Source organism: Motacilla alba, chromosome 1A (assembly GCF_015832195.1).
Source record: "Motacilla alba alba isolate MOTALB_02 chromosome 1A, Motacilla_alba_V1.0_pri, whole genome shotgun sequence".
Taxonomy (NCBI): domain Eukaryota; kingdom Metazoa; phylum Chordata; class Aves; order Passeriformes; family Motacillidae; genus Motacilla; species Motacilla alba.
In genome coordinates, this window is record NC_052031.1 from 6324969 (window position 1) to 6468006 (window position 143038).

The following is a 143038-nucleotide window of genomic DNA, read 5'->3' on the forward strand; positions in this document are numbered from 1 at the left end:
CTAAGAAGAGACAGCAAAGTGTCACCTCAGAAAAGCACTTTTCACAGGGCAGAAGAGTGCACGGCTGAGGAAAACCTCAGCGTGGAGCAAATTAGTGATGAAGCTCAAAGAAAGGAAAAAATGAGGAAAAAATGGATGTATTTATCAGGGGACAACAGCAGCCTGGTGGCATCATTATGGATGGATTGATTTTGAAAACATCCACTCAGCCTGGTGAGGATACACGGCGCCTGAGCTCCTCACAGCCCATCCTGCTGCCCTGCCAAGCACACAGTGACTGCTCTGCTGGAACAGCCAAAGGAAAATGCTGAGAGCTTGAGGAAAGCAGGCAGACTCCACAAGAGAGGTGCTTTTCTAAGCCTGAATTTACATAAAGTTGTGTGTGCTGTGGATGGATGTGCTTTATATTTGTATCTACAGAACAGAAACAGCCCAAGAGATTTCTTATGCTGAAGGCCTGGGAAGCTGAGATTACAGCAAGTCTGCAAACTCAGCAATTCATGAAAAAAGGTTTATAGCTTTTTTTATCTCATTATATCATTGTGGGTAGAGAAAGATGGCCCACAGCATCAGCTGGAGTTCAAGGTGCTGCCTGGGAGTACTGACATTCCTGGGTCAAATTCCAATTTCAGAGCTTCCCAGACACCCTGGCTCCATCCTAGAGCAAGAGCCAACGCAGCACCTCAGCTCCAAACAGGCTTTCAAGTGATGCACCATAAATCATGGAATGGTTTGGGTTGGAAGGGACCTTAAGGCTCATCCAGTTCCACCCCCTGCTGTGGGCAGGGACCCCTTCCACCAGGCCAGGCTGCTCAGAGCCCCCTCACAGGAGCCTGGGATGGCCTCAGACCCATCCTGCCCGGTCACGTGGCCTCGGGCACATTCAGGTTCCTCAGGTGGTCACAAACCTGTCTCCTATGACAGGAAGGACTTCATTCCCTCAAGTCCCTGCCTTTGGAGGGAGCTTTGGAGGCTTGAGAGATGTGGGAAGAGAAGTTACCATTAAAAACTGAGGCACAGTTGTTGAGTACAAACCTATAGAAACAAAAGTACACTTTATACAAACCTTTGTGCAGCACACTTTGTCCGTCAGCTCAAGGGGCCTCGCATCAGTGAAGACAACTCCGAATGCCAGGGCCTGACTTTGGCCCAAATTCTTTCCACAGAATGATAAGATAACAGAAATCTTTACATAATCAAAGCCATGAGACAGTTTCTCCTTCATCTACATATGTTTTCCCAGACTTAACTCCTTGCTCGCAGGGTCGGGAGCACTGCTCAGAAACGCTCTTTGCAAGGGCACCTTCAACCAGCATCCTGTGAGAAAGGCTCCCAGGGAACATCCAACAGTGCCACTGGCTGAATTTGGGATGACTTCCCCAGTGACCAGCTACACCTGTGGGTCACTGCACTGCAGGGAAAGAGAAGCAATGACATTAAACATAATTTCATTAATTAAAATAAACATCTTCTAATCTGGGGAAAGCAGCAATATTCATGGGTTACAGACACTGACCAAAACAGAGGCAAAACAAAATTCCCCATTCTGCATCAATCCCAGGCTGCTCACCCAACAATTTTAATCAAACGCCCTCTAAAGGAAGGCAGAGTTTTCTGAAGACATCAGAGGAAGCCCTGCAGCAAGAACCTGCACGTGGATCAGGTGGTGAAACTGCTGGGCAAGCAGCAGGACCAGGATCCAGCCACAGCATGAGATGGGGGGTCAGCACGTGGGAAGGCAAGGAATAAAGTGGATGCAAACTGGGTTTTTTTCTGTGTATCATGGAATGGTTTGGGTTTGAAGGGAAGGGAATTTTTAAAAGTCACCCAGTTCAACACCCCTGCAATGAGCAGGGACAACTTCAAAGAGATCAGGTTGAAATCTTGCCTGTTTGCAGGGATGGGGCATCCACCACCTCTCTAGGAAATCTGTGCGAGTACCTCATCACCCTCACTGTAAAAATATTCTTCCTTATATCTAATTTAGGTCAATCCTCTTTTAGTTTACAACCATGACTCCTTGTCCTACTGCAACAGGCCCTGCTAAAAGGTTTGTCCCTGTACATTCAACCCTGATTAATTCACTCACGATGATCTCTGAGGTTCTTATTTGGCACAACATTAGAATAATTAATTTTAAAATTAAACTTCGGAAGGTTTCATTGAACTGTTTTGTGATTTCAGTCTGAAGCCAGGAAAATCCCCAGATGACTCTAAACTTTCAACATTTCCATTGATCCCAATTCCAACCAAGGCATTGGACTGACACATATAAAACAGAGCTAATATTTTATTTTTATGCAGTTACTCAATCTGGATAAATTAAATGCTTTTGAAACTAAGCAACATGTTGAGAAAAGGAAGCTGACTCGAGTCTGAACCACAATTAGATCCTTAATTTGCTATTAGGAATTGGTAGGCCTTGTTTGGGGAAGTGGAGACTGACCAGGGGATATGGTCATGCTGGTGCAGGAGACGTTCCTGGAGGAGCTGAGAGTTACAACTGTGATTAATGAACATACCCATGAATGTCATGTGGAAAGAAAACTATATGAAAAAATCACATAAGACTAGAATCAAAGACCTGGAATTCCCGTCCAAACTACAGCCCACAAAACACCACAAACCCTTCAAAACATCATTTCCAAAGAACAAAGTGAATGTCAAGAGGCAGACACCGACTCTAAATTACAACACTTTATTGCAGCATTGGCAAAGGTCAGATTTCTGAAGCTGGTGAAGATCGGGCGGCATTTCTGTATGAAATGTTACAATTTTACAAGTCTCTCTTCCTACATGCAGAAACCAAAACCAGTGGTAAAAAGGATTTTAAAAGAGCTAGAAAAAAGAATTAGTAGTAACATACAGATGGGCTCTTGAACTCAATGAACTACCTCTACCTGAAAGCAAACAAAACCCTATGCTAATAAATAACAGATTGTCAGAAACAGACCAAGAAACCTCATTTCTACTTAGAAAAAAAAATAAAAATTCTACTTGTTTCCAGACTTAAATCTTTTTTTTTAAACTTTTTGTTTGTTTCAATAGACACAAAGGCTTATCAACCCATGAAGATCAACAAAATATTTGGATCCACTCCTTGACATCCTCCTGTTATGCTGACTGGCACGTTTTGGTTTTCAATGATACATACAATGGGCTCAACTATATCCCTGTCCTTAGGCTGGTGTCAGGCTGTTCCAAGCAGTACGAGTCAACACTCCGTGTTCATCAACTTCACTTTCTATTTTAAACCTTAACAGACATTTTACCTCCTTGGCTCTTCAGTTTTTCACCCCTCCCCACCCCCTTTCTGGCACATGTGGCAGCAAAAGGCTCTGCCTTAACCAAGAACGTTCTCACTGAGGAGTGTTTGAGGAGTTACCTACTCGGCAGGGTTTTCTTCTGCATTTTGCTGTTTGCTCTACGTGTTTCTACTGCAGATTTGCAGCCCCCAAAGAACATCCTTCCAACACCAAGTGCTCGAGTCAGAGACAACGTAACTTGTGGCGAGTTCAGAGCTTTATTTCCCTGCACGCTGAGCTGCCAAAGGCCTTTCCCATTCCAGTGCCATCGGCTGAACTCCAGGCTGCTCTCGGCTCTCGCCGAGCTGCTCGCAGGTCAAGCTCCCCATCTCGCCGTTTGCTTCTGCTCCTATGAGAAGATTAACCCTCAATGCGGTTCCCGTAACAAAAAGCTTTTTTTGGGGGGGTGGGGGGGGAGAGGGGAGGCTGCTCTTCGTGCCCCACGGCCCCAGCCTGTCCCAGGTTTCGGTTCTGAACGCTCTAGACTGACATGCTGAGATGTGTCCACTGCTCTCGTTGAATCGCTGGAGGACTCCACAACACCAGAGATACAGGACCTAATGAAATGACACTGGCGGCTGGGTCAACGTCTCCTGCGGGAAGAGCACAGACAGCAACCACATCAGCCTGAGCAGCCCAGAGCTCTGCGGGGCCCCAAAAGCAGCTGCCGCTCCTTCTGATACTCTCTTACCCTCAAAGTTACACGTTTCTCTTTTCTGCACAACCATTTCAAAAGGCCACACCACACAAAAGCAGGGGGATGATCTGCATGTGATAGGTGAGTAATGATTGACTCACAATTAACAGACAATTATCATGTATATAGGTTAAGGAAAGTTTATAGGTTTATAGTTATGTTGTAGCCCCTCGTGTGGCTATCAAGGGACAGCTGGGAGGGCTGGTGACATCTGACCTCCAGTCAGCATTTGAGAAGAGATCTCCACCACTGGCCAGCGAAGAAGGGGGATAATGGACAGAACTCTGGGGGCGGTTAAAGGGTTAAAAAGGGAAAACCTCCATTGGGAGGGAGCTGAGCACATGGTGGGGAAAATCTTTTGCTCCTGCCCCCCCCCCCCATAACCTTTTTTCTCTATTCAATTTTCTGTTGTATTTTTGATAAGGTTTAATAAACCTTCCTAAACTATGAAAAGTGAGTATTTCCTATATGCACCTTATCTCGCAGATGAGATGCTGAACTACTGAAGCTCAGCTGTGAATTTGCTGAAAAAAACAGTTATTGTAAATAGTTTTCATCTTTCTGTGCAGTTTCTTAATGCTTAAAAGTTCTGCAGAAATGTTACAAAGGGCTTTCCAGAGGCAAATAATTGGTTAGAATCTTTTTTAGAGTTGATTGGTGCATTTAAATCTTCCACCATCTCTTGTTCAAGAAACACATCCCTACCCACAAAAAGTCACATTTAATTCTCTCAAGAACATAGAAATGCATTGAAGAATGACACCAGATGGTAGGCAGGGGATTCAACAAGACCAGGGCAATGCAGCAGCAAGGCCACCCCAGTGTCACTGACTTCAGCACAATGCAGTTACTGCATCTGGGCTCCTTTTTAGCTGATTTTAGGCTGCAAATTAAAATTAATAATAGACATCAACATAAAACTTCAACATTTACAATTCCAAGAAAGCTCCAGGGCTACACACCCAGATTTTTTACCAAGTAAATACAACAGTTCACGTTTCTTTACATCAGTGCATAATCTTCTAGTGTTTGTTCAACAGTCATTTGATCTAAACCTGGTTTCTACTGAACATCTTGCAGGAAAAATGTTCCAGATATGTTATCTGGACATAGTAACTTCTGCACCTCTTGTACCAGATGACGCTTTCACACTAATTCTGTGTTTGTATGTGTTGCTTTGTTCTCATATCCAGTGTTTGTTTATATAAAAATGCTGTGTATTTTTGCCAGGAAGTCCTGAGCTGATGCATCATTAGAATTCACTGCAGCGCTGCTTCTATTATTTGGTTTTAACCACCTGTTACTGTTTCATAATGTAATATTCCAATTCTTTGTGGCACACTCAACATCAGAGCACTGACTATGTGCTTTCAATAGAACAGAACTTTATTTATTTAGTAGACTGACATCTCACTTGCAGAAGGTCACAACTGAGGGCAGACATCACTGAATTGCAGGATCGTGCTTTTAACTCTCCATCTGCTCCATTCTACTGCTGATGGGGAGGGAAGGAAAAAGGCTGGGACTGGCTGCATGTCTCCAACTTGGTCAAAAGTCTCCAACTCTCACCCAAACCAGCAGCTAGCAGCACATGCTGGTGGCAGATCCCTGTTTCAGGGTATCACAGCAACGTGCTGCTGCCAAAAATAGCAGTTGTGGTTGTGATATTTTATGAAAACCCCTTTGCTAGGATTTTCTTCTCCTGAGAAGCTGAAGGCCTCAGCTTCAAGTGTAAACAATTTGTTATCTGCTGCTGTGGAATGCAGCAGGTGCTTCCTCGATTGGTCAGTGTGGGATGTTTCTACTTGGTGGCCAATCCAGGAGGCAGCAGCTCTGGGACTCTCTGGGAGTCACAGAACTTTGTTATTCATTCCTTTCTATTCCTGTCTCGCCTTCTGATGAATCTTTCTCTCTGTTCTTTGTAGTATAGTTATAGTGTGATCTTTTTAAATGTAATATATATCATAATATAATAAACCAGCCTTCTAAAATGGAGTCAAGATGTCTCCTTCCCTTCACCAAGTCCTAACTGCCCAGAAAACCCACGGTAATAAGCAGTAGTAGTTTTTCCCAAACCAGGTATTTCACATCTGTGTCCAACCCAGTAAACTTGATCCAAACCTGTATTTGGCAAGGTCAAACTCAGCACACAGATGAAATTAAAACCATCTTGAGCTCTGTGTAAAAGAAATCAATTCTTTGCAGTCTCCTCCCACACTCCCCTTCCTGCCACTGACGCACTGTTAATGTGAATGAAATTCAGAGTCTGCTCTGCTGAGCATTAGCACGGCCTGCCTGCGACAGGGAAACACACAGAACCTCTGACACAAACCATGGCTGGAGCAGAACGCTGGAAGCCGTGAAAACACACAGAAACATCACACCACAGGCTACGAAATAATCACAAAGCCATGGCACGGGTGAAGCTGGGAGAGCTCAGTAAGCAGGACAACTTTACAGCTTCAACTGAGAAGTGCCCAGAAGAATATCAATAATCAACTCTTTTCTGCATGTTGCTGACACCACAAGATCACAAAAATCTCTTTATTTCTTGACATCCGAGACCTTTGAAGTTGGATTTCACACTTATCCCTAATCCCCTCATGTCCTCCAATCCACAACACTCTGCATTTCTGCAGTGCTGCATTTCTTCACAAATCTCCTCACAAACTTCCAGCTCGAAACACCTCCTCTCCCAGTTCACTCTCTGCTTTGCTTTTCTCAGCTAATCTCAATTTCCATGCTCCTTGTTCTCTCTCTCCCCTAATCACCCAAAACCACGAGCAAGAAACAGAAAACACCAAGGTGCCCATTAAACACCAATCACATCTGACTTACCACATTCCATACTGTGAACATCAAAATTCAAATAAACCACACAAGCTGAACTCCCCTAAGTAAGAGAATCTTAACTTTTGTAAGATGATAGTCTCATCTATCCATCAAAAATAAAATGCTCTGACAAAGTGAAATCAAAGTCAGTGTGTACAGTGGATTGGGAATTTTTTGGGGATTGGTAGCTGGTTTCCAGAGGGCCACAGAGCTGCAGGGATTTTTGGTAGGTAATTGTTATTATTTATTTTGAAAGAACCTTTTCAAACACAGGGGTCTTTCTAACTGAGCATGGCTTATATGTACAATTTTGCAATCCACTCCCTCTGAACTGAACTGTGATCAGGTGTGTCTCCAACTCTGCTGTCTGGGTTAGACTCACACCCTGCTTGCAGAGCTCAACAAGCACCATCCTGCCACAGCAAGCACCTGAGACTTTTCTATTATTTTTGGTTCAACTCCTGTGCAGTCCACCAGAAGCAGCTGCAGGATTTTGGAGCCCCCCTCCCATATTCCTCCCTTTGTTTCCCTCCCGTGAAACAGCTGAAAAGGGGTTTGGAATTTCTTAGCTGTGTTTGAAAGGCTCATCTCAGTAAGAAGGGAATTCAAAGCTTGATAAAGCAGCACTGTCAATGCATCAGCTTCATGACAGGTGATGTATGAATTGTGTTGGTCCAGCAGCTGAAACAGGAAATCATGTTAAATTCACATTTCTCCTTATTATCCAAACTCTGATTTTTCGGCATTAATGCAATATTCTTTATGAGGAGAATATTTAGCTAATAAAATCCCAGCATCCTGTTATTACTGTTATGCTTCATTTTTCTTTATTAAATGGGTTAAAGAGAAATAAGAGTCAGATGTAAACAGGAGACCTGAGATCACCATTTAACTTGAATATAATTTGGTTTCCCAGCCTGTACCTGCATCCCTAGGGGAACTTTGGACACAGGCAGGCCCTATATTTTCAAAACAGCAACAAACTTTGAGGCTGCATCTTTTAATAAGGAGAGGTTTAACAAAATAAAATCCTTGGTAATGCCCTGCTTCTCAACTGAAGAATTATAGGGAGAAATTTGACTTTCTTGGTAATCAATGGTTTTAAAATCATTTTATATAATGTTATTTTCATTTCACTTTTAAAACCAAGCTATTTAATGGATCTCAATCCTCTTAAACAAAGGAAAACCACTTTATATTTTAAGAAGCTGTTCCTAATGGTACCAGTCAATTTTTATGATAATCGCATCACCAAAAAAAAATTACTTCAGTAAATTTTGTGTTTCCTGAAGGTAGTAGTTTAACAGCCTGAGAGCCAAAGGCCTCTCTTACCACACAAATGCTACAGAACCAGAGGCAAGAAAGAAAATTGTTTTCTTCCCAATTCTGCTGAAGCAAATCAAGGAACTCTACTTTTAATGGAGTCACAGTAAATTATCTTTAAGGCCAGTCAGCCTTAAATGTACAAGTCTCAGAAAGAATCTCCTCCTTACAGGACCAGTACATCTCAAAACCTGAGGCAATTCAAGCAGGCAATTCCAAACAAACAGAAAAACTCCAATTTTTGATCCAGCATTTTGCACACAGTAAATAATAAGAAAACTGACAAAGCTTGCAAATCTCATTGCATTTACTTTAGTACAGAACAAGGACATTAGCAGAGGAGAAATAAACTAAAAACTGCAGAAGATTTATCTTTTTTTAAAAACATATAGAGGGCTAATTGCTTAGTGAGATCCAGTTATTCAAGGCCAAAAACATATGGAAGAACCCAATGCTCCCTTCATTAATTTCTGAAATGAACTGCTACAATAGGTACATTTGGATTTAACTTCCTAAAAGGTGTTTGAAACACAGTGCTTAGGGCATGTTCAGCAACAGAAAAGCAAAGGTAAAAACAACAAATCAATTTCTCTACTCTCAACACTCCCTGAAATGCAAGAAAGGCCTCATTCCTACCTCAGCTATCAGAACCTGTCACATTGTACATTACAGTGGAATCAACCAAGAGATTTATTTGCTTAGGTTATCCCTAACCTCAAGAATTTTAAAATAAGTTGTGTACCTGAAAGAAAGCAGCAAACTATTATTGCCAGTAAGTTTGAGTTATTTTGCAAGAAAGTAACATTTCAGTTGTGTTCATGTACAAAGAAGCAGCAACACAACGTGTCCTCATGGAAGTGACAACTTCTGTGTTACACCATTGGTTCTACCAGGCAGGAATGTGAAACCTTCTCTACACAGATATGAAAATTTACAGCTCAGTTCCTATCTGCTCAGCGAGACCCTCCAGCATCCTCAGAAATCACTAACTTAACTTTTTAACAAAGCATGAGGGGGGTCTGGGCAGAGACTGCAGTGCAACCTTCAAAGTCAGAAGACTATTTTCAATATATCCCACAAAGCAGAGGCTCTAAGAATGCAGGCAACAGACAACCTGTGCCAGTGGGAAGCCACTGGTGGACCCACAGTCTCCACGAAATGAATGGAGTTGGGAAAAGTACTAGTCCTTTACTGCAGGCTGAGATGGCTCAACTGATGCATGACTGCCAGGCAGAGCACTGCAGTACACCACAAATAAAATTTGTTGCTCCAACAAACTTCCTGGTCTCTGTTCCAAGCAGCTTCCGGATTAAAAGGAACAAAGAGTAAACCCCATAATACAAAACTACATCAGAACTGCAAGTGCATGGCACTTGAATAAGCAAACACTACTCAAACTGTTTGCTGGATAACATCTGACCTACTTCAGTCAAGTCCAAAATTGTATTTTCCCTACAACATCACAATATAAAAAGTTTTCTAAAGAAAATCATATAAAAGAAATGTACAGATATCACATCTACTGGTCTGGCTGTTGTATTTAAAGAATAACTTCAGCATGCAGCTCATGCCTCAAAGAGCAGGATGCTGCAGCTGTTAATGAAACACCTGCAAGTATTGTGGCAGTTCAGTGTATCTGAACACTTTATTCCTACAACAGCATTAGCTTACAGCGACATGAAAGAGCTAAATGGAAAGCACTACTTATTTTACTGAGTTACATCTGGTTAATTTTCAAAAAACATTTTTTTAACTGCAATATTTTAAAAAAATTTTTGTACAAGCAGTGTCTGTATGAGGTCTCAATGGAGTGAGCGATCATCAGGACGTTATCAAATGATCATAAATATGTACCATGAAGAAGCTGCAAAGCTACTGCAACTATTTCTGTACGCAGACATAGTGCATTACATTAACTTATTTGCAGTTTACAAAGACAGACCCATTAGGAGGTAAACTGTCCCTTCCCAGTTGATGCTCCTATCCATCCACCTTCCAAATGAACTTGCAAAGAAAAGAGAAACTTGAAAGCAAGTCTGCATTTCACTGAAACTCTGTCTGTTCAAATGTGTGCTGCAGGGTAATCTAATGGTTTATTTGCCAGCTTACTCTGAGTGAGACTAGACACATACTAAAGCCTCAGAACAACTATTAAACAATCGGGAATGACTCTTTTCATGTTAATGCTGGCTTGACAAAACCGTAACTTGCACACCATAATGCACACCATAAATTGAAAATTCTGCTCCCTCTTCCCCACCTTTACTATATTCATATTCCATTCAGGGCATCAAATACAGAGGAATAGCTGTCAAATTCACCCCACAGAAAGAGCATGAGAATTTCTGCACAAACTATAAAAAACCAATCCTCTCCCCCTCTCATGGAGAAAGCAGACATGCATCTTTATCCTTCCCCCTACAAATAGAGGATCAGATTCTAGCAGCCATTTCACAACTGAAAAATAATCTTTTGGCTTCCAAACTGTCACAGAGGTACAGACACTGGGTTAGAAACACAAAACACTGCTTGGCATTTTAAGAGAATGCTTTAGAATGGAAACGACTGCCCAAGCACTCACTACAGAGATCATTATCTCTTTCAATTATGAAGATAATTACTTGCCTAGAACCAGAATTACCACATTTAAAGGAAGATTGTCCTACCTCCCACCGGTTTTAAAGATTAGATCTGCATTAGGTGCTCCCTTCGGATGCTGGTAACGAGGCCGCCGCTCACGATTAGTATTTGCTGGAGCTGGACGCTGTGCCAGAGACTGCAACATTTCTGGGATTTCAGGCAGAAGAAAAGGAAATAGAAGAAAGTTCAATACATTTTCTATGGATCGTTTTTACATAGGAATTTACACATGCACATCTCACTGCCATTTACACGTACACTTCACTGTAGAGTTAACACTCGAGTTATTCCACATAAATTATTTACAAAAACTTACAAATCGCATTGCACAGCTTTGATAAACCCAAGCTACCCCACAATATGAACTTGCATTTCCAGATGTTCCAGCACATGGAACTGCCAGCAATGGTTTTCATCACAGATGCTCAAGAAAAGACCTGCAACCTTTTCTTTAAAAGCACATCAGCCACCACTTTCTTCATCAATGATCAGGAACAAAGACTCACAGCCCACGAGTGGCCTCAACATTAAACCTCCCTGGAATAGTAACAACTGGACAATGCTGCTGCCAATTAAGGACTCAGCAAGAGACCTGTCCTAAAATTAGGCATTGCCGGTCAGGTATTTAAGTCTAAGCTTGGCATAATTGGATCATTTTCCAGGGAAGACAGGCACCTGAAGAAGGTGACTCAGCTGACCTACATTGCACCAGCTGTCCCACGGATGGAGTTTTTCACTTTATCATCAGTGGGAATAAAAAAAAAAGTGCAGAAGTGCAGCCCACACTACCCAGTTTAGCCCTGGACAGCCAACTTATGGGCATTTTAAACTAGGATAGTATTGTATTTTGACACTGGGTAAAACTCATTATCTAAAACTTTATTTCATTTTTTAATGATTAAAAAATGTTTCTTTACCAGGCTAAGTTAATGCTTATTAAGGAACCAATATAATTACAGATACATGATAGGAGGTAACCTCTGCCAATCTGTTAATACATCTAATGGAAAGTATTCCTACAGTCCACCTGAGCAGGGATCTACATTACTCAGCAAACAGACAGATGGGATAAATGAAGGGGAAAAGTGGAATAAGCTGTTAAACAGATTATGTTTGAAAGTCTGCTCTGTCTGGCTCTCCAGTCTCTGGTAATCTCATTGGAGACACACACCCATCACCTGCTGCACACACACTGCTCTCAGTGGGGCTAAACTAGAGACTCTAATGAGGCTCCCTCACTATTTACAGAATGCAGGTGAAACGTTCAGTGAAGTTATCCACCCGCTCTTGGAGAAACTGGGAAACTGTGACTGATTCAATATCTGTGCCAACAGTCAGTGACCCCTGTATCCATGTTCTGTACACTGAATTCAGCACCTGGCAAAGGCAGCCACTGAACACACTGACAGCCCATGTTTGTAAACATCATGAAACACCAGCCTTCCCAACAACCCCTGTGCCAGGAGAGAGCTCTGGGGGCAAGGAGGAGACTCAGGAGGAAAACCAGATGCCAGGCAGGCGTGAGCAGCAAGCAGTGAATGAACAGTACATGCACATCTGCCTCTTCTGTTCTCCACACAGCAGGTGAAAGGAAATCTGGGACTGGGAAGTTCAGAACTGGAGAATGTAGCAGAAGGCAGAGATGGCAGGGGAGCACAGTGAGTTTTCTAGGCTGAAGGCACATCACTAAACCTCCTTGATTCTTTAGTGAAGAAAAAAATAATCTACACAGAAAAGGACCAGTCTAAACTAGAGAACCACCCAAGTTCCTAATAGTTCTTTAAATTAAAAAATCGTTGTAATATACTAAGCTCTGCTGAAACATTACATCTTTATCTGATACTACTTTGAAGTACATTGGTGAATTTCCATCTATTAGCTACCCTGTGCAGATGAAAAGAACAAGTACATGTGCAAACATTGGGACAACCCTGAGGCATTCTTCCAGAAATTGAGAATTCTTCCTCCCTCAGTAACTTCAAAGCTTTAAACAGAAACTTAAACCCAACACTTTCATTCAATGAGTAGGTACCAACTTGTCACAGACAGGATGACTCTTCAAAAGTAACGATCAAGCACACAAAATCTGAATAAAAAAATTGTTCCAAAGGTGAATGTAATTTGGTCTGTTTAATTTAGCCTGATTAAAAGGTCCTTCTTGGTTTGGTTTTACTCTGTATATTACCCAGGTTAAGATGCATCAACAGCTGTTTTAAAAAGGGATGTCAGTTATGGAAAAACCTTTCGCTTTTGTGCTGACTTCCTTCCTGTATTGTTTTGTACACAGCAACTAAATAAAAACCTATGAGAAAATTTTTAAAAAGCCTATTTCCAGTTATCAATTTGTATCAGTTTTCTGATTTTGTCCAACAGAAATAAATCAATGTGATCCTTTTTTGGATATAAAGCACAATTGGTCACAATAAAGTCCTAGATTAAACAGGTTCATTTTAGATACCAACAGTCATTTGACAGTATAAAACCCAAATGCCTTGACCAGTAGAAATGTTAGAAGTTTCTAATGAGGAAAAACCCACAAAGAGTCTGAGCGAAGCACTAAAATGTCTAATTCTAGAGTCTCTCTCTACCTTTTTAACAAGTGGGCTTTATAAGAGCCAAGTGTTTCAGGAAAGTTTCTGCTAATTACCATGTTTAACACTAAGAATATTGTGTTACCACTTCCGAGCTCTGCAGACACTCACTTTGGAAGATACTCCTTTTTACAATTACAAGTTTAGTTCTGGTACTATAGAAGTTCTGCAGGAAGTACTGGATTCCACAGTGTTTTAAAATTAAAATTGCTTTAATTTCCCACTTCTTGATGAACAATGACCTTTCACTAAATGCCTTAAATGAGATTTCCTGCTAATTAACTACTTACACTGTGATTACCACCAGACTACAACATCTTTACCAAAAAAAGCAGAGCAAAAACTTCTGAGATGTTAAATGGAAACAGTACCATAAGACATCAGCTTTATTGGTCTGGCTTTGTTTACTATGTGAGTAAGCTGAGGGAAGTTGAATCTGAAGAAAACCACAACCCAAAACAAAACACCCAACAACAGAACACATGACGTGCACCTGTTAGGGGACTGTAGATCTGCTGTATTAACTATTTGCTTCAATCTGTGCAGGTTCCAAAGTGCCTGACTTGCATGTCTTCAAAACACAAATTAATGATGTAATCTGTACAAAAACCTTATTTTGTTAATATATGCTTATGCTCCAGATTTGACTCCTAGCACCTTTACAATATGAAGCTCAGGTAACATTTTGTATTTCTCTGGTGAAGGTTACCTCAGGACTTGCAAGTCTAAGGAATCTAGATATTATTAATATCTAAAACACCTATTAATAGCTTAAAAGCAGAGCTTAAATTGTCCAGAATTCATATTGTATCCAACTCAACTGTCATGCAGTAAACATCACACTGATTTTGTGTTACCTTAATTTTTAAAGAACAATCACAGATCTTCCCCTTTCCCAAAATAAATGGAAATGCTGAAATTTGAGACCCACTTGAAAATTCCTTTTCATGGAACAGCTACAAAAACTTCTTCAAGTATAAAGACCAGGGAGGAAACAATAAATGACTAAAACCAAAATAAAGGTTTCCCATAAGTACTGCAAATCAATATTTAGAACTTCAGCTGCTAATCATCCCATATAATGATTTCTGCAGATCCACAAAGGCTCCCCTGAAAAAAAAAAAAAAATCCTTGGTGATTTTCTTACCTTGATAGTCCTCTTGTTCCTGCCGTTCATTGATATCCAAAGTGAGCTTTTTCATCCTCATTCTCTCCTCCTGTTCTGCTTGCTGCTGGTTCCAATGGTTTGCAGCAAGTTGGGAAGACATCGGTACATTTAGGATCTTAAACTGCAAAGGAAAAGAAGTTTTAAAATGCCCATCAGAGAAAAAAACCCAACCAATACAAAACAATCCAAACTACAGAAATGCTATGGTTATTTCTAGGTTATTTCAATGAAGTACTTTCTACAGAAGTTCCTACTGTGAACTGTGTTGTTGGTTTGTTTTGAACTTCTATTTCACATAAAGCAGCATGAGAAAATGCAAGACCTGCTGAAGACACAGAAAAACACAAAAAAGGCTGTGTTCAAAACCTATTACACACAGTATTCATGTGAACAAAACTGACTGTCTTTCCCCAGGAAGGCACAGCCATATGCTTTATTTCTTGTTTTCAGACCAGCTGATTTGCCCACAAAGAATTGCCCTGGTCTTGAGATAAATGCACCACAGCTGGTTCAGAAAGCTGCATCTCCCTCTTCAGGTCTCTTCCTTCCAAAAAGATGAAGCCCCCTGAGCAGAATATCTACTGCTACTTGTGATAACAGAGGAAAAACACTTCAAGCATTTCACACATTCCCTGGAATTCTCTGGCCAGTACATTTCTTTTTAAGAATGATTCTGGTTCCCCAGTGCTTCTTCTTAGTCTAGAGACAACCATGGTGTCAGATTGATCTTTTCCTCCTCCCCCATACCCAAATGTGCCCACCACACATTCTGATTTAAATCTATTATCTGATTTGCCATAAGGCACACCAGGTAAACTTGGCACTCCCACAGAAAAACCCTCTCTCTGGAAATCCACCTGATATTTCCAGGAAGGTGTAGGGTAAGTGATTTGTTTTTCCTCAGACTCAGAAAATCCAATTTGTTACTTCTACATATCTATTTTTTTTGCAATTGTTCCAGAACAGAGAAATAATTCTTAATCTTAACCACAACTGAAACAACAGTTCTAAGAAAATCCTTAATGCTAAAGTTTGCAAACATTTAGAAAAATCTCTCTTCCTCCTTCAACTCCATGTCCATTAGAAATAAGTATTTCTATGCCATAAGAAGGGTAATGCATTTAAGGATAATCACTCCCAATATTCCACGAACTACTCTGCTCCTTGTTACTCGTCATGGGAGATCTATTCCCAAAGAAACAGAAGTAAATTCCTAAATGTTCTTTGCTCTTAACACTGTCAAAAGCTGCAGAGAGAGATAAATTATCAAAACCTCTGCTGAGAAGATTTAGAGTAAAAGCAAAATCTTCACCACCTGTGGCTGGTATTTAATGCAATAATCACTGAACAGTCTCAAGGTATCTCAGAGGTTAATGCCCCACTAGCAGCAGTGATGAGTGTGAGAAGACTCAGATGAAGCACTGGAAAATAAACTGTCTTTGAAACAGTAAAGAGAGACTCTTGCAAAGATCTGAGAAAAACTTGGGTGCAGTAAATCCCTAAACCCTACTAACTCCAAGATGTATTTAGATGAGATTTTTTGGGGGTTGGGGTGAGGGTAATAGAATATTATACTGAATATAAATATGAGCTTGTTATTAAGGTGTGCAGGGAAGAACAGAAATGAAAGTTGAAATTCCAAGAGCAAAGTAAGCTCTGGTTACTAATTGCTGAGCAGGCTGTGCAGGTTCCCAGATATCATCACATGAACTTTACGTAAACTACACAAATAACTAATGCATTAGCAGCATTTCATGATAAAAATCATTCCTCAGCTTCACCATTAAGCTCCTCATCCATTTTAATATGTCCTTTGTATTTTCTCTGTTCTATGGATTTACCAGCTAAATAGGATTGGTGTTTTCAGACAGGATGCCTAAAGTAGAAAAAAACCCTGAACTATAGAAGGGTGCAAATGAGAGAAACAGATACAGAAAAACAGCCTGGCATTAACAAAACACCACTGAGTCACTATCTCAAGGCAATCAGCTGCCACCTGAAATCAAGTCACTAATGACAATTACTACAGGATATGATGATTACTGAACAACTGAAACATTTCCAATTTGCAAACAGTGAAAAGGTGCATCAAAAACCTCTTATTAACTCTGTGAGATGCGGGCAGGACAGAGGATCTCACTTTAGGGATGCCAAACTGAAGGAAGATCAAAAATCATTATTCATAAGACTAGACCACAAATTTTATAAAAATACCATAAAAGATCAAAAATTTCACATTCAGGGAGAGATTTGACCATTCCATGGGTATTACCATTCTTTTATGAAGCTTTGCTAAAAATCTTTCAAAGGGAAGATAATCTTTTGTCTTGGGCAGTAACCAAATTTCTTGACTTTCTTTTTACTGTCTATATCTCATTTTAGTTCATACCTACCTGGCATAAAACTTCTTGGTTCAGAAACACCAAATGGTACTAGATACAGCTCAGCTCTGATCCCTTATGATGCCAACATAATCTCCCCTTGCTCTCTCATGGCTTATGGATAAATCACAATGCCATCACTTTAATTTCAAATAACCATGTTAGGTTCTACTGCTACTAGTTTTCTAAGTTTTGAGGACAAAATACGGTGTCTTGTCACTATCAGCCTGCAATGACCATTAATTTGGATATATGCAGCTGGTAAATACCAGTCAGTTGCTCTTGTTTTATTTCCAAAAAAAGCACTTGTCAATGCTGCACTAAAATCTGGGTGGACACTGATGTGACAACTGAGTATAAGGCAGCTGGACCTCCACTAGCAAATATTACCCTTGGGAAGGAAGCACAGCACATTCCATTTTTCCAACATTTCTTGTTTCAGGAGCACACTGACAAAGCACACAGAGACTGAAATCATTACTAGCAGGGTGAACAAGTAGGCTGATGTCATTTATCACTGTGGTGACTGTGCAGATGAAGTTACTTACAGCTTCCCAGGTTGCTACAAACTTCTTTTGACTGTTTTTAAAAGGTGAAAGTTTACAGCTATAACTTAACAGTGAATCACTTCAAAACTCATTGCACATTCTGCTCATTCAGATTTAAAATAAAGCACTGTAAGAAGGAATAATTATTTTCTTTTCAACTCCACCTCTTCTTTCCTGCTTATTTTTCTATTAAAACTCTGTACTAAAACACATTTTTTTCTGAATACAGAACTATGGACAAAGAAGCCTTTCATTAATTCAAGTGTATAAAGCAACTGTTTTCTACATTTCTAGAAACACTGAGAGGAGTTTTGGCAGGAAGAGCCTACTCCAAAAACCAAATATTGGGGGAGGAGCAGGGAAAACTCTGAACAAGTTCTGCTTTCTTTCTAAGTCACATTTCTGCAATACTTTCCCCTTTACATGGAATATGAAGATCCCAAAATTCCTTGTAACTACAGATACTCCTAGTAAATTATCCTGAAAAAGCTAAACAATATTTTTTTAAAAATGGAGTTCTCTTAAACCCCTTCTCAGACCAATGACCACAGCTAAAAACCTCCCACTCAGAGCTTTTTGTAGAACTTTGTATACCACACTGAAGTTCCAGGAAAACAGAATAACCACTTCCAAAATGGATTTTTGAAATGTGTTTCATATGAACGAAGAGAAGGAGCCTACTCCAGGTTTATACACCCCAACAGCTACACGACTGTCACAGTTTAGGTAACAAATGTAAAAACCAAGTAATGACATGGATCTAAACACTTGAAAGGCTCAAATAGATGGTATGAAACTATTCCTTATGCTTTCCATATAAATTCAGAATAATTTATTTTCATCAAATTATACAACTAAAATGAAAAGATTTCTTTAAAAGCCCTAAACCATGACAAGAAATACATGTGGAATGTGTTAGGTAGAGATTTGTGTACTGTGCATTTGCTGAGCTAGGAAAATTCAAACATACACTGGAGAAAAGAGCCAAGACTAACATACAGCTTAGCTGCATGAAGCAAGGAATTAGTTTGTTTTATCAACCTGATTTCCATTTAAGTTTCTCCAAGAGATTCACTCCATGAATTCTGGAATAATCCCCTAACAGTGTCTTCAGGGATAATGACTTTTTTTTCTTCTTGCAAGGTGAATAAATTCAGCCAAGTGGCAATTACTTAGGAAATGGAATTTAGCAATGACCATATATCTTGATTTGAAGCTGAAAGTGTTTTCAGGAAAAGCTGTAGAACCTTAAAGATTCTGGAATATTCCTTTTTCTTTCTAGTCCTTTCAATGTTCAGTGGCAGTCCACCAACCACATCTCTTCATCTTCCACAACTATATCTAAAATACACGCAAGACATACCACTGACCTACTGGTAGAATCACCAAATGTAAATAGTAATGGTATAATCTGACCACAGAATTTTTCTAAAACATTTCTATTAACAACCAAGAATTCCAAGAAATTATATATGGTATTTTCTATGTGTCAAAATGAAGCTGTCTGTATCTGATTTTGAGAAATGAAAGAAGTAATAAAAAATTCTGTGTTACTTTTTTTTGAAGTGAAAGGTCTTTATTTATTTAAACAGCATCTAAACCTTACCTGCTGTTTGTTGCCTTTTCTTGTTAACATGACAAATGGCATTGTGTCCCCAGACTCTGACTCCCCTTCCCCACCTCCAAGTGGGGGGCCCTTCTTCAGCTGACTTTTGAGATGCAGAGGAATAGCAACATCCAACTGATGCACTTTAACAGATTCACCACTCCGTTGCTATGAAAGAAAAGTGAATTCTATAAATGATCGGATGCTGACACAGTCAGGCTGGCAACATTCATATTTTCACAACTGAGAAAAGGTTTAACCTTCCAGGAAAATTAATATATAACTACATTTATTAGGCTTACTATATTTATCTTTTGTTTTCCTTGCTTGTGAAGAAGAAAGTTACAGGGCAATCTCTTAGGGAAAGAAATCTAGAGACCTTATGAGACACATTGTAGAATGTACATTCTTAATTCAAGACTCTTTTTACATCTTATTAATACATTTATTATACAGGGCTTGCTATACTCAATACTGAAATATTTACCAGATGTGACTAAGAAAACAAAGTACTAAAAGCTTATATAAATTTAAATGTATCTGCATTTTAAGTTTATTAAAACCTATGATAAAGTCAGAAGTTTTGCACAGTATCTGCTGCATTCATTACTCATTCTATAAAATGTATGTCAGCATGTCATGTATTCACTGGACCAACAACACAATTAACAGCTATTTTAGTAAAAGCCAAACAAGTCAACTGCAGAGAAGAGGCCAAAAAAAAGGGGGGGGGGGAAGTCTTCGTTCCTTTAGTATGGTAACCTAAGCAATTACCACTTATTTAAGAAAGAAATCAACTACACTTAGCAGTACATCGAATTAAGAAAATAACTATTTATACCTGAAGATTTTCCAGCATCATTTTATCCAAGGCCTGAATGAAGTCCTCATCCTCTGCACAAGGGACATGCTTCAGTCCTCCTCCTTTAATCATTACTTCCTATTGCAATGGGAAAAAATTATCCACTGCATTAGTTTCAGAAATATGAATATTCAGTCTAGAAGTAAGTGGAAAATATCCTTATTGCTTCTATATCATACACAAAAGGTTTATAGAACCAAATTGTTCTATAGGTTCAAAAGGTTTATAGAACCAAATTGTTCAAGAAAAAAGTTTTCAGCCTTGGTTATTTTCTTGAAAGGCCTATTTTCTGATTTATGGTCACTCCTAACATTCTGACAGACTCACATGTGTGTGTGTGTGTGCAGGTGCATGGACACATCCAAGATGTGGCAACAAAAAAAAAGTCTCTATCCTTAACACACCTATTTTAATTCCATTTTCCATTAAGTCCATGAAGTTAGATGATATTTTCAGGGCAAAGGCTACTCTTCAATTATTTGGAAAGCACAACATGACAACAAAAATGTCAGAAGTCAGCACCATAACACATTGTTCTATAATGTTCATTATTTCCTTACTATGTAACTGCAATTCAGGCTCAACCAGGTGGGTTCTTTAGCTGCAGACGTTATAATCTGTCAATCCCAAATTCATATTTGTAGGAATTTTGCACTTCTTGGCTCATCTCCTTTTCTGTATTGAGATCTAGTGGAGTGTTATTGGTTAACTTATTGTAACATACCAGTTTGCTACTATTGCTGGCATTGCAAAACCATCATTTACACAATATTTTCCAGTCTAGCTACCTGTGAAAGCTCACAGAGAAAACATGTTGTAGTAAAATTGACAGCATAAAAATTTTCAAAAGGTAATAACCAAAGTATGCACACATAAAAATAAGCTATAAAATGTATTTGAAAGAATAGCAGGAAGTGTCCTTGCTGTGTTTTTCCAGATATGTTATGAGCAGCACTGGCAAAAAAACATTGAGTTAAGAAAACCAAAGATGCAAATTCAATTCACTTATCTCCAGCTCAATACATACGGTATTCTCCTCATCAGTTTCATTTTCCTTATTGGAGTCCGTAAGATAATCAGTGTTCTCTTCCTCCTCTTCTTCACCCTCTTCTTCCTCATTGTCAGAGCCCTCCTGAAATATTCAATATTAACTGCTGACTATTTTAAACAAGAAGGACAGCTGGTTCCTCAAAGATTTTCCTAAACTCTTCATGTTGCTTAGTTAAGTCTTTATAAATTTGTTTGGTTTTTATTTAATGTTTCAGTCTGAACTCACTCAGCTTTATTACTAATTTCACAAATGTACAGCAGAAAACTGGGACTGGTGGCTGATACATGCTGCCACTCAGAGGGAACTCCACAAGCTTCAGGAATGGACTGGCAAGAACTCATGAAGTTCAAAGAAGGGAAATACAAAGACCTCCAGAGGTGCCTTCCCCACGCTGCAACTGTTTCTGATTCTACTGACACTAATTTATGGGTGAAGGCACAGACTTCAGGACCTTTAATGCTGAGAGAGATCTATTGGAAGAAAGCTTATTAATAAATCAACCAGCCCAAGCACATGGAGAAAAACTGTTCTGTATTTCCTTGATGAACTCATTTTCTTGTAACAATACCATTATCACGTCAGCTTTGCTGTGTCATGGTGACAAGTCAGAATTTCTACGTACTTGTGGTTTTTTTATTGGCTCCACCATTTTTGATGGAAAATATTATTAGCACAGTAAACAAGGAAGGTTTTATGCTCCATAAATCTTTTATTTATTCATATTGCACAGACATACCCTGAACACCTGTTATTTTTTCCTAATGACTGCTTAGACATTTAGTCAATACATCTGCTTCTAAAACAGATAAAGAAAGTCATCTGAAAGTGAGTTTTTTTCATGCCAAAAGCTGAAGGTATCTTCTTGCTGAGAAGCAGCACATACCCTGAGCAAAGCTGTCAGGTTCAAGTTTCTGCCAAAATAAAGAATAAGCCACAGACACCCAGTTTTCCACATACATGGAACTGGGATGGGAATATCCTCACAGTACTGACTGGGCTGTGCACACCCAGATTTCACCTGCTAGCTCTGACTTAGAAGGGCTTCAGAAAGCAACAAGCAATCAAAATCACCTCTTTTACATGAGGCAAGGTAATGATTAAGCTCACCTCTTCTTCAGGCTCATTTACTTCACTTTCATTTCCAGATTGTTCCTCTGTCTCTGCTCCACCTTCCTCCTCTTCTTCATCCTCTTCCAGATTCTCTCCTTCTGTAATGGAATCCTTGGAATCTTTGTCATTCACAATTCCTGAAATTTGCAAAAAGAGAAAGATTTAGAAGATTAGAACACATATAATCACTCAAGTTGTATGTGGAAGATCACATCAAAATTCCATTGTTACTGAGCACTAAAACTTAGAATATTTGACTTCTGAATGAAACATTTCCTATGCAGTTAGCTTAGACATAAAGGGTAATAATGTCCTGTCAGAAAAGGGAGGAAAACCTTAGAGAGAATATTTAAAATCTCCCAGCGAACAGGAGAAGCTGTGCAAACTGCCTCAAAACATCCTCAAACTAAATGTGGACCCTACTGAAACATGCAACAAAATCTGAGTACCAAACTACAGAGACCACACAAACCCAGCAGAACCAGAGACATGAAGCCCCTGCAGCCTTTGCTGCAGTACTTCCCTCTACTGTCAATTAACAGATTTGAAACAACCATTTTCTCAGCCTACAATAAACCTTTATGGCTCTCTCCTAATGCTCTGAGGCTGTACTTGAACCTATGATGATGTGTTTAGGTCATCTTGCAGCTTCTCTTGCTGACCTGCTTGCCTTCTGTCCTTCATGGTGTTTTAGTTTATTCTGTGTGTAAAATATCAAACATAAATGTCTCCTTTCTTTCAGTAAGGCATCTTTCAATCTAATACATTGCCTGTACAATTTCCGCAGAAGTGAAAAACTGGTCTTAGCTTTTTCCAATGTTTCAGTGTCCAGTTTAGTCTTACATATAAATTTCAATCAGAATGTATTTAAGAATTGAGCATGGTTCTGATTTAGGAAAAAAATTAAGATCTGTTTTTAGAGAATGACTACTGCAATGTTTAAGTCATCCAGTGCAAAATCCCCAAACTTCCAGCATACACTATCATACACTATCGTTCTCATACGTTCTTTTTTTTTTCTCTTCTTAATTTACAAAGCCACTTAATCCTCCAGAGGACTGCTGATGTCAGACTTCACCACCACTAGTTTCTCTAGGAATTTACTGAGGAGTCAACACAGTCATTATTCAAGTTGTAATTCCTTTTTTGACATTAGACCAACTGCACTTAAGAGTCAGCCATCACTGCAAATTTTGTGAAGCTCCTGTTATTTGTAGGAAGGAAGTGCTGAGTACCTTTCCTAAGAATGTTACAGTTTATATAACTCATTGTATATTTCTTCTTGGTTATCATTTTGAGAGCATGAAACCCATGAGTTTAGATCACACCATAGGGGAAGTCTAATCTGCTTTTCAGTTACTACATAGGGAATTTCAAAGCATGTCAATCAAATAAACAGCATTATTTAATAAAAATAATTCCTCCAAAAACAGAAGTTGCAACCTTTTATGTGGCTATTAGACATACTCATCTCACTGAATGAAAGGATTATTCTTAAAAACTGAATGTGTCCAAGTAGGTGAAGCGCTCTAATGAACACTTAAAAAGTGTAAAATTTACATATAAACTCTTTTAATGAACAAGCTTGTTTTCAAATAAAAATGGAAGATTAGAAAACAATTCCATTTAACAATGAGCACAGTAGTATCCAACATTTTCTAAGAATGGATTTGTACAAGAGGTTTAAAGGTTAATAAGATGATAACAGTTTAAATACTCACTAATCAGTATATTTTCAACTGAGGTGTGCTGCCAGCCCAACTGTTTTCTCCTGAAATTAGTGTGATTACTACATTTTTCTGATTAAATTAAGGATTTTCTTCCTCATAACTTGCACCATGTGACTCCATAAATTAATACACACATGCACTTCTGCTCTCCAAATACCATCACGTTAAGAGTATTCATACTGACTATTTTTTACTACATCTATTACTTTAGATGTATGGAGATTCTGTGTGGTATCTATGATGATTAGAAAGAAACATGCAAAAAAGGTACAAAAATGTTTCTATCATGAGAATAAATGATCATAACAATTACAACAGTTACCTATTACCAACATAAAGAGACAATTTAAAGAACTACAGGAATTATCCAAAATACCTAACTTCCCTTGCACATTTTCTTACCCAATTTTATTAAGAATTCTCGTTCCAAGTCTTGCACCTGTCTGACAGCTTCTTCCAGAGAATTGCAGAGCTTTATCTTTGGTCTCAGTAGTTCCAGTGTATCACTGATCATATAGTCTATGTCTATAGGAAAAGGGTGGTCTTTTGTCCAAACATCCAGACTTTTTTTCCACCACACATAGCGCTAGAATACCAAATATTGAAATCAATTATATGCACACTGATGTTAACAAACCATTTATGTTATTAAGTTTAAAATGCTATGTTTGTACAGTAAAAAATCCAAAAGCTTGCATGTCACTACTCTACTATTTCATAAAACTATTAGATATTTTGATATCACTGCAACTTGTTTGATAACACTGGATATCACAAACATTAAGAATCATAGCTACTGTTATAAGTATGAAAACTGAACAAAAAAGCCCTGACAAGAAAGTGCCTTCCCATGGTAAACTCTTTCTACAAGACATGACCATTTAACAACCAGCCAGCTTTCGATTCCTTTCCCCACATATTTTCAAGAAAATTAATTTCCCCAAAGGCACATTATGGGGAAAAGGAAGAAAACATAATAAAAAATCTTTAGACTGCAGCCAGCTTCAACTGCCTTTTCCAGTTTGCTTTACAATAAATTCATATATACCTCTTACAGTGACACTGTAAAAAATTAATGCTGATTTTAAGTGAACCTAACAGTAGAACTTGAGAACCAAGGTGCTGCAAAAACTGCATCTGAAAATGAGTAACAGAATCTTACTTAAAAGATGACATGCTCAAGAGGAAGGCTTGCTGAAATTATTAGATGCAACAGGAATGTAATGATGTCTTCCTCAAAACGTTTATTTTTGCATTTCAAAATCAGAATATATCATACTGTGAGCAGCCTGGTCCAGTGGGAGGTGTCCCTGCCCATGGCAGAGGGTTTGGACAAGGTGATCCTTGAGGTTCCTTCCAACCCAAACCATTCTGAGGTTCTATACTTCAAAACACCATTTTACACCTTGCAAGCAGATGAGTGATTTCTATCCTTAAGGTTTGAAACAAGTTATCACCTTAATTTTAATTTTTTAATACCCTTGTTTTAATATAAATTGTAGAGAAAAGCAGAAGGAAAAAGAAATTAAATCCAGCAAGTTTTAGCATGAATTCCATGGTCTGGAATTCCTCGTTTCAGTGTTTAAACATTCATTATGGAATCTTTTCCCAACTTTATTACATTTATCGAGTCAGAACTTTCTTTGCTGCAACTTGTGCCCATTGCCTCTCATCCCTTCACTGTGCATGCCTGAGAAGTATCTGACTCCTCTTTCTCTACAAAAACCATTAGCTGAGAACAGCAGGCTAAAAAAATCTCTTCTTCAAGTTCAGCAAACCCCAATGTGAGCACTGAGCGCCTCCTGATCATTTTGGCATAACTCAACAAAACATATCACTTGAAACTAAAACTGCTATCAGACAGACAAGATTCTACAAATTACAGTGCTAGAAAACAATGAGATAAATATGTACCAGACTGACTTATATTAGCTTGTTAAAGAACTTTACAGATCTGCATAAAATTCAGAATACCTGAAAATATACAAGGAAGCAATCAAGTTTTCGCTTGCTGGATCCCCTGTCAAAATACTGCCCACAGGTATCGAGGATAGTACAGACAAGTCTGATCCTGAAAAGATGTTCTGGAGGGTCCAGTGGACTAGGACTGCCATCAGGGTTCACACCAAACGAGGTGAAGGAATACAGAGTCCTAAATATTACAGCTGACTCCACCATTCGATAATTGTAAAGCTCCCCCAAAAACTTGGCACTGCTGATCCGCCGTTGGTTGAACTTTGGTTGATTAACCTTTATCAAAGAAGTACAAGAAAATTCACTCTATCATGCAGACACAACAGAAAATTAAAAAACCCATCCCCAACCAACATTTTACAAAGGAAAAAAGTGTATTAAAAAGTTGACAGAATTTCTTATAATAAAAGATGGTTATTTGTGGCTACATACATTACATGAAAGTAAACATTAAAAAGTTATGAAAGCTGGTCAGCAGTTAAGTTACAACACATTTAGCATACACTCCATCTTAAATCTATGATGGTTTTTCATCACCAGAGAATTCTTGTAATTATAACAGCTTTTAAAATATGGACTGGTCTCCAAAGTTACTGGAAGTTGTGTAAATCTGTCTACACTGTCAAAAATAAATTCTATGGCCGTACAATGATAAAGGAGACAAAACAATTGTCTTAAGTAATGTTAGTTTGGTTTTGTTGGGGTTTTTTTTTGGTATGGTTATTCTATTAATTTAAATAAACCTATACAAAGCAAGTAACTGAGGTAGAAAATTCACCAGACCAAAAAAAAAAAAAGAAAAAAAAAGAAAATCCAAGGATTCCTTTCTTTAAGCACAATTATTTTTGTTTTCCTTTCAACGTAAGTAGATGAGTATAGCTTAGCAAGGATACTGATTGTTTACCTCCATTCCTAGTCGAATATCCTCTAGCACTCCATCCACAACATGAATTCCCACATCTTCCTGGTAAAGGACCAACCCTGCTAAGAGGTTGGCTACACAGTGAATACTATTATATTTCACATTCCAGATGTTGATCATACAGCATATAACATAGTCCTTAACTTCTGCATCCTGCCAAGGCAGCTTGCGCATCTGTCTCAGGACCTAAACCAAATTTTAAGACAAGCTTCACATTTTAGCAGGTAAAATATCAAGATGTTCCCTGTCATCCCCCCTCTCTCCTGGCTGGGATGAAATCCCTGTAAGCACTTGCAAACAATCTTGTTCTCCCTCCCAAGCATCCTCCAGGCCTGCAGTGGCTATGTAAGATTTTATGTACATAACCCAACTGCTGTCCTTGAGCTACTGATCAATCTGTCCAAGGCTGTTCCATAATTTCCTTGCTCTTACAGTCTGTATTTAACTGAAGCCTTTTGTCCCTTCCTCTCCCGACACAATGTACAGAACACAATGATTCTCATCTCACTCTCCCTTTGTTCAGCATTTGATGCTGTTGAGAACAGAGGTCCACAACTGGAGCTTCTACATGTTCCAATAAAAGAAATTAACCATTTTATTCATGAATACAAAAATGAACCTTCTTCCTTGCAACTGAAAAACCACAGCCCTCCCCAAACCTTTTCCAAAGTTACTACAGCACCACTTCCAATAAAACCTGTATTAATTTTGAAAGGATTTACCTTCTCTGTGGTGACCTTGGAGAGATCCTTGTAAAGAAGCTTACGGATATACTCCTGCAAAGGAGGACGTTTTTTCTTCACAGTTTTTTCAGCTGGAGGGGGATTACAGTAGTAATAGGCATTTTCTACCATTGTAACATAGCGTGCATCAAGATGCATTGCTTGTTTTTTCCTCATCATTTGTTCCTGGAAACAAATGCAAATGACCCGTTAGAGATGCTGACATACCACATTTTCAAGCCAAAGGCTTTTAGAGTTACATTTGGGATACAGTAAATATGAAGGGTTGCAGAAAAGTGAGTTAAAAGCTTGGGTAGAGAGAAAAAAAAGACGAAGTGCATATATATGGTTGTGTGTTGCTTTTCCATGGTTATTTTTCTTTATAATCCCTATTTTTATAATGGCTCACCTGTGGTAAAAAAGGTTTTGGAAAAGTATTTAAGATTTAACTCAAAATCTTAATGCTACTGTTCAGATAAATGGTTCATAAGACTATTAGGAACTCTGTTTAAAACATTATTTAACTAGATTTTATTTAACTAAAGTAGCTGAAATATTGTTATCTTTGCACAAACACAGTGAATTATCATAAGACTGGCAATCTACTTTTTACATCAGCATGTAACTCCAGAGAATTTTTGATTGTTTCATATGAATTTCCAAAGGTTTATACAATAGAATTTTCCTTATTCCATGTTCCATTACTGCTGTTTACCCAAGCAGAATCGACTGCAAGAAAACAGTATCTACCATAAAGTAATGCTTCAGGAAAAACCAGACAAGTAAGACTTAGCACCAATTACTGTGCTTAATTGTCATGATTGTCCTGATTTTCCTCACTTAATAAAATCTTTTCTCCATACTTCACTTTAGATATGTAATTCAAGGTTTACTTTGGGGGGTTTAAAAACTTCTTTTATCTAAAAATTCTATACAAGAATGATAAAAGCAGTTCTGAGCTGTTGATTTTTACAGTTAAAGATGAACTTAATTCCATTATTAAATACTTTTTAGTATGCATCTGTGTAATTATATGTGTTTAGGTGTAACTCTGTAAGTGATCCTATATATTCTAAATCACTCTATGGTGGTTCACCAGGACACTGAACCTGTGTAAACTTTATTAGCTGCTAGAGGCTGGCCACACAGTCATTTATAACTCCAAATAGATAAACAAAATTAACATCTAAGTACTCTTTCATCCCTACACACAAATACTAGTATATGCAGTCATGCAGTCCAGTAAACCAACCAAGAGTTTAAACCTCCTTTGATTATTGGTGAGAAAGCACTATTTTTCATGCTGGTGGCCTTTCCACTAAACCTGAACAATTTAAAATTTCTTTTATAAGACAGACATTTCAGTTCAACTGAAATGTCAATGTACTCAAACAGCTCCATAACCCCGAGTTTCAGCTGCTAATTCAATGAGGAACAGTAGCTTTGTGTAACATAGTAACCCAACAAATAATATAAGTTTCCTCCTGGATTTAGTCATCTATCACCAGCAAGGTCTCCATCTGACACCAACCCTAAGGCATTTTACTCTTAACCTTTTCCACGACACAAATGGTCTTTCCTTTGATTCCCTGTGAGACTGTTCCTTTCCAAATGGGAAACTTCTGTAAGCAGCAGCACATTTTCCCACAAGCACCTAACAGATGCACAAGCACTTAACAACTGAGTACATAAATTGTTTTATGTGGGGAAAAAACACTTAAGAGTAGAAAATTCCCAAACTTTACCATGTCATATATGTTAATGTTACCTTTGAAAATGTTTCACTTTTATTTTCTCTTGATAGATCAAGAGAAAATACACCTTTGCTGCCTTAAAAGCATCATGCTATGCTATAAACTGAAAAACGAAGTGGGTCAAAGTGAAGCAGAACAGAGAAAATGGCAAAAAGGCTTGCAAATAACATTTAAAACCACCTAAACCAAGACAATTTGTGTATTTTCCTATTATAGAAAGTTGTACATTACACTGTAAATAATAATTTATAATTAAAATGCTTCTTCCCAGAAGAGACAACAAGTCTCAACATCACTGTAATTTATTGGGTTTTGATCAGTCCTGAGTGTGTGTTCTAACTGTAAGTGGATTGTAGTCTTAATCACTATTTATTAAAAATCTTGAGCATTTCAAGAACCTGTTTCAGTCCTTTTTCAGCTAAGGCATCAGATGGACAGGCAGGAAAGAGAAATCCTAACACTACACCGTTTGCAGTGACAAAAACCTTGATGCAATTCAGAAGAGAAAAGCAAGACCTGTGGTCTTTAAGACCATCAGCTATTTTGGATCCTCATTTTTCTAGGCTAAAATGAAGAACTACACAGGTAAAGCACTACATTTGAAGATTAGGTTTCCAGTTTTCCTTTGATAAAAACAAACCACAAACAACAATAAAGTATCCATGTTAAAATATTAAAACTGTTTGGGTTTTTCTTCCTGGTGAACAGCACATATTGCAGAACCATTTCAGAAGAAAATCTGGTGACCATTAGGGAAAAAAAAAAGAGAAAAAAGTAACTAATCAAAACCTAAGCATCATGAGAATTCCAAATCTGGAAAGCATTTCAGCATAACTGACATTTAAACGTCAGATTATAGCAAGATACTGAAACTGTTCAGCTCCTGCTTCCCTGTAATACCTGCACTGCTCTGCCCTGCTACTCGTTCAGACAGCTCAAAATGGAAGTTTTTAATTTCCTGGAAGCACATTATTGTTACAGTGCATTAACACAGTTCTCCATGAACAGCATTTACTTTGCCACAGCCTCCTCCTCTACAAACAACATCTCCCAGTTTTAACACCACCAGTAAAAGCAGCCACACCAAGAAGGAAGCCACCATGTACCTTAAGTTCTGTATATTTATTAACACAAGTGATCTGGCCCTAAAGCTTAAGACAAATGTCTAAGTTAAATGATTGAAAATGCATCAGGAAGCTTTTAATACCAGAATTTCAAATATTCTTTCAGCAAGACCACAACAGTATAATACAAGAGTCTGACATTTAAACTCAATTATGTTACAGAAACATAGATCAAGATGAAGCTGATCTTCCTTTCAAAGCTCCAATTCAAATAATCCAATTCAAGTAATTCATTTATCAAGTGATCAATCCTAAAGCAAACCTAGTTTTACATTAGTATTTTAAATTACATAAAGGACACTGAATTTGAAAGATTTGCCAAGAAGACCATTACTAAAAATAAACATTGTCCTAATAAAAGAAGACACTCTAAATAATCAGCAAAACATGAAGTAGTTCCACAAAACCAGGATATGGTCACTAGAATAAGTTACTTAGTGCCACTAAATTTGCAATGCCCTTACAGAACACTTCACTTCTCAATAAGTAATTTTTCCTTAATTACTTCTAAAATCCATTCTTAACTATGACTTTTTTCTACACCAGGACAAAGCAACATTGTCTTTAATAGGAGACATGCAGCCTGTTTGGAATCTTATTACAAAATACATCATCAGCAGTAAAGATTAGGACCAGTAATTATTTAGAGGATCAACAGGCCTTAATTCCACCCATAAGAGTAGCTCAACTTAACAATTGCTTAGATTTTTACCACAAGATTGTTATCAGCTTGCTTTGGGAGAATCTTGTCCACAGTTCACACTAACTTGTACCATAAGACTATGATCCAATTTGTTTAAGACTATTTAAGTAAAAATTAATCTCTGTAGGTTTTTTAGGGGAATGCTAGAAAATGCAGCTATTAAGATGGATGCAGAATGTAATTCTATTTAGCCTATTTTACATCTTAATAGATAGTCCAAACTTATTTGCCCTCTTTCACCTTCTCCTGGCTCCTCAATGAATAAGAAAGGACCACTTATCCAAAACCTTGTGAGGCTTTAAGCCTCAGTAATTCAAATATTGTTTGTGGTTTGTCTTGCATTTCACAGTTAAGACATGTTTAGCATTCATCCAGCAGACTCCAGCAATCCAATCTAACAGTCAGTATTTTTATTGTGCATAACACTAAAAGCAGTCAGTTGCAAAACCAGCTCTGGTATAAGTATTTCATTTTTCCTAAATTCCAAAACGTTTATTAACTACCATAAAGTGATAGAAATGAGTAAAATGTATTTTGAAGATAATGGAACTGAGTTTTCAAGGGAAAAATCCTTGATTATGGAAAGGAATATATTTCACAATACAAGACATCAGCTGGCAAACCTTTAGAAAATTGAGATTCAAACCTTTCAAGATACAAAGTACACTGCTACAAAAAGGAAGAGCCAAGGAACTGGCAGTTAATTTGCCCATCTCTTTCCTCTCATGACTGTACCACCTCAACAGATGTTCTGACATCCAAAGAGGTTCAGAAAAAAAACAGTATTTTGTGGAAAAGAAATTGTACAACAATATACCCAAGTATGAAACTGCTTCTCCATTAACTAGAGCACAAGAAGAGAGACTACTGATTTAAGAGAAAGTGAATCTATCTTTGAAGGTCTTCTTCAACCATGTCTGACTCAGTCTCTTGCCCTGGACAGAGTTTTGAGAGTTTCTCTCCCAAGACAGTAAATACATTTTTTCAGATCTTGTTATTTTTAAGTCTTTCCCAGTACTTCTCCAGACTTACAGATCCCAGTTCTAATTTTAATTCCCAACCTATATTTCTACGACTGCTTTTCTTAGTGTCTTCAAAAACTTTTTTTTTTTTTTTTTACATTTAGAACCCCAAATCATTATACAGGGCATAGAAACCACCTCTTGCACAAATGTCTTCACTTCCAGTTGAAATCATGTCTGGTTCTATTCACTACTATTTTTCCCCCTCAAACACTATTTCAGGCATAGCTACAATATTCTTTCAACCTCATCCTCTGGGTTTGCCCTGTCTCTGAATTACTAGAAGTTCAACAGCAATAGCTTTTTACTTCAGAAATTGAATTTTTTTTTTTTTACATTTTCTTTCAAGTCATGAAGAGGTTTTTAGGTCAAGGGGAGTTCTCGAGATTAGTTTCAAAAAGAAGTAATTACTTTAAGTCAGAACATGGCACCCTCCCCCATAAGACAACAAGTTGCCTCTTACCAAAAGAACACTGGTTCTTAGGTGAGATTCTGGTGATCTGAAGAGGAATCTTCCACAGGTTTCCAGCAAGGTACACGCCATTTCAATATGGTGATGAGAGAAGTCTGACAGAAGCATCTGGTATGTATTTATATAAAAGCACAGCTTGTTAAACATCTTTTTCAGCTGCAGAAAACATTAAGTTATATCTACCAGACTGGACACTATGGTGGGGTACTCAATTCTTTATGGAATAAATGCCAATGGATTTCACTGGCATTGGCAGTGAAATTTCACTAGGATTGGCAAGGCCCTGGCACAGGTTGCCCACAGAAGTTACAGATGCCCCATCCCTGGAAGTGTTCAAGCCCACTTGGATGGGGTTCTGAAAAACCAAGTCTAGGAGGAAGGAGTTGCTGTCCAAGACAGGGGGCTGAAACCAGATAATCTTTAAGGTCCCATCCAACCCAAACCATTCTATGAATATTCAAAAGATTAATCTAATTTTAAAATTCTTATAAGAACAGTCTATGGACCCCAAATTTAGGCTTCAGAAGAACAGGATCTTTTGAAAGAGCAGCAGAAAAACCCCACCCAAACTACCCAATAATACTGCACAAGGGCACAGTAACCTCAGAGCACACTCAACTGCACTGTTTTCAGTTAAGCAGTAACTATAATGAACACAGCTTTGCATTTTACAGCATTTTATGGACAAGAGAGGTGAAATTATGAGTGATTATGATTTCTTGAGGAATTCAGCTTTGATATCTAGCAAGTCAGTGAACAGAAACTATTCATATAGAAAGTGATGTTAAGCTGTGAGTCTCAAACATCTTTTATTAAAGGCACTTATATTTTTTAAAACCTATTTTAATTTGTGACTTGACATCAAAGTTTGAATGTTTATCAACATGCAAAGTGAGATGATGTGCCTACAGATTAATGCTTTCCAGAGATGTTTTGCTCCTCAACAAACAAAAGCACCTGGTAAAATGGCATAAAAGCTTCTCCTTGCATCACTGAAATGCTTTCTGCCTCCAGTCTCTCTCCCTTATTGTTATATTCTCCACAAAATCATTAATTGAAATCAACATTATGGTAAAGTTTTGCAATGTACAGCAGATTAATAAGTAGCAATGTCTGCCATGCTTCCAAAGAAAATGATGAGCAGTTTGGTTATATCCAAATGTAGAATTATTTTAATATATTTCTCCCATTGGAAGAGGTAAAACCCTCTTATTTCTACAGCAGCTATAAAAGTCTCCTCATACACAGCAGCCACAAACACCAGGGTTTAAAACATCCCATGTAATGAATTCAGGTAACATCAGCAGCAGGTAAGTGAAGGGGACCAGGATGGGGACACATTGTCAGCATACACAGGAGTACAGGACTATCACAGCACCAACCTTTAAACAGTGGAGAGTATCATTTTTGGAGAACATCTTAAACTTGGTGAGCTCACCAATAAATCTCACAGTTTTATTCTTTGTTTCGATATTGATCTGGTCCTTTTTTCTTACCTAAAAAACAACAAAAAACTGATGGTAGGCCCTCAAAAATACCCACTTACTCTAAATTACTTTGATCTGAACGTGCACAAAACACAGCTGGGAATTCAGCAGTGTTTGGTATCACTTTGGTTCCTCAAGCTCCACCTTTACTTCTCATTGGGTTTCCTAAAACTCTCCCTACCACCTTGTTTCTTCAGAAGATTTTCAATTCTTTTCCCCATCTCCCCACCCACTAAAACCAATTAATTCCTCTAACATACTTACTCCTAATTACTCTAACATCCTCCTCCTTTGCCACAGTGAAGCAGTGACAAAGAATTCTAGATTCTCTATTTTCAGAATCAATAAGAAGTCTCTATTTGAATAGGGCCACTTGTACTGCCCTCAAGGAAACATGAAATATTGATGGCTTTTTCAAGTCAGATTTAGTAATGTGCAGACTTTTAAAACAACTGACATTCAGCATAAATTTAGGAACCAAACACAAATATATATCAACGTCTAAATATAACCTGCAAAATAGAAAATCGTATTTCCTCAACAGAAAGAGGTTTTTCTGAGAAAGTTAACATTGTTAAGATTCAAGTAAGTCTGAGCAATTTATACACATTTTTAATGTCAATATTAGAAAAAAAAATTGAAATCTGTGCCACAGAGCTCAGAAAATGGTGAAGGAATCATCACTGTGCACCATAACAAATTTGATTACAACACTTAAAAGAAAGTGAAGGAAACAACACTGAAAAATACATTTGTGTGGAAAATTTTGATAGATGAAAATTGTAAAATCTAATTTTAATTAAACATTACATGATAATACTAATCGCTCCAATAGTAGCCTTGTAGTGGGAAATGTTAGAATAGGTCAGGTCTCGTTTTAAAAGCAAGTTATTTATTTACAGAAAACTCTTAACACAGATGGAGCAGTTTCTAATTTTTGTAACTTCTGTTGTAACTGTTGAACAGTTCATATATATAAATATATAAGCATATATGGAAAGTTGCAAACATTTCTCTTTTACAAAGACTTACAAAGTTACAAAATTTTCTCTTCTTTTTTCTAGAACTGTTGAGATGACAGGAAAATATTCACTGAATTTTAGCAGTAATATCTACACAACACAAAGTGGGTTTTTTTCCCCAAAGGTTGACTTATGATATTAGTTGATCTGGTTTTAATAAAAATAGAAATCACCAAAACATACATGGAACCTGAAATCCCCTTTCAGCATGGAACAGAGATCCTCTGCTACATCAGACATACAGGGATGCAATGTGGCAACCAGCCTTGCATAAAATGGTAGCAAATCCAATCTGCAAACAAAGGAGAGGATAAAATAGACCATTTATAGAAAAAATGTATTTATGTGTACAAATATGGATACCATTTCACTTGTGAAAAGAATCAATGCACTGACAGAATTATATACATGCAATCTTTTTGGCCCACTTCAGAATGCAGTATCATTAAAAATAACAGAAGAAAGTAAACCACCGTATCCTGTTGGAATGCTCCAGAGTTAATTTCCTTTTTCACTCCTGCCACAGGTAAAATGCTGAATACCATCAACTACAGAATTTGACCTTCAATAAATTACCAAACAGAAAGAAAATTCAGATCCATCTCAACATGCAAAAAAAAGGTTCTTACAGACAAGACCATGGGTTATGACAAGGTATTAATATTTTTTCTGAAAAGCAGCAGACATAACTAGGAAGGTAGAAAATATCTTTACTTTTAAGGTGGAAAATTTCTAAATGAATAGTAGTTATTACATAAAACAAAGCTGAGCAGATGTGATGTGGCCACTCTTTTCCCAAAAGCTCTGCTAGCACTCCCACAAATGGTAATATTTCCAAGTTTTCTATAGAATTTCCTTATTTCCTTCTCCCTTGCCTTAATTACATGCCTTCACACACATTTCCTTTGCACATTTATGCAAACCAGCTGTGTATATATCAGTTTTAAATGCAGAGAAACCAACTGCACTCTGAGGCCTCATCATATCATTTAACAAGCTGAAGGAAGTATTTTCAGTTTATTTTCAGAATGTTCAGTTAATGCAGTAAACAGATGAACTCTAGAACAAGCCAAAGTAAGTGGAGAGGAACATCCTAAATTTGCATGCTTCTACTGAGAAATTGCCTGTAAGGGAAAAATGCATCTTGAGTTTACACTTTGTGAAGGATTAAGGTTTTCCCTAGTGCTCAGGAAAGGAAAACAAAAAGAAAAAATATGCTAACAAAAAAAGTCCAAAAGCACAGCTGATAGCAGAGCTTGTCCTGGCACAAAGCATCAAGACAAAAACTCTAAAACAAAGCCATCACAACTGCCTCCTTTCTCCTTTTATGTCATTGGAGCCCATTTCCAAGACATTTAACACCCACTTACAGAAAAAGAGACAATTATGTATTTAAATTGTGGGTTAGAAGCACCAAAATGTACTCCCCCCAAAAAAGCATAACCAGGCAAGCCTGCTGGTAACACATGACTCCTGGTGAAACATTGTGGGTATCTCAGTTACCTATTTAACAGGTTTTATCTCTTCTGTTAATCAATAACTGAAGCAGTATTTACATTTTTCAAGCTTGTTGGAACACACAGTCAAGGCTGACTACCCACAGCAAATTACTACCACGTTATTAAGCACTTAGCCTTTAACTTTGAGAGAAGTGAAAGTCTCACTACTTCACACACAGCCACAAAAGCTACACTAAGAGAGGACTGTGGCTGAGCTAAGAGGGTGGATTTAACTGAGGGGATTTCTGTATGGCAACTCTTTTAAGACAAATATCAGAAGGTTTTATTCTGGTCTCAACAAGTACCTGCCTGCTGAGAGCTAATAATTTCATCTCTGTAAACTGAGTATACCTGGGGGAAAATTAAAGTCTTAGAGCACATTGTTATTCCCTCGCAGGACACAAAAGGTTTCTTCATGAGGAAGCATACTAAGACTGGGTATTTCTAAATAGGTGAAATATAATAAGGAATAGCCTTGGGTTAATTATGCTGAAATTGGCAATCAGAGATTGAGTTTGTTCCCTCTCAGAGAAGACAAAATTTCATGTTCAGCAGTGGGAACATTCCAGTATCGGTGGCACCATCTACTGGTACATGCAGTGCTTTGTTCCCTCCAAAAGCATTTCCTTCTCTTGAGAAGGGAGGAAGAACTTAACTAAACCCCCACAAACCCCACAGTATTGCTTTCTCTTCCTGCTCTTCTGGCTATGAAGCAAGATCTGGCATCAGGGATGGGTCAGTCACTCTGAAGTACCCTGAATATTCACCACCACAGTAAAAAGCACCACTTCTGATCATTGTCATTTAGACCACATACCATGGACTGAAATCTAGTCACCTCTGGATCTCAGGCTCACATGAGCTACACATCAATAAAATATCTAAGAGCATATCTTTTTTTTTACCACTTCAAATGTCATTTTATTTTAAAAAGCCCAAACAAACAAAACCAATCATAAACCAACTTACAGAAAAACTTATCTCAAAGTCCTAACTGCAATCTCTCTAAAATGGATGCATCCAAACGTTTATGCCCAGGAAGAGTGAAGGGGGCATTTTGTACATTTCCTAATTTCTGTGATTCTACAAGACAGCTTAAAGAATGAAGCAACGGAGCCAGAACTCCTGTCTCACAAGCATATTTATAATGGATAAAAGCAGTGCATTCACAGGGCCTGAACAGGTACAAAGTGCCATCCACACTGCTCAGTGGGAAGAGAAGGATGATATGGAATTGGAATGTTACCAGGGAGGCACTTCTGGCTTTTATTTCTTTGCCAGGACATGAAACTCCTTGATCTCAAGCACATCCCTCAATTTTATCCTCAACTGAAACAGGCCATGCAAACACTGATAAGTCAAATTCAATTGAACAAAAAGAACCTTGCTCCAGAGAAGTCTCAGGATGAAATGCTGACAGGAAATATACAGGAGGCTTGCAACTGTTGAATTAAAATTTAACACTTTAAAAACAGCTAAGTTCTGAATGAAGAGCAACCAATAATAACACCAAAAACTTCCATGTGAAAAACAGATCTCTTGCTGCAGGTAAACTTGCAACACAGATCACCACAGAGGGGAACAGCAAAAAATACCATAAGCCACAACAGCCCCTATATACTGCTTAACATTTATCTAGAATTGTTTAGAATTTAAGAAAAGATTTCAAACTTCTCATATTGAAGTAAAACAAAATAATTTACAGAACTGTAGTATTCTGGTAAACCTAAATAATTCTGTGTACAGGAAGATAATTCAGTTAGACAGCAAAGAACCACATAGAAGTCCTAAAGCTGTGAGCAGTATGGGTTAAATCACTGCCTGCAGTCCTGGATTAAAAGGCTAATATTTAGTTTTAAATCAATCCTCCAATGCAAATGTGAAAGCCACTCGTATACTGGCATTGAAAAATCTTTTTAAAAGACCTTCTGTTCTGTTGGGTTGGAGGTTCAAGTCACAGCTGAAAATGTAAATGTGATCCATTCATCAGTATTCAACAGAGCAGGGCAAAGATGTATTCTAACACTGATTTACAGTGAGTTGAGGAAGAAATGGCCTTTTTTGTCAAATTAAGTTTTCTGTCCTGAAGAATCCTGATTTGTCCCAATCCATCCAACCCTAGTGGTAGCAAGAAAGCTCCCTGGCAACACCACATAATGACTTTGATTTCACAGTGTCTGTTTTACACATCAAACAAAAAACCAGTTTTACTTTCTTGATGAAACTGTTCTGCCTGCACATTTCCCAAAAGTGATCTCAGGAGAAGAAAGAACTTATTGAAATAATTGAAATACCTCATTATGGCTGCAAATAAAGCAGCTAAACTTAAACAGCATTAACTGATATGCTTGGAAACTAAATGCTTTTTGAAAACACACTGCTTTATCTGTATCCTCAAGGACACTGCTCCTCTGAAGCTTTCACAAAAATCCCTCCTCAAAAACATTAGTATAACAAGCACTCTTCTCCCACAGTATCCCAGAGAGATATTGAAAAAATTCTTGGACTAGTAAAAACAAGTATGGAACAACAATAATGGAAGGTAAAGCCATATCATTATGGCTCAGTGAAGAGATACACTGAGCAAAATCATCATTAATGCACAGTACACAAAGCCTTAAAGCAGTTTATTTTACAGAATAAAAAATTTTGTTTATTTTACAGAATAAACAGAATTTTCTACATCAGAAAGGATTATGAATCTTGATTTGAAGACACACAGCAGAACTGCTCTTTTACCAACTGCAGCAACAACTATTTAAGTTACTTAAATATTGGGACAGGTTGCCCTTTCAAATTGTCTGCATCTATGGGCAGTTCTGCTGGTATTTACAATCCAGCTGCTTGTGTTCAGAACAAGCAGCTCAGTCAACATCCTGTTTCTCCAGCTGAGTAGCCCAGAGATGGGCTCAGAGATGGGCTCACCAATGCAGGTGCATAAACACAACTGAACTTAAGATCTTAAAAGAATCAAGGTAGCTTGAGTATTAATTAGTCAAGTAGGTTCCAGAGAAGACAGTAGGAAAAGGAATTAAAAAATAATTGTACATCAAATGTTAGTACTTCTTAATATTAGGAATAATTAATATTTATAATCAAAGACCAGCAGTGAGAAGATCAGCTGAGCCATTCACTCAGTGTTAGCTCCAACTACTGGAGACCAGAACCATCACAACAGCAGCAGCTCCTCGAGGCTATCCCACCATCTATCCTGCTCTGTTGAGGTCTATGAGAAAAGTTAATACTTTAAAAATTATTATTACTTTTAATACAAATCTGCACAGCAGTGGAATTGCCACTGGGAAGATGACAAATCAATGGCAATGAGGAAACTATGTGTGCTTCTAGGAGTTTATTAACTCTGTTCACAGTACAGCCTGATCACAGACACATTTTTTAACAGTGCAATATATCATGAATTTCACTTTTACTTTCATGCCATCTATGAAATCACACTGCTGAATTTACAAGCCTTATCAAGCTGTTCCTCTTTGAAAGTACCTCCTTTCACTGTGTACATGTACAAGTTCCTCCAGATCACTGTCACCTAGCACAATTTAGCAATTATCCAAAGAGGTTCCAAGAGTTAATAATAAATTTCAGCAATCTGGAACCTACAGCACCAGGAAACAATACAGGATAGTGGCACAAACAGTATTGTATGGTCACAGACCAGCCAAAAAGCCACTTCTATTTTACAAGTATGGAAAGTTCTCTATTATGGCAGAGCTGAAGACAAAAGTCTAAGTGCTCCTGCTGATTTTCTTTGCTGTGAAAAAGAAATTCTGCTCACATTGTGTTTTGATGCATTTCATGATTACCAGCAGGCTGATAAACAGAAATGTTGCTTTCTTTGCAACCTACATTTGGGCTGAAGAGTACCTTGTTACATCTAACACTGAAGATAACCAGTTGCCTGCCTCCTCTGTCATTAATTAATTAATATGTTAGGCACAATCAGGCCTCTATCAAAATCTCCAAACACTGAGGTCAAACCCATAAGTTTTAGAGGCAAGAACACCCAAGAGAATGAAAGATTACGTGCACTGCTTCACCGTGGAGTCAGGTTAATGCCTCAGTCAGCAAACAAACCATGGGTTTGCACACAGCAAGAGAACAGGGTTATCAGCACAGTAGATGCTTATTACAGATGGGATGTAGAAATAGGCTGAATTAGGGTTGAAAACACAGCACAAGCAGTGATTCAACTTGAGGAAAACAAAGCACCAACGTCTGTTTGCTCAAAGCCAGTCTACACGTGTTGAGACAAAACAGATACCCAAGCTATGTTTTGCCCCCAGTGTTAAAGGGTAAGGGAATCAAAGCAGCGTAAACTCTTAACAAGAATTTCAAGATGATATTTATATTTTTATATTAAATTCAGCATCAAAACAGTTTATCATGAGAAACAGGGCAAGGTGAAGCAAGAAAAGCAACTTCTTCATAATTTCCACTATTTAAGGCTCAAATTTATCAGAGAACAAATATATTATTCCTCCAATAAATTCCATGTTTTTATTTGAATATTCGCAAACATTTTTGGAAGCAGGGCTCTTCCTGTAAGTGGAGGAAATCTGCTTACACAGAGACAAGGAGAAACAGCAAGAGCTTTACACAGGCAGATGTACACGGACAAAAGAGGCCAGGCTCAAAGTGGCTGGCCTAGAACTGGCTGCTGCAAAAGGCTGTTACAATGGCCATGTACTGCATCAGAATTAACACATTACAAGAAATTCCTTCCAAACTATACTGTGCTCTAAGTTGTCCTGAATGGAATAAAGCCCCCCTTTTTGATATCAGGTAGGTTTTGCTGTTATTTTCACAAAAATTAAAGTAATTTTTTAAAAGTAATGAAAAGAGATCTGCTGTAAACATGAAGTATCAGAAAAAAATTCCTTATTAAAAACCTTAAGTTTTTACAAAATATTGTGGATCATTGATTCTAAACATTTCTTTGGTGCTTCAGCATAAGCCACTCCAAAAGCGCAGATAAGGAATAAACAAATGGAATATACACTGGTTTTAAAAAATACATGCACATTCTAAATTAAATAATAAATAGGTGGATCCAGCTTGGTCCCCTTCTGTTCTTACCTTTGTCTAGGAACTATGAAAAGTGCTCGTACCAGTTTTCTTCTGTTGGCTTTTGTATTCATATTCATGCAAAAATCCATTGCTGCCTATAAAGAGCAAAGTTATTGCAATACTTCACTTTAATGCAGTGGGTTTTCAAGAAAGCACCAGAAAATGGTGTTTAAACATGGCTTTTACAGAGTTATTCCTACTACATACAACTGCTTTAAAAATAACCATGAAGAAAAATCTTCAGTTTTGGCTAGAACTAGCATAGTCAGAAAACTGAGAGAAATACAGACTGATTAAAAATTAATTCAGCTACTGTCAGACTCCAAAGCTTTAAATCTTTATTTCCTATCTATCTTTCCTATCTATCTGAGCTAGCATTACAGCTTTTAAGAGTGCAATAAAAAGAAACCATGACTGTACCTTGTCTATGAGGTCTCTGTTGACACAATTTGGAAGCTGCTGAAGAAAAGCATCTACTATGAGTTTTAAATGAGATCCAGTACTGGCTTCTTCATCCTCTTGTTCTAACACAGGGAAATAAACAAGCAGCAGACATCTTTAAGCTATGAAATATAATAATTTACCAACACATTCCCCAAAAGGTGCATTTGTAATGTTTAGTTGTAAAGTATTCATTCCTCTTTGTAGTCACTTTTCAGACAACTGCCTTTACATTTGCTTACTTTTAAAAGCTGTGTGAAGGAATTGGTAACTTTCACTACATAAACATCTTTAAAATCATTTTCACTTGTATCTGAGTGACTTGCTACAAAAACATTTATCACAATCCTAGCAGTTTCTAGCTGCTAGTTTCATAAATAAATAAATAGATTGCCCTGAATGCACTCTACAAATCCACAAACTAAAACAACCAAGTTAAAAAAAACCAAATCATGAAGAAAAAGAATTCTTAAAACCAATTCTTTTTACCTTGCTCATCAAGAAGTTTCTTTGTAAGATCTTCTGCCTCATCTCCACAGTCCAACTCCAGTGCATCATCATTAATATCCAGGTTCTCCAGCTCCAATTCCAGATCCTCATTCCCAGCTGCTTCCTTATTATCTTTGGCATCTTTTGAATCTATTTACAAGTTAAGAAGAAATACCAAATAAATACTAACAAACTGTTAAATACACACAGTCATTATTAGAATACAGGAAAGTTAATGCTGCTACACCTACATCTCCACTGTCTTAATGCAAAATCTTTTACACAGATGAAGAAAAAAAAGGAAAAAGCTGAACAGAGGAAGGTGTTGATGAAATACCACGCTATACAAAAGGTCAAATAAAGATTATTAGTTTCCTTGAGCATGATATCTGAATCTGATAAAGATTCAGAAAAGAGTAGTTAATATTTTTCTTGGACCACAACACTGGTCCAACACAGCATTTTTCCAAGAGATTACAATCTACAGAATCTTACTGTTTTTTCAGGCCTCCTTCCAATCGCATTTGCAGAAGCTGCTTCATTAAAAAAATAAATTTCAAGGCAGATAACCTTATTAAAATTCTAAAATTTTTCAAAGCCTAGTGTGGCAATTTCTAAACAGTGCACACACCATATGGAAATACAGACTCACAAACAAGTAACATGTTTAGAATCACAGACAAAATTAGTCTGAAATGGATTTTGGTGATATCTCCAGCTCAACCTTTTGGTCAAAGTGGATGAACACTATTCACATCAGATTTCTCAGGTATTTTTCCAGTTGTTTTAAAATAGTATACAGAGATTCCAGTCTCCTGGGGCAAGCTGCTCCAATATCTAAAGATCCTTACAGGGAAATGTCAGAATTCTCCAATCATGCCCCTTCTGTTACACTCTGAGCCAGGGATGGTGACTTTTTACCCATTGTACCTGAAGTCTGCACACGCTTGGTTGTGAACTGAGAGCTGTGTCAGAAGTGAGGAACCACCCAGGCCTTCTAATCTAGTGAAATTTTATGCTGACAATGTCACCTACCATTAATAATTTAATAAGAAAATAACAGTGAAAAAAACCCCAAACACTAACATCTGCAAAAAAAGGGAAAACTCTTCCCATTTCTCACAGAAAAGTTGGTATTTACTCACACTGGTTAACCTCCAACTACCTGAAATTTGCAATTCTAACAGTATTAAAATGAATTTACTTTTTTTTCTTCCTTAATAACCAGATGTAATCCCTATCCCACCTAGTTTATTCCCTAAAAATTCATCCAAACTGGGGTATTGTCCTGATAACCACAAGTTATTTCATTAGAGACTCATTACTTCCATCAAGTTTGTTTATCTGCTAGACAAGATATGTTGAAGAAAATATTCATCTAACCATCTTACCTCTTGATTCATCTTTGCTGGAATCCTTGTTCTGGGAATATTTTTCATTATCTTTAAACAAAATTGCTGGCACAAAAGCCTTCAAGTCAATGAGATTCTCATAGAAGTTTCTAGCATCTTCATCTTCCCAGATACCCCCCTCCAGGTCATATTCTCCAGGCTTTCCTGGTGTGAAAATATCAATACCAGGTCCATGTTCTGCAAAAGTAGTGAAACCATCAGAAAGTTATTTACACAAATTTACAATCTTCTATGGGGAGGCACCTTTAAGAGTCCTTTTAGGAAAGTGTTAAACTATTTATTACTACATCTGTTTTCACCTGAATATTTCAATGCACACCTTAAAGTGTTTTTAACAATGCAATCACATACCAAGAAATTACCTTAAAATCATAAATTTCATTTTGATTAAAAATACACAGAATCAGAGGAAGTCAAATCAAGAAAAACTAAGCAGCACATTATGTGGTATTAGAAAGTTATAACAGACTTTGACAACATTAGCATTAAAAGTAATCACTTTGAGTAGGATGAACTATATGCACCTCACTGAGTTTTAAGAATGAAGTTTAAAAAGAACAATTTAATACTTAGAGGCATTAAAAAATACAGCTTTTTAAAGTTCAAGATAACTTAAAGCAAAAGATACTCATGATTTCAACAACATCTCAACAAATCTGAAAGTTTAGATTTAAAGGCACTGAAAGCTGCACTCCTGCTCAGGAGGCCAGGCAGCCACACTTAGTGACTTATCTGGCTTATCAATAAGGGGCTGTTCCTGTCCACAACATCATGACCCAAAATAGACTTCAAATGTATTTTTAACAGTATCAGCTTTTAAAACTCTGACACAAATACTAAAACCTGCATAATATGAAAGGAAAGGATCAGGTTAAAAACATTTCTGATTTTCCATTTATTACTCTATCCCCAGAAACAAACCTAAAGAGAGATTAGTTAGGTTTCCATAACTACACAGAATATACAATAGTTATGGTTGCATATTAGCATAATTACTTTAATTTTAAAAAATAAATGTATTATTCATTAGCTGACATAATTTAGGGGAAAGGCTGAATGAAATGAAACCAGCAGAAAGAACACATTGCTAAGAGGGTTTGGTTAGTTTTTCCACTACATCCAAGCCGAGTCCAGGGTTCTGTTGACCTGCTTTAGAATCTGGCTTACCCTCAGGCGTTGGCTTCTCTTGGGGGAGGTCAGGCATGTTCTCATCCAAAAGATCAGCCAGAGACTGAGAATTTGCCAACAGCTTCTGGTAGGACATTGCAAATTCCTCATACTGCTTGTGTCGATCCTCACTCAGCTCTCCTTTGGAGTGGAGAATGCGTCTACAAAAACCAAACTTACAGTAAGACCACTTTTTTCCTTCAAATATATTTGAGCCATGCTGAACAATTAAGAATTTCTCTAAGCAAAGCTAACCTGCCCTCTTGGAGGGAACAATTCTGGTTGAGACTGAAATAGCAAACATTTAAGTGACACTATTATTTTTCCAAACCACGCTGAATTTCCAGCTCCAATCCTACTGAGGACAGTAGAGTCACAGAAGCTCCAGCTTCCATGTGAAGAGAAAGGCCCACTTACTCTTTGCCACAATAAGGCTGCAAAAGTCCTAAAAATACTTACATAGTAAAATAAAATATTCAGCTTTATCAATAAGCCAGATAAAAGTTGCTTTGCACCTGTAACAATCCATTTCCACACTGTCGAAATGATTACATGAACTATTATCACCAGGAGAGTCAAAAAATTTGCAAGCACTGACTTTCCAACAAAACAAGTTATTTCAAGGCTATCAGTCTTATGAGCAGCTATATTTGTTTCTTCAGCTGCTCTTTATTTTCTTCTACAAAATTATTCCTACTTGTTTCAAATAATAATTTTTCACATTGAAGTCTGTTGTCAAAAGTAACTTGCACTTGAAGGAACCTAATTAATCACTGCTTACAAGTGCTGGAACCACTGACCAGGCACTCTGCACTGAGATGAAAGCATCAGAAATCTGAAAAAAGGTGCAAATGCCACAATTCCCAAAGCAGGTTGTATCGTTACATCTGTCCTTTACCATTAGGCTTTTATTATGCAATAGGCAAACGGTCACAGTCTTGCCAAAGCATTTTGTGGCATAAGAATTCTGAAATAGCTAAGGCAATGTAAGTGAAAGGATATCAGTCTTCTTGTTCCAGATTGATTGTAAAACAAAAGTCTTTTTGTACACATTCACAGGGTGAGCAACAAAATCCCTTATCCCTGCTCAGAACCAAAAGTGGACACAGGTGTCTGGCAAGAGAGCAAGAAGCATTAATGCTGGCAGAAGTTCTATTTCTCTGACAAAACACACTGATTTAACATGTGTTGCTTGTTCCTGCAAAGTACAGCGAAGAAAAAATAACAAATTAAATAACCACTGAGTATTTGTGAAGTGCAGCAGTTCAGTTTGGAATCAGGAAACACATTAAGTGTCAATTCATAGATTTTCCATGGAGACCACTGTCCATTGCATACATATTTTAAACCAGCAGCTTTATAAACACAAGCATTGAAGCTCTCTGCTATTATTAAAAAACAAAAAAAGCAAAGTGCTGTAACAATAGTACAAGACTTTCAGTTCTCAATTTCAGTTTCAGGAAGACAAGTGTTAACAAATTCAAAGCAGTTAAAGCAAATGAAGCAAACTTTAAAGCACAGTTCACCTCTGAATACAATTACAAGTACAGCACATAGTACTTGGCTCACTTTATGTCTCTTCAAGGCACAAGGCAAGTTCAGCACATCTATAAAACCATCCTTAATTTAGACAAAAGAAGTTTCTTCCATAGATAACACTTAATTTTGAAAACTCTTCAGGTGCTTCCTTCCAATGACCAGCCTGACAAGTTTAGTTGTGCCCTCAGCTGTGTAACCAAATGACCACCAGGTTCTATGTTCTATTAAAGTCAAAGACTAACTCAAGGTTCTTTTCTGAACTACTCACTTAACCAGCAACACTTGAGTCTGCTTTAATGTTACCTAAATGATTCCACAGGTAACACAGCACTAAAGCACTGTTAATTTAGCATAGTAACTTTCAATTAATTCAACCAAATTGTACAGCTTAAATTATTTCATGGTCATTCTCCTGACAGAGATAAATGGATGAGTTATTCACCCGACAAAATATCATAACCTTAACATGTGACACAGTTAATGCACAAAAGGGAACAGTTCACTCCCTACTCACTTCATTGATTGTGGAATAACACTGAATAAAAACTACAGCAAAATGGAACAGATTTTCCATACACAGAGAACTGCTTTATCCAATAGGATGATTTGGGTTTAAAAAAAAAATCCTAAAACAACCCAACCAAACAAAAACACCCCAAACAACTACCACCCACAAAAAAAAAAAAAAAAAGCAAAATTCAAAAGCAAGTAAGGAATCAACTGCACAATCACTTTCCCAAAATCCACAGTTCAGGAGGATTTCTATAATACTCATAGACTTCTTACTTGGCAAATCTCTTGCCCTCCTCATGCCTTGCACTTTCCTAGCAAGCAAATGCCACACAACCGTTACAGATTCTGTTAACAATTAAAATCTGGTAGGAAAGATTTTGATGCCTTATTTAACAAAACTTATTCCTCCTTATTAAGGAGTAAAATAGACACCTTAAGGTTCAGAGAGAGAAATAATGGAGTGCTCTTAATGCAGTGATAAAATATAGCTCTTCACATTCCTTCCCCAAAACAAAGCCTTGCACCCAAGTTGACAGGGAGGGATAATTCAATGACAAGGTGCTCAAAGAGGTCCCTCATCTGCCCTTGTCTGATCTACTCAAAGCAGGCTCAGTGATGAGCTCAGACCCGCTGCTCAGGCTCTGTCCAGTCATTTTTATGCAGCTGCACAAGTAAATATTAAAGTAGATTTCCTTCTCCCAGATCACTTACATTCTTTCTGCTTCTTCCTTTCTTAACGTATTTTATACCTCTCAGAAACTTTTTTCACTCTATTTTCTATCATACAGACTTCGTAACACCACTTATTGAAACACCAGCCAGAACCTATGTGCCCAGAACTAATGATAATTGTGAAAGTAGAAAGGCTCATATTCATTCACTTTGAAAAAATTACACCTCAGTCAGTAATGTACTTTGAATTAGTAAGGTACTTGTAGAAATAATGGTACCTCAAGAGTCAGTTTATGATCCTGTGAAATTCAACACTTGGCTGAGACCAGATAGGACTGCAGCACAAAACCTATCAGCACAAAGGATTCTTGCTTTGGAAACATAAAAATTTAATGCATTCCAAGCATACATTTGGTTCTGGATAGATGTCCAGCCTTTTAGTTGAAATATGTGTCTATAAACAGTAACCTGCTCGTTTCTATCTGACTGGAATGCTTCCAGAAGAAATTAAGAATGACTGTATTAAGAATAGCATTTGGGTTTAGGCTGGCTCCAATAATGAGAATTCAGGATGCTTTAAAGCAAACAGTTATTAAAAAATGTGAACATGTCAGAAATAAAATTATTCAGATGTCAAAGTCTGTATATTCATACCCTGCAATATTAGTACTATGTATAAATATTTAGGAGGATTTTTATCAAGTTGTCTATGCCCTCCAACATTTTAATACATTTATTTAAGATATATATTTGTCCACATTGGAGTGTAACAGATACCTTCTTAATTTAACCTATTTTTTCCTTCATCCTGGTACACTAAAAAAAGTAAACAAGCCAAAGCAATTGTGGCATATGCTTCGTTTGATACATGTGGGTGGAAAGGGAGAAATCAGATTGTGCCAACTGGAAAAGGACAGTACCAGCTGGGAAAGCAGCATTGCTCTCATGCTGATAAGGAAACGGCACCAAACAGAGGAAGGAGAATTACAGCTAAAGGTCAACCTCCCTCTCCTTTAAAAGATATTCAAAGAGCCTGTTTTGGCTCTGCTTTTTAAGTACTCAGAACAAATTTAGAACTTTTTTTTAGAAATATTGCAGAACACACTTATCTTCTATACACTGCTAACAGACTTTGTTCATAAATACTGCAACAAATCTAGGCATTTCATAAATACACTAATTTTTATTCATAAGTAAAAAGCAACATTCAATTGTCACCTGTTTTGTCTTTCAATATTTTGTAGCTCCCTGTGGTCCCTTTTCAGGTGTTTGGTCAAAGATGTAAAGTATTCCTTCAACAAATTCTGGAAGGGCTGTTGTTTCTCTGGGCTAATTATCTCACTAGGAGGAAAGCTCAAGTTAAACTTCTCTGCAACAGTTTTTACCTTCCTCGGTACCAAACCAGCAATGTCATCTCCACAGTGCCGACAAAAGCTGATAACCACAGAAACATGAGTGTGGGATTCTCGATCAGCGTTAATAATATTTTTAAGCTGCTCATAGATTAAAGACAAACCTTCCTTGTCAGTGAAAATCCCAACTATTGTCAATTCTGCAATGAAACGCAAATCAGTTCTCAACTTGGTAATGTTGGGGGTCTTCTCTTCTTTCCTTGCTTCAAAATGTTTTTTCCAAGCCTGAAGTAACGAAGGAGCAAAATCAGCGTATCGCTGGTGAAAGAGGGAACACAAGTGCACAGCGCAGTTCACGTCTGATATTTTCAGTTTGGCCTCCACAATAGAAGCTACTGCTTCTGCAATGTATTTGCTTAAATTCAGGCTATTAAAGTCATGGGACAAGGAGTCCCTTTGTTGCTCTGTAATGGTTTTTAGCTTCTTAACAAAAGCTGTGTTCTTCTTGAGACTGGAGTCCAGTCTGCTGAAGAAGTTTTCCTCCGGACGACTCTCCGGCGCGTTCTGGTTTTTGCTGCGGAGCTCTTTTCTCGCCTGATGGCGCTCCCAAGCCTCCTGATGGAGCTGATGTGCTTCCTCCTTCTCCCTATACAACATAAAAATTAGCCATTTTTGTTATGGAGCCTTCATCTCAGTATCAGTGCAAAAGAAAAAAAGGTCACAGTTGGAAAACCTTCAGGAGTTCTAACATGATTTCACCTTACTCTCGTTATTTAATATCTGCTAAGCTAATCCTAGAAAGCTCTGCTTCAGAAACTCTGTTCAATTTTTGTGTTGCAAAGGGCAAGTACTACTTGTTACAAAACAAAATTTCTCAAATATTTCTATGCAGAATGTATTAATCCCAACAGACTTCAAAAATATAAACACGAAACTCCATTTACTACAGATGAAGTTCTCACAGAAGAGGAAACAGTCTTTCAACAGGTTACTGTATTACACATTTAAGGAAAATCTTTTATTGCCAGACTACTGAAATTACACAGAAAATTTGGAATAGGTGAAATATATCTGTCCCAGCTAGAATTTGGCTATGACATTGCCTCAATCTTAAAAGGGAAATATTTCAGACCTATAAAGATGCCACCTTCAACACTCTACTATGGCTGGATAACATAGTAAGAAACATGATCTTGGTAATATCACATATTAAACTGCCAGGTTACATTCTGAGTTTGCCATGCAGGTATCAGTTGTCTGTGACTGATTAAAAGTAATTTCTCACATCAGATTTGCTCCTGTTATGTATGGTCTGTAGACCTGTTAAGTCTGTATTCCCAATTTTTGGACAATAACACTTCACCTTAAATGCATCTGTGCTTCTTCATTGTCCTGGTTTGGGCTGGGACAGAATTAATTTTCTTCAGAGTATCCTGTATGGGGCTGTGCTTTGGATTTGTGCTGGAATCAGTGCCAATAACACAGGAGTGTTTTCATTATTGCTGGGATGGGCTTACACAGGGTCAAGGCCTTTTCTGCTCCACACCCCACCCCACCCCACCAAGGAGGAGTCTGGGGCTGCACAAGGAGCTGGGAGGGAACACAGCCAGGACAGCTGACCCCAACTGACCCAAGGGATATCCCAGTCCATATGACATCATGGCCAATACATAAATCTAGGGGGAAAAGGAAGGGGAGGGATGATAGCAGTGATGGTGCTTGTCTTCCCAAGTCACTGTTAACATTTGATGGAGCCCTGCTGTCCAGGAGATTGCTGGGGAAGTGGGGAATGAATTCCTTGTTTTGGTTTGCTTGCCTGCACAGCTTCTGCTTTACCCATTGAACTGCCTTTATGTCAACACATGAGATTTCTCACTTTTCTGATTCTCTTCCCCATCCTGCTGAGGGGAGGGAGTGGCTGTGTGGGGCTGATGCCAGCTGGGGTTAAATCACAACATTTACTCAAGCACAACTGTGCTCTCTATGGTCATCACATGCAGAACACCATCAAACCCCACAACAGAGACCAAAATAACAGAGGTTACAAGTGAAAACTCAAAACCTCTTAGAAGTCATAAAGCACAATCAGACAGGCATGTAAAATTTATAACGCTACATGCAACTCACTAGAAGTAACTCAAACACTTCATCTTTTATAACTCTGACCACAATCCTGATAAAAGAACTCCAGCATTTGGCCCAATTAAACCTTTAAAAGATAACTTACTTCAGTTGAGCAGCTTCTTCTTCTTGTTTCTTTTTTTCTTCCTCCTCTTGTTTCTTTTTCTCCTCTTCTTCAAGTTTCTTTTTTTCTTCTTCTTCTTTCTTCTTTTGCTCCTCTTCTGCCTTTACTTTATCCTCTTCTTTTTTCTTCCGCTCCTTGTCTTCCTTCTTTCTTTTATCCTCTTCCATTTTTTTCTTTTTATCTTCAGGAACCTTTAAAGTCTCTCTCTTCATACCAACCTTCACATCTTCTTTTGGCTTCTCCCTGGTGCTCACTGTTCGCCTTTCACTAAATTCTTTTTCTTTATTATTTAACTGAGATTCTTTTTCTTCCATATTTGCTGGCTTTTTGCGCTCAGCTGGCATTGTGTTACCCAGGCAAACCTGTAGAACCACAGGAAAACAAGTACTTTTAAATTGTTGTTGATATTTTAGTCATTTTTCACAGCCCACCCATGTTCACTTAACTCACAAATGCGTGACTCATCAGAATAAAGGTTTACGTTTTCTTGAAGTAAGGAATGGACCTGACAAGTAAAAACCAATCATTTTGTAAACATGTTGCTCTGCAAAGTTGTCTTCAGCATGAATTGTGAAATAAAAGCATCTTGAAGTTTCTACAAGCCAAGGAATTTAAGATCTTGAACATAAACAAGTACATCTGAACGAAAAATAATTCAAGACTGATGAAAACAAAGTACCCCAAACTTAAAAATAAGTACATGCTTGACACATCAGCACACATCTGCACCTCACTGACCTTTCCACACATCTCCCAAGAATACTCCCCCTTCCACCACCACTACTTAGGATCACAGGATAATGCAGGCTAGATGGCACCTCAAGTAATTCATCCTCCTGCTCAAAGCAGGGTCAGTAACGAGTTCAGACAAGACTGTTCCAGCCCTGAGAAGTATCAAGGAAAGAAACTGCGTAACCCCTCTGGCCAACCTGCTCCAATGCTGGATTATCCTCATTGCGAAAAGGCATCAACTTGCTTCCTTCCTCACCCCTCCCCAGATGTCCCCAGCATCTCCAGCACTCAGCACAAGCAGCAGCTGAGGAGCGAGCAGTGCTGACTAAGCTGGATGCACAAACCTCCCAGGCAGCAGAGCTAACGGAAATAATATCACCAAGGCTGCAATTATCAAGACTTAGCAAAGCTACATTTTCTCTCTCCTTCTACTCAACCAACACTTTTGTAGCTTTAGCCTCTTTGGGGTTTCCAGCCCCACAAGCTTTGGTTTCATTTGGCTAAGGACACAAAAGGTAACACATACTGAACACAAAAGGGAAAAATCACAAGACAGTTTTGATTAGGAGGAAACTGTGACGGGCACCTACTTCAGGCCCCTGCTCCAAGCAGATCAGAGGCTTGGCTAAGGCTTTAGTATCTCCAGGAACAGAGAAGCAATGGTCCCCTCTGGGCACACAGAGAAAAAGCTTTTCCTGATACCAGCCTGGACATTGCCATGCCCCATTCTGTGTTTGTTTCTTTTCACCCTATCCCTGCACAGCTTGGGGGAGATGCCAGCTTCATCTTCACTACGCTCTCCCATTAGGTTGTTTTAAGACAGTAATAAGACTTCCCCCTCTGTTCTTACAGATCAAGAACCCAGTTCTCTCTGCTTCTCTTCAGATATCATGTCCTCCAGCCTCCCTGTGATCTTCCAACAGACTTATTTCAGTGTGTCAATGCCTTTCTTGGGAACAGAAAACCCACACCTGGATGTGGTAAGTACTGAGCAGAGGGGGAAGACTCACCTTCAGCCTCATGGTTAACTCCTGGTACTACAGCCTAGACTGCAAGGGCATCCTGCTGACTCATGGCAGGGTCAGGTGGGCCAGGCAGGACCACGAGAGGCAATTACAACCACCAAGGCTTTTACTTCAGGCTAAATTAATGTCTTAACACCAAAAATAATTTTCACATACTTACATGCTTCAAGTTAAATGCATGCATAGGTGGGACTGATAGGACACCACTGCATGTGATGGCCTTTTTGAAGAGCCTGCACTATGTTGTTATTAGTAACACCAGTTTGATTCCCAATGGCCACCCCTACTTTTGCCTTTCTAACATTTTACTCTGGATTATGAAAACATGCTAGATTCACCAACTCCCTGCATCTACTCAGAGTGGAAAATGAGCCACCTGCATTCCAATCCAATGTAAAGTGCTTCTGGTACTAATGTTAACTATTTTGAAATATGTTTATAAATAAAACTTCACAATAAAGAAATATGTTTTTTTAATAAGCATTGCACATTCCCTGTGCCATCTCCCAAATAATAAAATGACATATTTGTGTACTGTCTATCCCACCCAGATGAAACTGTATTACAATATTTAAGGAGCTCATCCAGAGCTTCTGAAGAAAAAATAGTCTGGAAAAATTTACAGTATCGGTGTTCACACCTGGACAGTGACAAGTCACCAATGGGGAACCTATTCACCACCTGGCCTCTGGCAGCAACTGGCAGCAGCACCAACGGGGACATGCCTTTGACACTGACTTATGGAAATCAAATCAGCATTGCTTAAACAAAAAGTAGCACACTTGGCTCCCTAATGCATGTCTACAACTATAAAATTTCAGAACTATTTGAATTCCAAACCCACTGATCTTAAAACAGTATTATTATGAAATCAGTACTTAACCAAAGAGGGAAGGGGCTGCCTATGTTTAAAGAAATGCTGGAACAGCATGTCACAATTCCAACACTCTGAACAAAACACCCAGCTACACAAGCAACTTTTACCAACAGGGTCATTCATCCTCTTACTAAATTTAGGAACTCAGAATTCTGTTTTAAAGATGTATCTGATGCTTCCTTGTATAAAAGCAAACCTGAGAAGATGGGATAAAAAGAAAAGGGATGGAGTAAAATTGGGCACGTTATGGTTTTGACCACAAGGCAGTATCATCCACTTTTTCACAGTGAACACTGGAGTCCAAAAAAACCCCAAAATCTCGTTTTATAGTAGGATTCTGTTCTGTGTCCCAGAACAGGTATGTTGCAATACTTCTCACTACCTACTACGTGTACAGCTCCTTATCTCCCGAACCTTTCCGATGGCTCTGCCAGCTCGTTTGTGCCGACACCAAACGCCCGAGGGCAGCAGGAGGCGGTGCCGCCGCTGCCTCCAAGCTACACCCGGGCTGATCCGGCGCGCAGCTCCAGCCAGGCGGGGCTCCCGGCCGGCACAGAGCTCCCGCGACAGGCAGAGCGGAACTGTCCCACAGGCAACTTTCCCAAAGCTGCGGGAAGCAGGGAAAAACGGAAACAGACAGCTGGCTCACCTGGGCCTCATTTCCATAGGAAACAAGGCTGAAGATGGCATGGAAACATTTATTCTATTTAATTTCTCGCATTTATATGAATGTACTGATGAAAAGACATAATGACACGAACTCCATAAGCCGACAGACAGGATAAACCAGCACTCGCACCAGAAAATTAGGAAGGACAGAGAAAACAGAGACAAGACAAACATCCCTGCGCCTTTGGACTCCTGGCAGCCCATTTCTATAGTGACTTACATGCTTTAACACTCCTTCTTCTCAGTTTCAGCACCTACAGACAACTTGTTTTTAGCAGGAACTATTTTTCTTCATTTTTCAATATCTGAGCTACAGTGATTCATTTGCAGTTAAGTCAATTTTTATTGTGCTTAAGTTTCTACTTTTTTTTAACAATAATCTTGGAATTTGAAAGAATGTGAGTGGGTTCATCATACTGAGCCCAGAGACTTAAGAAACAGTTTTAAAATACAGAAGTAACATTTAAGAAAAACCATCTATGTTATTTATTCTTGAGGAAAGCAGAGAGTAATAAAAAGTATTCAGCATCACGATTCTACTCACAATTCAGAATAAAAGAACAAACATCCACACCTTGGCCCTCAAAGCAATACTCTCAAGTCAATAAAAACAGTCTACTCTCAAAGCCTGAAGCAATATGATACACAATCCCTGTCCTTGCAAACACAAGTGTGAGAGAAGGAAATGCAGTTCTACTAAACTAAACACTAAGAAATTTTTCACTAGAAGTTAAATGGATTACATAAACAGACCTTTCTGCAGCTACTCTATTACAAAAGAGATATGGGAGATAACGAATGTAGGCAAGATGTCCCACCTCTGACTGGCTGAAAAATCTCAAAGAGCAACAAACTCCTCCATCGCTAGTTACCACACCACTAGAAGGCTGTAAATTTCAAAAACTGAAGTGCAATTAAAGTTCTCTTAATGCAAGGGAAGGTGCATAAGTAAAATACCCAGGTCAGTGAGGATAAAATAAACTTACAGGTTTGGAAAATGAGACAGCACACAGAGAAAAAAACGTAGTGCAGAGAGAGAGGAGTCCCCCACACAGCGGAAGGGAAGGTTCACAGAATCACAGAATATCCTGACTTGGAATGGACCCACAAGGTTCATCAAAGTCCAACTACTGTCACCGCACAGGACACCCCAAGAGTCACACCATGTACCTCAGAACATTGTCCAAACACTTCTGGAGCTCTGCCAAGCTCGGTGCTGTGACCACTGCCCCGGGGAGCCTGTTCCAGTGCCCAAACACCCTCTGGGTGAACAATCTTTTCCCGATATCCCACCTAAACCTCCCGTGACACAGCTTCGGGCCACTGACACATCTTCTGGCCGGCCTGCCGAACAGCCGGGCACTTTTACTTTCGCTTCTGTACCTCTCGGGGAGAACGCTTTGCTGCCAAACTTGCAGGAACGCGCTTCCCACCGTGAAACACGGGCCTATAGACAAGGCACTAAGTACAAAAAGACTCCTTCGCTCCCAGCCCAATCCCCGCTCGCAGCTCTCCCGCAGCCCGGGCCCTTTCCCGGATGGGACCAGCAGCTCGGGACCCGCAGCTTCCGGTTCTCTCCCGGCCTCCCTCTCCCAGCGCTCCCAGGCACCGCCGCCCGAGCCTTCCCTACTCGGAGCCCCACGGCCCCTCCGCCTCCGGAACCCCCTCCCCGTGTCCCCGCCAGGCCCCTGTGCCCTCCTCACCCCGTCCCCGAGACCCTTTCCCCACACACGCCCCGGCACCGCCCTCCCGTCCCGTCGGTGCCCGCGGTACCTGTGCCCGGTGCCGACATGGGCCCGCCCGGCGCCGCCGCCGCCGCCGCCTCCTTCTCCTCCGCCCCTCCGAGGCCCCCGAGCGCTTCTCCCCTCACGGTGGCCGGGCCGCCGCCGCGCTGCCTGACCCACGGCGCTGCCCCGACCGAGCCCACCGCGCCCGCCCCGCCACGCCCGGGCGCGAAGGGAGGAGCGGCGCCGCTTCACGGCGGCGGAGCCGCGGCTGCGGGCGGCGCGGAGCGGCGCTCCGCGAGGGGCGGGGGTTAGGCAGCGCGGAGGGCAGCCCCGCGCGGGGTCCTGGCGGCGGACGGGTTACCGGGAGTGCGGAGGCGGAAGGGGAAGAGGAACGGGAACGAGAATGGGAATGGAAGAGTAAAAGGGTTCGGCCCCGCGTGCCTCACAGCGGCGGGGAAAGGGGAAATAGCCTCGGAAGGTCGCTCCCTTGGTGGCCTCAGCGCACGACTCGGCTTATGGAGCCGCGTGACGTCACTGTGGTGACGTGTCTGTGCCCGCCGCGCGTCACGGCAGCCGTCATGTCGCGGGTGGGGCCCTCCGGTGTCACCGTGATAAAACAGCGGCGTGACAGTGTCCGAACGCCAAATTACTGCCTCAGGGGCGGTTCCACGGGCGTCCATTAGTGCGCGCAGTTCCGGGTTCCTCAGCACCAGGGAGTCAAGGAGCTGCTGCAGAGGATCCAGCGGAGGCCGCAGGGATGAGGAGGCCTCTGGAGCATCTCTCCTGTCCGGAGAGACTGCGGGAGCTGGCCCTGGTCAGTCTGGAGAAGACTGGGAGGGCATTTCATTAATGATAGTAAATGTCTCCAAGGCAGGTGCCAAGAGGATGGTGCCCGACTCATCTCGGTGCTGAGTAACAGAGCAGTGGTCATAAAATACAACATAAAAGAGATTTCACCTCAACATGAGGAAGAACTTCTTTACATTGAGGGTGGCAGTGGGACAGGCTGCTCTCAGAGGCTCCCTCTGGAGACATTCACAACCCACCTGGATGTGTTCCTGTGTCACCTGCTCCAGGTGACCCTGCCTTGGCAGCAGGGTCGGACTGGATGATCTGCAGAGGTCCCTTCCAAACCCACCCATGCTGTCATTCTGTCATTCTGTCAGTGAGTGTGTTCTCTAGTCTAAATTCGGTCTCTGCCCTCTAGTCCAGTCACTGTCCCCACCTGGACATCTGAGGACATTTTACAGTGGTGAATTTAGTGAAACTCCCAGATTTGTTGGAAAGGCTCCCTGCCTGCAGTTCTGGGCACGGCATCACCTCTTGGGCAACTCTAAAGCTGCTTAAGCTGGAAAAAGCTGGCACAGCCCAGAGCTGCAGAGTGAGAATCTGGTGTTTATTTTACATTTTGAACCCGGGTTCTGACAGAAGCTTTTAGGTTGGGAAAGCCTTTACATCCCTCTGGGCTTAGAACAAGGCTTCAGCAATATTGGACTTTGACAGCAGGCACAGGCCTGGGTGTACATAATGAGGTTATTCAACTGTTAAAGTTGCTTTTTACTCAGAGGCAAGAGTCAGCCCCAAGAGAAGACACTGTTTACTGATGCAGAGCTTTAGGTGTGTTCTGCCAGCTGGTACAGGACTAGACAGGTTGGTTTTTTTTTTTCCCAGGGAAGAGCTCTCCTCCCTGCTGTTTAACTTCATTGCTCATTTTCCAGACAAATCTAAAAATCTCTTTCTGGACAAGTTTGAAAGGATGGAGTCGTGCTTGTTATTGGCACAGATCATGCACATGCCCCTGCTCACAAAGATCTCCCTTGCTTGCCAAAATATCTTAAACTACCAAATTGATTGAACTGAATCAATGGAGTGGAGAAGATCCATGGCAGAACATAGTAAAAAGGGGGAGAGAAAATCCATGTCAGTGTTGGCACTTTACTTTCCAAAGGCACCAATCCTTTGTCCTGTCAGGGGATGCCTTTGGATTACTCTTTTTCGGGGGAATTGGGTTATACTTGCATTAAGTATCAGTGGCACTGGCATTACATCACGAGATATTGGCTTATTTTCTTCTGAAGTACAAGGCTGCTGCCCTTTCCAACATGAAAAAAAAAGCACAATCACTACAGTTTTGAGAGGAAAGCAAAATCTCCTTTTGTGTTTATACCACACTCCCACATCTAGAATTATGTTGGAGCTCTCTCGTGTAAAGGCCACGCAAGCAAACTTCAGAACACTTTTCCTTCTAAAGTACCTGTTCCATTTGTGCACATGCTGATCCAGCTTCTGTACTGATTTAGCAAAACCAAAACCAGGGAGCTGTCGTTTCCTGAATCTCAGACATAATGCATGTCTTTTTTTTTTTTTTTAATTCCTGAAGCTCTTCTTCACAAATTTTTTTATCTGTTTCCTCAATTACTGGCACCAAACATGCACACAGTATTCAAATTGTGCCAAATACTAGCCTAATGTAGAATCTGTAGGTGTCCTCTATACTTCCTTGCAGCCAAATCCAGCAAAGCATCTTCTTTTCTGAGTGAGTGGATATTCACATAATTTTTTTAGACACACCTGCTTTTTTCTCTTGATTTTTGGAGAGCATTTATAGCCACTGTTTCCTGGAAAGGAGCTACATTTTAGTGCACATTCTCTTTGAATATGTGCAAACTTTCACCTCATCCTGTTAAAATAAGCTGTGTTTGCTTATCTCCATCTTGACTCTCAGATTCAAGGTAACCTCACCACTTACCTCCAGCTGACAAACTTCATCAGCACTCAAGGGGTGGGCAGCTTTTTTGGGTTGATCTAACTACTAAAGTGGCAAGGGGGATAATTCCTTTAGAAATATTCCCAGTGCTGCTGATTTTCTGTGCTGCCAGGTAGTCAGACACTATTTGGTATGTAGAGCCTTGGTTTTGGACATTTCTAGTATTTTTAGTGAGAGCATTATGTATTCCTGAATAAACCTCACACAGGAGCCTTCTCTAGGACAGGCTGTGTGCCAGAAGAGCCAGGCTGGGAGAGTCACTTTGCCTACGCCCTCAGCAGCGGTGTTTCTGCTGGCACAGGTACCATCTTCTCACATTTAGAGATGAATCAAAGTCAACAAAACCTCTCCTTGACCTAGATACAGCTACAGCAATGCTTTTGTCACGTGTAATCATGTCCTACACAAGATGATTATGTTGGCAAATCTGCAAAGTACTTTAAATCTTTATTAACTGGATTTTGATTCACATAAAAACCCTAACAAGTTGACTTGATGAGATATATATTTCATAAACACCTGCTTAGACTTTATTAAACTTCTATTAAGTGAACTTGTATATTCAAATATTCAGTTAGTTCTCTGAGATCCACATTGTGTGTCTGAAACATCTCATTGGAGAAACTGGAAAATTTTTAATGTTCAAACCTGTTCCTATCAGTGCTAATTGGGAAATATTCAACTAACTGCCTATATGATTCAAAGCAAAACCACATTGATATCTGCTGTTTGACTGGTATTTGCTTAAGAACTGTGGAGAAGTATTTCATCATCCTGCAATCTGCCTGCAACATTTGTCTTTTTCTCCTTGCAGAGAATGGAAATATTTAACTACATCAACGTTTCCTCCCTCTCCACTGTCAGCTTCAAAAAAATCACATAATCTTGCAGCATTATTTTTAAGGTTCCTTCATTCTAATTGAAAAAAACATGAATATTCACAGCCACATTTCTACTACACTGTATGGACCACATGTCCACTGTCCTTCTGCCACTGTATCTTTTGCCCTCCTTGCAGCATTAAAGGTCATTTATTTTTATATTTTTCCTTCACACCGGGTTTTATAGGTATGCATAAACCCAACCATACAGGCCTCAAGGCACACAAGTGGCCCCTCTGCAAGAACTGTGAATATCATAAAATCCCAGACTAACTGGAACTGACTCAGTTCTGAAATCCAGTTTCACCTGTTCCAAAGGCAAATACCATGGTTTGATTTGGACAAAAAATGCTCTTTGATTTCCTCATTGTGAAGGCTACAGGAGCACAACCAAGCCTGAGGAAAGGGAACTTGCCAGTACCCCAGACCTGCATTCACACAAAGTTTGCAGAATCACAGAAAAGTTGAGATTGGGAGGGACATTTAAAGATCATCTGGTGCAACCCCCTGCCACAGGCAGGGACACCTTCCACTATTTCAGGTTGATCAGAGCTCCATCCAACCTGTCCTTGGACACATCCACAGGTAAGGCATCCACAACTTCCCTGCACAACCTGCTCTGGTACCTTACCATGCTCACAGCAAAGAACATCCTCCTAATACCTAATTTAAACCTACACTCTCTTGGTTTGAAGCCATTCCTCCTTGTCCTGTCACTAAATGCTCTTGTAAAAAATCCATCTCCATCTTTTCTTGCAGACTCCCTTCAGGTATTAGAAGGCTGCAGTTAAGTCACCAGGAAGCCTTCTCTTCTGAAGAGAATTCCCAATTCTCTCAGCCTTTCCTCACAGGAATGGTGCTCCACCTCTCTAATCATCTTGGTGGCTTCCTCTGGGTTAGCTCTAACAGGGCCATGTCCCCCTGTGCTGAGGACCCCAGAGCTGGATGCAGCCCTGCAGGTGTAGAGTTGAAGGGACCTCTGCAGATCATCCAGTCCAACCCCGCTGCCAAGGCAGGGTCACTTGGAGCAGGTGACACAGGAACACATCCAGGTGGGTTGTGAATGTCTCCACAGAGGAAGACTCCACAACATCCCTGAGCAGTCTGTCCCAGCGCTCTGCCACTCTCAATGAAAAGTTCTTCCTCATGTTGAGGTGGAACTTCTTGGGTTTAATTTTATGGCCATTGCTCCTAGTCCTGTTGCTGGGCACTACTGCAAAGAGTCTGGCACCAACTTCTTGGCACCAACTATTTATACGCATTCGTGAAATCTCCTCCCAGTCTTCTCCAGACTGACCAGGGCCAGCTCCCGCAGTCTCTCCTGACAGGAGAGATGCTCCAGAGGCCTCCTCATCTCCGTGGCTCCGCTGGACCCTCTGCGGCAGTTCCTCGTCTCTCTTGTGCTGAGGAGCCCGGAACTGGGCACAGCACTGCAGACTGCCTCGCCGGAGCCCAGAACATCGTGCGCTTTCTCGTTCCGTTCGGCACCGCAGGAGCCCCTGAGGGCCCCCGCTGCGGGCGCCGCCCCCGGGGCTCGGGGCGGGTCCGGGGGCGGCGGCGGCGGCGGGGGCAGCGCGGCCATGGCCATGGCGGCCGCGGCGGGGGCTCGGGCCGTGCGCTGCGCGCTCTGCCGGGGCGGCCCGAGGCGCTGGTACCGCACCGAGCGCGGCGTCTACGGCTACAAACCGCGGAAGGCGGCGGGCGGGCGGGCGGAGGAGCAGCGCGGCGCCGGCAGAGCAGGTCGGACTGTCCGGGGCCGCGCCGGGCAGAGGGAGCGCGGCGGGGGCCGCCCCGGAGCGGGGCCCGGGCACGGAGCGGGCGCTCTGAGGGGCGGCGTGTGTTGCTCCCGGCGGGGCAGAGCGCGGAGCAGACCCGCTCCAGGAGCTCTCGGCTGTGCTTTCTGCAAGCCTGGGGTGCCTGGCTCCGCTCCGCGGGCTGAAGCGGCTGTGAGAGCACCGACTGCTGAAGTTTGCCCGGCGATGGGCTCTCGGAGAGTTCTGCTGCTCGTTCAAGTACCTCTGCTGCGCTCCTGTCATTTTCCTTTTGTATCATGAGGCTTGAACGAACTGAGGGTGGTGAGACACTGAACAGGTTGTCCGGGGAGGTTGTGGATGCCCAACCCTGACGGTGTTCAAAGCCAGATGGGATAAAACTTTGAGGAGCCTGGTGCAGTGGGAGGTGTCCCTGCCCACGGCAGGTGGGTTGGGATGGGATGGTCTATAAGGTCCCTTCCAACCCGTTAACATTCTCGGATTCCATGATTAAATACACCTAACTCTCTCCTGTAGCAAACCTGTGTTGCTTTTAGCTCTGTTTTACAGTGCAGAAAAGTGATTTCAAGCAGAGAGCTCTTCTAGATAGGAGTGTGGTGCTTGCATTAACTGTACTCTGGCGACTGGTAGGAATTAAACCCTTTGCCCAGGAGCGGGAGTGAAACCAGTTTGTAGCTCCTGGACCCTGAGGCCCGTCACAAAGTAGCCTCCTTGTTAATGATTAACATATTTTTATGTAACATTTTAAAAATTGTGTTTAAACGACCTCCTTGCTGAGAGCATTGTGGGCACTGTTAGCCTTATGTCTGGGTTCTGTCCCTCTGTTGTACAACCCAGTAGAGAAAAGGGGCTGTTTTGAATGGGCTGACAAGTGTCAGAGAAATAACCTTGTGCTATGGTCTGAGAATTGCATTGTTTTGGAAAACAAAAGCCTTCAGATCTGACTACTGTCAGTGCTGCGTTTTTTACCAGGATGAAAAACCCCTCCACATGAGGAATGCTTTATAAACTGGTTCATGTCATACATTTGTAGCAGTTTGTAGCAGGTTGTGCTTGCAGTATGTTTTATTGTTTGCAGTTCATCAGCCTCGTCTATGGCCCTGCTCAGTGACAGTTACAGTGACAGTGTGTGTGACCTCTCAGCTGGTCAAATTCTGCCCGTGTGGATAATTTTTACCACATTTGGCTCAGCACATGCTCTTGGCTACTGCAGACAGACTTTGTCTTTTTTGAAGTCATGGGACCTGAATTATTGTTAAGACCCAATCTTCCTGTCATTCCAGAAAGGAACCAGGAAGCGTAAGTGATAGGATTGAGTTGGCTTAGGAAGTAAGACTATACACTGGCAATGGGCTGATCTTGACTTGAACATACCTGTTTGTAGTGGTTTTGGTTCACTGCTGTTGTAGAGAGATTCAAAGCAAAATGAAGTAGCTTTTCATATATTTACACGAGCCTAACCTCTGAGGGGAACTGTGGGGGAAATCTAGAGTGTACTTGCTTGAAAATTGCTTTGGGGAGCAGATTTAGCAGTTTGCTGATGGGAGCTGTTGTGGGGTAATAAGGTAGAAATAACTGCATAGAAAAGCTCTCTTTCCAGCCAGAACCTTGATGGTTGCCAGCAGACAAAGCCTTCCTGTGTTGTGGCTGTAAGTGGATTTAATCTGAGCATGTGTGTGATACTGTGCTGCTTTCTTTCTGGTTGTAGTTGACCATGCTCTTGCTCGTTTAATAACTGCCTATGCTGAACACGGCCACAAAGCAGCCAAAATAAACCCACTGTTTGCCGGCCGAGCTGTTATGAACATGGTACCTGAAATCCAGGAGCTGGCTGAAGTTCTTCAGGGTCCTCTCATTACTACAGGTGAGTCCACAGTCTCATCACAGCAAATTCTGTTCATGGGTGATTTATTGAGGGGTTGTGGCCTCTGTGGAAGAGTCAGAAAATTGTCAACTTCAGCATACATATGTCTGTTGCAGAAATCTTAGTGCAGTGAGAGGCTGCCTTCTAGCATCTTTGGAAATCATGAAAATTTGTGCTTGTTCTTACAGCTACTGAGGTTAAACATTAATTTCTTGTGTTACTGTAACATTCTATAATTTACCACAATACTTAACGCTGTAGTGAAGGTTTGAAAATACAGGGGCAGAAGTCAAGATTTGTCTTTACTTGTCTCTCTTAGAGCCTTGCTGCAGCCTTGAACAAAGGAGGTCGGTCTCTCTTATTGCTTTATTTTCTCCAAAACAGGCCTTAGTGCTTCCCCTCCTCCCCCAAAGTGACTAATAACATTTATTTCCCACCAGGACTTATAAACATGGGAAAAGAGGAGGCTTCTGTAGAGGATGTGATGGCTTATCTTGACCATATATACTGCGGGCATATTTCCATAGAAACAAGCCAGCTTCCAACTTTGGAGGAGAGAGAATGGTTTGCTAAAAGGTTTGAAGAGCTAAAGCAAGAAGCATTTACACCTGAAGAGAAAAAGCACTTGTGCAAACTGATGCTGGAGTCCCAGGTACTTTGCTCGCTGCTACTGGACTGTAATAGTCATGGAGTCTGTCATGGATCCTTTACTATTCTGGACATGATTCATGCAGGAAAAGAACAATCACTGTCCTGAAAGGCTCTGACAGTGTGCAGGCAAAAGAAGTACAAGGCTTTACCTGAAGCAGTGCAATGCAGGAATCCCAATGGAGTTGGTTGCTGCATTAAGTTACCAGCTATTACTGACATGATGCTGTAAACCCATGAATAATCAGTCTTCAAAAGTGAGATACTCTTAGATTAATGCTCTCACAGCTCATATTAAATGTTACTGATGGGACCATAAGGTTGAGCAGAGCTCTGTGAAATCTTGTGCTCTGGCTTAGCTGTTCTGTGTTTTCCTCTCACCCTCATGCTGATCTGTTTTACTGTCCTTAAAGTATGCTGTCCCTCAGGGTTTTGGAAGAACAAATCAGAGTTGGACTGAGGTGCTGTCATATAGCACTGGCAGACATGGTGCTTTTCAACAAGGAACCTTTCTTCAATGCCTTCTATAAGGAAGTGAAATATTTATGCACTTTTGAAATGTATAGAGAGAATTTATTCTAATACTTCTGTACTGTGAAAAGTTTTAATTTTTCCCCTTTTCTTCCCATGTTATCCAGAATGATTGAAAGGTAGAAGAGCAGGATCTGTGAAGGTTGGAAAGGTAGAAGAGCAGGATCTGTGAAAGTGTCCCTGTTTCCAGTTTTCCAAGTGGAAGGAGTGTTAAATGTAATATTTACCAATGACTGAACGGAAGTATATGGCCCACTTTGTATTTTTTGTAGCCTCTTTGGCAGTTAGAGGAATTTGATGGTGACACAGGAGGATGATATTGGGACCCTGATGTGCTCTACTTTAATTTCAGTATGACCAGAACTATACTAAGAGTATATAATTTCACCCTGACAGAAAAAAACCTGCTTTTATATGTGACCAGTTTCGTATACATTATTCCTTAGAACTGAATATTGCTCAACTAGCAATGGATGAGATCTTTGGGTGTGGCTTAGTCTTCCTTTCTCAGTTACAGACTTCTTTTAGTTTCTGTCTTCAGTTGCAAAAACTAAAGAAATTTCCAGTGCTTCCAAAACTTGGTCACTTATTAGAGCTTTCTAGGAGATGAATGAAGTGAGAAGAAAATTAAGTAAATACAGATTCATTTATTTTTCTTCTCCCAAGTATTCTACCTATATAATAAGGACTGTGCCTAATGTAAATCAAAACGAAACACTGCTTTGCTAGCGCTTTGTATCTCAAGATCATTATGGTTTATACTATAAAAGAACAGCATTCCTAAATTTCCACCTAAAACAGGTAAACTACCAAGGAATTTGTAAATTAATCTGGTGTTAGAATTCTTGAAGCATCTTCCATGTGAGACAGAGAAAGTTTAGTCCTCAATACAACATTTTTCTGCTTAGAGCTGATTTTTTTATAGTCATGATAGCTTCTGGTCTCAGACTGTGTGGGTGGAGAGTGAGCTGAGACTTTCCAGGGGTATGTTTAGATTTGTATGCCTCAAGGGTATAGACATAAATTACATTTCAATGTTATAAACAGAAGGCTGCTGCTTAAAATAACCTAATACTGAAGTTGTTCTGTTTTTAACAGGAGTTTGATCACTTCTTGGCCACCAAGTTTGCCACAGTGAAACGATACGGTGGTGAAGGAGCAGAGAGCATGATGGGCTTCTTCCACGAGCTGTTCAAGATGTGCGCGTACAGCGGGGTCACGGACATCGTCATTGGAATGCCTCATCGCGGGAGGCTCAATCTGCTCGCGGGCTTACTTCAGCTCCCTCCCGAGGTAGGTGTCTTGGTTTGGAAAGACAGCTGTCTGCCAAGGCAAGCAGGAGCCTCTCTTGAAATGGAAAATGTAAACCCTCTCTCTCTGAATTATTATAATTTTAAATTAAAGGGCTGTCGGCAGAGATATGGGAGTAGGAATAACAGTTCTTTTATTAGAAAAATTAAAACACAAATGCAGTAATACAAAACAATACTGACAGAGTCAGAATATGACCTGACGCCCTGTGGGTCAAGGTGATGGCAGCAGTCCCATTAAATGGTGGCTGCAGCCCTCCTGGAGTGACAGGTGTGGTTCTGTTGGAGCAGTGATCCTGCAGAAGGGTGGAGTTTTCCTCTGAAGGTCCAGTGGTGGTGTAGATGGGCCTGGTCTTCCTCTGGGAATCCAGAGTAAAAGAAAGCTGCTCCTCTGGGAATCCAGTGGAAAAAAGCTGCCTGTGTTGTTCCAAATCCCAGATTATATCCAGGTAGGAATGCTTGGCTCCTCCCCCTGGGTGGAGCATCTCCCAATAGGATGATGGAATTTTATCAGCCATGCAGTGACACTCATTGGCCCACGAACAGAAGATATTTCCCAGAGGGAGGATTGAATGTGGAAGAGATAAAGAAAACTGTCACAGAAGATAACTGCCCCACCTCTAACAGATGGCAATAGAATAGACACCTCCAGCTACATCTTGCAACCTAAGACAGTAAGAGATTTGTAATCTCACAGGCAGCTGCCTGGTTTATTTGCAGTAAAATAAACCCCCAAAAGTTTGCCAAAGTTGTAAATGCTGGAGCAATAAAATGTTACCTGTGAGAGAGTGTTCTTCCTTCCTATCAACACTTCAGTGAACTGTCTGCCAGAGACTGTTGAAAGAACTCTAATGAAGGGTTTTGTGTGCTGCTACTCAGAAGCATCCAAGCAATTTCAGGAGTAGGAGAGAGTTTTTCTTTCAACCTGTCAGTGAATCACAAAAGGGTTTTAACCAAATCTGTTTCCCTGCAGCTCATGTTCCGCAAGATGCGTGGTTTGAGTGAGTTTCCAGAGAATTCAGCAGCCATTGGGGACGTTCTGTCCCACCTGACATCTTCTGTAGATCTGGACTTCGGCTCCCACAGACCTGTGCATGTCACCCTGCTCCCCAACCCCTCACACTTAGAAGCCATCAACCCAGTGGCTGTGGGCAAGACACGAGCCAGGCAACAGACTCTGCTCGATGGCGATTACTCCCCAGAGAGTTCTGCACAGCCTGGGGACAAAGTTATTTGCCTGCAGGTATTTTGCTCACATATTGTAATTTATTTTAAGACTTGCTGGACTAGAATGTGAACAGAAGTGTACATAGAAATATCAGACAAAACTGACTTAAAGGATGATGCCAAGAGCTGGGATCTTCTTTATGGAGAAAGAGGAGGGCTAGGAAGATATCCAGGTGATGATGCTGGCATTTAAATAATTGCACTTCTAAGGTTTCTGAATACTTATTCTGATACCTCCCATTATTTTAATAATATTCTGTATTGAGAGCCATGTGTGCCTTTCCTCACTTTTGCATTTTAACTGCCACTGGAAGCTTTCTTTAAAATAATGGGTTTGGAGAAGAGCTGTCAACAAGGCTGCAAAATGTTCAGGAGGATTTAGAATTTTGTCATTTTGTCATGGTGCTGTTGAAGACTCTGCTGGAATTAGTTTTTACTCCTTGAACTGACTTGTATACCTGTAGAAGCAATCCTAAATAGTTCCTTGATAAATTTTCTTCTCTTGCATTGACTTGAACTTGGAAAAACAAGTGAACTGAACTCTTAACATTTTAAAGCCAGGAGTAAAAACAAGTTGGGCAGAAATGTTCTGTAAAGTATAACAAACATGGAGGAAGTTACATGTAGGAGTGAAAATGTATTTCAGTTAAAAAAATGTTTTGCTTTCTTCTGGAAGGGTGGGATATTGTGAAAAAGCAGACATGAGAATGCAAAATATGGGAGCAGTGTCAAAGGGACTGCAAGCTTCCTGGCTATGGCAAAGCTGCAGCAGAGGCAAGCCACTGACCCCTGAACAAAGGGAGCCACTCACTACAGCATTCACTACACCAAAATATGGGAGCAGCAGCAAAATATGGGCAAGTTGGGGTTCTTAGTTTGTTTTGGTTTTTTTTTTAAATAAGTCTTTAGTGCTCGCAAGTGCAGCCAACTTTTGCTGCCCAATGTGTCTCCATCTTTCAGAGAAGGTATTTCTTAGTTTGAGAAGATACTATTTCTTTCTCATAATGGTAAATCTTCACCATGTAGTTATGTAAGTCCTATGACTCTTTTAACAACGATTCTTCAGGATAAATGGACCCTCCCTATCCAAGAAAAATTTCACTTAGGATTTGTGGGGGTAAGTGGTAGGGACAATTGCATAGCAGAGAAGAGATACATTTGATTCTGTGCCAAACACCTCCATGTTAGTCAACTGATTCAAAGTATTCCTAAAAGGAAGAAAATGTATCATCATTACTTGTGATAGGGTAAAAAATTTGCCTGAAAACAGGCAAATTTTTAGTTCCAACTGTTAACTGCTTTCATTCAGCTAATTGAGAAGAAAGAGATGAAAGTAGGCACCTTGTGTTTCAGAATCTTGGTTTGGGAGTTTGAATTTCCTGGTTTTACAATGCTTTCTCTTGAGAAATGTAAGTGTAGACACTCTGAAATGAGGTTTATACTGGCATTTTTTCTCGTATTCCACAAGCCTCAGTACCAGAGCTTGAGGGGATAATGACTAAAGATCAGTTAAGGTGCCATTGTCAGTGGTGAGCTTCATTGTCCAGGGTCTGAAGGTCTTCTTCTAGCTTTTTGCTGATGCAGCCCAGAAAAATGTGCCCTAGCAAAAAATATTTCCATCTTTTTGGTAGAATGAGTAATATCCTACCTGCATCACAGGAATTGAATCCTCTGGATTTTGAGTTGCATATGAACCATCTTGTGTAGTTGGATAGTCACACTGTCTTTAGGCTTTAATGCTTTGGGATGTGCTAAAGGCCATAAAGTTTTGTCAGATGTTTTAGGGTCTTCACTCAAATGCTATCACTGAGAAATGTAGCCTTCTTACGCAGCAGAAGAAACCAGGAGGGAAAGGTGAAAACCCAACACTTCAGGAATAAGTGTAGCATCGTAAGGGATAGAGTGGGGATGCTGGCTTGTCTCTCTTATAGTAGTTACCTTTGTTTTGCTGTGATACCTCTTAAAAATCTGTATTGGAATGGTATAAAAAACCCAGTGCTGCCATTTCACTGGCTGATGCACCTCTGTTACCTTGGTGTACTTGCAGAAGTCTCTTAAGGCTTGAAACCACTATTCCATAGCTAGAAAGCAGAACTGTCGTCTGGTTTCAATAAGGAAGTACATCAATCTGCATAGTGACTTTAATCTGCAAATGACTGAGTCTGCATTCTGAGGAAACTGTCGTCATATTCATCAAAGGAGAACTGTCTCCAATTTCAAAACATGGAAATGTTAGATGATACTCACTCCAGTACCTGTAGCCTTTGTTGGAAACCTTGGCTATCACAGTATTCTCTCTTCCCCTTCCAAGCTATTTGTTTATTTGCAGCATTTATTTGCTATTGCTCTTTTGAAATGTAACTAGGAATTTAGGTTTTATTTCCTTCTGAAAGTTTTTGGTTTGGAGTGCTTCCGTATGGTTCATTTCCCGCTTGTTTTTCTGTTCTTGTCTGTTTGGTAAGGTGGAAATGGGCCTAGTTCACCAGCATTCAACTTCAGCAAAGGTGTAGTGAATGCTGTGGTGAGTGGCTCCCTTTGTTCAGGGGTCAGTGGCTTGCCTCTGACTGCTGCAGCTTTGCCATAGCCAGGAAGCCTGCAGTCACCTGGACACTGGTGGGTCAGTTTTAAGAGATCATGGGTCAGTTCCAGGTAGGGATTCAGCAGGCTTTCATGTACATATGTTGGCTGCTATGACCTTGTGTTAGTGATAAGGCTGCATAAACTCTCAAGTCATGGAAACAGTATTCTGAGAGGGATTAAGGAGTCCAGCTGGAACTGTCTGTTCCATGTACCCAGTTTAGGAGGTCTTACTTAATGTGTTACGGTTTTGATTTTGCTGTTCCACCAGTGTTTCCTAATGAGACTTTTCCATCTTCTTCCCTGATGTAGGTTCATGGTGATGCTGCTTTCTCTGGGCAAGGGATTGTTCCTGAAACACTGACCCTCTCTAATCTACCACATTTCAGAGTTGGTGGGAGCATCCATTTGATTGTTAATAACCAGCTGGGCTATACCACTCCTCCAGAGCGAGGAAGGTCATCTCTGTACTGCAGTGACATTGGTAGGTAGGGTTGAATCACAAGGAAGATTGCCTGTTGTGTCAGAAAGGATTGTTAACTGCAGTTGGACTTTCTGTATTAACTGCCTGTCAGCTCTAGGGGGAAGATTATTGTAACTCCAGTTTCATGGTAGAGTAGGAATTTAAATTATTATTATTCTCTCCTACTAGCAACAATTCAGATGCTAAAAATATGCCCTCCCCTATCTGCTTTATGGCAAAGACTAAATATCAAGGGAAAATCTTGTCACATTTTTACAGGATATGGTAAAATAATTGCAAGATTTCTGTGAAGTCTTTATAACTCAGTTTCTGTCATATTATTGACAGCTTTTAAAAAGGTATTGCAATAGAGCATATAACAGATCTACTTTAAATATATCTTGTTAAATTTCATAAAAATCATCTGTGTGTTTTCTGAGCAAGATTTTTACGTCGGATACTCCTCCATTTTTTCTGTTTTGTTTGTTGTCATGTGAACCTGTTGAGCTTTCAGTTTAAAGAAGTTCAAGACCTTTCTGTGCCTGAACTAGAAGCTTTGTTTTGGACTGATCTTTCTTAGTAGTAAACAGAGGTATTACCAGTAAGATCAGAGACATAGTAGTTAGTTATCTTGTATATGACTCCTATTAGTAAAAATATACTTTTGTATGCTTTTGACCTAACATCAAGTGTTTGTCTTACGGTTTCATCAAACCAAACAAGTAGATTCATTACATCTGGTAAGGTAGATAGCATATGTTATTACTGTTTTCCCTGGGCTGGTTTTGTGTTATGGATTGTTTTTGTTTGGGTTTGGTTTTTTGTCTCCATCCTTAGTTTTCCTTTCCTCTTACCTGTCAGTGAGCAGGGGCTGCTATGTAGCTGAGCTTTAGTATTTTTCTAGGGAGGGAAATTTGACATGAGCCAGGAATGGCTGAAGTATCTTAGTTTCCAGAATTTGGTCAGATAAAGTACAAAAGGAGCACTCTTGCTTGCAGCCAAATTGTCGTACAGGAGAGGGTGTTAAAATGTTGAAATTTTACAGTGTTCTCTTTTATGAAGAGATTTTTCTGCCTGAAGGAGCAGTGGACAGAATGATACTCCCTACTAATAAGGAAGAAAGTTGCTTTTGGCTTTTATGAATTCATAGTAGAGATAGCTTAGGATAAGAAGGAAATAAAACTCAATTTCTGTTTAAAAGAGAAGCAATCAAGTAGCTCTCTCCCTGTTCCTGTACACTACCAGATTAATATGATGCAGGAACTGTGTATAGAAACTCCTCTGGGAACAAAGTGCTCATAAAGAAGTTGTGCTCAAACTGACAAATACAACAGGTTGGGCTAATTGCAGATTCTCTCAGGCAAGACTCCTCTCCTTACTCCAGCTCTCATCACAAAGAACTTTTTTTGATTTGTTTTTAATATACTTACTTCACATGGGTTGTCTGTAGTTTCAGCAGAGCAGGTGTCTGCTTTCTTTGGAAGGGGTTGGCTGTGATTGCTGCTGTGTTTTGAATCCCTGGGCAGGTAAAATCGTTGGATGTGCAGTTATCCATGTGAACGGGGATGACCCTGAGGAAGTTGTTCGTGCCACACGACTGGCTGTGGAGTACCAGCGCCAGTTCCGCAGGGACGTCATTGTGGACTTGCTGTGCTACAGGCAGTGGGGCCACAATGAGCTTGATGAGCCCTTCTTCACCAACCCCAGCATGTACAAAATCATCAGGTAAGGGCTGCGCCACCAAAATATCTCTGCACCACCTCAAGTCTTGCTGCTGCAACAGAAGTCTCTGTGTGAGATCCTTTGACATATCCCCAGGTCTTTATGTAAGGTGCAGCTGCACTGTCAGCAGCCCTTGACTACAGTGGGAGTCTGATAATAAGATGCTAATGAGCCATCATTACTGTTGGCTCTTGAATGTGTGGCTTGGTGCTTTTTGGAGAACAATCTTGGACATAGCTCTTGGATTTCAAATTTGTGACCACTGGTAATCAGAGGGCAAAGTTGCCCTCTGTGTGCCAAGGGGAAGCGTGCATGCTGCGGGAGAATGGGCAGGAAGCCAGTGTGATGCTTGTCTTGTCTTTGCCTGGTCCTGCTGCTTCCAGTGGGGACTCATCTTTATCAGCATTTAAATGTATTCAGATTCCATCCTTGTCCCTGAAGAAAAATACACAAAAATTCACTTGCCAGTCAATTCTGGTATTTTAGGTGAAGAGTTTATGGAATGGTTGCCTTGATTCTCTCCAATGCAGAAATCCTACTGTGAATTTCTCTGAAGAAAATATCTGTGGTAGCACAGAGGGAGTTTTGACTTGTTTTAACCTGTAATAACTGCCACCTATAGCACTTTCACTTTTTTAATAAAGGGCTATAAAACACATCTCTAAGAGAACAATTATCTTTTTGAAAATGCCAGAAAATTGAACTTCATGCAAATAAGTATAATGCACCAGGACACCATTTATATGAGTTTTCCATGGTACCTGACTGTAGTAAGGTGGTATTTCCTTGTTCTCCCGTGGCACTGCTTTTAGGCTGGATATCTATGTGGTTTGATTCCCTCCCTGGCAGATCCCGTAAGAGTATCCCGGACACGTACGCAGACCACCTCACAGCTGCTGGGCTCATGACTGAGGCTGAAGTGTCTGAGATAAAGACCTCGTGCTATTCCAAGCTGAATGATCACCTTGCCAACATGACTTCGTACAGCCCACCCCCTACCAACCTGCAGGCTCACTGGAAAGGCTTGGTGGAGCCTTCTGCCACAATCACCACCTGGGACACGGGCATGCCTGTGCCTCTGCTGCAGTTCATTGGAGCCAAGTCTGTGGAGGTGCCCGAAGAGCTCCAGATGCACAGCCATCTCCTGAAGACCTATGCTCAGGTGAGTAGAGCATCATGATACTTATGATCCTGTGGCTCAAACCTGTTACAGGAAAAAGTCTAGACACAGCAGGGTTACCAGTTAGAGAATAGCATGGTATTCTCAAGGAAAAACAGCTCACTCTATTTCAAGGCTGACATGATGCCATTTTTCCTCCAGTTTTGAAGAAAGATTTTTCCCCCAGGTCTGACCATGTACTTTAGTTTGTTATTTCAACAATATTTTATTGGAATGAAGAAAAATGCTTATAGAAAACACAGCTTATTACTCTTACAAATAGAAAGAAACTATTATGGTAAGTTACTAACATTTATATAGTTGGTAATTAGAATGAGTACTTTGTAAAGGAATGACTCAGGAACCTGGCAATAGTGTGCACAGTTTCTAAAGCCAGTAGTGAGTGTTTTATAACCTATATATAAACACTACACAACATGTGGCCTAGTTTGACAGTCTGGGTTTGATAGCTCCAAAGTTGGTGTTTGGTTTGGATCAGTTTGGGGTTTGTGAATGTTTCCCTTTGATGGATGATGAGTGTGTGCAGGTGTCTGCTTGGCAGCCAGAGAGAGGCTGTGAGTTGAGTATTTCAAAAGGCTGATGTTTTTGTCTTCCCAGCCCAAGGCAAGAACTCCACTGCTCAGTTTGATCATTTGTCTGCAGTTCTGCAGGCCAGAACAGGGAAGAGTTTTGGAGACTGAAATACTTACACCTGGTATCTTTCATCACTGCTAACCAGACAGACCAGAAGTCTGCCAAGACTACACTCTGTGCTGTGCTAAGATTTTTAATATTTTCCGACTAGGATTACTTAATCAGTTCACAGTTTGTTGACTGGGAGGTGAACACATGGATCACCTATGGTTCTGTGGTCCTCAGGCAACCTTCTTTAGGATGTGCTGAAATAAGACTCTGTATTCTAATGCAGCCTAAGCTGGCTGCAGGAATATATAGCATTTCTCTCCGTAGTGTGTTGCTTTTTTCCTAGCTTCTAATATTAGTCTGTGCCACCAAAAAAACTACAGATGGAAAAAGACAAAATAGTAAATTTTTTTTTCTTCTTTATTTGCTTAGTCAAGAATTCAAAAAATGGAGGAAGGAAAAAAGCTGGACTGGGCAACAGCTGAAACTTTAGCATTTGGTTCTCTGCTGAGCCAAGGTAAGAGGCACCTAGACAGCAGACAGTAAAATATTTTTGCTTTAATGTCAGTAAAGGATAACATTAGATTTCTTAGGTATTTCTAAGTAAAAAGATTGCTATGATTATAAATTTGAGAACTTGAATTGTGTAAGAGAAGGTAAATGTGAATCCTATGTGTAACTAATATTTGTAGACTGGATCTTAAATATCTTCAAAGAACTGTAGCTTCCTCTCACTCCTCAAAAACATTTGTGCATAGAGCTGAGCACAAGCAGTGCAGCTGACATCAGTGTGGCTCCCAAGTACTTTGTGTGCTTTTTGCTACTATTTCTTCTCCCTCCTCTCTAGCCTGAATTCAAACCTCCATTTACATATGATACAGAATGCACATTTTTTTTTTTGCTGTTTGCTTCAGTAAATTGAACCATTTTACCCACAATAATGTCAGAGCATCTGTGTGCTTGACAGTTGGAGCTGTTCCTGGTTAAGAATTGCATCTCAGATTTGATGTTGCTGATGAGGGGAAATCCAGAAAGAGATATAACAAGAGATAGAATTATGACCTGCATATTTTCTTTTTACATGACTTGCTGATCTGGTGTTGTGTTTATTGCTTGGCAAGGGTTCAATATCAGACTAAGTGGACAAGATGTTGGCAGAGGAACCTTCAGCCAACGACACGCGATGTTGGTTTGCCAAGAGACAGATGATACCTACATTCCTCTGAATCACATGTCCCCAGACCAGAAGGGTTTCCTTGAGGTAGGTTCTGTAGCTCACAAGACCACCTTCTTCAAATTGTGCTGAAACAATGCATTTTTTAAAGCTGCTGAGACATGTGTAGGCCTAGTGTATGTTCTGGCAAAACCCAGATCCAGGGACATAAAAACTGTCAGGACATCCCAATTCTTTGTTGTTATAAATTACAACTTTAACAAGGGGGTTTGCTTTTCCTTGAGAGATCAAATGTTATTCTTTTCCTCTCAGTGCCTTCATCCAAAAGCAAAAAATCAGTGCCTATCAATTGCCCTTAGGAGTGTCTGTTGTCAGCACTGTTTGTCTGGTTCCAGTGCTTCTTAACCCTTGGTTGTCTTCTTCCTCATCCATCCCTCCCAACAATTTCCTTTTGTTAGGTGAGTAACAGTCCCTTGTCTGAAGAAGCTGTGCTTGGTTTTGAATATGGAATGAGTATTGAGAGCCCGAAGTTACTGCCAATTTGGGAAGCTCAATTTGGAGACTTCTTTAATGGAGCCCAGATAATATTTGACACTTTCATCTCTGGAGGTGAGTGTACTAGGAACTAATAAATTTAAGAATGAATCATTTGTATTATATACATTTTTAGAAAATCCTTCCTCTTTCAAATAAAAGGGAAACATGTTGTGCAAAGAATTCTGTTTTCTCAAGGAGTCCTATGAGCTTGCCTGTGAAGTCCTGACTTCTGTGCAGCTTTTCTCTAAAGACAGTGCATCTAAAATGAAAGATTCCTTGGCAGAGTACAGTCAACACAAGAGGACAATTAATTATACTAATAGCTTTTCTTCCCCCCCATGTATTTTACTGTGTGTATATATGGTTGGTAGCTTTATAGGCTGTACCTTTCCTTTGTGAAGCATTTGAAAAATTCCTGAAGCAATAGAGAAGAAAAATAGTGATTATTTAAAAGAAACAAACAAAAACCCCCACAACACCTTACTAAGTTTGACTCTAACATGTTTTCTGAGTGTTCAGATATAAAACCTCTGTAGTCATAGATGAAAATTCAGAGGCCCTCTTATCCCACCCAAATTCTGGATTTGATTGTAATCTCTTGTATAGTGCAGGAGGTTTGGCAGAGCTCAGGGCAACAAGGACTGCTGTGTTAACCAGGACTGGCTCACAGGATGCTGCTGGGATCACACCTGCAGAGATGAAGTTTTAAAATTTCACTGTGTCATGTGCTCCATGTGGAGACTTAAGTCTTCTGGGAGCCCAGAGCTACCTGATGATTTCAGAAACTTCAGATCACCTGAATGTGTAATTTCACTGTAAGAGCCTCAGGGCAAAATGCCAGCATGTTTCAGGCTTGTATTTAATGACATGGAAATTGGCTATTCTTTTTCCTGAGCAGTGTGTGCAAAGTAATGCATTCTGTGGAAATCATCCTTTCCTTCCTTCTCATTCTGTGTTTCTAGGTGAGGCTAAATGGCTTCTGCAGAGTGGGATAGTAATTCTTCTTCCCCATGGCTATGATGGTGCAGGCCCTGAGCACTCGTCCTGCCGGATGGAACGGTTCCTACAGGTACCACCACAGCCCCAGAGTCACACACGCTCAGCACAGCACTGGCAGTCAGTGCTCTGGGAGCTGGGCTGCAGTGTACTCCCAAGGAAGCAGTTCAGACACAATCTTACCAGTTCAATGCTAAACCCATTTCTTCTCTGAAGTTGTTCCTCTCTTGAATCTGGATATTTACTAATCTGTACTTGCACAGGTCAGTGTGCCTCGTGTTCTTGGATTCTTTCTTGCATATTAGTCTCACTGCTTGCATTTGACAAGGTATTGCTGTGTTCCCCCTGTACAGATGTGTGACAGCTCAGAAGAGGGTGTTGATGGTGACCAGGTCAACATGTCAGTTGTGCACCCAACCACCCCAGCACAGTATTTCCATTTACTCCGGAGGCAAATGGTCCGAAACTTCAGGAAACCTCTCATTGTTGCTTCTCCCAAAGTGTTACTCAGGCTTCCAGTAAGCTGAAAAATATCCTTCTTTATTTTTTTTTCTCTTTATCCTCTTTTGTGTTCTCTTCCCTTTTTTTTTTTTTTTTCCTTCTGTGTTCTCTGATTGCTGTTTTGGGGTCAAATCAATGGAATTCTGCCTGTTTGGGGCCAAACAGGTTGAGGATTAAAGCTGGGTGGAGGTGAGCTAGAAGTAGGGTTCATTTCTGGCCTGATGGTGTTCTGACTGTGTATTTTGTACTTACCAAAACCCTGTCTCAGTATTCTTTCTGACTCTGGCCTGAGGGAAAAGCAGCAAGATTTGGTAACTTCCAACTCTTCCCCCATGTAGGCTGCTGTATCAAGTTTTGAAGAAATGGCCCCAGGGACAACATTCAAGCCTGTCATTGGTGACTCCTCAGTAGATCCTAAAAGGTAGCTCTGCTTTCTTAGAGGAGAAGCTCAAAAGAGATGTCCTGTCCCTTTCTCCTACCCAACAGCTCAAATTTGAGGTGATATGAAAGAGGCGACTTGGAGGGGAAAATGTTTTATGGTAGGCAGCTGTGGTTAGTTTTACTTCCTCTCCTTTTCCTCAGGTAACTGTTGGTAGTTACCACATCTGTCTGCAAAGCAGTGAAGTGTTTAGGCTGTCACCCCTTGGCCTCACAGGGAGTTGGTGACTGGAGTTACCAACCTGATGGGGCCTATTCTGCACCATGTCCATTAGCTGACAGTCACTGGAGCAGCTGTGACATGAATCATAGAATCATAGATTTGTTAAGTTGGAAAAGACCCTTAAGATCATCAAGTCCAACCTTAGCCCAGCACTGCTAAGTCCACCACTAAACCATGTCCCAAGTGTCACATCTAGACATTTAAATACCTCCAAGATGGTGACTCCACTCCTGCCCTGGGAGGCCTGCTCGAGTGCTTGACCCTTTCAGTGAAGAAAATTTTCCTAACATCCAATCTAAACCTCCTCTGATGCAACTCAAAGCTGATTTCTCTTGTCCTGTTGTGTGTTACCTGAGAGAAGAGACAAACTCCCACCTGGCTACAGGTCAGGGAGTTGTAGAGAGTGAAGAGGCACTTCCTGAGCCTCCTTTTCTCCAGGCTGAGGCCCCTCAGCTCCCTCAGCTGCTTCTCTCAGGACTTGCGCACCAAACCCTTCACCAGCTCCGTTCCCTTCTCTGGATGGGCTCCAGCTCCTCAATGTCTTTCTTGTCATGATTGGCCCAAAATTGAATCCAGAATCTTTGTTCTGGAGCTGGAATGCCTGAGCTGATGATGTGGGGCAATAACAAAGTGTGTGTACATCTCTCTACTTCTAGATGTTATAGTGAATCCTTTTCACAACGACCAATTCAGCCTTAATATTTTTTCCCCTTATCTGCTGCTTGCCCCAGTAGTAGCCAAGTCTGAGCCTCCCCTCTCTTCTCTTCCTGACCCCCAATCAAAAGCCTGGAAGTACCTTAGCATCTTGGGTTTTTAAAGTGGGGTGGTGAGGTACAAAGGGTGTAGTTTATCTCATTTCTTTTTCCAGGAAGATGAGGCAGCCAAGACCTCTGTGATTGCAGGAGGGTGTGGTGTCTCTCCAGCAGGCAGTCCTGCTTTGGCATGGCAGAGAATTGTCCTCTGGAGGGACTTCTCTCTCTCTGGTTTATTTTCTACAGAGAGGGCAGAGATGTCTAGCTTTGACTGGGTGTTTAATTTTTAATAGTCAGAGCTGAGAGAGATCAATCCCTTTGTAAGGAACTTGCCCAGAATTACTGAAGAAACAGGACCTCTGGCATACTGTGGTTGGAAGTGTTCTTCCAAGCTGTTCTGCATCCAGTTTCTGTAAAACACTAAACTGGGAAACATTCTTTTTCTTTTTTTTTTTTTTTTAGTGTCACCCAAGTGGTGCTGTGTTCTGGAAAGCATTACTATGCTCTGGTGAAGCAAAGAGAAACACTGGGAGAGAAGCAGCAGAGCACAGCTATTCTGAGACTTGAAGAGCTTTGTCCTTTCCCCCTGGAAGCTCTACAGCAAGAGTTGAGCAAGTACAGCCATGCAAAAGGTCAGCCAAGCTTCTACCTTTGTGTTTCTAGTCTCTTTGAAGTACTGAACTAAATCTGTTGCCTTTTAAGATGAAGAGCTGTAGTGGCTTTTCCCTCTTTGTTCTCCCCCTCATACATCCAAGTGTTTCTGGAGTGGGATGTTTCAGAAATGTTTATCACTTGTGTTAAAAGAACTCTTTTCTCTGCTACTGTTAGCTTCCAAGAAGCAGCACTGGAAATCAGAGCAAACCATTTGAGGTATTTTTTGCATTGGTCTTTGCAGTCCAGTCCTTTTAGTAGCTTTTGAAAACAGCAGTAGAGAAGCACAATATACACATAGTATACCCTAATGGTGGACATCCTTTGGGTCTGAATTCAGTTCTGAGCTGCAAGGGAATTGAGTCTGGCTTGCCTTCATTGCAAAGGTAGTGCCAAGACAAAAAAACTAGAGGTGCTACAAAAACAAAAATCTGTTTTTGTTTCTCTGCTGGAAAGATAAATATGTATGTTTGTTATGTTCCTCTTATCCTTCCTTTAGTCTTCATCTGGAGTCAGGAAGAACCACAGAACATGGGTCCATGGTCCTTTGTGTCTCCACGGTTTGAAAAACAGCTGGGGCTTAAGGTAAGACATCCCCAGGGTGTTTTAGACTTTGAAGTTCTCCTTGAATGCAGAATTTTATGGTGCTTAACAAAAAAAACGAATATTGATGCCTAAACCAAATGTGTGTTCTAATTTCAGCTACTTCTGCTCTTTATAGCACCATTGGTGAAGAGCAGGAGTGGAGCTTTATTTTACATGGTGTTCAGTCAAAGTAGACAGGATAATGAAATATCCCAAGTAGGGCAGTAGGAGGAGAATGTAAAGGTGCCATTTGCTCTGGCAGATAATGCACTATAAAGTCCTTTGAGCCATGGTCTTTAGGAAATGGGGGACAACTTCCTGCATTACTTCCAGCTGGGACTGCCCAGTTATCTGACAGCAGATATCACTGTGGCATCAGGACCTTGAGATGTGATTCTGTCCTTCATTAATCATTTCCCCACAACTCAAATTTCAGCTCCGTCTTGTGAGCAGACCTCCTCTACCAGCCCCGGCAGTCGGCATTGGAACCCTCCACAACAAGCAGCAGGAAGATGTTCTGGCTCACACATTTGTCTAAGTTTTCAATGGATGGACTGCTCCTGATGTCAGTCATGTTTAGTGCCTCCTCTTGTGAAGAACAAAAGCCAGATCCTGAAGACTCTTAGCTCTCCAAAACTGGGAAAAAAAAAAAAAAAAAAAAAAAAAGAGATGGAATAAGTTTGGTAATGATGAAGCAATTTTTCATGTTGGGGAATACCTAACAATGAGAAGTGCCTGTTACTCCTGATACTTCTTTTTCTCTTATACAATTTTCTACAAAATGTCTTTATAAAGTTAAAAATCCAGTTCAGGGGACAGATTGGTGAGGTGACTGTGGAATATCTTATATCTTGCTGCTTATTTGCACTTGACAGTCTCCTGGGATGGTGCGTGTGTGGAAACAGGCTCTGTTTCTTCTCTTCCTACAGAAGTGCTAGTACTGCTTGATCAAATAAATGCTTCCCCATGCCTGGGAATGAGCCATTTCTATAGCAGAATGTTGTGGATTATCTCTTTTTTCTTTCCTTGAGGACCAGGAACGCAATCTGTTGTGGCTGTTGGTGCTCTTCACAGGGTATGAGTTGTTAAAGCAGGATTTCCATTGGGGGGACCATGCAGGATGGCTCCTGAAGGCTTCAGGCGCCACTATTTTTGTCACCCAGTGGGTGAGAAATCCCAAGGAATGGTTTCAGCATTCAGCATTTCCTTTCTCTAGATGACACAGCTGTCATCTAGAGAAAGGAAAGCAATCAGTCTTTATTGAGAAACGAAGGATAAAGGACCAAAACATTGAGGTTAAGTGGGAGACTAATGAAACCAAATGGAAGACAGGCATCCCAGGCTGACCCCAGTGTTGACTGCCCCACAGCAGCATTCCTGCCACCACAGGATTTCTCCCAGCATTTTTCCTTTCCTGGTTTCAGGGTGAAGTTGGCACCTCCTTGCTCTTCTCAGTTACCTGTGCAAGCAATGCTTAAGTAATCCAAACTCACTGTGAGCCAAAGCACTTGCAGATGGAAAGTCATGGTAGGTGAGAAAAAGCAGATCACAGGTAGGGTGTGCATTCACTTGGAGAGACAGCTTCCAAATTCATCTCTGAAACCTGCTTTAGTACTTCATCCTACTTAATTGACATACTCATTCATTCATTAACTCCATATGACCCAGAAGTTACCCCTGTCACCTCTGTTCTGTGATGTTTCACATCACTGCTTTAGCACATCCATCACAGCCACATGAAGTCATGTTTCTCCCACTTTGCTCTGGCAAACTGCGCGACCTCCTGCACATCCTGAACAGCTTTATCTAATCAAGGCATATTCTGCTTTAAATTTCTGCTGATAACTAGGAAAAGGAGGCTGAAGAGTAGCGTTGCTTTGGCTGCAGCTGTAGCCAAGGAAGTTGTAGAGTGCAATCACCAGCCTCGACTGCACACTGATGATTACATAAACCCACAGTTTTAGTGCACACAAGGGAAGAACAGAGCCCATGTTTCGAGTTTCACGTGGCCCAAACCTGACCTTGTTACACACCGTTCCCCCACAGGCTGTGCAGGTCTGGTTATCCAACCAAATAAAGGATGCTCAAGTGTTCTGACCCTGTTTGATCCTCCTGGTGGGAGACAAAGCAATTTCTGTAGTGCTGCTTGGCTCAATGCCCCCAGGCCCCTTGGTGTGCCACAGAGCTCCCCAGGGATCCTGGGGTAGGAAGGGAGAGCTTGAGCATTTCCTCAGTCAGCTGCCACAGACTGCCTGCAGCCCACTGCTCTTGCATGATGGATAACAGCTCCCAGGAGCAAAGCAAAGTGTGTGCTGACTGAAGGGCTGACATTTTTTTTCTCCCAGCAATTCTGGATGCACACATTCCATCTGCGTGCCTTGCTCTTCTCTGCATGCCGGCTTGGACATCCTGCACAGTGCTGGATTGCTTTTGCTTTGGGGAAAAGAGAAGCAGAAATTAGAATAGAACCGTAGATATCCTGAGTTGGAAGGGACCCACAAGGATTGAGTCCAACTCCTGGCCCTGCACAGGACACCCCAAGGGTCACACCATGTGCCTGAGCTGCTACTCAGGCTGAGTGAGTGGGTAACACAGTAGGTCCCAGTCCCTGGACAGGAAATTCTGTGGGTCATTAACACAAGGAGAAGTGAGCCTTTATCTGCTGTTAGATAGCAAGGAGCTAACTAGAGAGAGAGAGAGAGTTACAGCATTTGTGCATTGTGGTGTGTCAGGATTTTCAGAGAGAAGTGCAAGACTAGAAGGAAAAAAATAAAGACATGGAAGTAATGAGCTGTTGAGCATTAAAGGCAACAAAAGCTCTCAGAAAGAAAACACACCAGGAAAGCATATTAAAACAAGTATTTTAGTACCAGTGATGTTAGTTCAGATTTAAAAAATACAGTCTGAACTTGAAAAGTTCTGAACAGAGTGGTATTTTGAATAATCAAAGAAAATACTGCATTTTTATTTTTTTTTACTTCTGTCAGTGAAGAAGGTGACATAGAAACATTTGTTCAGCACACCTGAAGTGGTGTATCTGTGTCAGTATGGACTGAAGAAACCTCCTGGACCTTTTATCAATCACCAAAACAGTGGCCAGTGACTTAGAGAGAGGAGGGTTTGCTAACAAAACCTGTAATTTAATGAACTTCTCAAATAAGTATGGCTAAAAATCTGAATGAAGGGTGATTACAAGAAACTTCCTGAAGCTCAGCTACTAACCCAGCTATTTGGAGATTATGATCTACAAGTACACTGCCAGGCACGTTAATTATGGGCATTTGTCAGACTGTACAAGAACTCTAGGAGAAAGTAATTGCTATGGAGTTGCTCATTAGTATTTGTTAAGTTATGAGTATATAAAGCTGGAAGAAAAAATTTTTCTAAGTGATTTCAGATAAGGGAAGCTATTGAACAAAGTTGTTTAGGTATTGTAGTGAGGTCTTAGTTAAGAGGATTTCTTAGGGAATGCAGAGTGCAATTCAAAACATAGATTCAGAAGTTTTGGAGGAACCCTAATGCTTCACACAGTTCGTGTTCTCTTTTGGTAACTTAGCCTAATACAGGAAGAATTCAAGGTTGTGCATCAGATTAGGTATTCACAAAGAATAAATACAATTTTTAATGGTCATATCTAAATCTTGCAGTAAATTCTGATGATCCTAATTTTATATGCCGTTGGCTGTTGTAATTGAGAGCTCTGTAGGCATGATACCTGTTTTGGTGATTGCGGGATGATATTGGAATAGGTTTTCAGGTTCACTTCAGAGAATCACAGAATCACAAAATCAATTAGATTGGAAAAGACCTCCAGAACCGCTGAGTCCAACCTGTGACTGATGCCCACCTTGTCAACCCAAACATGGCACTGAGTGCCACATCCAGGCTTTCCTTAAACACCCACAGGGACAGTAACTCCACCAGCTCCCTGGGCAGCCCATTGCAATGTCTAATCACCCCTTCTGTGAAGAAATTCCTACCAATGCCCAACCTGGTGCACCTTGAGGCCATGTCCTCTCACCCTGTGGCTGGTTAGCAGGAGCAGAGCCCGACTCGCCCATGGCTACACCCTCCTGTCAGGGAGCTGTAGAGTGATAAGGTCAGCCCAAGCCTCCTTCTCTCCAGGATGAACAATCCCAACTCCCTCAGCTGATCCTCATGGGACTTGTGCTTCAGACTGTTTCCCAGCTATTGCCCTTCTTCGGACATGCTCCAACGTCCCAGTGTCCTTTCACCCTGTGAAATTATCACATCCATCTGTCAATACGTGTGAACTGGGCCGTTAACCAAACACTTCGGTACCAAACCGCTCAGACTGCGCTTTCCACCTGGTACTGCCGTACCAACACCGCCCCAGAGCGGCCGGCGCCCCGCAGGCTGAGCGGGCGAGGGGCGGGCAGCTTCCCGCGCCGGGCGGGCTGAGGCGCGGCTGAGGGGCCGTGCCCGCCCCTCGCGCCGCGCGGAGCACTCCGGGAGCGCGCTGCTCCGCCGCCGCGGCTGCCCGCCCTCAGTCCGATCCCGCCGCGGCGGCCGCCGCTCCGCGCCCATCCCGCCCATCCGGCTCCCCTCGCCTGGGGCAGGGCGCGGGGGGCGCTCCGTGAGGGCGGTACCGCCGTGTCCCCCCCCCCCCGGGCGGGGAGGGACGGCCCGTCCGCAGCGCGCGTCACGTGACGGCGGCGACAGCGACGGTGACAGCGCTGGGACCGCGGCCGGGCCGCCACCGCCATGGGCAGTGAGTGCGGGCAGAGCCGGGAGGGAGCGGGCCGGGACGCGGGGCGGGGAACGGCGGCCCCGGGCAGCACGGGGAGGACGTGGCCGGTGATGCGGCCCCGTGCTCCGGCTGCCGCCGCAGGCAGGGCCGGCGGTGCCGAGCACCCGCTCCCCGCTCAGGGTCGGTGCTGCCGGGCACGGCGTGAGGCCGGGCGCTGCTTCGTGCTGGGGTGTCCTGTTCCACTCTAGCCCTACTGTATATATATGCACTGTGTACACTGCATATACCTCTGGAGCATATATACCCTATGTGCGCGTACATATGTGTGTATAAGTGTCAGAGGATGGATCGGGCTCTGCTCAGTGATGCCATCCAAGACAAGAGGCAAAGGGCAGAAACTGATGCCCAGGAAGTTCCACCTGAACATGAGGAAGAATTTCTGTGCTGTGCAGTGCCCAAGCACTGGGACAGATTGTGCAGAGAGGCTGTGGAGTCTCCCTCCCTGGAGATATTCCAGAAGTGTCTGGACACATCCCTGTGCCCTGTGCTCTGCGATGGCCCTGCTTGAGCAGGGAGGTTGGAGCAGATGAGCCCTGTGGTCCCTTCCAACCATTCCATGATGCTCTGATAGCTTGTTCACAGTGGAGCTGTGCCACCCTCTGTGGACTGAGGTGCACCTTCCAATGAGCTGTGAGGGCTTGGGATACATAGAGGAGACACGTGTCACATCAGAGTATACAGGTAACATGGCCCTACAACCAAAATGTTACTTACAGTGTAATAAATGCATTCTGCGGTGTAATAAATGCATTCTCTTTGAAAAGGAACCAGTGGTGGTTTTTTATGTCTGTCCCAGTGTGTTGGGGCTGGAAATAATGTTCAAGTTTTGGAGGGCAAATTCCCCACCAAACACATATGCTTTGATGATTTTTTTTTTCCTAAATTGATTTCATTTTTTCCCCCAGAAAAAGAGCTCAAACTGTTGAGCTTTTCTGTGTTTTTAAAAGGGAAACTGAAGAGAGATGTATTAAAACTAAAATAAAATCCCCTGAAGTTCCAGTCAGAAAAAGTGTTGCACTCATTTAAATTACAATTTCTAAACATTTTTTAACAATTGAATTATTTTTCCAGCTAAATACTTGAATAAACACAAGCTTCTAATCTCTGCATGGATACCTTTTGATGTCAGTGTCGTTGTGTGTTTAACTGGCACAGACTGATACTAGGGCATTTATTTTTAGATGGAATACAATTCAGTTCACTTCTGGTGATACGTACAGCACCACTTCTCTAAAATTATTCCAGCTGTGGAAAAAAGAATGGGCCAAATCTGGTTAGAACAAGAATTCTATGTCACATTTTTGCCCTGCTTTCGGCTGTTTTAAGTAGAAGGTATTAGTTTTCAGACAGTTTCAGAAGCTAAATAAAGTTCTGTGAAGTTTTATAAATTCATAAAAGTTTATTAATATATTTTCTGTCTTCTTTTTTTGTGTGTGTGTGTGTTTGTTTTTCTGGAGCAGTAAAATTTTTGGAAGTTATTAAGCCATTCTGTGCAGTGTTACCTGAAATCCAGAAACCGGAAAGAAAAGTGAGTGCCACATTATGATCTTACTTTTATAAATTCACAGGGGAGGGAATATTGGGATATTCCAGTCCAGGCTCCAATATAGATCCAGACAGGGGGCCCTTAAGTAGAACATATTCTTTGGAGCAGGGGGGGACACATATTAAGGTAAAACATTACTGTGATGATTAATTCTGAGCACCCTTCTGGTAAGTTGTTCCCTTTGGTAATGATGCTAACTAATTTTTAAAAATAACTTTGATTCTAGACTAAGTTTATTTAGTTTCAGCTCCGTGTGATCTATTTTAATGTACTAGGACAGAGTTTTCAAGCTGTGTTTTCCTGTGGATCCCACTGTTGGCTTTGAGCTGGCTTGTATATTACTTGGAAAAGAATCATTCTGTAGATCAGGAAGCACAAATTTGATTCTCCCCTTCCCACAAGGTATTTCCTACACCCATAGCTGTGATTGACCTTGCTGAAGTGGGATCTGTGGTGCAGTTCAGGTAGTTGCCCTGTTCACCTTCTGGATGTGACATGTCTCTTTGATCTGAAGTCAGTGAACTCAGTTCATTTACAGCTGATCTCTCTCTCATCCTCTAGCCCTTGAAACTCCTCCCATTTCTTGGCACATTTTCTAGATTAAAAATAGGTAATTCCTGCAGATCACAAAGAGACCTGCCTTGTAAAAAAAACAAAAAAACTCCAACCAAACACCATTTTTGCTTTCAAAACTCAAGCAAGCACATATTGCCCATGTGACAATCTAATTAGAGTAACAAATTGACTTGTCATGGCTATTGTCATGACTTCCATGAAAATTCCTTAAGAGCTAAATGTTGGGTTTTATATTCTTAAAAGGGAAAACTTTACTGGGAACATGGCACCATCTCAGAGAATCCTCTTTGGTTAATGAGAACTTCCCAAAGGTTAGACCTGGATGTACAGGTGTTTGTGCCAGTGACCACAGCTGAGCCTGCTGAGTTGAATGGAGAAGATACAGTAAAAAATTATGATTATGGCCCTCTGGAATTGATTTTTTCAAAAGACTGGTATTTACTTCCTGTCTCTTTGCTCCATCTAGTTGTTTTCTAGCATCCTTCAGCTTTGGGACAGGTTTCTAAACCAATTATTTAGGACAGACAAAGGCTTTTTCAGAGCAGGAGTCTCCAGAGCCAGACCCCCATGCTAAGGCTTGGATGCACCAGGTCTGGTTGGTAGGTGCCCATCTTTGTTTCTGCAGTGGGGAGCCGTGGTGCAATCTTTTGGTGCTGATTTGTGGCACATCTGTGATTAGTTGGTTACAGCCATCCCATTTTTGTCTTGTGAGATGAATGAGAAGAGAAAGCTGACACAAACCTACAGATACTGATGTCTCTGTAAAGCTCACTGGCAGTTGTTATTTGCCAGAGAGGAAGAGGGGGCTTGATCTGTCCTTGTTGTCCATCATCAGATGAAGGATGCCCAGAGAGGTGCCAAGATTCCTGTCCTGTCTTATTTGGGTCACTTTGTCTTTACTGCTATTTTGGTCACTGTCTAGACTATGGCTGCCAGTTGCCAGCTTTGTACAAATTTAAAGTGAAAACGTAATTTGGAACATCTTTCCTAGCTGAAGAGCCCTTTGACCATTTTCAGTCATGTTCCTTGCTTCTGTGTAGTGTATCAAGTGATCGAGGTCATTCCATGTAACTCTAATTGTCTGTAATTTATTATTTTCTTGCAAGCTGTCACAGGCAGATATGACCAGTAATGGTTTTAGTGGATTGGTTTAAGGCCAGGACAAGAAATTTAGATAACCAATTAGAAAAAGAGATTCATTTTCATTAAACATGTATTGATTGTAAATGAAGATGATGTTTTGATTCAGTTGGGCTCTCACTGAATCATTTTGCTATTCTTGTTGATGAGGAAAGTGGTTTCTTCTGTCTCTAGGGAGTGTTGCTTTTGTGTTTTGGCCAACTTGATTAGCAAAAGTGATTGCTACTTTTGTAGTTAGTAGAATGGGCTCGTATTTCCCTCATGCACAGATTTGCTAAGTAGAACACACTGTTCAGAGCACCAAGATGATAATGCTCAAGTCCCTTCATTTTTACACGATTTAAGAAAAATGTCAAAGGAAGAAAATGTCCAATTGAATCAGATCAGATGGTGAAATTTACTGTCCCTGTGCTTGTTAGCGTTTGTGGCTGGAATATTTTGGTATCACTCTGTATTTTGCCATTCCTGACATATGGGTTTGGATGACTCCTTTTTCTTTTTTGTCATTTTGACTCATAGAGACTGTTTTCCTTGTGAATAACTGCGATTGGGTGATGCAGAATTCCTCTAACACTCATATTCACCACAGTTAGAGAGAGAATCAGAGCAGTTTTAGACCTTCACTGATGCCTCTGAAACCAAGTTTAACTGTGAGGCTGTAGAGATAATTTGGCTGAGCATTTTTGGTTTTAGAAGTCTGTGCTTAAAGTCTGAATTGCGGAGTTCAGACTTGGTAAAATGGGTCAGCACTGCATAGTCTAACACAAGGTATTGTTTGGATTTATTTGCTGCTGTCACTATTTTTCTTTTTATAACTCTGTGCTGTAAGTATTTTTAGCATCTGTCCTCTTTTAAGAGTGAGGCAGTAGCAGGCAATAAATCAAATTACCTGGATTATTTTGCTTCTAAGTGCATGGTTTCACTCATAAAGATGTAGGCTGCATTCTGGGTTTTCTTTGCTTGAGGACCTGTGCTGCTGCTGCACTGGTTTGTAGTTTCTCATTTTTGGGTGTTCTGTACCTACTAAACCAGGCACTAATCCTTTTTCTTGTTACTTCTCCACAGGCAGATTCAGTGGTTGGAGGCAGAGAGCTCCAACCATTTCTGCTGTATCTCTCTTATGTGTTAGTTCATGTCATGTTTTAGTAACTGCTCTACACTTGTCTGCAGTGAACACACTTAACCCTCAGGTTTACAGTCCCTGGAGGAGAGGTGGGAACTTGAACATAACCCTGCATCTCAGCTCTCTCTGCTCTCTTCAAGTGCATTTCTTTCTGTCTCATGCTTTGAGTAATCCTCTGACTCAAACCCAAATCTTGTGATTCTTCTCTTCTTGCACCTGGCACTGATTACAGGCACCTCAAATGTTGTGACTCTGAGATTCTCTTCGGTTAATTAATGACTAGTGATCATTGGTCTGGCACTCTTTTTAAAGTAGTATATAACCTACATCAATAAAAATATTTTGGAGGAGAACAAAGAATATTTAAAGATCATTCTGTGGTGGATGTCCATGGACATAATGATGAGTTTAAAGCTTCCTCTAACACCCTTTGAAGAACTTAATTCTAAATATTTTGAATTGCTGTAGAAAACTCATGGTTCTTCTGGTTTTAATCACTTGTCTTCCCAACAGTTCAATCCCTCTAAAAACTTTATAGTGCTTTAGTTTAATAATTGCCAGCCTTACAAAACTTCTGTTGAAGCCTAGAGCACTAAATACTGAAAATAAGTTTTTTGCATTAATCTTTCATGTTTGCTCTGATAAGTCCATGATTTTAGCCATGCTGTTGCTCTTCTGTAAATACCCACTGTATTAGAATACTGTAGATAAAATATATTCTAGTGACTGAATGTCTGCCAGTCCCACATAACTTACCTTTGTCTCTCTCTCTCTAAAATCTGAAATCATATTAAAAATACATTCCAATGAGGAGTGATGCTTTCTGGTTCAATATCTTTCCATTGAATCCTGAATGATAACAGCATTTAGTACTGTTGTGAGAATGCAGTGGAAGTTCTGCCTACAGTGACCGTGTTTGTGTCTCCACTCTGTCCTGTAGATCCAGTTCAGAGAGAAGGTACTATGGACAGCCATCACACTCTTCATTTTCTTAGTGTGCTGCCAGGTAGGTATCATTGTCATCTGTAGTCAGAAGATGTGTGTTCTCTACATAAAAAGTACCCTGAAAGCATGAGATGTTCTTGTTTCATGTTGACCTACCAGCTTCAGCTTTTGTTTCTGTGCTAACGTATTTAAAGTTCAGTTCAAAAAACCTGGTTCTCTGAAATAGTCTTTAGTGTTGATCGTAGATGTTTTTAGAAACGAATGCTTTATATTTAGTCAGAAATAACAAGACTAAAATATATTTAGTCTTGTTAAAAAGGTCCTATCAGATGATGATAGTGGCTGCAGGGTAAACAGCCAAGGTAATTATTTGTTGAGCAGCATAAACAAGCTGAGCAGTTCAATGCATTGTTTGCCCTCTGTTCATAGCTACATTTCAGTTTTAGCACTCACAAGGGTGAAAACTAAATCAAAGTGACTTTTTACCAAATCCCTCTTCAGCAAGCTGATGGATTGTAAAGATTGCAGGAAAATGTTTTTGTGAAGTGTTTGAAGTTGACATGTAGAACTTGTTTTTTGTGAATATCCTGGTAAAGTTGTGAGCTAAAACCTTTTAAAATATCTGTCTTTGTAAACATTTATGTGATCTTTATTAGTTTTAGGCATTCCTAGAACCTGTGCTTGGCTTGTAAACAGTGGAGCCTTTTTTTGTTTTTCTTTAAAAATCTGGACCCTGAAGAAAACGAGAATCCATGTATTACTTGATATATGTTTTTAAGACCCTATAGACCTCTTGGAAGATTCAAAATGAGCTGTACATTTCAGAATCAGGGTTTTTAGCTTATGTTTATTAATGCAGCCATTCCAGACTGCAGAGCAGTAGTTTAATAGTTTTTGCTTTCAGCTCTGAAGGACTGTTTAAAGGCTAAAACCCAGCTCTTGTACCTATCTGTTTTTTGGAAGGAGGAAGTGGGCTAGAAGAGGAAGGAGGAAGCAGAGCTAGAAGAGCATTTAGTTTATCTGGGTTTACTAGCAGCTGGATGCATGCATAATTAGAATTTTCATCTATATGAGAGATGATAGTAGTTGAATAAGGAAAACAGATGGTTCAGAGTATAGTTTTCAGAAATTGATCCCTAAGATTGCCTGGATTCCTACTCTACTGTTTTGGGGATTAGGAAGAGTTTTAAAGAGCTCAAAATCCCTCAGTATTGACATACAGAATATTGGAAATTTTGTATGAATGCGTTGAGTATTGACAGTTCCATATGGAATATTTCAAAACATACTTAAATTTCTTTTAGGGGTTTCTGCTTTTTCCTGTGGAAGGGTCTTAGTTTAGTCCTCTGAGATGTGCCCCAGTTGGAGGATTAAAAGAGATGGTGTCAATACTTCTAGTTTAATTTAAAAAAAAATTAAACAATGTAACAGTTGAATCATTACATGTTAAGATTTTGTATTAATGCATGCTAATTGTGTGTATCTGTTTAATGCTGTGGTGCACTTCAACAGATCCCTTTGTTTGGAATCATGTCATCAGATTCTGCAGACCCCTTCTATTGGATGCGAGTCATTCTTGCATCAAACAGAGGTTGGTACTCACTCCTTTCTCTGTTTTCTGTTGGGATAAACAGCCCAGGAGGAAAACAGTTGGCTGTTAAATTCCACACCACCCAGATGTCAGGTTGGAACACTTTGTAAAGTTCTTAACACAGATGGAATCAAAATCAGTACTTGAGCAATGCTTCATGTTAGGAATGGGATTTCTTTGAGATGCAGATGAGATTAATATTGATTCACAAGTTTTGGGATGATTCCATTTAGGATTTTAGAGCTGTCTCTTTCTAACTAATATATGGGACAGGGAATCTTCTGACGTTCCAGTTAGGAACTGCACTAATGTGCAGTGCAAGGGTGTTGATTAGGAAATGCCTCACCTGTGCAAATCAGTTACACTTCATAGTAGTTTGGCAGTGTTTTGGGTGAGTAGTTTTCTAGGTGGGAAAGCTGAAGGCAGAGATGATTAGGCATAAACTTTAGCAAAACTAAACGAACACATTTAGGAAGAGTAAAGTGGAACACAGCCAAATGTATAAGATTCAAACTAATGCTAGAAGTCTGAAACTTAAGATGGGTGACCAGTCATGCCTGACTCTAAATGAGGACACTGATCTCATCTGTAGCTTGGAAAATTGGCTGGAAGTAAGAAAATCACTGGAACCCTCTAATGTGAAGGTACTGCTTACTTAGGAATAACTTTTATAAATTTTGTTGTACCAGTGAGGAAAGTAAGGTAAAGAAGTTCTCTACTTCAAATTCTCCTGCAGAGTTTGCAGAATTTGGTGTGTCCCTAGCAGTGTATTTAGTGTCATCCAACAGTGTATGATACTAGATGTGCTGTCCACTACCCAAACAGAATGGTGACAGTGGCCAAGGAGAGGCTAGAGAAGCTGAAAGCAATGAAAAGCAGGAGTGGGAAAGTGAGTTTTCACTTCAGTCAACTGACTGGAGGATGTTACTGGAGGATGTGAGGTGAATCCTAAAGTTTTTGACATCTGATTTTCTGGCTGCTGGAGGAATAGAGATTTCCATGACAGGTGATGTAGTATTTTGCATGGAAACTCCAGAATGCAAGTATGAAAGAACCAAATTATGGTAATTAATTTAATGCTTTCCCTCTTCGAATTGTAAACATTTGGGAGTTGGTACCTCCATGACACAATGCCAGTGAGTTGGCAGAGTTAAGAGCAGCTTAATGATGGTCTTTGTTTTGTTAAGAACTAATCCTAAACTCTCAACTGGAGCCAGTGATTCAAAGGGCAGTGTTCTCAGAAACTGTGGATCTGCAGCGTATTTTTGTGGTCTGCAAAATTAAACTTTTGGAAAATGTGACATTGAAGCACTGACAGAGTAAACAACCAGGGACAAGATGCTGTCCAGGGAAAGGTTCCTTGAGGACGTGCCAAAAAAGCTGAGCTTCAGTGTGCATTGGCCTTCAGTGTTAGTGTAGTTCCACAAAAATATTTGTAATTAAAAGCTACGTGCCTTCAAAATTACAGGTTCTAACACAGCAGCCTTTTGTGAGGCTATAACTGTCTTTGTCTTGTCATACCTGTACAGGAATATACATATTGGAAGCATTATTAGAAATATTTGTTATAGGTCAGGAGCCTTTGAAGAGACCTAATGCTTTAGGAGAGGTGCTGGCATGGCAGTTGTTTTAATTTTTCTGCTTTTCTAGGTACTTTGATGGAACTGGGTATCTCACCCATTGTGACATCAGGTTTGATCATGCAGCTGCTGGCAGGAGCAAAGATCATTGAAGTTGGTGATACTCCAAAGGACAGGGCCTTGTTCAATGGAGCTCAGAAATGTAAGCACTGTTCCAATTGAAATTACTGAGTGTATTTTTAATCTTGGGAAAGCAGTCTGCCCAAGTGATACTAGATATGAGATTTGTTTGGTTGGTGACTTCAGATTTTTTTAAAGGATTTGCTTTCTCTCTGTTTTAGTATTTGGGATGATTATTACCATTGGGCAAGCCATTGTGTATGTTATGACTGGAATGTATGGAGATCCTGCTGAAATGGGTGCTGGAATTTGTCTTCTTATTATAATTCAGGTTCGTAAAGAGCTATTTTGTGTGTAACTGAGACTGGTTAGAGACAGTATAGCTGGAAGGAAAAATCTTTCTGTGTCTGGGTGACTTCAGTTTATTTATTTTTAATGCTGCAAAGCATAATTATTTTTATCGGTGAGAGATATGAGAAAATAATATATGAAACTTCTAAATATTCCATAAAGGAGGAGAATGCTGGGATAGTTAATATCAAAAGTATCTCAGATAGGAGTGGTGCTTAATTGAAAATACAGGAATTGGTGGCTATAAAAAATACAGGAATTCCAGTTGTTGCTCTTCAGTGCTGTGGAAGAGTTCTCACTAAATGGCACAGCTGCAGCTTTGAGACATTCTCCTGCAGAACAGAACAGTAAATGCACAAACTTTAACTGTTTTTTTTTAGAAAAAAGTTATTGCTGAGTAATCTGTTAGCTGTGTCTGCCTTGAAAAAAGGCACTGAGGTCATTGCCAGGTGAGATGTGCAGGCATTGGTATTTGAGGGCTCAGAAACTCTGCATGGATGACATTTAGAAGAAAGAGTTAATGATCACTCTGCAACGTGATGAAAATACTGAAGCAGGGAATTAATACACAACTCTTGACTTGGTTTATTCTTGTTTCTGCTCAGTTTTGTTTCTTTTCTCACAGCTGTTTGTGGCTGGTTTGATTGTGTTGCTGCTAGATGAGTTGCTACAGAAAGGTTATGGATTGGGGTCTGGTATTTCCCTGTTTATTGCTACCAACATCTGTGAGACCATTGTCTGGAAAGCTTTCAGTCCCACTACCATCAACACTGGCAGAGGTATGTGTGCTGTTACAGTCAGTCACAGCATGTTTCAGTGGGTGTATACTACACATAAACGATCAAATTTTTATTGGATGGCATTTTTAAAAAGTTCTAATGTGTGGTGATTGGTTTCTGAAGTCAGTTGTCCAATTAACATTGAAGATGAAAATGTCTGACTTAATGGAGATTAATACAAGTTTGCCTTTGCTGATTTGAAGTGCAGCAGTTGAAATGGGACTTCAGGCCCCTTGAAGGAAAACATTTGGATTTCCAAACTGAAGTCATCTCGTTTTAGCATCACTTGGTCCATGGAAATAGAGAAGATAGGAAATACTGTACACTCTGAGGAGCTGCTTGTGATCCAGATGTTGTTTGTGGCTATAGGATGCTTTTGTAGTTGGTGCCTCTGAATTACTTTAAGCTGGTTTGATTCTTCAGAAGCTGCAGTCTCTTCATTCCACAGCCAGTCTTTGATCTAGTTGTTCTGAGACCCCTGAAATAGCACCTTAAGATACAGTATCAGGAAATTAACTCATATACTGCATTCATTTGAAATCCTGAGCCATGTTTTTAGTTAGCTAGAGTTTAATTCTTAGTAATTCTGTTGCATTTTTATTACTGTTCTTCTAAAAGCTATTTTTCACCTTGTTTACTTCTGAATATCCTCCTACGCCCAGAAAAGAAGGGAAGAGAGTAGTCTTTCATGTGTGTGACTTTGATGATTTTGTTGTGTTTTGTTTTGTTTTTCTAACCAAGAATAATGGTTTTTTAGATAATTCTACATTCCATAACCTAAAAAAGAGTCCTATGTTGTGACATACTTGTTATAACAGGATCCGTGTCCTGTCGTATCACATTTTCTGCGTGTCATACGTAAAATTTCCAGAAGAAAGGTACTTTTAAAAAAATGTTTTTAATTTGGAGATTAACCTTTCTTTCCCTTTCTTGCTTCATGCAGGAACAGAGTTTGAGGGTGCTGTGATTGCATTATTCCATCTCCTGGCCACACGAACTGACAAGGTCCGGGCTTTGCGGGAGGCTTTTTACCGACAGAATCTGCCCAATCTCATGAACCTGATTGCTACAGTGTTTGTGTTTGCTGTGGTCATCTATTTCCAGGTAAAACTCCTCACAGCAGCTCTGCACAGGTGGAAGTGCACGAGCACCCTGGACACTGCAGTCATTGGGAAAAGATGAGAAGGTTTAAGCCAGAGGAACTGAAGTATCTTAGCTTTGAGTAATGAACTCTTTCTATTCCAATGTTGTTATTTCATTAACAATCACCTCTGTGGCAGTAAAGCTTTAAAATTCTACAGCCAGGCCTAGTTGCACTCAGTGTGTAATCTCACATTCCATTGAATGCCATACACACTATGAGAATATTTTTATTAAAATGAATTCTGGTACTGCAGTGGTTGCATCACACCAATAATATTCTTAATATTCATCATTGGCTGAAAAGAATATTTTTGGGCAGAGCTGGAGAACTTTGCCTCTTTTGAGTGTGTAGTTTATTGGTTTTTGCCTAATTTTTTGGAAACATTTAATGTGTGTTTCTTTTTAAATCTAAGTACCTGCTAAATGGGCAGTAAAGGAGGATCCATATGGAGATTTTGGGGGCAGGGACAGCCAGAATGTGATTTTTAAAAATTTGGTTTTAAGTTGTTGAGTCTGAGTTTTGGGGGGAAAAAAGCAAAAAAAAACCAACCAAAAACAGGTTTTCAAGTTCATGTGGCTTTCCTTGGGTTTATTCAGAAAAGGTCCTGCCCCAGAAAACTACACAAGAGCCTGGCTTACACACAAGAGCCTGCTGGTAACTGACTAGTTTCAGCTGGAAGCCATGACAGGCTTTTCTCAACCCCTAAGCTATAAAATGTATTTTACAGGAGTACCAGTTAGCAGATGACAAACCATGTTTATGTGAAATGAATGTAATACAACCAAGCAGTAACACTTTTAAATCCTTGAAATCTGTAATCCAGACTGTAGCAGAAAGCCTTTGAGCTTTACTATCTCAGACCCTGCAGCCCTTGTTTATCTAGCAAGAACTGCATGGTCAGGAATGGCTTTGGGGCATCCTGGGAATACCTTGTGTCTCAGCAGTGAACCCTGGTGCATTTGTGTTCTTTCCCCAGGGGTTCCGAGTGGATTTACCCATCAAGTCTGCACGGTACCGCGGGCAGTACAGCAGCTATCCCATCAAGCTGTTCTATACCTCCAACATTCCCATCATTCTGCAGTCTGCCTTGGTGTCAAACCTCTATGTCATTTCCCAGATGTTGTCTGTTCGTTTCAGTGGCAACTTCTTGGTGAACTTACTGGGACAGTGGGCAGTGAGTATTTTATCATGTTTTAGCTGTGTAGAATTACTGCATTTTTACTTTGATGTGAATCCTTGGCATTTAATCAACTGGAATACTTACTTTTTTTACATTTGTATATAAAAGCTGTTTCAAACATCAAAGAGGAATTCCTCTATTAATACAGGATAGTAATGTGGGAAGTCTGTGAAAAATAACTTACTGCCTTTTTCTTCCCCTCTCAGGATGTCAGTGGAGGTGGCCCTGCTCGCTCTTACCCTGTTGGTGGCCTGTGCTACTACTTGTCTCCTCCAGAATCCATGGGTGCAATATTTGAGGATCCTGTCCATGTAATAGTTTATATAATATTTATGTTGGGATCCTGTGCATTCTTCTCCAAGACTTGGATTGAAGTGTCTGGCTCATCAGCAAAAGATGTAGGTGTTCTACCTTAATTGTTTTCAAACAGTGCTTCTGGTTTAGAACTGACCAGCTACTGACTGATCAGTTTGTCCCAGTAAGCATCAAGTGACTGTGAAACACTGCAGCAGTTTCATAAAATAATGTTTTCTGCAGGTTGCCAAGCAACTCAAAGAACAGCAAATGGTGATGAGAGGCCACAGGGATACATCAATGGTTCACGAGCTTAACAGGTAAGGAAGTGCTGACTTCCAGCTGGATGGTGAAGAGTGCTGGGGAAGTGTCAACTAGAGCAGAGATTGTTGGAAAAACCTGATACCTGTTTCCACTGCAAAAGGGAAGATTCTTCCCATTCAGCTGTTGCCTTTCTTAGTTATGCAAAAGAAGCTACAGCAGCAGATTAGAGATAAAAACAAAAGGACAATACAGATTAAAGTGACATAATGAGGGATTTTGAGTTGAATCTCTTCCATGTTTGTAAAAGAAAGGTACCTTGGTTATTACTTTCATCTTCCCTGTTTTTTCCTTTCTTACAGATACATCCCTACAGCAGCTGCATTTGGTGGTTTGTGCATCGGGGCCCTTTCAGTACTGGCTGACTTTCTAGGAGCCATTGGCTCTGGCACTGGCATTCTGCTTGCAGTCACTATTATTTATCAGTATTTTGAAATATTTGTAAAAGAACAGGCTGAAGTTGGAGGAGTAGGTGCATTATTTTTCTAGATGTCCAAAAATTTCATGGTTTGTGTGAAAGGGAAAGTATTTTGACAACATGCGTCATTTAGTCCAATAATGCTATTTTCTTTTTACTTGTTTTCAAGTGCTACGTGTCCCATTACTGTAATGGGCATTGAGCAATGCCTGTGTGCAGCATTAGTACCAGCTGCCTTAAGAATAAAGTTTACATTATCTTGTTTAAGTATTATCTAGTGTTGCCTGTAATGCTGGAAACAATTCATCTACCTTGCTGTTCAGACACTACAGTGAGATGGTAAAATGTATCAGTTTGAGAGCCGTAACGTCTTTGCACACAGCAGTAAAGTGTTAAATTAACTTCCCTGTCCCTAATAGAAAAAAACAAACCCCTGAGTTCAGATTGCCACGTGCCAGTATTCCTGACAAAATTTATTTGTATCTGTATTTTACATTAATTTTTTATACTTTTTTAAATCGCATTTCCCCACCACTGAACTCAGCACTCCTTATTCCTTTGCTGTGCCTCCACCCAGGCGCCTTTCTCTGAGCTCTGAGGGTGGGCGAGCAAACATTTCCCGGCGGCTGATACTCATCTCACCTGTGAGCTGGCTCTGGGGGGATCTGCTGTGCCCAGGGCAGCCGGGTGCCTGCCCCGGCGCAGCCTGGCAGCCGCTGTCACACCGGCAGGGCAGCCCGGCCCAGCAGTTCTGTTCAACCATGTACTTGTGAAAACTGTGCCACTGAAACTTCATGTCCACTTCGCTTCTGTGAGTCTAAAGAACGAGGCCTGGTTCCTGAAGCAGTTCATAGGAGGGAAAAGGGGGAACAGGGAGTTCCTGCTGAAAATTTGTCGCACTTTACAGCGGCGATGTAACAAATGTAAGCGTTAGACAATAAACTTATTTAATTAAACTCTCTCCTGTGTCTTGGGTGTGCCAGATGTAATTCATGTGCAGTCTTTGGTAATTTCTACAATGCCTTGATAGGGAGGTAGGTCTAGAAGGCTCCCTTTCTTCTTATTTTCTTTCTAGAATATAATTCTGATTAATTTTTAGCAGCCACAATTAAAAAAAAAATCCCAAGATTCTTCCCCTTTAAGTCATGGAGCTTTTCTGCTCTGCTGTAATCACTTTTTCCCTTTGATGTCTTCTGTCTTCTCTCACTCTTAATTTGAAAGTAATTTTGTGTTGTTTGTGAACGTAAGAAACTCTTAAGCAATTTTCTGTTTCAGAAAGTTTCCCTAATTATGCACACTCATCCTCATCTATTTCAGAGATAAGACTAATTTTTCTGTGTGTTTATTAAACTCTGAGATCCTGACCTTTCAGCTGAGGTGGCTGTTTACATAATTGGCAGCAGCCCACTGTGTGCAGATGCACTGAAGGTTTATTTGGGATAAGATGTACCTAGAAGTGATTTGACTGAGTGAAGGTGCAGCCTGGGTACACACGTGTCCTCAGGAGAGGGAAAACTGCAAGGCTGTGCCCTCTCAGGGCACATAAGTGACCTCATACCTTCAGCAGGATCCTCTAGACCTGCACAGTTCTGGTTTACACCAGTAGATGGAGGTGTCATAATCAATACTTTAGACCAAACAAACCAGTTCTCTCTTTCTGCATAGTTTAGTTAGGGCTGGGAGAAGAAAACGTCATGTTCATGTCTAAATCACAATAGGAAGTTCTTGAAATTGCCATTTCAATTACTTCAGCCAGAGCTTGCACAGTGTTTCTGTGCTGCTGTCCCTGCTCCTGTCACAGAGAATTACTGCTTAATTGGATATTCTACAATTCTATGACTTTTGAGTTAGAAGGGACCCACAAGACTCATTGAGTCCAACTCCTGGCCTTGTGCAGGACATCCCAAGAATGTCACCATGTGCCCAAGAGCACTGTCCAAACACATCTTGAGCTGTCAGGCTCAGTGCTGTGCCCTGAGGAGCCTGTTCCAGTGCCCAGCCGCCCTCTGGGTGAAGAGCCCTTTCCTGATACCCAACTTCAACTGCCCCTGACACAACTTCAGGCCATTCCCTTGTGTCCTGTCACTGGTCACCAGAGAGGAGAAATCAGTGCCAGCCCCTCTGCTGGCCATCATAAAGAAGTTGCAGCCCACCATGGACTTTCCCCTCTCCAGGTGTTAGGAGCTGTGTGAGTGCTGTGAGAGTGAGAGAGACCTGCACTCACTCTCCTGCCTCTGCCTCCTTTGGAACCATGGTCTTCCAACACCAACCACGGTTAGCTAAGCATCTTTGCTATACTGAACTGTAAGTGAAGAGAGGAATCTAGTGAGAAATTAGCCATTCTGAAAATTAAACAGTATTTTTATTATGGATATTCTGTCAAGGCTTGACAGAGCAGTTAGAAGAAATGCTTTTTGTCAGTTCCATAATTTGAAATAAAAATACCGGAATCATTACTACAAACACTTTTTTTGCTCTACAAGTAAAGCAAATGACCTTGATTACAAAAAGAGTTATACTTCCAAACCATCCAACTTGGGCAGTTTTGAATTCAATTTCTCATTGTCCAGCTCTAGAACTTCATGAAAGGAACTTGGAGCGGTTTTTCTGCTGCGCGCTTCAGAGCCAACGCGTAAGTATAAACCCTGGCATCTACTGCCAGGTGTTCCTCTGCCACCAGTTCTGAAAATAAAAAAAAAATAAAAAAAATCATGAGATGCTGTTAAAAGCTCAGCTTTACAGAAACGTAAGTCCTTGCTAAAGTGAAGATGTGTAGCATTCCAGACACTGCAAACTCCTCCTGCTATCACTAACTCGCATACCTGGCCAGGTCTCTCACAGCTTTTTGCTTAACATATTATAGAACATACAGTATTGTAGGCTGAGAAATGACACGAGGAGCCCTGAGAAGGGATTCTTGAAGCTCATGTTAGTACATTTAATATATCAGAGAGCTCTTACCATCAATTCTTTGCAGTAGGTCATTCTTTGGAAGTGAAACAACTTCCACAAATTCTAGGAGAGAAGAAAAAGGTTTAAACATCCCTAAATTAGTGAACAGTAGAGAAATTTACCTCAGTTTTCTGTTTCTTGCAATTTAGAAGGGGAAAGAGACTGATTTAATGCTCATCACCATCCAAAAGTTGTGAGCTTTCATATATCAAAAAAAAGGTCAATTAAATGGGGGAAGGCAGTGACTGGGCTCACTAAAAACATGTTCGGCAGAAAAAAAAAGCTGGGAAAACGGTTGAGGAAAAAGTGTAGCTGGTAGCTATGAAGGATAAGAATCCCCAAAAGAGAAACCTTCCTTTTGAGAATGAAAAATGCACTGTTGAAGAAAACTTGTTTGGCTTCTTCTGGCACAGGAATGGATTGGAGATGCATTCAAGACCAAACCGTCTCAAAGGGTTTGTTAATGATGAATTTATGCTGGCTCACCCCTCCCCTGTGTCTCTGAATTACTTGTCTTTAGGGCTTCACCTACAGCTGTCGGAGGGATCAGTAATTTGTATTTCCAGAAATCCTGGTGCTATAGGTGCAATACTGGGAAAGATAATTGACGCAATAATGCCCATCAGGAATTTGCATCTAGGCCAAAGTCAACCTCAGGCACATTTGATTAGGTCAGGAGATTATCCAAGCACAAATAAAAACCAGTTTTAACTGACTTTTTCTAAGTAAAACTTGCCGTACGAAGAATCATGACCTTATTGTCAATGAGATCACAGTCACATTACGTACCTCCATCATCTGCAAGTGAAAAGAGTAGTGGATTAAGGGGTTGAAATACACCAGAGTTTACAATTAAAAAGCATTTTAACTAATTTAACTAAAATTTAACATTTTTAACTGATTGTGAGTGACACTGCAATTACTTCCAGAGTAAAGCTACAACTGAGAGCAGTATCAAGGTTCACAAGTGCTTATGGCCCTCACTGGAATTTGGCACTGAAATGTTTTATTCTTAGTGTGCCAACAGCTGACACTTCACATCTGGGCTTCCCCAGTGAATTCAGCAGAGACACACTCATCTAGAGTGCAGGATGTGATTGGAAGGATGTGCAGTGTCCAAACCAGCTGGGACAGAAGAGATGAAGTGGTGGGGTTAATTGTTTTAAACCCATTGTTTTGTTATCTTCTCAAAATTTTCAAATAAATGGTACAAAACTCACCAAGGTTTTGCTTAGGTCTTGTGTTCTCAGCCTCATCTCCATTAATGATGACGCTCACGATGTGTGTTGTGCTGTTTGACATTCCTGGGTCCAAGCACAGAGCTGCCAACAAGCACATGGAGAGGTTCATTTTCCACAGCAGGAGTCAGGCACCTTGACATTTTAACAAAAGCTTTCACAGAAATGTATCTGATACAATAGGAGAATATATATTTGGCAGACATTTGTGCTGTAAGAGTAGCGAAAACTTTGTCTTCACAAATTCTTAGAAGTAATGTTTCTGTAACTCTCAGCTCTTTTACAGACCCTGGGAAGGGTCTGGGAAGACTTGTTTTCACAGCCAAATTTACTTTCTATTCCATAGACTAAAGATTTACTGTAAACTATCCCTTACAGACTCCCTCAGTCTATGGGAGTCTAGTTTTGCTATCACCTGTCTCCAACCTCTCCCAATCCCCAGCATGCAGTTGTACCCAATAACTGAGAGACAAGACTCAACTGCAATGACATTTCCTCAAAATCCTAAGTTGCCTCACCTACCTTCTCAAATTTGATTCATTATCCTCATTTTGCCTTCATTTTATCTTATGTAGGAAGCATAGGATTGGAACAATCATGTTCCAAAGGATCACTGAATTTACTCCAATTACTCTCCTTTATTTTTTCCAGTTGGAGAACCTGAGTACTGTCACCTCCCCACAGCTGACACAAGGGTGACCTCTGCATCATACTACTTTTTTTCCAAGTTCACAGATGTTGTTCACAGAAGTCCAGCAATTTAGACCTTTACACTAAAATGCCAAATCACAGCTTGAATGATTGGGTTTTGTGTAAAGGATCTTAAATAATAGCAATTTCCTCCCTACAGACATCAAACTTACTTCAGACAGAAGTTCAGCAACCGATTCACATCAAGAAACAAAGTTTCACTTTTAGAGCCATGAGATGCTACCCTGCTAATCTGCATAGGCTTTGCTGCTTGGGTTTTCCCTTTGGTTTAGAGCATTTCAGATATATAGAGTAGTCATCAAGAGAGAATTAGCTTTGGTGGGAAAAAATAAAAAAAAAGTAAAGACCTGGAGTACATTCAATGACTTCCCCCTTGTACCCAGTCTCTTCCTTCAGCTCTCGAAGTGCAGCACTTTCTGCTGACTCGTTTTCCTCAATGAGGCCTGGGAGATACATAACACACAAAAACAATTAAAAGCTTCCCACTTAACTGCAATATCCATTCTGAGATCTAATCAAGCTTTCTGGAAGAGGGGAAACATTCTCATTACTCTGTCTTTACAGAGGGATAAGTGTTAGCAAAGATTCCAATCCCTGGATTCATTATGCTGCTGCCCACATCCTTAACCAATTATCTACAGAATCATGATGCCTTCCCCAAAAATGGCATTAATATTCTCATGAGGGAAGGAAGCCAAATGCTTTGACTCTTAGAGAAAGGAGAAGTGGAGGGAATTTTCTCCAATCTGCTACAACAAGTTTATTTTGTTTTATCATCATCAAATATTCCTATTTTGGAATAGCACATGGAGCTCAGCATGGTTTTCCAGCTGGAGCTTCATTAAGACCACAGAATCAACTAAGTTGGAAAAGATCTTGGAGATCCTAATGTCTAAGCTATAAAATACATAAAGATTGACACTCCAAGCACATCTAAACACACTGAACCACATGTGACTCATCCCAGTGTTTCAGCCACTTACCTGCAGGAAATTCCAAGCAGTAGCCATTGATTGGGGGCCTGAACTGTTTCACCAGGACAATGCAGTCGTAGTGCAGGGTTCTCTGCAGCACTGCTATCACTGCTACCCCTACCACAGCCATGGGAGACACAAGGACATGGAATGTGAGCGTAGCAGGAAGTGAGATTTTAGTGCCAGATCTGGAAAGGAACCCACACACTGTACTCTCAGCATTAAATGTTTAGATGCCTGCTCCAGAATCCTGAATGATGAATTTAAGCTCTTTATATCATGCTTGGTGAGAGATCTTCAAAGGTCCCCAGCAAGCCAGAGGCCCACATACCAAGCGAGACTGAGCCTCAGGGAAGGGCTCTCCTGCCTACAGAAACTGAAAGCCTCTGAGGGAACTGTCTACACTCCATTTCTAAATCATGTCCCAAAGAGCCCCTTGGCCCCGAACAGCAGACCCAATCACCAATTTGAGAGCTACTCTGTGTCAGGGCACCCCTGATGTCTTAGGAAATGCTCCATCATTTTAAAGTGAACGCAGTGACCTTGGAGAAGCACTCCCACCAGTAAGGTTCTGATTCTTCAGCACTTCAGGTAGCCTTTCATTAGCTCAGGGTATAGCCAGCTCTGCCAAGCCACCTGTTCCACATCCTCACTCATTCAGGAACAGATCAGCTCAAAATCTGCATTGTCAGCTTAACAGAAGGACTTTCACAGGAAAAAAATGCAAGCAGAAAAAGCCACCAATTCTTACCATCGGCTGTAACTCCCTTCTTGTTGCCAGTACGCTTTACAGTTTCCCAAGTTCTGTTAAAACAGAGAAAAGAACAAATGAAAACAAAAATCACCTTCTACCCTTGCTACTTTCACCTAAAGCAAAATGTACCATCACACAGTGAGGTCCTGTAAGATGCAGCAGGCCATAGGCAGGCCCCATCATACACTGGCACTATAACATGTCTGTAGCATAGTTTTCTTTTGCCTACTTAAGGAGCAGAGAGAAAATTGTTAATTTTAATTACACAAAAGATTCAATCTTGCTAATTTTAAGAGGACACTGCTGATGAACTGGGAGGCACTAGAGAAAGCAATCAGTACAGAATCTAACACATTAAGGGGAGGGAACTAAAGCCATGTTGTAACACCTACATAAACACAGCAAAACTAAAGAGTGCAAAAGAATTGGACAGAAAAGATAACATACAAGAGGACATTAACTTGTCAATAATATGCAGGATCTAGCACCACCAGCAGGGAAAAAGGAGCCTGTAATGAAGAACCAGAAAAGCCACAGGATGGACTCTGATTGTGACAGAGTAGTTGCACAGCTGGAATTTGCTTCTGTGTAGCACCTTTCCAAAGAACTGGAAATGCAGCACAATCCAAATCCAACGTGCCCAAGAGGATTTAGGAGCCAAATTCAATGCCAGTGCTTGCACATCTGCCAGAGTAAGATTCTGTCCTCTGAACAGCAGGAACTCTGAAGGAGCCTCACAAACCTCTCATCTTGTGTGTAGTGATGTGTTTGCAATGCTCACGCTCTCCAGCCTGGGGCCAGTCTGTGCAATTGGGAATCTGGAATACCAGACAGGCAATTACCTGGTTTTCCCAAAGGGATCAGTGTAAGTTGTTTCTGCAAGCTTCAGCCATTGTCTTTCAACAATTACCTAAAATAAAGAATGCTTTGTTAAATACGTTGTAAAATTAATCCCAAAGAATTGAGAGAAACAACACAGCTATTTTTAAGTTCTTTTGAAGACAAACTTCAGCATCACATCACATGCAGGAATGTGCAACAGCATTCCTGTTGCTAATACAGAAAAAAAAAAAGACTCTAAATTCTTGAATATGAATAAAAATATAACCCCAAGACAGTAGCTTCTCTTAACATGAGTTTTATAACCAAGTTTTGATGAATTCAGTAGGATTTTATGTATTACAAAGTCCTAATTTTTTGGTAGGATTTTGCAAGGGTAATATATCAGCTGCAAAAGACTCTCTGTGCAGCCCAGAGACTTTAGCTACACTGGTGCTCACAAGTGCCCCCTTAGCAGAGAGCACAGCCCAAAAGCTGAGCATGCAAGACTGAAAACCAAGCTACCCTGAACCTTTTCTTGCCCTGAACCCAGACTGTGGCCTTGTGTAACTGCTGTATTCTGCAGCTGTAAGAGTGACTCATATCTGCCCCTTTAGGGTTCTGAGAGCTGCTGAGAGAGTGCTTGGCATGACCACTATGACCAAATGTCTTTTCTGGGCTAAGTCAATTTATTTTCCCTATGATGTTTCCTCCTCTCTTATGTAATTCATTTAAAAGAGAAAAATCCCTGGATATTAGCCTAGCAGTTTGCTTCTTTTTACTGTAACTTGTTTTAAAATGAGTTCTTTTTATTTCTTTGTCTATTACTTTGATGGGCAAAAAACATCTGCTTAAACCAGCCTGAATGTGCCTTCCCAGAAAAAGGGAGAGTGAAGTAAGATCAGCTCCCACTCTCACAGGAGACAGTCCAGCATCAAGCCACACTCTTACTGCACAATTACAGAACCACTTCTGATATAAGAGCCACTGGCAGAAAGAGGGCAAATACTTCTCTCTATTAAGCCCACCAAATGACTGAAAAAAGTAAATAGCTTAAAATATGTAAGATTTAATTATAAATTTCCTGTGACATCAAAGAGCACACTGTTTAAAAAAGAGAATAAATAAAAAACATTACAAAAAAACCCCAAAAACAACACACCAAACAAAGAAAACCATAAAAAACTATACAAAACCAAACCAAAAGAGAATAAAATGAAAATGCTGCCTGCAAAATACTCAGCAGTATTTTCTGTACAGTTTTCTTTACAGAAAACCCAAAAAGGTTACAAAAATTAAATCCTTTATGCTTGTGAAATATTCATATTAAAAAAATGCCTAAGAGAAAAGACATAATACAAACAAATCTCTTCTTTCCTTGTGCTGTGAAACCGGAAGAAATTCCAAGAGTGTGTTCACTCCATGAAGAACAAATAAAAGAAACCACAGTTTTGTTATAACAAGAGCAGGACACTGCCCAACCTGCCTTAACACCAAAGACTAACTTTTAGGAGTTCACTTTAAAGGGAACAGAAACAAATATAGGCAGTTTAGGGTGAAAGTGTTTCTAATACAAATGAAGTACCTCCAGAATCCTTTCTTAGGCTGGTATTATTCTTACTACTTCCTTACTGATGTCTTTGAAACAGCAATTATCTAAACTCTAGTCCTTTCAGCAAACACAAAATGTGGTACAATCCTAAATGTTAAAGCGACCCTTGGTGGTTTCCCACCTTAAAGAAACAGAAAACTGTTTGAAAGGGAAAATTGTTGCTGAGTTTCATAACCCACCAATTTGTAAAGTCTCTCAGAGATATCAGCATTATTTCTGAACATTGAAAAACCTCCTGAAGAGACAATACAAGAAACAGATGCAAAATCTGAAAAAAAAGAGAAGCAGCTTAAAATAATGCAACACTGTAGATTTCTCTCTCCTCATTGATAGTTTGTAAAATTATTTCAATAAAGAGGAATATCACATCTTTTAAACTCTCTGATAATCAGGAAGAAGTTTTTTGTCTATTGAATAAGTCTTTATGAACATCCAGCCTCTCTAGCATTTTGTACTCTGCACTCACAAACTCACAAACAATTGTTATTTAACAACAAAAAGTGTCAAACCCAAGCATGCTGTACCTCTTCCTTAAGGACGAATTGTTTAGCTGTTTTTGCAACTTCTGTGGATGTCTCAGCTGCCATTTTCAGGAATGTCAGGTTTTTCCCCTCCTGTGCAAAGTCCAGATATATATGAAACAAAATCAATATTTGCTTTCAGTGTAAAGTTAAAAGGTTCATTTCTGCACCGTAAATTAACAAATATAGCTTGTTGGAAAAAGTCAGGGACGTGTGATGGCAAGTTCAATTCATGTTTTCAGCTCCACCCAGTGATTTCAGAGCCAAATAATTCCAAGGAGAAATGTAAATTTGGGTCAAATCCCTGATCTGTATAGTTTTAATAGTACTATCAGCTGTCAGGTAGCTATGCCAGCTGAAGAAACTTTTCTTAACTATTCTAATGTCAGACACACATACAAACAATTAATCCATTTCAAATAGTTTCTTTCTGATCTGGGTGAAATGCTCTGTCAACAGTGTCTGGACAACAGGACTGTGCACTGTAAAAAAACCCTGAGACCAAACCTTATAGCAGGACTTCAGTGGTAAAAAGTGTCTGCTATTAAAAATAAGAACCAGAACCTACCTCCAGCTTACATCACAAATAAACACATATATGACTTAATCCTTCCACTAAAAACAAGGTCAAAAAACTACACGTGTGTTGCAAGTCTGTGCAGCACGTGGGGCAGGTGTGATGGTGTGACCATGGCATGACAGTCTGTTACTGGGAATGGTGTCCAACACCATGCAAAAGGCAGCATTTTCATTCAAAAAATGCTCAAAGCAAGGCTCTGCATCTGCAGGTCGTGCCTCAGCCTGCATCCCCAGGAAAGTGAAATTATGCACTCCCCCATCCAGTTCCAGCCTAAAGACACAGCAGGCAGCAGGAAAAAAAAAAGTATTAGAGACTGACCCTGTGCCACTGTGGAACTACAGGTCCCTTTGAACACAGAAACTTACATCAGGGAAACTATCCCTGGTATTAACTTAATACTAAAGTCCTGAAAATAATAATAAATCATAAGCAAAAGCCAGTGAAAAGATACAAATCAGTATAAACACCAGGACAGATGCGATAATCTTAAAGATCTCAATCATCCATAGCATTGATGGTCAGAATCTTTCCAAAAAGTCCAAAAGAATCTTTCCATAACTTCAACTATGGATTAATAAGGCTCTGTGTGGTCTCTAGCAAAGAACAGCAGCAAAGTGTGTGAAAAGCTTCTCTGTCACACCCAACTTCAGCACTTTCATTTTTTACCCCATCTTTATCCTTTTTGTGGTAACATCTGTTGCACACTAGTGAAACATGAAAGGGCAACAATCAGCTTTCTTACATACTGCACTGACATGGACCTGCAGTAAGTAGTTAAAAGGAACAGGTAGGACTAAATATTTCTGTTTATCAGCAGGAGTAAAACTGAAGTACATTAAACCAGTCCCTTGGTCTGTACACAGGGCAAGCTCTTTCTTAAATCTTAAGAAAGTGGTTCTGGATGAAGTTGGTGAGAGAGGTCAAATGTGAAGATTCATAACATAAGTCTTGAAAAGAAACCCTGACCTGTTAAACCTGTTAAAATTCTATTCCTTAAAAGAAAAAAAAAACCAAAACAATCTATAATATTCTCTTAATGCAATGAAGCTCCTTTTCAAACTACACAGTTTTATCATGTATCTCACCACTATTTGTAGGACGAACTGTTCAGTTGCTTGTGTTCCAGTTTCTACCCCACTTCAGTCAACTGTTCCAATGTTTGGAACTCCCTCCTCTTAGGATTGAAGAGTTTTATCTGGACAATGGCCATGGGCTCATGCTGTGACTCTCAAATACAAGATCAAGCTTTCCACCAAACACAGGCCAAAGAAGCACAGCCCAGGAGAAACAGTCAGAGGAGGCTCAGTGTGATGTCTTTAAAACCACGAAAACCCTTACATACCCAGCTACAGCAAAGTCACCTCCTACATTTGGAAAGAATTATAGCCTTTTGCATGGTCAATAGAAATATATCAAAGGAGTAGAGAGTGAACCATAGCCTTGTTAAAGTTGTCTTTGGATTGGGCTAAGTCTTCCTCTTTTACTCTCCCCTCACAGGAAATCCTGTTTCATTGATCACCCTAATCCTCCTGCACAAATACCAGTGTATCCTTCTCAAACATGGATTACCACAGTTGTACCATGAAAAAAATGCTAAAACCTCATCTCATGGCAGAACCTGTTTTCAAAACAGCTTGTTCTCTCCTGAGAGATTCAGCAGTGACTTGCTACTTAAAACAACAACAAAAAATACACAGTTTCAGTGGTTTGAATTATCAGTAAACCTACAATGGGTGAACACCTCAAAGAGAGGGGAATGCTGATCTAGCCCAGCTTCTGTAGTTTGGGTGTCCTCCACAAGTGGGTGCAGTAACTCTACGTATAGTGACATTTTTAGAAGTTCCACCAAAACAGTATTTTTGTCCAAATTCAGTTGGCAGTACAGAAGTGAGAATTTCTGCTGTTAGAAAGCTGAAATACTGTTTGGTTAAATGAAGGCTGCAATTCTGGCACCTCATGTTAGTCATGCTGTCAAGGATGGCAACATCTCTTGTTCATAAACAAAATTAGCCGCAACTGAAAATTAAATTTAACACTAAAATGTGAGGTTTCTAAAGGCCTATTTAGCTTTCAGAACATGCCTTGTCTTGCAGTTCTTCTATCTCATAAAATTCCCTCTGCATATAAATATGAGTTCATTTGAGTTAAAAATTCAATGCAGCTGATACAGCAGCCTGGCTACCTAGCTTAGGATTACATGAGCTCTAAAAATACACATTTTTAATTGTTATAAATGCAATCTTAAGAATATGCCAAAGTGCCCACATTTATCAGCTGCCTTAACATGAATCAACAGCATTCAAACTATCTATTATGGGACAAAATAAATGTTTTCTACTTTGTCTGGTAGTTTTTGTGCCCAATGTTAGAGTGTACTGCTGGCAAATCATGTTACTTCTTCCATTTATTCCAAACTGGGGTCAAATTCTGTCCTGAAAAAGCCATGCCATTTATAAAACATGTAACTTTATTCCCATTGCTTATTTCTTTGTTGAGTGTCTTCCTTTCAAGGCAGCATCCAGCCATTCTACAGTTCCCAAATTATCCTTCCCAGCATTTAAAATCATAAGCCAACCAAGGTCTGTGAATCAGTTGGAGAGAGAAGTCAAGATATCAGAACTAAACTTCAATATTAATACTTAGATAGATGGATCAGCTTTCCGAAATCACTTTTCAGAAGACAATCTCTGAGCCAAACACTCATTCCAGCTGACAGCAACCAGATTTAGTGGAAGCTCAGCAATGGGGGTCCCATGGCAAACTCAAGATCAAGGTCAAACTAAATGCAGCTTTTCTTACAAAGAATGTGCAGAAGAGACACTGGCAACATTTTATGCATGATTTAACCAACAGCATTCTGAGATACCTAAGCTGAAGATAAACATCATTAACTCCTAAGGCACTTTAAACTTGTTACTTGCACTTTAATGTTATGATTCTAGAAACAAAATCAATTAAGTAGCAATTAAGTTGCAGGGAGGGAGAAAAGTAGGGGGAGAACAGTTTCATTTTCATCATGGTATCTAGAAGCAGGGATGATCCACTGAGTGCCAAATACAACACGGGCAAGTAACTGCAAAGCAAACAAGGATTATCTCACAGGAGCAGAAGAGGGTGAGAGGCAGCTCCGTGGTGTTATCAAACTTCCCGACAGCTGAGGTGTCGCACAGCTGGGGAGACGTGCCCAGACTGCAGATGTGAGAGCGCAGGAGGAAACACCGCATGGAAACAACGCCGTGCAGGGGACACAACAGCTGAACCACGGGGCTCAAATATCCCCCATACTACTCTGTTAATGCTTGACTTGGGACTGAGCAAAATGAAACAGTGGTTGATAGAAAATGCGAGCTGACAACGTGAGCTCACAGCCCAGGGCTGCGTCCCAAGATTCTGCCCCTCTCCCTGCCCCTGTGAGAGCCCACCCGGAGCCCGGTGCCAGCTCTGTGTCCCAAACACCACAAGGACACTGAGCTCTCAGAGCAAGTCCAGAGGAGGCCACGAAATTGATAAAAGGACTGGAACACCTCCCCTACAAAGACAGGCTGAGAAAACTGGAGAAGGTCGTGTGGAGACTTCAGAGCACCTTCCAGCACCTGAAGGAGCTACAGGGGAGGTGGAGAGGGCCTGTTCATCAGAACTGCAGCGACAGAACAAGGGGTAATGGGTACAAATTGAAAGAGGGGGAAATTTAGGTGAGATATTAGGAAGAAATCCTTTACTGTGAGGGTGGTGAGACAGCAGAACAGATTGCCCAGGGAGCTGTGGATGCCAGGTCGGATAAAGCCGGTCTCATGGGAGGCGTCCCCGCCCATGGCAGGGGGTGACTGGAACTGGATGCTTCTTAAGATCCCTTCCAGCCCCTTAACATCCCACGAGCCTATGAAACAGCTCCATGCAGGGCACACGCGGGCACGGGGGAGGACAGCCGAACCTACAAGGATAACGCGTTACTCGGCACTCCTCGGCTCGGGCAGGGCAGCGCGGAGGCGGCGCCGCGGGCACCGGGCAGCGCGGAGGCGGCGGGGCGGGGCCGGGCCCTGTGCGCCGGCGATGGCGCCGGGCGGCGCCCGGAGCTGCGCGGGAGGTTCCGGGCGGAGCGGGAGCTTCCGGGAGCGGCCGGGCTGAGGAGGAGGAGGAGGAAGAGGAGGATGAAGAAGGAGCAGGTGGCGCACTGCCAGTTCTCCGTGTGGTACCCGCTCTTCAAGGCCGTCACCATCCGCAGGTGTGGGCGGTGAGGGGCGGCGGGGGCTGGGAGAGGCGGTGCGGGCGTTAGGGGAGCGGTGTGTGGAGGAGTGTGCGGCCGGGTGGAGTGTGGGGCGAGGCAGGGTGTGCTGCTCCTCCCCTCAGCCCTACTGAGGCTCACCTGGAGTGCTGTGTCCGGCTCTGGGCTCCTCAGAGCAGGAGGGACATGCAGCTCCTGGAACGGGTCCAGTGCAGGGCTATGAGCGTGATTAAGGGGCTGGAAAAGCTGAGGAAACTGGGCCTGTTCAGCCTCGGGGATCACAGAATGGTTTGGGTTAGGAGGGACCTTAAAGATCATCTGGTTCCAATCCCCTGCCACGGGATAAGGACACCTTCCTCTAGACCAGGTTGCTCCAAACTCCTTCCAGCCTCCAGGGATGGGGCAGCCACAGCTTCTCTGGGCAGCCTGTGCTAGGGCCTCACCACCCTCACACGAAAGAATTTATAACTAATATCTATCTAAAATGACTCTCTCTCACTTTGAACCCATTTCCCCATGTGTTGTCACTTCAAGCTCTTGTAAATAGTCTTGCTCCATATTTCCTGCAAGTTCTCTTCAGGTACTGGAAGGAAAAAAAGATGACTGAGAGGGGACTTCATTAATAGATATAAATGTCTAAAGAGGGGGTGCCAAAGGATGGACCGGGCTCTGCTTGGTGGTGCCCAGCAATAGAGGGCAAAGGGAAGAAACTGATGCCCAGGAAGTTCCACCTGAACATGAGGAAGAATTTCTGTGCTGTGCAGTGCCCAAGCACTGGGACAGATTGTGCAGAGAGGCTGTGGAGTCTCCCTCCCTGGAGATATTCCAGAAGTGTCTGGACACATCCCTGTGCCCTGTGCTCTGCGATGGCCCTGCTTGAGCAGGGAGGTCGGAGCAGATGAGCCCTGTGGTCCCTTCAAACCTGACCCATTCTGGGGGATTGGGTGAGATAGAGGGGACCTGTGTGGGGCAGAGCGGGGCTGGAGGTGGTGAAGGATTGATTGATTGAGCCATCAGCTGCAGTCCAGGGAGCTGGGCTTTTGTCTCTGCATCCCAAGGGAGTGTTTTGGGAAGCCCTGGGGCAGGCCAGGTACCCCTGTGCTCCCTGCTTTCCTGGTGGGGCTCCATGCTGAGCATCAGAAGATATCCACACTGTTTCTACTTGCCCACTTGAACTGTGACTGAGTAGATCCAACCCAAGAGGCCAACTTGGTGTTTCTGTGTATTTCTGGAAGGCACAGGAAATTCTGCAGTTTCTAAGGTGCTGCTGCAGGTCATGAGACAGCTACAAGAACTGCCAGTAGCTCAGGAAAGTCGAGATAGCTGCCCTGTTGGATCAAAAAGTGCTGACATCATGCTTTTAGTAATCAAAGCATTTGATCTTTTATCTTTCTTAGTGTTTAACACAGGCTTATTTTGGGCAAGTTTAGTGATATTCCTGCGTTTTTGGAACGTTAGGATGGCACAGGCAAATTTTGATTTGGATTTCAGACGGAAAACCTTTAGTTTGAGCAACATGTTGTCTCCTCACAAGCTGCACACATTTTTACTTGGAATTTCTTAGAGCTTTGAAGGAATGGGGCATTTTTGTGTATTTCACCTAAAATTTTTGTCCTGTGCTTCCATGGAGGGAAAAAGGGCATTGCTTTTTTGGGTGAGGGATGATGGGTGAAAGAGAATTTTCTTCCATAGTGTTAGGGGATAAAACATAGCATTGTTGGGGTATGTGCTATGAAAAAACCAAATTCTTTTATTCCACTAGGATTTTATTGTAACAAATAATAATAAGATATTAAAGAGATTTTCACCTTTCTTCCAGTGTTATTCTTCCCCTGCCAGAGAATGTGAAAGAGTATTTGCTGGATGATGGAACACTGGTGGTTTCTGGAAGGTAAGTGTGTTATCTCCCCAGCTTCCAAGTTTTAATGCCATTTTTTATTCACAGCACCATTTTGTATATTTATATTGTACTGAACATAATGAGTTTTTCAGTTTGACCAGTGTGACTGCAGTAAACCTCACACTGTGTGAGCATGTGAATGGGCTGACTGTTGTTAGTACAGCTGGATTTGCTGGTGCCTGAAGCAGATCCTAAAATCCATGAGCTACAGTTTCTTCTAGACCAAGTGAAAAAAAGTCCTTTCATTTTTTTTCTCCACCCTTCTTTGGGGGATTGTACCAGGCTCTGGGATGCTCAGCTGCTGGTTTGTGTTTGCTTCTTTGGATCTGGTTGGGTTCAATTCACAGGCTTGACCTGTCCCATGCCAGTCCAGGGGTGAAGTGACATTACCTCAGCTTAATTCTCAATAAAATAAGCTATCTACAGACTCAATAGTTAGTAACATTTTATATAATCACTTACAATCCATGCATATGACAAAGCTGAATGTCCTGTATGAACACCCATGGCAGGATTTTGGATGCAGAAGTATGAGGTGGAGAGGCAGCAGGAACAGCTGGTAAGAACACAGGCCTTGCTCTTTGTTTCTGTGTAGGATCTCACTGTGTGGTTTCCTTTTGGAATGCTTGCTGCATGCATCTTGTTAATGATCAAACTCAGAAATCAGTCCTCACTCATGATTCCCTAACTGGTAGTTTGCCCCTTGCAGAGCAACCAGTGAGGCTGTGAGTGAAAGGGAGCTTGGTTTGATTTATCAGGTACCAATTTATATAAAAATTGAAGCTGTTCAAACGCCTGGTAAACATTAAAGGGTTTAATTTTTAATTTCTAAGTTCTTTTTCTGATTAAAGGATACCCAGAAAATTAGAATTGTTTTTTAAACTATTTTGGATCAGAAGTAGTATTGTCACCTGCTTCTGCAGAATTGTGCAATTTATTTAGCAGCAGCTGTATATTTTAATAAGCCTTCAGAAAAGCTGAAATGGAAGGTCTGACTTAACAGCTGTGTTCTACAATTCTGCTGTCTTCAGTGGAGTAATGGACAGCTGTATGATTGACTTAAATTACATTTTTAAGATGTTTGCAGTTAAAATCCCTTTTAGATACCATTTTTTTTTTCTCTGAGTTGAATTTCCTTAGCTATAAGGGAATGTGATCTTCTTGCAGTCAAGGCCAAGATGGGTTCTAACCTTCAGTGCACTCCTGCCTGTCCTCTAGATCCCAAAAACTGGATTGATGGCTTAGTCCCTCTGGAAGTGCATTGAGGGTCTGCAGAGACTCAGCTTGTCTAAGAATTGACTTTTGGCAGGGATGTACTTTTGACCTTGCCCTGTTTGCTACACTCTCCACTTTCCACAGGATCTTCTTTGGTCTGTATGCTGAGTGTGAGGACATTTTCTTTTCAGAGCCAGAAAGTCACAGGTCGACATTTGAAACTCAAGGTTTATGAATTTTTACTTGGAGTATGGAGGCAAAATTTTAAATTGAACTTACTTAAAAAAAATTAAACTTGTGTTTGTGTCAGAGTACAGTAAAGTTGGAAAAGAATCATTAACAGGGTGTCAAAAAACTTCAATTATGGTGTTTTAGAGCAAAAACTGATCTGCTAATTTGAAAGAAGCAAAGTGTTCAGGGTAGGACCTAAGTCTAATGCCAGCTATTTGGTCTTTAGTTTTCAGTACTGGCATCTCTGATTTTTCTCTGCCAGGGTTCCGAGGTTTAATCTTCTTATGAAAACATTTTGACATCAAGAGGTGGAAATCTAATGGACATGGTCAAGTCAAACTCCAGTGCTTAATTTTTTTTCCTGTTAATTTCTTGTTTCAGAGAAGATCCGCCAAGTCATGCTCAGGAGGGGAGTGATGATGCAGAGGAGATACAGGTCAGCATAAAATGCAAATTAATCTTGACTCTCTTGAGAAAAATATGAGTGTATCACTTTTTCTGCATAATTTATAGATGTGGACAGTCCTTCACAGAAATAATTATCTTGTGGTAGTTGCCATGAAAAACATAGAAATATGATCACTTATGCTGTGAAGTCAGGGAAAGTTTAAGATATTTCTATGCTCTTTCACAGAAAACTTTTTTGTTTTTTCATTTCTTGATAATTTAATTTGTAATAATGATTGGGGAATGCTGGAATTGAACCTAATGCTGTTTCATGCCCTGAAAAATCAGGAGTACATTGGAATAGTTACTTTAAGAAACAGTGAAAGTTTCTGAGGCCATTCTAGAGGGAAAACACTGAAAAATTGTGTAATTAAAGGTGACAGAAGGTACAACAAGGACATGAAAAATAAATAAAAGTGAAGCTAATGGATCATGGGATGGAAGTGCTGGAGCTGGAGACAAGCTGTAGATAAGGAAGACTGAGTTCTGAAATGTTCATCTTTCTGATATAAATCAAAATTGAAATATATACAGGTATCTTTTCATCAATACTTTAGAGTAGTACTTCTGCTGAATATACAGTGTTTTTCCTGTCTTACTTTACAGCCAAAATAATTGCAGGATGGTGATGTTATGCTGCCTGGGGCAGTGATATGATTGTAAGAGGTTGCATGAATTCTGATGTTTTCATAAATTATAAAGGATGGCTCAGGAAGCTGGTAACCTTTGGTTTGTTCTTATTTTGAACAGTGGTCAGATGATGAGAACACTACAACACTTAAGGTAAGGCCCTGTAAAAGCCAAATGTGGGTTTGTCAGCAGTTTCCTTTCTGCAGCCTTGTGATACAAACTTGTTGCTGGTTGGAGATATCTCTTGCTGTATTTAACATTCTTCAGACCATTTGAGATGGATGGCAGTATAGATGTCTGTAACTTCCAAAAGGTTTTGCTGGCTTAATTTTATTTAACTAAAACACTTTTCATCCACAACAATCATACACTTGTTAGACTCTAGGAAATGAACTGCAGTACAGCTCTAAATATAGCTGTCTTTCATTTTCACCACTTTGAGTATCTCCAAATTATTTAATCAGACTGGATGCAGAAGAAATGAAGCCCCTGCAGCTCAATCTTCACAGTTCTTCTCTTGATGTGCCATTATTTCTTCTAAGTACATCTCTCTCTAGCATGTTTTTTTTTTTCTTTTCCTGTCTTTATGGTCTCCTTGCACATGGAATCAAGATCATAATGGATGCAAACCAGGCTTTCCTGATGGTTTTCTTACATCTTTTTCTGAAATTTGCTGTTGCCCTGTCACTGTCAGAGTTAAAGTACTCAAGGCACTTGTCTGCCACTGATGCTGTGACTTCATTCCTTTAGCTCCCTAATGTTCATCAGGTGTGGAATTGCTCATGTTGGATTAGATGCCATATAATCACAACCCTGCTTTGAGTGGTCTTCTGCTAGCACAGAATTTATAGCCTAGAGTTTAAAACAAATACATTTGTGCACACTGATTAATCTTCAGTTCAAATATTTAACCTTTGATAACCTAGGTTCCCTTAATTGTAAATTATTTAAAACAGGGGTTTTAGGATCCATCATATGGTTTGCAAAGCTCATGGTAATGAGGCTAAATAACTAATACCAGAGTTTTTAATCAGGTTCTGTTATAATGTAGAACACAATAAGGAAATACATAATTAAGAGATACTTACCTGTCAGAAGAGCACAGGGCAAATGACTCTAGTATATCTAGGTAAGTCTACAGCTTCCTCATGAGAGAAGTGGAGGGGCAGAAAATTCTGCTTTTAGAATAACTTGCATTAATATTAATGGTTACAAAGCCAGGCATTCATAAATCAGGAAATGATGGAGTCCAGCTTGTTTATGCAGTTGGAGAACTTTCCTCTTGTGTGTATATTAATCAAATAACATGTTGGTAACATTTTCCCAAGGAGGCTTAGTATGTGCTGGTATTGCATATACAGTAGGACTTCTGATTCCTGTCAAAACAAGAGAAGCTTGGATCAGAATAAAGTGGATGAAGAGTTTTACTTCTTGCAGGAACAGTTTCTAGAATCAACTGAAAGTCTAAAAATAAAATTAGAGAAGTGTTTTTTTCAGTTTTCTGAGTGTAGTTTCCCATGGAGACTAGGTAATATACGAAGGAAAGGTTCAGAATGCTTGAAGTTCAGTCTAGGTCACTGCACTAAAATGTGAGAAGGTTTTTTTAAGTGTTTGCATTTGGGGAAGCTGCAGTGAGGAGATGCCAGTATGTATGAGGTTTTTTTATTCACTTGTATGACTGTGAGGGTTTTGTTGTTTAAGAGGCATCAATTAGCTTTAGCCTGGGAGTTACTTTTGAATTGAGTTTCAAAATAGATAAAAATAGTGTTCCTATCTACTTCTTGCTTTAAATCCTATTATATGAAAAATCTTTGACATATGCTTCAAATCCTTTCATATTATTTTAAAGGTCAGCAACCTGGTTTTTTTTTTTTTCTGTAGCACCACATTCAGGGTAGAGATTGGAGCAACCTGAAGAGTTGGGGTTTTTTACCTCAATCTTACATTTTTCAATGTTCTTTACAAGGCAAGGTTTTCTAGTCCAACCTTTGCAGTGTATCCTTTATTTTGAATCAATATATTGTTAAGTAGGTACTTTAAGAGCTAACTGAAGAGCTGATCAGTTAAGTATTACTAACATTTTACAAAACTAGAACCTAAATGAGCAGCTGTCACTCAAATTGCCTATGAATTGATAAAGATATGTTTCATTCTAAAATCACTCTTTAGAAGTTTTAATATTACTGGATCTTATTTGTATACAATAATCTACCATAGGATACAAACCAACAGGTAAGGATTTAAGGTTTGGTTATTTGACTTGTATTTTTGTCAACTATTGCAGATTTCATGGTCACTATTATGATGTTTTGGGTTTTCTCCTGAAGTTCATGATACTTGCTAGTAATGAGAGTGAGAACTGGGAGCATTTTCAGTTTTCTCTGATTGAAAAAATGACAGATTTGATGAAGTGATTTATTTAAGTGATTTTATTGTGCACTGTGTTTCTGTGGTTCATACTGGTTTTGGAGTTATTTCTAATGCAATATTTATTTCTAATAGTATTTAGAAAATGGCTACACTTTGCTATTAAATGTATTGAAATGTATATTTTTGCTGTTGTTCTTCATTCAGGCACCAGAATTTCCTGAGTTCACAGCTAAAGTTCAGGAAGCAATAAGTTCCTTGGGTGGCAGTGTTTTTCCCAAACTCAACTGGAGTGCTCCAAGGGTAAGAATGCTGTCTCCCAAAACTTGTAGCAGATGTTGTCATACAAAATGTTTTGTGTTTATTTTCTCTCAGTGCTTTGGAAAGAAGAAGAGACCAGTGGTTCTGATGAGGGAAGAACTGATACACAAGGTGTTAGTGAAGTGGTGGATTCTTTACTCTAAGTGGAATCCACCACTTCACTTCTATCTTGTCTATCGCTAGATGGTGGTGGTGTATTTTTAGGGAGGCTGATGCATGGCAGCACTGACTTTCCTATCTAAAACTAGTTCAGGATACTAGTTGAAACCTTTACCTGGTATAAAGATGAAAAGCATCACAGTTTCAAAAAAAAAAAAGGCAATAAACTTTCCTCTAGTTAATTTTAGGTACTCGTATCTCGTCTATCACTAGGTGGTGATGATGCATTTTTAGGGAGGCTGATGCATGGCAGCACTGACTTTCCTGTCTAAAACCTATATCCTGGTCAGAGATGGTTGTGTGATGGGCAGGCTCTTGGTCAGGATACTAGCTGAAAACTTTATCTGGTATAAAGATGAAAAGCACCACAGTTTCATAAAAAAGGCAATAAATTTTCCTCTAGTTGATTTTAGGTACTCTTAACTATACTGTGAGGATGAGTGCACCCAAATGTTGTTGTTTTGTGTTCAATCAAGCATTCCAAGAAAGTTCTGGAAGCAGTAAGGCAAAAACTTAATTTTGCAAATGAATTTGCACTGCTTTCATCAGAGTATTCATAAGAAAAACAAGCACTATTTTGTCTCTTTTAACCACTAATGAAGTTTTCCTCAATATAAAAAGAAATAATTTTCTGCATGTATTTCAAACCTTGCATAATATTTACATAGACTTGAAGTTTGCAGTCTCTCCTGCTCATGAAGGTGTGTTTCAGGTAATCTCTGTGTTTCTTTAGGATGCCTACTGGATAGCAATGAACAGCTCTCTGAAATGTAAAGCTCTCAGTGACATCTTCCTCCTCTTCAAGAGCTCAGACTTCATCACTCGTGACCTCACTCAGCCGTAAGTCCATTTCCAGCAGACAATCTTGGTTACACACAGACAGAAAAAGCCAAAAGCAAACCAGAAAGGCATTGCATTAAAGTAGCACATGCAACCAGTGTGCCTTGACAGCATGGACTAAGAACATATTTTTTTTACTACCTTTCCAGAGCAAGTCATGTTGTATTCTTGAGATTTTTTGCCTTCCCTCCGCTCTTGGTGTTTACTTGTTGGTACCCTCCTTATTGGTGCCACTTCTGATGGTAATACAGTGTGACTTTACCAAGTCCTCTTATTTTAAAGCTATTGAGGTTTGTGTAGCTGCCTGGAAGATGCTTGAGGCTTCTGCTAATTTCACATAGTTCTGGAGCTTGTTCTGAACCCAAGTTCTTGTAGCTCTTGAGACAAATACATTTCAGGTGACTGAGGATAGCAATTACAGGTAAAATTAAAAGTATGTTGTGCTTGGAGTTCATTTTTATCTGCTCACATGAAGGGAGTAATTGTATGGAAACAGTTTCCTCCTGTAGTACCTGCATCTCCTTGATTTATGTCACTCATTTCTAAAATGCAGCATTTTTCTGAAAGAAAATTAGATTACTGGAGTTGATATTTCTGTCACTATGGTTACTTTTTTGTCTTTCCTAGACAAGCAGAATTTCAAAGAAAAGTGGCAGTCCCTGGCTTGGTATCTGAGAGATTCATTTCCAGTAATTATTCAATGCTTATTTACAGTACAGGATATTTTAGAAGACTCAGTCAAATGCAGACCCACTGTTCTAGGTGCCTCATAGGGTGTTAACAGGTGTAAGTTTCATGTCAGGTGGCTTATGTCTTGATAAAAATTTTCTTTTTAAAGTGTGAAACCAGTTAGATTAATGCTGGGCAACTGCCTTCTTTTTTATTCCTGCAACTCTAATGAAACTCTCTTTCCCCAGTTTTTGGTACATGAGAAAAAAAAAAAAAGGGACTCTTGACAGCAAGGCTGTAAGTTGAATTCTGATGTTGGGTTTTACATCATGCCTAACCTGCAATGAGAGGAGGTGCTGGGGAAGAGACTGAGGAGGAGGGGAGAAGATATTGGAGTGATAAATCCATTTGAAAAGTATGCTGGGCTTGGGAAATAATTGTGAAGAATGAGATTTCATGATTTTGGGGTCACAGAGAATGAAAGGAATGGGGGAGATGAGAAATCTATAGTTTACATGTCAGAGGTGAGTGAATTCTCAGAAGCCTTTGGTGCCTTCCCAAGGAGCTGCTTTTCATGGTTTCCCCTAATGAGAGGTGAGGTGTCTGGAGGATGGCTTGCTCACAGAGTTGAGCAGTAAAATTTTTGTTGCAATGGCTTTCAGGACTGATTCTTGCAGGTCTGAAAAGGATTGCACACTTTGCATCATCCCTTTGTGAATGTTAAATAGGATGGATTTTGTATTTACTGTCTTCATGCATAAAGAGGTCCAGCAAAAAGTACCCAGAGCTCTTTGCAGAATTCCTGTTTGGTTAACTGTTTTCTAGTGAGTCTTGGAGACAAGCAAGTGTTCAGCAAGTGCTGCTTGACTTAGATGTGGCAACAATGTGTGATGAATGAATTGGTTCAACCACCTTCACTGACACTGAACTCAGTGTATTTTCTGTCCAGATTAATCTTGTATCAGTTCCAGGCAGTGCCTCAGCTTTTCACTTCACCCTGCAGTCAGCACTGGCTTGGTGGGAGGGACAGTGAGGACATTCTGGTGGCTGAGGTTTCACAGCATGGCTGTTGACTTGAAGCATCAGTGATTTCACCTCAAGTTCACACAAGAACAGTGGTGGCTGAGCAGCCCATAGCAGGCACATTCCCTCCTCCTGATCCTGCTGTGGGAGAAGAACCTCTTGCAGAAAGGCAACACCTCAAACTCCACTGGTGCAGTCCATTTAGGCTCCTTTTCAATGTGATAAGACCACCAGATAGCACAACTGAGGTGGTAAAAGAGTGAAGCTTATGACGTGGTTGTGGGAATCACCTTGGCTTCTGTGTATATCTTGTAATTTATGATTATGTCACACTTGATTAAAGTATATATTATTGTCCAGTCTCTGTGCTTGGTATTTCTAAATTACAAAGTTATTTGTACAGAATGTCCCCAAACAGTGCAATGATTATTGCTAAATCAGAACAGTGGTCGTCCTTAATTATACTATTGATTAGCTGCCAGTTCACTAGTCCTTAGCAAGCAGAAATTAAAAATGTAGCTGGCATAAGAACCTGAAGTGCTGAACAAATGAAAATTACATACATAATGCATCCAAATCTCTTGGAAGGACTACTCGGAGAGAGGAGAAATGCTCTATATTTCTACTTTGTCAATAATACTCCATATGGTCTAAAGGTTTCTTGCCCTACGTAAGTAAGAGCTGAAATGCTGAATACCCTTTTTTTGGTGTAGTTGTTTTGTTTCTGTATAAAATCCACTTCATGGGTCATAATATGGTAATCATGGTGCAATGGCAATTTGTAGATCTGGGTTTTGACCTAGAAATTTAAGCCAATGATGCAGGACTTAAGGGAAACCACTTTCTTTGCCTTTTCCTTCCTCTTCCATTTCCTGTCTGCCTCTAAACATAGTTCAGCTGAGGGAATACACTTGTTATAATTCACAGCTGTCTCAAGTTCCGAGGAAACTTCAACCATGTAATGCTTCAATATAAACTATTAGAAAATGTGGACTCATTGCAAATATACTGAGCATGATTAAATTGCTTTGACTGTTTTAAAAGTTTGGATTCTGTCATGATGCTGACACCATGGTTGAAGAGTTCAGACTAATGAATTACCTTTTCCAGCATGTTAATTATAAATAAATTAACAAAGACTTCACAGCGATGTACTCATTAATGCAGTTGATGTTGTTTCTGCTTCAAAGTCAGCATTATATTTTACTTAGCTGAGTTCACAAAAAATCTTGTGGGTGGTGTCATCTTAATTTTTCAGGCATTAATGTAGGCTTTCAGAAATTTACTGTTGAGTATATGTAATAAAAAAAAATCCCTTTCTAACTGGGATTTCTGTTAAGTGATTAAAACTCTTTTTGAACAGAAAGCTCTATAGCCCTGTTGGATGTATTGGTGTAAAATACACTTTTCTTCCTTATTGTTAGAATGGGTGGACTGTGTTTTGTTAAAACATGATTGATTGCTCACCTTGAGACTGGTAGAAATATTAACAGTACTTCTAATAATGTGGTAATGACTCTGCATTCCGATAACATTTCTGATGCCAGACTTAGTACTTTTAATATTGAATTCCAAAGTGTAGGGAAATGTCAGTTTTTTGAGATGTAGAGGAATAACAGCCTGTGTTCTTCTAACAGAACATAGGAGGCAGTGTTGGATCATGAAGAATGTGCCTCAGCACTCCAGTATCTTTTTGCAGGAGCTGATAGTTTAGGCTTTAATATAAACTGTTTCAAAATAGGCAGTTGCACACGAGAGGATGTGGAAAATGAGGCCTTTGATGGTGATTTTTTTTATCTTGAGGTTTTTACTCTCGCCCATTTTTCCTAGCACTTTACAGTGTGGTACAAGATTCTCTTTTCTTGGGTGTATGAATTTCCTATTTCTTTCAGGTCTCAGAGTTCCAGCAAGGTTTAATACTAAAGGAATAAAGATACAGTTCAAAGGCTGTTAAAAACTTCTTATTCTTTTATTAATAATATTTTAAAATAAACTGTGAGAAAATAACAGGGAAGAATAAATTTTACAATGCTCACCATATTCATAATAGTTCCTAATTCTCTCAGTGATTTACAGATGAGTTCATGGCTTTCTTAGCAGGATAGGTACTGGAGAAACTTGCCAACCTTATTAAATTGCTTTTCTTAGTGTTGAAAACTGACCTGCATAATCACTTTTTGTAGCATGTCCTGTGGTCAAGTATTTGCATTTGGAGTTTGACATAGAGCTGCCACATATAAAGACATCTTGATCCTTCTGGTCTTGACTTCTAAGTGTAACTCTGTAAAAAAGCTGTTGACCACAACACAACAGAAGAGTTTGATCCTTTCACCCATAGTATTCAAAACGACAGTTTTCAGAGGCTTCAGAAAATACAGCCCAGGCATGTCTCAATTTGGGGTTCCTGACATCTTTCTGATTGTTCTTTCAAGTCCTTCCAAACCTGAATAGGATGTGAGTTGAAGACACCCCACTTAGCATTGTTCCTCTAGAGATCAAAAGCCCATCTGTAATACACAAGTTCAGATGGGTCTCAGCGATAAATGCTACAATGAGCTGGTAAAAAATATAAAATTGCAACCTCAAGTCACCCAAAATTTACTCCCTGAACGAAGGTGGCCTTTTGTCAATGAAAATTCATGATCATATTAAGAAAGAAAATTAGATTACAAAAACATTTTATTTTGTCTTGTGCTGTGTTCACCCTTTTTTTCCTCGTTTGTACTTAGTCCTGTGTCATTAAGGCTCAAAAAAATACCCTTACCATGTCTTGCAGTATTTTTGCCTGTTTGCTTGATTTGGCAGTGATACCTGCACAGACTGTGGGGCTTGGGATGGCACCCAAGGATTTAATTTTCTGACTTACAAGGGAAGAGGAACCATCCTTCTCCACATAGCTCTTACCCAAAACATTTGAGTCTTGAGTTAGGGAATAATTTTGATTATAAGAGTGGGCTTTTTTGGCTGCTGGAAAAGAATGTTGTTGGAATGAAGAGGATTGCAGGTACCCCAATCCAAGATATGGAGTCTGAGAGGTAATACCGATCCTTGTGTGCAGGCACTGTAAAACTCCACGTGTTGGACTTCAGCTGCCTGTGCAGACAGAGTTTATTATTGGCTTTGTGTGTGGGGGGGATATTTTCTTCAGCGTGATAGGCATATACTCTAGTAAGGGGGGAGTTCTGACTCCAGCAAAACTGTGAGCTCTCATGGGTTTGTTTCTGGTGCCTTGACAGATCTTAAATTGCGGGGAATCTAAACTGTAGCTGAAGGATGATATCTGTTTACACAGGCTTACAGATATATATATGATGTGTTTGATCACTGTGCTTTTGGAAAGCCTGCCTGTATTGCCCTACTTTTCTCTGTGTTGTGGATATTAAAGTCTAAACTAAAATGTGTGAAATTTATTTCTGCTGGCAGCATCCAGAATGAACTCTTACAATAGCTCTTCTCTTCAAACCAAAGGCTAGGAAGCCATGTCTTACAAATACAATGTTTATGTGAGACTTTTGGGTTGCTGAATGAAGTTCACTGCCAAAAGGAGATGCTATAAATATTGTATTTAGGCCTATTGCTCAGCAGTGACCCTTAACACAGTTCTGTGCTTCCAAGTAGTTTGTTGCCAATAAGGTCAGGGAGTAGAATTAGAAGAAAAACACATGTTCTTCTGTGAATACCTTTTGAAAGTTACAGAATCTATTGCAAGGTTTACTGTAAAATGACAGAAAGGTACGTGGAAGTTGACTTGGCTTATAACTGCCTCCATTCTTGCTAGCTCCTGAAAGGAGACCGACAGAGTCAACTCCTCACAAGGGCCAAAACCTTGACATCTGCTTGGAGTTGTGGAAATAGTTTTGTTTATTCCCACTCTCAAGGGATTTAAAAGAGCATTTCTTAAGGCTCTTAATTTAGAAAATACCATGCCATGGAATCAGGAGTGCCGAGCAGCAGTGCTGTTTTGCATCCTTTATTCATGGAAATCAACTGCTGTGAGGCATGATGATGTGTCTCTGTTGTGTGGTTTGGGAAGTTAAACATTAAAAGTACTTGGCAAAACATGCTGCAGTGAAACTGGATTAGATTGCTCAAGTTTATTGGGTTTTTTGAGAATTCAGTTATGCCAACATAACAATACAAGGAGGAAAGAGCAGCACTGTTGATTCAAACAGAAATAAATCAACAGTGAATAAACACTGATGTTTTGGACACATCCCTTTCCGGATTTAAGTGCTTCCAAATTACACTAGAATAAAAGAGGTGATTATTCTGTTTTTTCCCCATAATAATTGTCAAAAGGAGAGTTATTGTTATGTATTGCATTTACTTGCTTTGTACATGTTGGAAATAATTTAACAGTAGTTCTTATGTTTCACAGTTTGGGGTTATTTTTCTCACTATGGCTAAAATCTTACATGTAAAGCAGATTTTGAAGTCTGTGCTTTACTTTTCCAGATTTATTCACTGTACTGATGATTCCCCTGATCCTTCCTTGAACTATGAGGTAGGACTCCTTGCATGATCTCTAAGTAATTTAAAAGAATTGCTCACAGGCTGGGTGACATTTGTGACTGGGTTTCTGTCCATTAAATGTGTTATGTTTGTTTTATTCATGTTGCTTTCAATATGAAGGGAAGTCTGGTTCAGCACTGCAGGTCATAAGAAGTTCATTTAATTGCAGATCAGGTGGGCTAAAGTTCAGACTTGAGAAGCTTCTTTGCAATGTGCTCTCATGTCTGTCAGGTTGTGACAGGAAGGACAAGTTCAGTAGCTCAAAGTAATATATTCTTGATGGTAGAGCTGCTTGTGAACATCACACTGAGGTTACCAAGGGTGAGGCTTGCTGCAGTGGCTGGGGACATCCTGAACTGGTCTGTCACATCTTGTTTCCTATGTTTGTTACCAGATCAAAATGTTCAGCTAGAGATGCTTTAAACTGTTAATGTGGAGCTACTGCTCTTGTGGTAACATCTAGTCATCTCTCTAATAATAGTTTTTATGTAAATATAACATTTGTCATCATGCTGTGGGCTTAAAGGGCTTTTCAAAAGTGAATGAACCTTGTTTTATTTTAAAGCACTATCAAGTGTGCTTTAAAGATACAGGACATCTAAAAGTTGGAACAAAGAGTTTAATGTTAACACCATAGTTAGGAATGTCATCTCTGGTTACTGAAGCTGCCTGCTGCAGTTTAAAGGGTTTGGGAGTTTCCAGCATCCACTAGCAGTAACTGGGGCCTTCAAAAACATCAATCCTTCAGAATATTTCAGCTTAGGAAATGCAGAAACTTGAGAAAGTGCCAGAAAGATGCTTTAATTCCCAGGCAGTCTGTCCTATTGACTATAATAGTTTGCTTTCTATTCCTGTCCTGTGTCCTTATTTTAACTGGTTTGTGCCTTCAAAGGCGTCACAGAATTCTGCTTGGGTGTGTACCAGAATAGAGGTTGATTTGGATAAATTTAATCCTGCTCATCAGCTCCTTTGACTAGAGAGCAACTTTCTGCCAATTCCATGACAGATTTGTTCTGTTGTACAGCAGGGTTTTTATTTTCCATGCTTTATCATTAATGTAACTTAGAAGTTGTTTCATAAATGAGTTCACAGTTATAAATACTGTACAAAGTGGAAGAGCATAAAATTAAGGTGGGCAGGGACTTCAGGAGGTGCTTAGTGCGTCTTCATGCTCAAAGGTGGGTAAGGAATGTGATCATATTGTCCCACTTGGTATTTTATAAAATCTGTCTTGAAAACCTCAGTGAGTAGAGGCTGCCCAGCCTCTGTGAGGGAGTTCCTCCAGTGCTTGACTGTCCTCATGGTTTCTTATGTCCAATCTGAACCTCTCTGCTTTAAGCTAGCTTAGACTATGTGGTCTTTAGAGATGCCATCCAACTGAAAGCCTTCTGTGTTTCTCTGAAATTGATGTTAAATCTAATTGTTTTGAAATATTTGCAAAGATGACTATGTGACCTGCAGATTTAAGATTGTTTTGTTTTCTAGTATCAGTGGTCATCTTATCATTACAGCAAAACTGTAGCTCTAAAAGGCAGACCTGTTGACAAAAGGATGCTGTTACTTTTCTGAAACAATGCTTTGTCATTTGTTTTTCCTCCACAGCTTGTTCTTCGCAAATGGTGTGAACTAATCCCTGGTGCAGAATTCAGATGCTTTGTCAAGGAAAACAAGCTTTTAGGTAAGGAATTTCCTAAAAACAAAATTATTGGATGAAGTTTTGAGGAGTTTCTCTGATTCCTCGAATGAGAGCTAAGTCTGAAGAAAGCTCTTTCTTTTCACACTTCATTTCTGAAATTAATGGTTTATTCTTTCTGTAATTTAAAATGTGGTTTACCACATCTCACTTTCCACTGTATTTGAAAGACTGACAGCTCAGCATGCTTGCCATTACATGGGGAATATTCTTAATTTAATTGTTAATTCAGAAACTTCACCCAAAGGCAGAGTCTTTTTATATTCAGGAGCAAATTGCATTGTCTCCAGCTTGCAGAATGAATACAGAGGCAGTTGTGTGTTGTGCTGTAAATACATGACCCCATGTGGATGTTATATGCAGAAAGTTGGGGAGGTCAGAACATCTCCACAGGTGTAGGAGGTGTCTTGGGTTCATATTAAATTCAGTGTAGCTTAGTTAGAGCCTGTTAGTCCAGTGCAGAATCCTAAATGTAAAACATTTCAAGTGGCACTGAAGAGCCAGGGTATCCATCCACAGCATGCTCAGAGCTGGTGGGTGCATTGGGAGATCTCTGGCAGCTGGAGAACAGGCAGATTGTGCTAGAGCATGTGTTGTAGGCAGCTGAGTAGGGTAAATTTAGGGTAATTTAGGGTAAATTTAGCTCAGTTTTACTCCTTTGGTTGTGTTGACTATTCTCTGTTGACTATAGCAGGAAATGAAATACTCAGTGCACATACAGGTGCTTGAATTGAGGGTTTAATTTCAGGCTAATTACTACTCTGAAGTTTGGTTTTGGTGTGGTCTACCATGAAATCTTTAGAGATTAGCAGAAACTCAAATAGCACAGGATTAGTGCACATTTGTTCTGAATAAGCTTGAATCATTCTGCCTAAACTCTTCTAACAAGGAAGTGTTATAGCAGTGATGGAGCAAATATAGGAAAGAAGGTGATTTTTTTTTTTTTTTTTACTTTAAGATAAAACTAGTTTTGCTCACTTTGCCTCTCTCATGCCTACATATTCACAAGCACCAAGCTCCATATCCACAAGTGGTCTCTCCAGGGTTCCTTGTGGTGATATGGAAGGCCAGAGGTATTTATTGGCTTTGCAGTTCTCACTGTTCCTCCTGTCTTAGCATGGTGAGTGTGGGCTTGTTTTGGCTGTGCCTTTTTGTACCTGTTGGGAGCTGTCAGCAATTTGTTGCTCCATCCAGTCCCATCTCTGTGAACCTTTAGGAGCACACTCCCTGTTCTTCATTTCCTGATTTGGGTTTCCTGTAGAGCTGCATGCAGATATTTGAGCTGTGCTAATACAGGTGCTGTCAACACACACCGTTCTCCTAAGCCCTTTTATTTGGCTGTTTCTTCTGGTGTTCCTATGGTCATCTTCCCATTTTCTCTCCATTTATGGCACTTGCAAGTGTATTATAGCTCTCTGTAACAGAGTTTGTCTTCCTAATAGCAGAGATTTCCCATTTAGTCTGTATTGCTTAATGAGTCCTGACAGAGCTTTTTGAAGGGAGGAGAGCTGAATCCTATCCTGCCTTGTGATACTGGAACACCGTAACTGCCAGAGATACAAAGCATTTGTACACTGGCTAATTAAGCACTCTGTGCATTTCATGGCCAGGTTTTGGAACCTAGTATATCTGCCAGTATGGGATTTTTTTTTTAGCTAGCACTCCAGCTGCATTTCTGAAGATAGTTCCAAGATTTTTCACAATATGTTCCCATGCTGTTAAAATTAATAAGCCTGTCAGTCAACCTAAGGAATGATACTTGCAGTATAGTGAATGATTTTCCAGTTACACATCTGCATCCCCTTAGATTCCATCATCTTTTGGTTTTTGTTTTCTAGACTCAAGTTAAGCTTTAAATATTCAAAGTTCCACTGACATCACAAATTTTTTACATGACCTTCCTTTTAAAAAGCACATACTTGGTGGTGGTCAGCATTGTCTTACAGTAAAACTCTGTGGTTTGTATAGGGTTAAAACAGCAAACTGAGGTCACTGACACATCTTCCTTGGGGAATTCTGTCTCTTTTTGTATGTAAATAGCCTGAATTACTCATTCTGCAGTGATGGGGCAGGTCTTGGATTTGACATTTGTCAAGCAGGGTATTGCAATGTTTTATGTTGACACATATCCTGTATGAGAACTCTTGTCACTCAAGATGCATGCAAGTGTATAATCCTGTTGATGTCATTTTAAACCAGTGTCTTGTAGACAAATGTATGAAATTAAGAACTTGTAGGAGGGGTGGTTTGTCTACATAGGCAAGAAAACCCTTGAGGGAGCAAATGGGAACACTAAGGTGCTGGCCTGCGTGCCATCCCACTGATTTGGGGATTTAGGGATTCACCTGTAGTGGCTTATCAGAGGTACATTTTATTCCACACTTAAAAAATCAGTTAAATGAGAGTCTGTGGTATCCAAGGATGATTTTTGCTAATGTGCAAGCTTAGCCTCCAACCCTGGCATTTCATGGTTCCAAATTGTGGTCTCTACATGTCATGTGCACAACAAGGTTTTTGACCAGAGTAGCTAAAGGGAAAAAAACTGAAAGGAAAAGATGGGAGCTGGAAACTTAAACACAGGCAAAATTTCCTCCTGAAATTCACTTTAAGATTGTCAAAGTATGTACATATAAAATGAGGTTCACAGAATTCTGGACAGAGCTGTTCAAGGGAGAGATTCCTAATGGAAGTACTTTAAGTACAGCAGAATAAAGCCAAACAGTTAAGTCACTAATAATGGTAGAAACTTGGGAAATCTTCTGTGTCTGATAACTGCTTTTTTTTTTTTTCTGGTTGGATTTTTGGCATGCCTAGAGCTCTTTATCATTATAATTACCTGAAATTATTGACAGGTATATCACAGAGGGACTACACCCAGTACTACGATCATATCTCTAAGCAGCATGAGGAGATCTGTAGATCCATACAGGAGTTTTTCAAGAAACACATACAATATAAATTCTTGGATGAAGACTGTAAGTATCTTGAGGGTATCTGTGGGTATGCCTCTCTCTCTTCATTGCTCTTGCTTTCACAGGGCTTGGTTCTCTTTAGCTTGGGAGAGTCTGAAAGCTCTTATGGCTACAGCATGTTGAGCAGCAAACGTTTGGAATTTCATTGGCAACAAAAAACTCTGAAGGAATAGGCTGGAGCTCTCCAAGAAAACACAAGAAATGAGTGAAAGATCCCTTCAAAAGGCATAATTACTTCTTAAAAAGCTTTTCCCCCTTATACTTGAAAATAATGTTTATGCCAGAAAAGCAGGGAGATCCTTGAAAAAAGGCACTCAGTAGTGAGAAGAATACTTGTTTATAAAAGTGTTGTCAGATGTTTGCTGCTAAATTATTGATGTATTCCTTGAATAAAGGATTTTTAAGTTTCTTTTCAAGAAGTTTTAATTATTTCTTGTAGAATATCAATGCACACCAGGTTAGGTTCCAAAACCTTTGAATAAAGGCCACAGTGTTTGTTACACCTAATCAGTCCAAGTAAATCGTGTTGTTCTCAAAATGTAAAGTCCTTTGCAAATTTGATTTGAAATAGTTTTCTAACGTGGTTTAATGATAATTGAATGGTGCTACATCGTGATGGGTGATCAATAGTGGTGAAAAACATGATGAAGAAATTTAAATTAGGTCTGGCATGGACCAAACCTCAGCTTAAGAAAAGATCATAAACATAAGAATTTTTTGGCAGTTTTACTGTCATGTCTAATGCTTTGAAAAGTCAGCCTTTAGGTGGGTTTTCAACATCATTAATTCTTTTATTGAGATGCCAGAGCTGTCAAATAGATCTGTCCTCTCTAACTGTTTGAAGAAGGTACCTTCAAGTGCCAGTCTCTGTTGTATTAAAATTCTTAATAATTTGACTCTGCAAAGCTGCTCTGTTTCAGTCCAGAGAAGTTCTCATGGACTGCTGCTTGGAGAAGACCAGTAGAATAGTACATTAATTTAATATGTCCATTACATTTGAAGTAAGATCAGTCATATAGATCTGGCATTCTGATTACTGCCTTTTAATTTTCCTCTGTGTTTCAGTGTAATTTTAGCTGGTGTGTAATCGACTGATAGATAAGAATTCAAAGCACTATTTTTGGAAATTGATGCTTAGATTTAGGCTCTGAAATGGCTGTCTGGTGAACTGAAAGGTCTGAAATGTCATCTTATGTAAAGGGTGCCATTTGAGTTGCCTTGAGGGAAAAGGAGGTTTCAGGGCAAACTTCTGGGATGCAGGTTTGTTAACCTTTTATTCTTAGGCACTAAATGCTGGTCCATCTGCAGAGAAATGCCATGCAGAGAATGTTTTCTGTGGTTTTGTGGGTGTATTTTTTTAAAATCACATTGAATTTATCCCCCATCATCTCCCTTGATCCACTGCCCAGTAGCATATGTGTTGTTAACAATAAAAATCTGGGTTTGCTTGTTTGTTTGCTTTTAAAAGGAAAGGTATTACAGCTTTTTTTCCTGACTTCTTGTTTCATTGGGGATTTTGATGCTATTTGCTCTGCTTTTTCCAGTTGGTCTGGTAGCATCTCCAGATGGAAGAGTTGAGTCAGAGCAGCTGAAGCATTGCAGAGTCAGAGCAGTAGGATAACAGATGGGTGAATGCTTTATAAATACTTCTAAATTATGTTAGAACCTTCTAAATATCTTTGATGAGAGCCCAGTAAGAGCAGTGCTCTGGGGGTGTCGATAGTGCAGAGCTGGGCTTTGGCTTTCCCTCTATTTAGAGCAGTTTCTGGTGAAGTTTGACTACAGTCTCACTGGCACAGGACACTCCTGCTCTGAGAGTGGGAATAATTCAGGTTTTCTTCTTGTTCAGTGTTTATGACTGTCCTGAACCAGTCACCAGAGTGTACTCAGTCTGAATTCCAGCTGTGTGAATCCCAATAAATGCCACTAGCCTCAATGATTGCCCTGGGCTTGCTTTAGGCTGACAGACCTCACTGTAGAAACCCTCAGATGCAAGGGATATCTTTTGGCTATGACTAAGGAGAGGATGTGGTGCAGGCACTAAGTTCAGTTGAACAGCTGGAGGAGAAATCCTGGGGTTCCTGTACCCCCTCTTTGCATCGGTGACTGGCTTAGTCACTGAGGGCTCCTCTTCCTGGGAACGGAGCACTTAATCCTGGAGTGCTTTTGGCATTGGCACAGCCCAGCTTGTGCAAAAGCTGTGAGGATTTTTAGGCTGCATGGTAAAAACCAGCTACGTGACTGGCTTTGGCTTTGTGGGGCTGTGGTTTGCCCTTAGCCCAGCCAACTTCACATGAAATGTCAGATTAAGCTTTACATGCATGGACGTGATCAGTCAACATCCCTGTTCCTGACAGGCAGCTTCCTGAGACTCAAGTGTTCTGCAGTCACATCCTGAGTTTAGTTTATCCACATATATTGGGAAATCTCTTAGCTGAAATATTCCCTTATTAGTGAAGGAAGTAACAATACACCCCTTGTCTGAGGCTTTTCTAAATCTTTTTTTTTTTCTTTTTCCTTTCTTCCTGCTAAACTGGTACAACTTTTGCATGTAGCCATGCCTGAGTTGATTTCCCTAGCTCAATAGAAAGACAGCTCAAAGGTTTGTTTAACCATACAGAGCAGGAGCTGATGGAAAGCTGCATCTACAGAGTCATGTTTAATTAAGCCAAGGGGAGGAACAACAGTGAGCCAGGCAAGGCAGCTTTGAGTCAGTCACTGAGTGCCAAGGGGGTTGTTTGAAGGATTTGTTTATATTAATTAGGTGTGCTGTGTCTGCTCTGGGTGACATCAAACATGGCCATTTCACTGCCACCGACCCCTTTGTTCCTCCAACCTGTTTGTCTTGTTAGCTGCTGAAATCCTAATTTCAGCAGGAGCAGGAACCTTCTCTTATTAAATGTTTGTGCAATGTCCAACACAATGAAGTCTTGATCCTGCCCTGAAACGTCTCTGTTCTGCTGTAAACGAAACAGCAGTAATGTCAAAGATAAGCTCTCTGGGCTAAGAGTTTATCAAATATTCTTCATGGGAGAAAAATCAACAGAAGAAATCTGCATTAAATGGAAAAACCCAGCAGCTGATTTCCCAGTGCATTGACAATAGTTCTTGAAATGTTTCAGCTCTAATATATACCACATTATATACTCAAATGTTTCAGCTTGAAGTATACCCAGTTCTGGCTTGCAGTTCATTAGACATATTGACTTTGCAGATTCTGCTGTGTACCCAAGTATCTATTCAGATTTAGACATCTTCTGTGATATTATATATCTTTTGCAATTAACATTTTTTTTCTCCTTTTCAGTTGTTTTTGATGTGTACAGAGACAGCAGGGTAAGTGAACAATAGGTTCTATATAATTATTTATTGTGTGAAAACTTGAAATGATACAAAGATCAAGCAAGTAATAGCTTTGTCTTCCTAGAAGTGGTCCTGGAAAAAAAACAACCAACCAAACAAAAAAAATATCACTGAAGTAAAAACCCCAACCAAACAAAAAAGCACCAAGCAAAAAGTACTTGATGTTATTCTGTTCCACAGGTCTTTTTCTATGATAAATGCTGTCTACAGTAGGAGAATAATAGGATTAGGGGTGTAAAAATGTCTGTGTCAGTGATGTAATTATTTAGTTAATATCTTCCAGAGAAGTTGTCTGTTCTAAAGCACAGAACTTAGGCTTTGACTGCAATTTTCTCAGTTCTGTGAATCTACAAGAGGCAACTCAGTTTTTGTTATGACGTGAGAGTCCTTGCTGCAGTAATTTAGAGTAGAATAGACTGTTTCAGTTGGAGAGACCTACAATGGTCATCAAGTCCTATTGCTTGAGCAATTCAGGCTGACTGAAAATCAAAGCATGTGGTTATGGGTGGTGTTGCCAGGCACATGGTGGGATTTGTGGGGCCGTCCTGTGCAGGGCCAGGAGCTGGACTCAGTGGCCTTGTGAGTCCCTTCCAACTCAGGATATTCTGTGACTCTTTCATTAAGGGCATGGTCCAAATAGCTTTCAAACACACAAACGGGTTTGGGGCATTTTTTTTTTTAACAGTATTTCCATAGGCTTTATTTCTTTTTCCCTCTGTTTGTTTTTTCACTACAGCACTTGAATTCATCAAAATTATCCTTAATATTTCTTCAGATTATCCTTCTGAGATTGGAAAGTGGTTCATATCTGGAAGTCTGGGACAGGAAGGGGTAATTGTCCAAAGAGGGTGTGAATGTGGTGTGCCCAGTTTGTGACAGATGGAAGCCAGTTTTTTCTTTTGAAGCTGCTCCAATTGTGCTTCTGAGAGTTGGGCACATCAGAACCCTCAACATCCAGATAGTGATGGAGCTGGGGAGAAGCATCCCACCTCAGCTATTTGAAAGACATGTAGGTGTAGTGCTTAGAGGTGTTGATTAGGGGTGAACACAGAGATGCTGGACTAAGGGTTGCACTTGATGATCTTAAAGGACTTTTCCAACCTAAATAATTCTAAGAAGGTGCCAGTATCAGAGTTAGTAACCCTGACTTCTCCTAGTGTGACTGAGAAGAAATATTTGGTCAGATGAATTGTGCTGGAAGGGCCTGATTGGAAAAAGTCTTTATTAGAGTTGAGTGTATTGGAAGTAAGTCCTGATTCTCATTTTGAATGTTGCTGAACTGTTTTGTAATTGTGTAACAGTAAATCATGCCATAGTTTACAAAACAGGAGCGTGTCTCATGTGGAAAACAACAACTGTACCATTTCTCAGCCCAGCTTTTAATGCAGGTACCTAAAATGAGGCTGTGGGCTAGAGCAGCTGTGCTGTAATTGAAATTACCTGCCCAGGCTCAGATCGACAGACGTGAGGATGCTGCCAGGGAAAATGAGGAGCAGCACTTGAGCATTGAACCAGATTCTGCCGTTGGGTGCTCTGCCTCATAGCTGAGGCATGAAGAGAAATTATTTAAGTAAAAGGTTTCAGCCTGTGGTATCTCAAATGAGCAGTGTTTCTTCATCTGTCAAGATAAAATATATCTGTTTGTAGATTTCTCTCGGTGCCTTCTACCCTCAGGTCTTGTAAACTGCCTGCTAGCCCTTTGTGTGTCAGATGCTTCTCCTTTCACACGGTACTATTGTGGTTTGCAACTCTGTTATTCATCGCTCCCTTGGCGGGTGAGTTACAGACAGCAAAAGAATATTGTGAGCATGATTAATTTCCAGAGCCCGTGCTCCTCATCAGGCTGGTTGCACAGCAACCTCACCTACAGAAGGAGAGAAATGTTCACTGTCTGCTTGTTTTAAATCCTTTCAACTCTAAATATTCAGCTTGGAGAAGCAAGTTGTTGTTACTGTTGTAAATGACAGCAGTCTCCTCCCCGTGCTCACTCCAGTTGCTTTAGGGACTGTCTGGAGTTGGCTCCACAGGTCCTGCTCATTGAATTGGAGGGGAGAGTTCACAAAAGCCTGAGAGTCGGCTCTGCTGTTGCTCTTTGCTGTCCCCCAGGTGTGAACAACAAACCAAGTTCAAGACAAGTCATTATCTTAGGACAGAGCAATGCAGGGAGTGGCTCCAGACCCCTGCTGGCTCACAGCTCTTGTTGAGGAGCAGACCAGTGCTTGTGTCTGTGCCTTGTGAGCATTGTCACTGTGCAAGAAGGTGCAGCTGGAGTTAGGGAGATGTAACAGTGTAAGTTTGCATTTTATCTGTCTCTAACTTCCTTTAAACAACAGGCTTTGTCATGGGCACTTCCTTTCAGTGCCCTGCTGCTTAATGCCTTGGCAAAAAACCCCCATGAAGCTGACAGGGTGTGGTAAATCTAATGATTCCTTCTTTTAGGATGAGAAGAAAACCCCATGCAGTACAAGTAGGGGAATGTTTTTTCCCCCTCCACTTACGCACAACTGTTTTTTCCTGGCTTGTGCATTTCTCTGCTCTTGTATGGCAAAGATTACTAATAGCAGTCAAAAGATAGCAGATAAATAGCCTTACTACTGCTTTTTAGATACACAGTGCAAGTTATCTGAAACTGTATTTAAATGATGACATTGCATGTAAGACTTGAGAGAGAATTTAATCTTAAGAAAAGGCAGTCTGGTTACTGACCCAGGGTTATATACACTCCTTTTAATGAGCCCTGAAAAGAGATACTGAGTTTGTTTTGCCACTTGCCATCAATTTGCAGCTAGCAAAGCTCAGTGCAGGTTTAAGACCATCTCAAGGAAACAGCTGCTGCACTGCTGTCTGCAGGGGTGGAGGAACACTGCTGGGTGCTCACAAAAAGCCTGTTGCTTTCAGTAGTCTCAAAATCAATCTTCAGTTTTTTTCCAGGGTACATTTATTCTCTAGAGAAATGATCTTAATGTTCCTGTGAAAGAGCTGAGCTGAATGTATTTGGGGTGAAGAGGAATTTCTCTGAAAGCCTTTCATAGAGAAGTATTAGGTATAAACGTTTCTGATGCAAGGAAAGATTCTCTGAGCTGCTGAATGAACTTTGCCAGCCATTGCTTCTGTGTGTGATTAAATTGGTTCATTAGCTTGTTCTTCTAGAGTGATAGAATGAATCTAAGCCCACAGATTCCTCCTCGTGCTGCCTTGGAGCTGACAAGACACCCCCATCAGCAAAAGTAAAAGATTACTTATCATGAGAATTTGTGCCAGCCTTTTGAGGAGGACCAAGGATGGGAAATGACAGCAGAGCTTGCCCCATTGGCTCTCTGCTCTGGTGGTGCCAATATTAGTGCAGAGGTGTTGCAGCTCAACCATGCAGATCTGGGCTTGCTCACCCTTCCAGAACAAATAAGATACCACTCAGGTCTGTGTCCCCCAATTTGTAGTTTCTTTTGTAACCGTCTGGTTTCAGCACTGTTGTTTCTGTGCTTTGGCTTCTTAAAATGTGCTCTGTGAGAGCTGTTCCCCGTGGACCTGCCCTGAGACAGACACCTGTGAAAGCCTGTGTGCAACCACACGCTCCCTGCTGGGCTGCTGGCCCAGCTCCAGCTTGCAAGTCGTAACCACTGGTTTCATCTCTGCTGGGACTCCCCACACCTGCACCAGGAGCTCGCTGGGGATGGTAACAGAGGCAGCAGAACATTTCTGCTCGCAGGTTTCCATCACTTGCAGTCCCACAGTGTGTCAGATAGCTCAGGTGGCGTGCCTGGGGGAGGCAGTCTCCATGTTACTCTCCTCAAAAGCATCTTCGTGTTAGAAACCAGATGGCTGTAGTGTAAATAATTGAATGTATTTGCTGTTTGAATCAAGATAGGCAAGATCTTTTAAAGCAAGAAGATCCTGCAGAAATGAAGGAAAAGAGGAGAAAGCAAAATGAATGTTTAGTAGCTAAACTGTCTTCAGGTTTGTTTTCCAATTCCACTTGATCTTTATAATAAACACAATAAAATTCTCCAGCCCTGCTTATGTTACTGCAACTTTTCCCTTCCCTGTTTGATAGAACTGATTTCTTCCAGATGTAATACTGGTTTTGCAAATTTTTACTAGCAGCTGTAGTCATATTTTCTTATAATTTATTACAATGTTTTGTTTTATTAGAAGAGTTGATACTTCCTTGGGCAAGAGAAGATGGCCCTGTGCTGGGGGTTGTCTCTTGAAGTGACTTAAGGAACACAGACTATTTCTTCCTCCCCCACACATCTGTTACTTCTAATGCATCTTGTTAGTTTCTGCTTTCATTTTTCAGTTGTAAAGCAGTTGTGTTATTGTGCACTCTACCACAACTGTTTGGAACTCAGACGTACTAAAGTTGAGGTAGAAACTAGTGTGGACTGCTAGTAATGGCTATATTAAAAATGCCTTTAAGTTATTCTTTATTTATCTATGTCTGTACAGCATCTTTGAGGTTTCATGAGCTCCACCAGCATTTTGCAGACCCTGCTCTCTGTTTTTAGGGTCCCTTGTAAGACCAACAACAGCAATTTTTGTAGACTGCTGGATGGTGCAGCATTGCTGAGGTGGTTTTTCATGGAAAGCAAAATCCCTGTGTGGGCAGTTTGGGGTTTTTTTTTTGTTTGTTTGGTCTTGTTTTGGGTTTGGTTGTGTTTTGGGTTTGGTTTTTTTTTTTGTGGTTTTTGATTACTGCTCTCCCCAGTTCCTTGTTCATTCTCTCTGGGGATCTTGGTGGATCATGGGGATTTGCCAGAACTTCGGTGGGCTCATCTGAAAGCACCTTGCATAGAACTAAATTCAGTTTATTTGAGCTCTGTCTGATCTTCTGTTAAAAAAAAAAAAAAATCAAAGTAAATTAATACATGATAGCTTGCTGTGATATAAAACTCTATAAGGTAAAGGATGTTAGAATATTTTAAGTCTTAAAACCAAGTAGTTTCAATTTTGACATATTTTTATCTGAAGACCAAGCATACTAAAATAATCTGAGTATATGAGTATTTTGATTTTTTCCCTTTTTTTTTTTTTCTTTTTTGCTTTGTTTTGATTCTGTGGTTTGTTTTAATTCATCTGTGGTTCCTTTGCAGGGTAAGATTTGGTTAATAGATTTTAACCCATTTGGTGAAGTAACAGACTCCCTGCTCTTTACATGGGAAGAACTCACCTCTGGAAAAAACTTAAAAGGAGACCAGAGTGAAGGGGAAGCAACAGAACAGGTGAGGGAGGCTGAATAACATCCAACAGGATTCATGGCCTTATTTTTGCTTTCTTTTGCTGTTACAATCTAATTGTGATGCAGATCCTCTGAAGTAAATGAACCTCCTGTGAAATGCAAGCTCTCTTTAAGTAGAATCTACCTTATAGTTAATCTCAACAAGTATCACCTGCTAGTTTTAGATGCCTGCAAGGGAATTTTTAGTTCAAACAGCACAAGCCCATATTGCAGCTTTGACCTCATTGCAAAGAAGATGCCCTGAAACTTGCTTTTACACAGTTTTGATGCATTCCTTTCAGTTTTTCTTAAAACCTATTACCTTTCTATATAATCACTTAAATTTCTACTTGTTTCTTGACATCTGTCATGCAGTTTCCCACATCTCCAGTTTTATGCTTGGGGGAAGACAAGCAGAAGCTTAACTTTTGTCTCTTCCTCATCCGGAATACCTTTAGCAAAGTCTTGTCCTCTGGTTGAACTCCCAGGACTTGCAGAACAAGGCTTTTCCGTCCCTCTTCCAAGCCACATTTCCTCTGTAAAACAAGTAACTTCCCATTAATACACAAAGGGAGGAATAGTCTTTATTTTTTGTATTCCAGCTTTTTTTCTCACTGCATTTTGAGATGGAGTCCTCACATCCTAACAAGTCCTTGGGCAGCTGGGTAGGAGATAGGAAGTGATGTGTTAGTGGATTTTGGGAAACACTTGGTTATTTTCTGAGGAGAGGTGGCTGGCCAGAGTGGGCTTTGCTTTATTTCCTAGCTGTTGAACTGCATTAGAAATGACTGAAATGATAAACTTCATTGAGCTGATTTTAACATCTGAGAGTTTCTTTGGTCCTGTGGCCCTTTCCATAACACATTGACAGGGACACCCCACTCCAGGCTGTCCTCCAGGCCATTGCCTCTGTCCCACCATGGGGCTGTTGCTGTATGAAAACCCATTCCATGAGCCCTCCTGCTGAAAGCTGTGTCTCCTTTGTTATAACACGCTCCCAATTCAGAGCTGTCTGTGGGACGTGAATTTTCTTTTTGGGATTTCCTTTTTCTCATTGCCAGATGCTTTGCACAGTTTTCTGTAGTTCAGTCCTGGATGAGAAGTAGAATAACTTGCCTTCATGTTTCATCTGACATCCAGTCACATAATCTGGTGTAAAGTTGCTGATTTTTCTTAAAATGAAGCTGTTTATTGCAGTACAGCTGGCAATTGCATGGCATGGGTTGAATTGAAAATTATATCATTCTCCAAAATCTGTTGCTACAATTCAGCATTTAGAAATATTTTTGGCCCTTTTATAGAGGTATTTTTTCCTTCGGTAAATAAATTGGTTGGAAAGCTTAAATTATTATTTCAAAAAGATTATAGTTGCAAATGTGTTTAAACAAGGAAACTGAAGACAAGTTTAGGGATTCTATCAAAATATTTTTCTGTATCCATATATGTATCTAGATACTGTTGCCCAAAGTTTCTTATTACAGCACTGTCACAAGCATGAATTTATTAAATGCATTAATAACTGATACACTGTAGCAACTTTAAAGTGAGGTAATGAAAGCCATTATTTGACTGTTTAACATGTTTGACATTTCAAATTGCTCCTAAGTGGGCAGAGGTTTTATAAGAAAGCTACAATTTTTAGAAAGCGCAAGTTTAGATGAGTGAGTGCCAAATAAACTCATTGGCAGCGTGACTCAGTCTCACGGAGGAGTCCCAGAAACATTTCATGTTCATGTCCACTGTTCTTGTCTCCTTTTCCAAAGGACTATCCAGTGTTCCGTTGTACCAACAGCAAAGTCACCGTGCAGCCCAGTCCCTACCTGAGCTACCGACTGCCCAAGGACTTTGTGGACCTTTCCACAGGAGAGGATGTTCACAAATTGATTGACTTTCTGAAACTGGTAAGAAGTAGCAGAAAAGAGTCTCTGACCTTCCACCTTTGTCAAATGGAAACACTTAAGTCCCTGGATCTCTGCTGATGCTACTAACAATGTGTACAAAATTACAGAAAAAGCAATGTATGAAACCATCACACAATGTTGGGTTGATTGTTTCTGAAGTGATGAAGAGCAAGCTTTTTACTGCTCTCACTTTGCTTAATTAATTTTATTTTTATGGGAAGCAATGAATGCAGTTTGACATATCTTACTGAAGGACTGAGCTGTTTCCTTTCTTACTGAAATGTAAATATGAATGGAAATGTGCTTTTTGAATGCCTGGAGCTAATGCTTTTAACTTTTAATGTTTTTAACTTTTTTCTTTAAAAGTTACAAGATAAATATATTAAGAAAAACCACGATAGAGTTGTTCCTTTTTCAGTCTGCTTTCTTTGGTCTTTTAATGCACAGTGATATGAAAACATGACATCTTTGTAAGGCAGGCAAGGGAGGGCAGGTTACCTGCATCTGCATCACCGACTCTTGCCACCACCGTGATGTTTTCTGGTTCTTGTATATCCCATGAGTTAATGGACTAGGCAAATCTTGTTCTTTACTGGAAATAAAATCCTATAGGTTGGGATGAGAGAGGGTTGATATTGCTCTGTTCCATTTGCTGGAAAAATTACCTCTTACTGTTCCAAAAAATGACTTAGAAATGCAGTCACTGTCTAATCCATTGTATCTGGAACACTTGACATGATTTATTAGTGCTCTTACTTCAGATAACTGTGTCCTAACATTCTGATCTCTCCCGTTCTGTTGACAGAAAAGAAATCAGCAAGAGGATGACTGAGGTACCCAGGAGCATTACGTTGAATTACAAGCAAGAAACGTGACAAAATCTGTATTTAGCATAACTATTAAACTATTGATTTAAAGAAAACCTGCTTTTTATAGTCAATGAAAGAACTGAAAAGCTGCTCATCCCCAGTGTCTGCTGGTTTATACAAAAGTGTAGGGAAGCTTTTTCAGGGAAACATGAAAGGTCAGGGTGAGTTCTCACTGGATTCCAGGTGCAAAGAAGCAACAGCCTGAGTGCAGCTGAACGAGTGCTTTCCATTTCTCATAATGTGAAGATTGATGCCACTGAGCTATGCCTTCCGACTCCCCAGTGTAAATGTGGCAACGTGTAATGCTTGTGCAGTGAAAACATGGAGCATTCTCTGCATTTAGGCACTGTCTTGCTTAATATGTAGTCACAAAGCAAAAGGAATGTACATTTTTATCTGTAGTAACCTTTTAAAATTGTAAATTGATTTTGTTTTGGGAGTGCTTCTCATCCTTTATGTAAAAAAGAAATTAAAAATTGAGAAGGGATTTTTTTTCTTTGTTAAAAGGGCTAATATTTCATTTCAGAGAACAGCTATAG

General features: G+C 40.4%; 5 protein-coding genes across 13 annotated transcripts in view; 3 read left to right on the top strand and 2 right to left on the bottom strand.

The window, feature by feature from the left end:
* Positions 1 to 2682: 2682 nt before the first annotated feature.
* UPF2 (UPF2 regulator of nonsense mediated mRNA decay) lies at positions 2683 to 56675 on the bottom strand. Of its 4 annotated transcripts, XM_038153367.1 has the most exons (23): positions 56537 to 56574; positions 56057 to 56210; positions 51443 to 51822; positions 49082 to 49861; positions 45140 to 45300; positions 43952 to 44149; positions 42561 to 42710; positions 42051 to 42154; positions 41640 to 41725; positions 35230 to 35338; positions 33920 to 34033; positions 32529 to 32645; positions 27463 to 27648; positions 26723 to 26926; positions 25819 to 26094; positions 24247 to 24430; positions 22112 to 22251; positions 20981 to 21085; positions 19933 to 20031; positions 19092 to 19259; positions 14536 to 14677; positions 10824 to 10944; positions 2683 to 3898 (listed from the first exon to the last, which is right to left on the bottom strand). In XM_038153367.1, the coding sequence occupies exons 3-23, from the start codon at positions 51802 to 51804 to the stop codon at positions 3889 to 3891; spliced, it is 3816 nt and encodes a 1271-aa protein (XP_038009295.1). In that variant the 5' UTR covers positions 51805 to 51822; positions 56057 to 56210; positions 56537 to 56574; the 3' UTR covers positions 2683 to 3888. The 4 variants fall into 4 exon arrangements, with proteins under 4 accessions (XP_038009295.1, XP_038009293.1, XP_038009296.1 ...); XM_038153365.1 differs by lacking the exon at positions 56057 to 56210 and having other exon boundaries at positions 56537 to 56675; XM_038153368.1 differs by lacking the exons at positions 56057 to 56210; positions 56537 to 56574 and adding an exon at positions 55934 to 56054.
* Positions 56676 to 61688: 5013 nt separating this feature from the next.
* Positions 61689 to 80905, top strand: DHTKD1 (dehydrogenase E1 and transketolase domain containing 1). The gene is made up of 17 exons (XM_038153370.1): positions 61689 to 61878; positions 63619 to 63774; positions 64215 to 64426; positions 66052 to 66246; positions 67237 to 67506; positions 70380 to 70551; positions 72057 to 72255; positions 73102 to 73414; positions 74486 to 74570; positions 75175 to 75314; positions 75686 to 75836; positions 76727 to 76833; positions 77114 to 77278; positions 77600 to 77682; positions 79137 to 79306; positions 79825 to 79910; positions 80347 to 80905. Exons 1-17 carry the CDS (start codon positions 61719 to 61721, stop codon positions 80446 to 80448), a joined length of 2766 nt encoding a protein of 921 aa, XP_038009298.1. The 5' UTR covers positions 61689 to 61718; the 3' UTR covers positions 80449 to 80905.
* A 3452-nt stretch (positions 80906 to 84357) lies between these two features.
* Positions 84358 to 98750, top strand: SEC61A2 (SEC61 translocon subunit alpha 2). Of its 2 annotated transcripts, XM_038153561.1 has the most exons (13): positions 84358 to 84642; positions 86142 to 86209; positions 89009 to 89155; positions 90007 to 90072; positions 91524 to 91602; positions 93253 to 93384; positions 93524 to 93633; positions 94279 to 94432; positions 95376 to 95536; positions 96553 to 96750; positions 96963 to 97154; positions 97294 to 97370; positions 97674 to 98750. In XM_038153561.1, the coding sequence occupies exons 5-13, from the start codon at positions 91542 to 91544 to the stop codon at positions 97858 to 97860; spliced, it is 1272 nt and encodes a 423-aa protein (XP_038009489.1). In that variant the 5' UTR covers positions 84358 to 84642; positions 86142 to 86209; positions 89009 to 89155; positions 90007 to 90072; positions 91524 to 91541; the 3' UTR covers positions 97861 to 98750. The 2 variants fall into 2 exon arrangements, with proteins under 2 accessions (XP_038009489.1, XP_038009488.1); XM_038153560.1 differs by lacking the exon at positions 89009 to 89155.
* Positions 98751 to 100132: 1382 nt separating this feature from the next.
* On the bottom strand, positions 100133 to 113982 carry NUDT5 (nudix hydrolase 5). Of its 5 annotated transcripts, none has more exons than XM_038153568.1 (10): positions 113339 to 113982; positions 107374 to 107463; positions 105261 to 105328; positions 104416 to 104468; positions 103674 to 103781; positions 103038 to 103133; positions 101962 to 102063; positions 101531 to 101539; positions 100751 to 100804; positions 100133 to 100471 (listed from the first exon to the last, which is right to left on the bottom strand). In XM_038153568.1, exons 2-10 carry the CDS (start codon positions 107434 to 107436, stop codon positions 100362 to 100364), a joined length of 663 nt encoding a protein of 220 aa, XP_038009496.1. In that variant the 5' UTR covers positions 107437 to 107463; positions 113339 to 113982; the 3' UTR covers positions 100133 to 100361. The 5 variants fall into 5 exon arrangements, with proteins under 5 accessions (XP_038009496.1, XP_038009492.1, XP_038009494.1 ...); XM_038153564.1 differs by having other exon boundaries at positions 112314 to 113982; XM_038153566.1 differs by lacking the exon at positions 113339 to 113982 and adding an exon at positions 111886 to 112012.
* CDC123 (cell division cycle 123) overlaps positions 111967 to 143038 on the top strand; it is a 31781-nt gene continuing 709 nt past the window's right edge. The window contains exons 1-13 of the mRNA XM_038153562.1: positions 111967 to 112172; positions 113992 to 114063; positions 115900 to 115954; positions 116716 to 116748; positions 119170 to 119265; positions 120176 to 120282; positions 126430 to 126478; positions 128089 to 128164; positions 131032 to 131154; positions 134459 to 134487; positions 139605 to 139733; positions 141493 to 141630; positions 142436 to 143038. The exon at positions 142436 to 143038 is cut by the window's right edge and continues 709 nt beyond it. Coding sequence (XP_038009490.1) covers positions 112099 to 112172; positions 113992 to 114063; positions 115900 to 115954; positions 116716 to 116748; positions 119170 to 119265; positions 120176 to 120282; positions 126430 to 126478; positions 128089 to 128164; positions 131032 to 131154; positions 134459 to 134487; positions 139605 to 139733; positions 141493 to 141630; positions 142436 to 142462 — 1008 coding nt within the window. The 5' untranslated portion in view covers positions 111967 to 112098 and the 3' untranslated portion in view covers positions 142463 to 143038. The remainder of the gene's footprint in view (positions 112173 to 113991; positions 114064 to 115899; positions 115955 to 116715; positions 116749 to 119169; positions 119266 to 120175; positions 120283 to 126429; positions 126479 to 128088; positions 128165 to 131031; positions 131155 to 134458; positions 134488 to 139604; positions 139734 to 141492; positions 141631 to 142435) is intronic.

Bases quoted from the DNA above. Each gene is read 5' to 3' on its own strand.
- SEC61A2 (XM_038153560.1), top strand. The intron at 90,073-91,523 runs GTAGGTATCATT...GCACTTCAACAG, and splicing joins TTTTCTTAGTGTGCTGCCAG to ATCCCTTTGTTTGGAATCAT. The intron at 97,371-97,673 runs GTAAGGAAGTGC...CCTTTCTTACAG, and splicing joins ATGGTTCACGAGCTTAACAG to ATACATCCCTACAGCAGCTG.
- UPF2 (XM_038153365.1), bottom strand. From the start codon at position 51,804: ATGCCAGCTGAGCGCAAAAAGCCAGCAAATATGGAAGAAAAAGAATCT. The intron at 45,301-49,081 runs GTGACAATTGAA...TGGTTTTTGTAG, and splicing joins AATATTGAAAGACAAAACAG to ACGCATTCTCCACTCCAAAG. The intron at 19,260-19,932 runs GTATAAATAGTT...TTTCTTTCATAG, and splicing joins TGATGCTGGAAAATCTTCAG to CAACGGAGTGGTGAATCTGT.
- DHTKD1 (XM_038153370.1), top strand. From the start codon at position 61,719: ATGGCCATGGCGGCCGCGGCGGGGGCTCGGGCCGTGCGCTGCGCGCTC. The intron at 72,256-73,101 runs GTAAGGGCTGCG...CCTCCCTGGCAG, and splicing joins AGCATGTACAAAATCATCAG to ATCCCGTAAGAGTATCCCGG. The intron at 74,571-75,174 runs GTAAGAGGCACC...TTGCTTGGCAAG, and splicing joins TGGTTCTCTGCTGAGCCAAG to GGTTCAATATCAGACTAAGT.
- NUDT5 (XM_038153564.1), bottom strand. From the start codon at position 112,490: ATGATCTTTAAGGTCCCTCCTAACCCAAACCATTCTGTGATCCCCGAG. The intron at 107,464-112,313 runs GTGAGCCTCAGT...GACTTTGCACAG, and splicing joins AGCCGGACACAGCACTCCAG to GAGGGGAAAAACCTGACATT. The intron at 103,134-103,673 runs GTAAGTGGCTGA...TGTATCTCCCAG, and splicing joins CTGCTTGGAATTTCCTGCAG to GCCTCATTGAGGAAAACGAG.